At 32.7% G+C, this 139,452-nt stretch overlaps 3 protein-coding genes across 7 annotated transcripts; 2 read left to right on the plus strand and 1 right to left on the minus strand.

Moving 5' to 3' along the window:
• The first annotated feature begins 12,283 nt into the window (after nt 1-12,283).
• On the plus strand, nt 12,284-47,431 carry LOC132736837 (secernin-2-like). Of its 5 annotated transcripts, none has more exons than XM_060724057.1 (6): nt 12,284-12,530; nt 39,875-40,026; nt 41,394-41,581; nt 45,047-45,252; nt 45,643-45,876; nt 46,277-47,431. In XM_060724057.1, the coding sequence occupies exons 2-6, from the start codon at nt 39,883-39,885 to the stop codon at nt 46,768-46,770; spliced, it is 1,266 nt and encodes a 421-aa protein (XP_060580040.1). In that variant the 5' UTR covers nt 12,284-12,530; nt 39,875-39,882; the 3' UTR covers nt 46,771-47,431. The 5 variants fall into 5 exon arrangements, with proteins under 5 accessions (XP_060580040.1, XP_060580042.1, XP_060580041.1 ...); XM_060724059.1 differs by lacking the exon at nt 12,284-12,530 and adding an exon at nt 21,127-21,350; XM_060724058.1 differs by lacking the exon at nt 12,284-12,530 and adding an exon at nt 34,282-34,437.
• A 2,386-nt stretch (nt 47,432-49,817) lies between these two features.
• Nucleotides 49,818-55,835, minus strand: LOC132736839 (uncharacterized). Its single transcript, XM_060724061.1, has 5 exons — nt 55,807-55,835; nt 54,957-55,055; nt 52,875-53,033; nt 52,000-52,095; nt 49,818-51,365 (listed from the first exon to the last, which is right to left on the minus strand). The coding sequence occupies exons 2-5, from the start codon at nt 54,987-54,989 to the stop codon at nt 50,976-50,978; spliced, it is 678 nt and encodes a 225-aa protein (XP_060580044.1). The 5' UTR covers nt 54,990-55,055; nt 55,807-55,835; the 3' UTR covers nt 49,818-50,975.
• A 9,590-nt stretch (nt 55,836-65,425) lies between these two features.
• On the plus strand, nt 65,426-73,214 carry LOC132736836 (uncharacterized). The gene is made up of 3 exons (XM_060724055.1): nt 65,426-65,619; nt 71,969-72,589; nt 72,621-73,214. Exons 2-3 carry the CDS (start codon nt 71,969-71,971, stop codon nt 73,212-73,214), a joined length of 1,215 nt encoding a protein of 404 aa, XP_060580038.1. The 5' UTR covers nt 65,426-65,619.
• The last annotated feature ends 66,238 nt before the right edge of the window (nt 73,215-139,452 follow it).

Consider the following 139,452-nt stretch of genomic DNA (forward strand, 5'->3'; position numbering starts at 1 on the left):
GGTCGAGGGCCCCCAGAAATAAAAACCGTAAATGGGGTGCGTATATATGTGCACAACAAAAACGAATAACAATTTGTACATGATTTTTGAAGTTTTTTCTTTGACCTAAATTCTATAAAATAAATGTTGCATAAAATTTTATAATATGTCACACATATTTAAATTCAATTACACGGAATTTTTTATATTTTTTTTCCCAAAAAAATCATGCCCTTGCTAAGTTTTATAAATTTTCAATATCCCCCCAAAAGAAAAACTGTGTAAAAAAAATACATCAATTTTATGTATACGGTGCGGGTTTTATATATTATTAGGGCCCGGAAGAAAACTCTGTTGCCATTTTTTTTAATTAACAACTTTTTGTTCAAAATTAAAAATTAAGTTTGATCAAGGGGCTAGTTTTTGTTGGGGGCAAACCCGCAACTATTTTGCCAAAACTAGAAAAACACTTATAAAAAAGTAAAGGGAATATTTTGTCATTTGCTTTATTTATTTAAAGGTCAGATTTCCCAGGTAATGAAAACGATTTTGGGTTTTTTGTTCAACCCTTTTTTCAATTAGGGAAATTTTTTTTGTTTTGCTTTAAAATTTAATAAAAAGTGGACGTGAGAGAATATAAAACCAAAACCCCAGAGGACCCCAAAAAAGCATTTTTAAAATAAAATTTAAAGCAAACCGTTTAACCTTTTTTAACGTTTTTTTTTATAATGCATTCCATCCTTTTTTTTTTTTTTTTTTTTTTTTTTTTTTTTTTTTTTTTTTTTTTTTTTTGGGTTTTAAAAACCTGGAAAAAAATCGTTTTTTAAAATTTTTGTATTTCTGTCCTTATTTACTTTAAATTTGAAATTTCGAAATCAATGTTTTTTTTATATAATTTTTTTAAAGAATAAATAATGTTTAAAAGATTTTTTTAAATTTAACCCAATTGTCGTCCTTAATGAAATAAAACAATTTTTACCCACCACTCAACCCGATTAAATTTTTTTTAAAATTTGTTTTATTTAAATTTTGGCAAAAAATGCCTTGCTGAGTATCATTTTTCTAAATGAAAATTGAAAAGCTAATTAAATATTTTTTCTTTATTTCATTTGTATTTTCCTCCGTTTGGTGAATTTTCCTATAAAAACCAAGTTACACGAAAACAACAATTTTTAGACGCAACAAACATAAAGAGATTTTGTCGGGGATGTAAAACATTAGTTTTGCACACTTTTTTAAAAAATTTAAAAATGTATCTTCAAGCCATTTTGAATTATATATTCACACCGTGGGGTGGTCCCCTGTCTCCTATTACTCGCCATGACGAGGGGCGGCATCCTTTCTGAAAAATACAACATCACACAAAAACAAGAGGCTGATTAACGCATTTTAATTTTTAAAATGATTAAAACTTAAATTTTTTAAACAAGCGCATACAATTTTCCTTTTCGTTGGGGTTTCAGGTTTGGAAAAAAATGAATACGATGGGAAAAGCTTTTATGAGGGGAAAAAAAGTAGTACTTTATTTTTCCCCACTTTAGTTTTCCATATTTTTTATATTTTAAAAGTTATTAAACCCGGAAAATTGCCCGTTAACGAGTATAAGATTACTAAATTGTTTAAGTAAAACCAAAAAAAATAATATTTTAAAAACATGATTTTCCGTAATGATATTTTTTTTTTTTCAAGCGACCCCTTAAAATAGTAAGTTTCTGTCTCAAAAAAATAACCCCACACCTAAAATAAATCAAACGAATTGTGTTTTTTCTAATTTTTGACATTTGGGAAAGTTTAGTCCCAAAAACTTTTTTTTAACATATCAATTTAAAATAATATTTTTAGCGAAAAAGGGAATAAACCCCCATTTGTGAAGATTTTTTCTCTCAGTTTCCCGTTCTTTTAAAAATTTCAGGGGAAAAGGGTACCCGATCCCTCCCCGGGAATATTTTATTTTTTAGAACCAGTTAACTATTGAATATTTCAATCATAACTTGACATTTCCAACAACACTTTTATTTTTTTTAATCTTTAGTTGCATATTAAGAATCTTCTGTATTCCCGCAAACATCAATATGGGACCCCTATGGGTATTTGGCAACCCTATGGGATGCCATATTGACTATATGGGACCCAAATGGGGAAGTCCTTTGGGTTACGCCATGATTGGACCCATATGGTCCATATTACAGCAATAAAGGAAAAACGATTTTTATCGTTATTTATTCATTAGAACTTCTTACTTGAAACTATATGACCACCTGGATAAATGCTTTTATCTTTAATAAAAAATCGGTACATAACATAATACAAGCCATGAGAACATATGTCCTTCCACCCAAATATAGAGCCGACAAGGTGCGAGAATAATTTTGTTGTTATATGTTAATTTATAACCCAAAATATAAAAATTTTAAGACTATTAATCAAAATAATTTAAAAACAGGCATTGAGAAAAATTTATTTCGAGCATGGCGCAGACTGATTCCGCTGCCGCTAACAATCAAATGTGTATTGAAACGTTAAATGTAAAATTGTACACGAAAACAATATTTCATCAATTTCGAAACATTTAACGACGATTTCGTATAACGACCTTCATACTATATCCTACAGATTTAGTGTTGTAGGGTAAAAGTTGTAATACTCATTATTTTTTTTTGCCTTGCCAGTAAATCCGATAGTTTAAGTAATTGCGCCATTTCTAAAGTTACCGGCCCACATCGCACTTTTAGCTGCCATAGTTAAAGTTTCTTGTTAATAACTTAACGACGGGACGAACACTCACATTAAAAAGATTCATCTAGACAATTAAAGAGTACTTTTACATCACTTCACCCCAAGACACTCACCCCTAGTCCCTTTTTGCAGACACTCAGCGCCCTCAGACCAATCAACCCTCCTCATTTTAAAAAATGTATTGACAAGCTTCACCCCTCTTTTTTTAATTTGTGTAAACAATTATATAGTAGATATTTACATACATTCATAATGATGGAGTTGTATGTTTATAAAGACAAAACTGTATAAATGCAAAATTTATAAAAAAAATTTATATTCCATACTTTAACAAAGGCAACTGAATCATTCATTCATATTCATGATACATTTTATAATTTATAATATAAGAAAAATAATTTTCATAACAATTAATCCATTTAAATTCAATATCGAATGCAATTTGAATAACCTGTATGATAAAACACTAATCAACAGTGGAATAGAACAACGGTACATGCAAGAAAAACTTAATGGATGAAAGTGCTTGCTATATCATTTGCATAAAACCAATTTAACTAAATCAGCTTTAAACTTATAAAAAATAAGTAATTACAAAATATTAATCAAATAATACTAAAAAATATAAATATAGCACTATTATATAGATTGTGCTGACCACTTGTTGTAATTATTATAGACAAAATGGATAGGTGAATGGCTAACGATTTGGGTGAAGCGTCTTAAGGGTGAAGTGTCTTCAAAATTAGGGGATGCTGGTGAGTGCTGGGCTACCTAAGGACACCAATCATTTGAAATCTAGTGACCGTCCCAGCCTTAGAAGCCCTTCCATGTGTACAATATTCATCATAACATTTTAAAAAATATTAAATGCAAATACTTATTTATTACAAATTCAAGTATCTTCCAATACCAAACCAAGCCCTATGTTTGCACAGGCCACGAAGATCGGAACCTGGAAAAAAAGATGACCCCGATAGAAATTAAAAAAACCTGTTGTTCATCTTAAAAATCCAAAAAACCGAAAGAAATGAAATAGACCCCTCTTTAAAAACATACTTTAAGTTAAAAACCAGAAACCCAATTCGAGCCTGCAACAAGGATTCACTCCGCCGTTTGAAACAATGTCCAAACAATAAAAAAATCTTTACCACTTCCAGGTTTGTATTATTCAAATGACGACCAATCTTTACCCTTCCTTTCATGAAATATCATCGCGGAAAAAACGCATTCGGCTAAAAAATCCCTTGGAGACAACAATTGCGGGACAGACAATTCGGTACGTAAATCATATGACTAGTATCAGTGTTGCCAGCCGATTCACGGGTCATAATCATATGTCACTTGGCGCAATAACTCAATTAATGTATATGTATTTTTTACTTCACATAAATTTCATTTTATGTAAAATCAGGCCATCTAACGTAAACGGATAGTGCACTGAAAGAGTATAACACGACACAGAGGAAGGCCACCACAATCTATTGACCAACGCAAAACGCCCAAAGACTCACAAAGCCCTTCATCCCGCCTCGGGCTACTGCACAGCATGGGCGAAGGCCACATTATCAAATGCTTCAAAACTACAAGGGCTCTATACACCTCTCCGGCAGATTATTGTCCAGTAAGTATCAATCTAGCCATAGAATATATTATATTACAGTACATTATTATTAAATGTTATATCTCAAAACAATTCCAATAAATTGTATAACAAGCTGGATTGAGTGACACAGCCAAAAATTGAAATTCAACCTGACGCCCCTAGTAAAAAAAAAACAAAAAAATTGGGAGTATACTTGTATCTTTACATAGTGAATTTGCGCATATTCTTGCCTGACCCCACTACGTTCCAAATACGGGTCCCTGGAATAAAAAATTTATTTCCACCACAATAACATGCTAGCCAAAAATAGTTAATTCTATTCAATGATTACCCCCCCCCCCCCCCCCCCCCCCGTGTGTTATCATTTTTCAAGCAATTTTGTGAACCTTTGCACACTCAACAATCCTTGAGATTTAGCTTAATACGAAAGCCACGGAACAAATAAAATAACATTTTTCATAAATCATGTCTTTACATATTACCTATACAAATGTGTTGGCTCACTACATGTGTGATTTCCATGACCAGCCTGCCATTCTGTTCATTGATCAGCTTTTCCTATCATCTTTTTACTTTTTAGTTTATGTTTTGGTTAAGCGAACAGCATGATCCTGGATAGACTTTTGCAGATGTGAATCTGTTCAAGGTGTCGTCTGTTATCTATCGATTCTGCAACCTCATTTTTGTTTTTTTTTTTTGGCGCGTACATTTGGTCTCATTTGTAATTTCACTATTTAGCTTTGGCTATGTATATTGCTCCTATGAGTTTTTGTTAGTTTAAATCTTTTTTTTAGCTGCGTATCATGATATTCTTCCTAGTTTCTTGGATATTTGTTTGTATTCATATTTTTTTTTTTTTTTTCTGATTAGATTAGAAATTCTTGGTGATAATTATATTGTATGATGTTTCATTCGATATTTTTTTTCTAATTTTTCTAGGCATCAAGTTGTTTATCTTTAATTTTTCTTTTTCAATAACTCTCGGAAGTAATATTCTATCCTTATCTAATCCTTGCTCAATATACAGTCGTATGCTTTTCTATCATAATCCATCAACTTTAAATCATGTATTATTTTCTGCTTACGTTGAAATAAGTTATATTTTCATACTATATTCTTCTATTATCTGCATTAATGATATTATCGAAATCAATACTATTAATTGTTGTGTGGTTGTAAGTCACTTTTGATGATGTAAGTTTTAATCATTTCTTGCTATATTTTGAGTTTGGTTAATTTATATTAATTTGTCATCAGTGACAACGTCACTTTTTGCCTTGGTCATTTATATTTCAGATATTTAAAAACTGTGTGTGGTCTAAATGTTTTGTATATTTTGTTATTTCATGATTAAACAGTTAGTATTTATTATATTGCCTATAATGCCATTGAGCACAATGACATTGGTCGTGGCCTCGTTTCAACATTTATATATAATTTAGCCAGTACAGTCATATTTCCATTACAAAAATCTGGCACTTTCTATAAACTATGTATAAATTGACTAGTAAATAATAAATAAATTTACTCTTTCACAAATATCCGTAGAAATTGAGGTTGCTGTTTCTATAATAATCATAAATATTTATTCTTGTGGTGATCTTGTAATATAATCTCTTGTTTTAATAAAACAACATGTATAATTGTGCCCTATATTACACTCGTTTGGTAGGGGACTAAACTTAAAGCACAAGTCACTAAGTAGTGTGTTGTTCTTCTAGGCTGTATAATAATTATAATTATGGTCAATACCTTATTGGATATAGAATATCTTTTTAATTTTGTCAATCCAAATCAGTTTCGGCAGATTCATTTTGAGGTCCATTTGACAATAATGTCATTGGTATCTTGTAGCCTTCATGCACTTAGTAGTGTTAAAATAACATAAATAAATATTTTATTCTCTTTATTTATATGGGTGCGTTCTCTTCCTCAATGTTGGTATTGCAGATTACGTGAAATTCGTTGATCCGCTTATTGATTTTGATAGAAACCATGTCAATATTTGTTGGATATGCTGGTCTATATTAATGTATTCATGTATTATGAATTGGGCTGTTGATGGTGAAGAAAAAGTTTTGGTTGGGTTCGCTTTATGATAGTGGAAATGTGTATGATATAATGATTTTAACAAATTGCAAAGTGGTGTCTTCAAATAGATATATTATCCAAGGATCTTGTTAATTTGTGTTTCTTCGGGTATTGTCTTTAAGATGAAGGAAATGCTGACTAGTTTCAATGAAATCAATAAAAGCATAATTTACATCTGTGGTTTATGCCCATGCATGTTTGGATGCATTAATAAACAGAAATCACCTTCCTTACAGCAAGCTATTTGCTACCTTAACATTCCTTTACGATACACCGATAAGCAATCTCACTTAAATGACTGCAGAGTAGCAACAGACTATTGCTAAAACTATGTAACCAGGAAACAACATCTCATATGGTAAAACATACCAAATAATTATATCCAATTATTACCCAGAATGCTTACAAGTGGTTGGCCCGCTGAGACCTTGAATGGTGTCAAGATACCTTCATTCATTCTTTAAGGATAAAATCTTTGTTTTGTAGAATGTGCACAAAGGAATGCGACAAAGCCTGCAACGAAGGAATGATCTGAAATAGAGGTTTTCAAAGTGCTGCTAGGGCGCGGGAACCGCCAATGGGGGATAGAAAGAATGAAAACAAAGTGTAGAGCCTTACCTGGAAGAGAAATGAAAGAAGATGACCGACATGTTTTAATTAAAATGCAAATAGGCGAATTGTGGTTTGTTGGAAAAAGTTTAATCATCAAAGAGCTTAAAAACAGTACCAGACTGCATCGCCGGAAACATGTTTAAAGTTTCTCAATATTAAAATTAACATCTACACAACAAACAATAACAAGTGTCTTTTATTTTATGCTAATGAAATTTCCTCATATTAACGTTAGTCATTAAATCTGTTTTCACCACTGTTAACATCAATTTTAGTTGAATTTAAGTCCAATTCCTCATAAATACAGGAAGTCTTGGCTGAAAACAAGTTTGCACAATCTAAACGGTTCAAATAGCCATGATATTATTTATTGAATTCAAAAAAATTTGAATGATGATAAAATCTTTAAAAAGTCGTCTCGTCATAGAAAAGTTTGAAATTTTAATTACTTTCACTGTGAAATTAAATCAAAATATATTTTTCACGGATACATCAGTATACGCCTCAAAACCATAAAATAAATGACTTTTATTTTACATTTTCAAAAACCTTACTTCCATTCTGCCATAAGTATTCAGCTGATGAAAGTCAATATGTATCAAGGTATTTTTAAAATGTGATAAGGGTCAGAACCACAGTAAGCGGCTCATTGTTTATCTTGTTATACTTTTTGTTGCTAATTGTAATGTTTGAGGTCATCAGCATAGCATGTCTTTCTTGTAAATGCAAAATTCTTGTCTAGTCAAAATTTTGCCTTCTAGCAGTATATTCTGCTGCTATGTTATGTTTGTTGTTGACATTATATGCTGTTTTTCTGTTGTCTAATGCTGTTGTTTTTTTTTTTTTTTTTCATTAAACATTGTTACTGCACGGAGGAAGGTAGTCTAGTACTGGTGTAACTCTCCAGAAACGATGGATGGTTAGGAAACTACCCGCCTATATGACGTAAAAGGCGTAAAATGAAACAACCACAAACAAAAAACATTGTTACTATTTAAATCAAGACATTAAATCTTGGAATGTCCTCATTTTGATACTGATCAATACAATTATAACATCTTGTCAAAACTTGACAACTAACAGGGAACACATGTATTGATATGGTATTAACCTTTAAAATAAAGTTTTTGAAATACTTTACAATGATGATTCTTGTAATCTTTATTGTGTATTGTTGAACTTTGATAATATCGGAGAAATTACTGAAACCAACTATATTTTACTGACAATTTTTTTTAATGAATTTCTCACAACAAATTTGATCTTTGTGTAATATCACATTTTAATTATTATTGATTTTTACAAAACTTGTACAAACTATTTTTACTTTTCAATCAGCTGCATATTTTGTTTACATGTCTATAAATCAGTATTTCAATATGCCAAGATCTTTGTGTATTATATTTATTACTTTTCATTAGCTGCATATTTTTTTTACACGTCTATTAACAGAATTACAACCGTGCCAACCTTTTGGTATCATATTTGTTACTTTAGCTGCATATTTTGTTAACACGTCTATATAAACAGTATTACAACTGTGCCAACCTTTTTTGTATTACTTTTTGTTACTTTTCATTAGCTGCATATTTTGTTGACAATTACAACAGTGCTCAACCTTTTGTGTATTATATTTGTTACTTTCATTAGCTGCATATTTTGGTCCACACGTCTATAAACAATATTACAACCGTGCCAAGGTTTTGGTTAATTATATTAATTTTTTTTTTCATCAGCCTGCATAATATTTTGTTTACACATCTATGAACAGTATTACAACTGTGGCCAAGGTTTTGTTTTATTATATTGTTACTTTTCACGAGCTCTGCATAACATTTTTTCTTCAGCACTACCAATACCAAAGTGTAATACATGGTTGTAATGAACAACTTTATATATAATTGATGTAGATGCTATATCATTTGAAATGAAAGTAATTTGGTAGATAGAAATTGTAAATGAATTACAGTAAATGTATAATACTTTTTTCTATGAATTATGTAGAAAGTTAAAAAGACATTTGGGATTCATACTGTTGATTCACTGAAATCTTAAACATTATACACATATATTTCTTGGGTTCCAAAGATCTCTGTAAAGTTTACCAGTGTCTAGCATAAGTTTCATTTTTCCTTAATAGTGACTGTAAGGTATCTAATTTATAAAACTGCGATTTTAATTATTTGTTCGTACATTATAAACAGCTTTCCATTACATGTTGCTTATTTTAGTGTACCAAAGTAAATATTTACTACATAGGACTTTTTGAATAATAATATTCTGTATTCTGAATAAAAAACAGTAAGTCAAAAATGAAATTCTGTGGATTTACAAATATAGTACAGTTTTACTTGTATTTTTATATTGTACCTCTTTCTAAAGTTATTTCATAAGTAAAGGTCTTCTTGTTGACATCAGGCGTCCACAGAATGTATTGAAATCTGTATATAATGATATACCTACCATAAGTGAGATTACTAAATAAGTTACATTGTTGTTAAAGCAAATATACATTTGTGTATGTTTTCTTGCATGATCATTACGGACTTGGGTGCCAAATCTGTCTGTTCCAGGAAACAGAATGAGTTAAAAACATCACTTGAATATTACGCAAGTACAAGAAACATCCGCCTGTAGACAACGTGCTCTCTAACACTTCAGCCAACATAAAATGACAGTAATGAAAAATAATCTACCTCCGGAATTCAGAAATCTACCCATTGAATGGAAGTATCTGGGCTTGCCCCATTTGAACCACCATATTAATGTCAAGCTGCCCATATGGGCCATGTGGCCCATATGGTGTACATGGGGCTGCCCAGATGGTCCCATTTGAATCCCATATTGAGTATAAGCTGCCCAAGAGGACCCATGGAACCCGTTGCTCATATATGGGGCCCATATGGCAGCCCAAATGGGACCCATATAGGTGCCAATATGGGCCCCACATGGGTCACCATATAAATGCTATCTGGGATATATCTTATAACTAGTATGTATTTGAATGTATAAACCGTGTGCTTTAGAATGACCATCATAAAAATGGAGGCGCATATTATAGACGAAAATGCATTACTATCTCAAAATAATTAACATGTAAACTTTTAATGTATTTCTTCAAAACATACTTCCACACGCAATCAACAATATTTGCTTTCATGTGTGAAGGTTATTTATTGATCAGTTGTTTGCATTGATTTTGCAAGATATATTTACAAGTTTGTTCCATCTTTTTCAAACAGCATGCAATATAACAATTTACAGACGCAAGATTTCATTTCTAATTTACTTCAAGATAACCTCAATATAGCATGCAGTTAGGGAATAATATATGCGTATATAAGAAAACAAATCTGTATATTATTTCAAAACCATCTACATTCATGTAATTTTTCAAACAGTTCATCCTTCCAGCGGCGAAGGTTGCATACCAAGGAAATTACACTTTTTGTTAATGATTGTAAATAATGGAGTGCAACAAGTATTAAATATTTGTTCATTTAATTTGAATCTTACCTTTACATACGTCGATGAATGTGAATGTCATAGGCAAAATGTATGTTATTCAAACGTGCGATAAAGTTAACGAATACAATCAGATTGCAAAGATTCTCGGCAAATAGTTTTTTATAACTGACCTCTTTACACCCAAAACAAATAATGTTATCTCGTACATGTATTAGTCTGACATAAATCAGTTATAAATTTGCATCCAAAATATATCAGTTTCTTACTTAATGCAAATAATCAACAAAGTTTGGCCAACCTGTGCTTCTTTCATATAACGTAACCAAATGTCACCACAACTCAAAGCAAGACATTCGGAAAAGGAAAATAATTAATGAGCTATTTGGAAGCAACTGGTAATTATATTTGCAATTTAATCTACAAAGTTGTGTACATATAGGTAATACGCAATTTAATTGTAACAGAATGTGAAATGATTGGATATCTGTTCAATAAGCTCAGCTATATCTGAAAGTTTGAAATACTTTCAGGATTTTGACAGTTGTTATGAGAGTTCTCGTTATTTTCTATTAAGTTATGATTTGTGAACCATTCATTTGGACATTTCCGCTAAACGTGAGTGCTGTAAGATAAACATATATACTTGTCATTATTTAACTCATGTCTAAAGATGCTTTGAGCTATTTGTTGGTGTTTTATTTTCAGAGAATCTCTTGTTGCATTAACAATGATGTTATCAAATTATATAATCTGTGATAATGGGAAGGGAACTGATCCTCATTGGTCACACTTGTTTGTCATGATATTGTAATGTCTAAAGTATGTTGACATTAACGGATATAGAATACGACAAAGAGACACACAAAACTTAATTGGGATTACATGGTCCCCTGTAACGAGCACATCTTTTTCCTATAAATGAGATCAGACACAAGGAATAAATCTGATTTAATGTGTGTTCAATTGCTGTGTTGGTGGTGGCTGATTCGCTGAATGGGATAGTATCATGAGATTCTTACGTTTGCCCTTGCATACATAATATAAATCTAATTCGGACTTTCCAATGCTTACACGATTACATATATTAACAAAATAATACAATAAACAATCCGGCTCGTTCAGCGTCGATCGATAGAACTTCAATAGCTAATGACTTATCACCCCTATGTCACGTAATCCGCAAAGAGCTTTAACCAACAACAGTCAACAAACCCCGAAATCACGACAATCATTAAGTGAAGATCGCCTTTTGAAAAACGAGGACGTTGTCATCAACGTACCTCTGATCATTTGCCATGGCACAATACTGGCGCAATAATGGCCAAATATTAACGAAAGTGTGATATAGTGGAAAATCCACTGTATTAATTTGTGTTACAGTGATAGCTCTATGTGACAAACATCCGATCCCCAAATATGGTAAAAAATGCTTCGATATTTCATCTATTTTAAGTGGTTGAAGAGCGAATATAAACAGAAACCTCGAATGAATATTAGCAAGCAAAAAAAAAAACCATAAAAGATTGTACGAGCACGTGCTCAAGTTACGAGTACAAAACTAGGCTTATAAATGTTTCAAAAACTCTTAAATAAGAATACTTTAATTTCTTATTTTAATTTTGCAAACATATTTATACCATCATCCATGATCACTTCAGTTATAAATACCAAGAGAATTAATGCTGAAACATTAAACAGACATTATTTACAATGAGTGAGGAACTAACTGAAATTCTTACAACAGCTTGTTGTGTGTTATAACCTGTTACCTGTTAAAACATTGTTTTAGTTATAGTATGCATTGCATCACTGAACAAGTGATTTTTGCCAATGACGGATTTTAACGAACGAACTGGTTTATTAGGCCGGTTTTAACCGGACAAGAATATAAGTTTGTGTATGTTAGACTTTTATTTGGTGTATCTTGAAGACGCTTATTATATATTTTAAGCAGGAAGAATTATAGTAGATCTAGTTGTATGAAAATGATTAATGCTGGAATCTAAATGTGCTACAAAACGTTCAGGAAACCTAAAAGGTATTTGCTTTATTTATGTCATGTTTGTCTACTTTATATATAGTATCAGATCATTTTTAGAAATTTTATTTATCATTATAACACATGACAACAATTGTCAATCATTACTTAAATAATTAGTTTATTTCATTTACAAGTCACAGTTAAAGTAGGAAATATTTTTCACTTTCAAGATGTTGGTAGGATCAAATCAATCATTTATAACTGTTGGAATGTTTCAAAGAGAACTTGCTTAGCAGAACAAATACTTCTAAATTCTTTTTAAGGGAAAAATAAACATATATAATTAAACATATATAATTTTTATTAGCCCCTTAAATATGGTAAAATGGGGTCTTATCGTCAGCTCAACTAATGAAAAAACACACACAAAAAAACCGTTCATAAGTTCAGAAACGTTTTCACGTTACCAGGGTGTATTCATCTTTTTAGAGTATAAACATGAAACACAGAATTGCAATAAACTGCAGAAGCGCAAATAATTTGTAAAAGCTATCGTTTTGTATGCCTCATTCCATAGATAGAATTAGTTAAATTTATTGGAAGTGTAGAGTAAGGTCATATTTCGAATTCTGAATAACGAGTAAGTTTGATATTGCAGTACACTTTGTTGTTTTTGATTCCTATGACACAGTTAATGATTAACTCATTTTTACCACGCATTAAGTATTGTTCTTAAGTAATGTTTGATCGGTAATTATTCAAATAAAGCATGTATAAAATAAAAACGATTCCAGTTAATAGCAGAGTGGTTAATTTGGATACTTATTCTAGACGGTAAATGTCAAACTGACGTCATTTACAACAAAATGCCAAATGATTTTCTTGTCAATAGTGAACCTTCAATGTGACACGTTTGTTGCATTCCATAAGCCCCCAATCAAAAGAATTGGTGTGCCCTAAACGAGAAAACAATAGACAGAACTAGATAATATGGAATTTTGAGAGGGGCTGTTGGGTTAGGAAACCTGGATATCACAAACAATACGTCAAAAGACAAATTAAATGAGTAGGCGACATATCCTAAAGGGTGATTTTACATTATTTCAAGTGAGACTCATGGAACTACCCGAGTTACTCATTGCAAATAGAAGAAACAAAAAATATCACATAACATATACACACACAATACAATGATGGCGTGCTGAATGATTTTCAATGATGTTATATCTGAATGTATGAGCGATAAATATTTGAATAATAAATTCGTAATGAAATATGAAAATATTTACTTTTTGTGTGTCCGTATACGATATCATATCGGCCATAGTGGGCCTTGCCTATTGCATTATGGTTATTTTGTTCTGGGGCACTTAACAGTTTAGGCTTTTGTAATTGGGGTTTTAATAATAATACACAATATGAAGTCTCTAATAAACATAATTTATCAGTCAAAGCTTTCTAATTCAGCCACTGCATTAACGGCATGTTTAGTTTGTAGAATATAATTTTAATAGAATTTGGCACACTGTCATTCCTATTAGTGTAAGCTTGATTAAAGGTAAAAATAAATATGCATTAACTTTTAAGCTAAACAAGAATTAATTATTTCCAGAAGATGTAAATGTTGCTCCATGATTTAACTTTAGATAACAGTGAATCTTAAAGACTACTTTGCTGTCTACGTCAATTGATTGTTTTGATAATTTTCATGTTATTACACCATGTCTTAATATAAATGCTTTGAATTTGATTAGAAACTGCTGCATATTAAAAATGCTGTTAGTTTGAAACTTTCTTTATTGTATTCTTTGACATTAGAATGAATGAATTTTATTATGTTATATATGCGTTTTGGCCTAGCAATTCATGTGTTATGATGTTCACAGTTTTGTTTTTTTTATTTTGTTTTGTTGTTGTTGTTGATGTTGTTTTATTAATTTTTTTTATTGGGGGGATGTGGTTAAGATATATCAGGCTAAAATCTTATATTTAAAAAATGATAAACAGTCTCTTTTAAGATGTAAAATCATCAACGGTAAAACAAGTGAGCCGCGTCATGACAAAAACAACATAATGGGTTTGCGACCAGCATGGATCAAGACCAGATTGTGCTGCCGCGCCGTCTGATCAGGATCCATGTTGTTCGCTTACAAACCCTATAACAAGTAGAGAAACTGATAGCGAATAGCATGGATCCTGATGAGACTGCGCAAATGCGCAGGCTGGTCTGGATCCATGCTGGTCGCAAACGCACTATGTTGGTGATGTCGTGACGCGGCTTAAATCTTCTTTCAATTTACGTAAAATCTGATGATATGATTGCGTTAAATGTAAGTTGTTTGAAAGTCTTACATTATTGACGGTGAATAATTTTGACTTGAATAAGATTTCACCTTTCATACAATAATAATATAATAGCAATTACTGTGATATTTGTTGACATTTGTAAGTTTAGTCTTATCTCACATTGTCCTGATGTCTTCTTGTTGTCTTTTAAATGAAAAAAAGAAAATGATTTTCGTTCATTATTATAGGATATATAACAAAGTGTTAATTTGAACAACTAGTATAACAGATAAAATTATTTTCTTTGACGCATATTGCGAATGTGTTTCACTTTAAATAAATTTTAAAATGTCATTTGAATTCTTCTTAAAGTTCAAAAATGATATTAAATTTTCCATTTTCCTTTACCGGTGATTTCCATTTAAATTAAAAAATTGTCATGTTGAAATTAAAATAAAATTGCGTTTCTGACTGGTTTTGTTTTAAAAAGTACTGTTTTAGAAAGAGGTGTCATATTAAAAACAATAATGCATTATTATTTCAAATTAATATTATTCGAAGATTATAATGTATTTTGCCACACTCTCACAAGAAAACGGCAACGCAACGGTGAAGGTTGCTTGTCATAGTGGGAAATAATCTATATAAAACAAAGTATACAAGCAAAATAGAATAGATCTTATAACCAATTTAACGATTTAACGGGTTATCCGGATGTCAATGCTGTAATATTAAGTATTAAATATAATACCATTCTATTTTATATGCATTTACACTAGTCTTGGAAATACAATTTGATTTTAAAGGTGTTAAATGTTTAATTTCAAATATGATTGTATACTTTTTAGCTACATAAACCGTTTGTTTCAACGATCGATCGATCGAATGATTAATTAATTAATTAATTGATTAATTGATTGATCGATTGATTGATTGATCGATCGATCGATTGATTTCATAAGTTGATTAAGTTATACTTTATGCTTTTTTGTTGTTCTTTTTTCGTTTTGGTAATTGCTAACAAATATTAGTGCAGGCAATTTACCATCTTTATTTACATTTCAATGTATATTGTCTAACCAAAAAAGAGTATGAATTTGTGACGTAAATTTAGGCTTATTAAATGAACTTTATTTATTAGACCACTTTACCTTCTTTTTGTATATTAGCATAAATATCTGTATTAAAGTTACTTTGATAATTACCATAAAAAGGATACAATTCAAACATAAAAATAACAATATACATGAATAATATGAAATATTAAAAGAGATAAAATGCTTTTACAAGTAACAGACATAAACAAAAACTGAATTTTACAAAGACTTAGAAATTATCCGATATTCTTAAAAGATGAAATTTTCATTTCTATTCCTGCTGAAGATTGAAAATTGTACTTTACATCATAGAACATCCATGACTGTTTGTAATCAAAATAATATATAACTGTCTGGATCTGCCTACATTAGTCTGAAGAAAGATTGTTTTACTGGATTAGTTTGTATTGATGTTGTTGTTTTTTTTGTTGCTTTTTTTTTTTTTTTGATGTTTGTTTAATTACAGTTAGTGGGTATTTTTCACCGAAAAAACTTCAGTTACAAGAATAATAACCGAAAAGAATGTGAAAAATTAACAAAGAGTAGTGCTATAACATGTACCAGATATAATCACGAGCTAGATTTTACAAAGAGTGAGGATTAACTGATATTCGGAGCACTTCTTATTGTGTTTTCATTTCAAAAGTTATTTCTTAGTTACACTTTAAACATAAAACATACCCAGGATTTATCAGGAACTGACTGGATCTATTTACAAAACTTGAAAGGAAGACGATTTAACTGAATAAGATATTCTGTGTGAAATAAACTTAGTAAACACAGGGTGCTTTTTTCAATGGATGCAAACTATTTGTTGTACAATAATTCAAATATGTAAATTACATGCATATGTCAGCACTGAAAGGGAATAAGTTTACAGAGGACCTTACACGTACCGTTCGATATTTACTTTTTATTGTTTTCTTCCCTTTATTCTTTAACCATAATGATTAATGTATTGTTTTGCATTGTTCAAAATTTATTTCATTTGTTTAGTTTTCTCATTATAATGCTATAAATATAATCCATAATTTTCTCTGTCTATCTCGTTCGTCCTTAAATAGATAATTCATTTGTTTTAAAAATCAGTAAATTTTTACTTCAAACACATTTTCCACTTGTCAAAAGAATTCATTTCAACAGATTCTTTTATGCGGGTATTTCAACAGATTCTTTCATGCGGGAATTCGATTTGATCGATAAAATTCCACAATATATATCAAACATTCTCGTACGTGTGTTTTCTAAATTGATTTAAATAAAACGTATTATTAGAAGTACAGACAGAAGCTAATCTTAAAACCATTTGAATATGTGTTTTAGAGATCAACAAATATACCAACATAATACTCAAATACTATACAATTATTGACTAGTGCGCCATTAAATATATAGAGGATATTGAATGAGTGTAAGTTCAATACTGAATTTATTGCAGGAGTTGAATAAAATTATATTATGCGAGCCTCTGGCGAGCATAATATTATTTTATTCAACGAGTGCAATAAATTCAGTAATGAACTTACACGAATTTAATATTCTATTTATCACATACCCTAAATAAAGTCCGTTTAAAGTGAAATAAGAGTCATTTTTCATTGACACGCCTATAGTATAACGCTAACATTTAGTCTTTACACTATGTTTGTATAACGCTAATGACGTCACGTCAAAATATATGCACGGCCGTGCAATACCATATTTACGGAGTCGCAAAATCGGCACGGGTGTGTGATAAGGTGTGATATTCACCGGCAGATTGCACATCGACCGAGGTGATAGCCGAGGTTAATATGATTTTCTGGTTGTGAATATCATTTCATATTCAATGGCTCACTAGTCAATAATTGTTGTATTATATAAATAGCCAAAGATTTTTAAAAATGTAAAGCTTTGTACACATGTTTTGCCTGTTTTCATTGAAGCGCGGGGAAAAAACGCACGGTAAACAAGATGACGTCAGGCGTTCAAGGGGTAAGCGAATGCTACGCAGACAAAACTAATTCAAGTTTATACACATTCTAACTATTATAGTAAAGTAATGATATTTTAATCGAGAAATATTAATTAAAGAACAAAACGCAACACTTATTGTTTTATTCCCATGTGTAATTAACATTGTATGATGTATGGTCTTTGAATATGAGTCTTAATCTAATAAGATTGGGAAATCCATTTTAGCCAGTGAATATGATACTTCACCCAGTGAATATGATTTTATAAATAGTTCTGTCAACTACTGTTTAGACCAATAAGATTGTAGCTATTTATAGATCATATAATAATTGGGAATAATCTCATATATATGTCGTCGCATATATTGGCTTGTTATATGATAAAAGATCAGTTCTGATGTGCATCACGTATTATTTCTGAATGACTTTTATCTTGAATTATTTCTTGTGTTTCTTTATTGCGACTAAACATAGAATTCTAAAAACTGAAGTATTAACTACCTTTTCTCTTATTAACTTTATCATTATGTGCCATATCGAAAAGGTGTCCTCTTTCTTTATATACGAAGTACAAATAGTGTGCAAAACTTTTCTTTGCTTTCGCTAAAACACATGGTTTGATTTATAATGATATTGCCAATGTTGACAATGGAACGTGGTCTATGATCAATCGATCAAACTTTTCTGTATTTGTAATTACATAATATTGCAGAAATTAAAGACTTGAACAGATATCGGGTCACAAACTTAACGGTATGATTATCTATATATTTTCGTATATCATATTGTTAGAAAAGCAAAGTAACGATTTCATATTTGTTGTTTTTCTCCTAGACTAAATAATTAGGTAAATATTCGTGACTTGATAATATAACCTTAGAATTCTCAGCCAAATGCAAAAGACTTGTTTTCTACACGAGAAAAGAACTTTGTAATTACTTTTTGTTGAAATGCCAATTGCATTAACGTTTTTGACAAATAGATTTTTTTGTTTAACACTGGTTGTTTCAGTTCTAAAATATTGAGATTGTTACAACTATGTCTAGTGGGCATGACAGAAGATACACAAACTAAAGCAAGTCGTATTCCGCCTTATCGATTGCGTAACATGCAATCATTGCAATCCTGGGACATATTATTTCCAGAACATATTAACTATTTAAGTGTTATTGCATACAATTTGTATGATTGCTTACCTCTAGATAAGTGTTAGTCGATTGGTCTGACGGTATGAGCGATTGTTTACACAAATACAATAATTGTATTTAATTCATATAATATAATTAAATGTCCGAGTACATGTAATAGTTTTGTAGTCCAAAATGCAATCGTTAATGGCATTGTCAGAACGGATTGTCTATTTTCTTTGCAATAAAGAAACACTATTCATTATATTGTTGTTTCGTTAAGCTGTATCACGTATTCAAACACCGCCATTTTGAAAAAAACATTATTTGCATATTCTTTTTAATTTAGTTCCGCCCATTGTTTTCTCGTTTACGGCACACACATTCTTATAACCTTTACTCTGGGACCATACGCCGCTTTTCATGATAATTTATGATACTACTGTGTCACATTGAAAGTTGCATGATAACCGCCGTATGAACACATCTGCAGATGTTCTAAATTCAAAATGTCACCATATTCGTGTTAAAATATTGAATTCTGGTTAAGCCGGTGCCAGGGGGCGTTGATGATAACTTGCACTATCCAGTACCTTCTTTGAACAGTCTCAATCAAACCGAGCCTGCAACATTTTCAATTGTGTCATGTTGGGCTTTCTTTACTCTACTTTAGCTTAGAATTAGGTATCGTGACAATATTCTATAACCTATATTATTTGTCAATAGTTACAATTGTGTTGCAGAATAAATATAAATTTATCTAAATACACTTCATATCATTAAGTGAAACACATATTTGATTATACAAAATAATAGGTTTTAACATGGCATTTAATGCAATTTTAACGTCGGAAGGAAAAAAGTAAATACGAATAAAAAAATACGTTATAATTACATAAGTCGGTTTTCATAGCAAAGAAGATAACTGAAAGGCCCATTATTCCTCAGAAGAAACTAATATATAATTTCCTTTTTAGAAAAATCAAATTGATTTGTATTACTTTTTATACATAATTTTAGACATTTTATTTGTTTATAACCTGAAGGAAAGAGTGCTGAAAATTTTGTCACAAAAGTAGCAAAATGCAAACAAAGAATTATTTTGGCTTTTATAAACAATACTACATCACTCTTTTTTATGTTGTATTGAAATGTTGGGAAATAAATCAAATTTTGTCCCATTTTATTAGCTTGTAAGGTAACACTTAAAATGGACACATGTGTTCATTTAAATTTGTCTTTCATATAACCTTCAGATAACTAATTTTTATAATATATGACTTCAATACATATTCACCTCTAAATAATAACATTAAAAAGAATTTCAGGAATTATTTCCTGTAGCGGTGAAGGTTACAGTCTTGTTTAGGAAATAACCATTAAAGTGATAGCATTAATTTAGAAATATATTGATTATGAATGTCAAGGTCAAAATGGAAAATTATATACAAAGTACTCAAAATTCATAATGACTGGGGAATACATATAAATACAACTCAAAAATTATTCACAGCAAAAAATTATTCTGTTCACAAGCACAACCTCCATCACTAGTATGTTATTTTTCTGTACGAAATTAAACAGTTTTATTTTACAACTAATTGTTAAACATTGAATGTTCACTGTTCTGGAAGGCATTTTATTTGAAAAAATCATCTAATCGTCGTTTTTGCTTATAAATGATGTTCGAATATTAAAAGAGATAAAATGCTTTTACAAGTGACAAACATAAACAAAAACTGGATTTTACAAAGACTTAGAAATTATCCGATATTCTTAAGAGATAATTCCTGTTGAAAATTGAAAACTGTGCTTTAGAACATAGAACACCCATGGCTGTTTGTAATCAGAATAATATATGACTGTCTGGATCTGCCTACATTAGTCTGAAGAAAGATTGTTTTACTGGATTAGTTTGTTTTGCTGTTGTTGTTTTTTTGTTGCTTTTTTGGGGTTTTTTTTGGTGTTTGTTTAATTACAGTTAGTGAGTATTTTTCACCGAAAAAACTTACTTCAGTTACAAGAATAATAACCGTAAAGAATGTGAAATATTAACAAAGAGTAGTGCTATAACATGTACCAGATATAATCATGAGCTAGAGTGAGGATTAACTGATATTCGGAGCACTTCTTATTATGTTTTCATTTCAATACCTGTAGAAAAGTTATTTCTTAGTTACACTTTTAAACATAAAACATACCCAGGATTTATCAGGAACTGACTGGATCTATTTACAAAACTTGAAAGGAAGAAGATTTAACCGAATTAGATATTCTGTGTGAAAAATACTTAGTAAACACAGGGTGCTTTTTTCAATGGATGTAAACTAGGTTTTGTACAATAGTTCAAATATGTAACTTACATGCATACGTCAGCACTGAAGGGAAATAAGTTTACAGAGGACCTTACACGTATCGTTTGATATTTACTTTTTATTGTTTTCTTCCCTTTATTCTTTAACCATAATGATTAATGTATTGTTTTGCATTGTACAAAATTTATTTCATTTGTTTAGTTTTCTCATTATAATGCTTTAAATAATTATAATCCATAATTTTCTCTGTCGTCCTTAAATAGATAATTAATTTGTTTTAAAAATCAGTAAATTTTTACTTCTTACACATTTTCCACTTGTCAAAAGAATTCATTTCAACAGATTCTTTCATGCGGGAATTTCAACAGATTCTTTCATGCGGGAATTCGATTTGATCGATAAAATTCCACAAATATATCAAACATTCTCGTACGTGTGTTTTCTAAATTGATTTAAATAAAACGTATTATTAGAAGTACAGACAGAAGCTAATCTTAAAACCATTTGAATATGTGTTTTAGAGATCAACAAATATACCAACATAATACTCAAATACTATACAATTATTGACTAGTGCGCCATTAAATATGGTGTGATATTCACCGGCAAATTGCACATCGACCGAGGTGATAGCCGAGGTTAATATGATTTTCTGCTGGTGAATATCATTTCATATTCAATGGCTCACTAGTCAATAATTGTTGTATTATATGAATAGCCAAAGATTTTTAAAAAGGTAAAGCTTTATTTTGCCTGTTTTCATTGAAGCGCGGGAAAAACGCACGGTAAACAAGGTGACGACTGGCGTTTAACGGCTACACGAACGCTACGCAGACAAAACTAATTCAATTTTATACACATTCTAACTATTATAGTAAAGTAATGATATTTCAATCGAGAAATATTAATTAAAGAACAAAACGCAACACTTATTGTTTTATTTGCATGTGTAATCAACATTGTGGGCTGTATGGTCATTGAATAGGAGTCTAAATCTATTTTTAGATTGGGAAAATCCATTTCAGCCAGTGAATATGATACTTCACCCAGTGAATATGATTGTATAAATAGTTCTGTCAACTACTGTTTAGACCAATAAGATTGTAGCTATTTATAGATCATATAATACTTGGGGAATAATCTCATATATATGTCGTCGCACATATTGGCTTGTTGAATCTATGATAAAAGATCAGTCTTGGTGTGCATCACGTATTATTTCTGAATGACTTTTGTCTTGAATTATTTCTTATGTTTCTTTATTGCGACTAAACATAGAATTCTAAAAACTGAAGTATTAACTATTTTTCTCTTATAAACTTTATCATTATGTGCCATATCGAAAAGGAGTCTTCTTTCTTGATACATGAAGTACAAATAGTGTGCAAAACTTGTCTTTACTTTCGTTTAAACACATGGTTTGACTTATAATAATATTGCCCATGTTGCCAATGGAACGTCTATGATCAATCGATCAAACTTTTCTGTATTTGTAATTACATAATATTGCAGAAATTAAAGACTTGAACAGATATCAGTCACAAACTTAAACGGTATGGTTATCTATATATTTTCGCATATCATATTGTTAAAAAACAAAGTAACGATTTCATATTTGTTGTTTTTCTCCTAGATTAAATAATTAGGAAAATATTCGTAACTTGATAATAATTTATAACCTTAGAATTCTCAGCCAAATGTAAAAGACATGTTTTCTACACGAGAAAAGAACTTTGTAATTACTTTTTGTTGAAATGCCAATTGCATTAACGTTTTTGACAAATAGATCTTTTGTTTAACACTGGTTGTTTCAGTAACTGTTCTAAAATACATGTATTGAGACTGCTATAACTATGTCTAGTGGGCTTGACAGAAGATATACAAACTAATGTCTTACTAGTATATCAAAGCAAGTCGTATTCCGTTTATCGATTGCGTAACATGTAATCATTGCAATCCTGGGACATATTATTTCCAGAACATATTAACTATTTAAGTGTTATTGCATACAATTTGTATGATTGCTTACCTCTAGATAAGTGTTAGTCGATTGGTCTGACGGTATGAGCGATTGTTTACATAAATACAATAAGTGTATTTAAAAAAAGAAAATATAATTAAATGTCCGAGTAATACTTTTGTAGACCAAATTGCGATCGTTAAGGGCATTGTCAAAACGGATTGTCTATTTTCTTTGCAATAAAGAAACACTATTCATTATATTGTTGTTTCGTTAAGCTTTATCACGTATTCCAACACCGCCAATTTGAATAAACCTTATTTACAAATTCTATTTTATTTAGTTCCGCCCATTGTTTTCTCGTTTAGCCACACACATTCTTTTACCTTTTACTTGGGGAACATATGCCGCTTTTCATGGAATGGCACTACAGTGTCACATTGAAGGTTCCATAATTACCGCCGTATGAACACATCTGTGGATGTTCTAAATTCAAATTGTCATCATATTCGTGTTCTGGTTAAGCCGGTGCTAGGGGGCGTGGATGATAACTTGCACTATCCAGTACCGTCTATGAACAGGCCCAATCAAACCGAGTCTGCTACATTTTCAATTGTGTCGTGTTGGGCTTTCTAAACTCTATATAAGCTTAGAATTAGGTACCGTGACAGTATTCTACAACCTATATTATTTGTCAATAGCTTCAATTTACAAATTTATCTCAATACACTTCATATCATTAAGTGAAATTACACAAAAGTATAGGATTAAACATTGTATTTAATGCAGTTTTAACGTCGGAAGGAAAAAAGTTAAAACGGAATTAAAATACGTTTTATTTACATAAGTCGGTTTTCATAGCAAAGAAGATATCTTAAAGGCCCGTTTTTCCTCAGAAACGAATATATATTTTCCTTTTTAGAAAAATCAAATTGATTTGTATTACTTTTTATACATAACTTTAGACATTTTTTTTGTTTATCACCTGAAGAAAGGAGTGCTGAAAATTTTGTCACAAAAGTAGCAAATGAAAAGAAAGTAGTATTTTGGCTTTTATACATCACTCTTTTTTATGTTGTATTGAAATTTTGGGAAATAAATCAAATTTTGTCCCGTTTTATTAGCTTGTAAGGTAACACTTTAAATGGACACATGTGTTCATTCAAATTTGTCTTTCATATAACCTCCAGATAACGAATGTTTATAATATATGTCTTCAATACATATTCACCTCTAAATAATAACATTAAAAAAGTATTTCAGGAATTATTTCCTGTAGCGGTGAAGGTTCACAGCACAACATCCATCACTAGTATGTTATTTTTCTGTACGAAATTAAACAGGTGAGCCGCGTCACGACAAAACCAACATAGTCCATCAGTACATAGTCTATTAGTTTCAATACTTGTAATAGAGTTGGCAAACGAACAGCATGGATCCTGATCAGACTGCGCGGATGCGCAGGCTGGTCTGGATCCATGTTGGTCGCAAATGAACTATATTGGTTTTGTCGTGACGCGGCTCAGTTATATTTTACAACTAATTGTGAAACAGTGAATGTTCACTATTCTGGAAGGCATTATATTTGAAATCCTATAATCGTCGTTTATTGCTTATAAATGATGTTCGGATTCCTATAAGTCGTGCGCACATCTTCCATACATTAGTCGACAATTAAGTATGTATTATAACATGATTCTATATATTTTCAATCTGCCAAATTAAAACAAAATGTATCGGTGTAAAAAATATAAATGTGTTCTTATTTTACATTAAAAACAATAATGCATGTCTCAAACTGAAGAATTTTAGTGCACTTAAGCAGTAAATATTCTCTATTTTGGAAATAATTGTATATTTAAAAACATGAAACATTCCATTGCAGCTGCTGCTGTTGTTGTTGTTGTTGTTGTTGTTGTAAGGTAATGTTCGAATTACGAAACAATGTGCGAACATAGTGCAAAATGAATAATATGTATTTATCTAATCAATTTGACAAAATATAGCACATAGTGAAGCAAGTTTTCGCCATATTCAATTTGAGTGTAACTTCCATTTTCTTTTCATCTATTGCATTTTGTATTTTCTTTTTACCATTCATGTGAATGTTCATGACGGTAATAAGATAAACCGTAAGGTCTGACAATACTTTAAAGTGTCATTAGTCAATCTATGGGGTATTTTGTGCTACTAATGCTACTGTAAGAGAAACGCCTGTTACATGTTCAAACGATGGTGTTATCCAATAACATAATCTGTGATAACGAACACGTTCCTGTTTCTCATTAATCAAACCTTTCATGCTCTTTGTTGGTACAAGCTGTCTTGGTAGACCTCCAATCATGATATACTTATAGTAGCTCTTCAACATGATCACATTATCAATAATAAATACGATAAAATAAACAACACACACAACAGTAAAATATAGTTTACAAAGACTTAGGAACTACCACATCCTAGTATTATGTTTTTATTTCTGTACATGTAAAAACGTTTGTTTAATAATCCTTTATAAACCCAAACGAGGTTATTTACAATCAAGAATTATCAAGGACTGGCTGGAACAATTTATAAAAGTTCTAAGAAAGCAGTTAAAACCGGTTAATCAGATTAGATATTTTGAGTGATATATAATGCACAGGATGTATTGCCCAAGCACCAAAAAGAACGCTGGCAAAGGAGGTAATACATGTTTTATATAAAAGGCACTGAAATAAATTTACACGAAATCGTAAAGATTTCATTTCTACATATTGTTCCTACTGTTTTTCTTTTTTCCTAAAATGATATATGCATTGCTTTTCAATAGATTTGTTTGATAGGAATGATGTTTGTATTTTTTAATATACATGTAAAGCAGACGATATCAAAGTCGTGATCTCTTCTGCATTGTTTTAGTATAAAATTATACTGCAAAGAACCTGTAATTTGTAGGATGTTTATAAAACATTAACAACATACAAATGTTTGCCCTGGGTGTTTAATATTCAATAGTTAAATAAGTGTGATGCTATAATAAAATAATGAATAGTTTTGTTTGGTGAGTGAGTGAGGGCACTATTTTGATACTGTTATACTATCAAGTTTTAAAAAAATGACTGATGTTCTAAAATTTACTGTAATAGAAATGCAGCTTTCCATAACGCCTGAATAAGCATTAATTCAATGTAAACTTTTATTGTAATTCGATTAACTAAGGTTAATCTGAATTGATTAGGATTAGCGGATTGCACTTGTCTTTTTTATTATTTCAAAAGCATGAGACTTTATATCTTTGAAACACAAAATATGTCTATTCAAATCACATTATGGGATGTTGTTCCAATCAAAAATAAACACTCCGGTCGATTATATAACTCCGGCATTATTTAACCGAATTATGGTAACTCAAGAGGGATACTGTTGTTATATTCCACTTTTCAATCAAAACAAGGAAATATGATATATGACATCACAATAACGAAGATCGGAGAAGAGTCATTCAGGATCAATAGTTAATTTACATCAAACATACACTGTATTTCGAATAAGAAGTCAATAGCCACATGTGCAATTACTTTCCAATCTGATGTTTTGAAAGAAAATGATCTTTGAAATATTTTCTTTTATCTTTGATCTCGTCCTCTACTTTATTCGCACTTCATTATTTTATGATGATATTTCTAGGAAAACACTCGTATGTAGAAGTTATATAGTGTACGCGTTTATAGGTTTTAAAATGCAATATTTTGGTTAAGCCATATCGAAACACCTTAAGGAAATATCTATTTTATATTCAACGACAATCATTGATAACGTGAAGATCTTTTGTCGTCATTTTCAAAATGTTTTAAGCGTTGTTTTCTCATGTAGGAAGTCAAATTGTATAAACAAATTTAGGAGAATGAAACATGAATAGAAATGCATAACCTTATTATACCCCTGCACAAAAAAGTTGTAAGGGGGTATACTGGAATCAGCTTGTCCGTCCGGCCGCCCGGCTGTCCGGCCGTCCGTCGGTTTTTTCTTGTCCGCCTAATAACTTAAGATTCCTTTGACCCACAGTCTTCATATTTGGCATGAAGGTTAGTCATGATAAGTAGATGACCCCTATCGATTTTGAGTCACCAGGTCAAAGGTCAAGGTCACATGGGGCCTTGACATCAAAAAGCTTGTCCGCCCAATAACTTAAGATTCCTTTGACCCACAGTCGTCATATTTGGCATGGATGTTAGTCATGATTAGTAGATGACCCCTATTGATTTTGAGGTCACCGGATCAAAGGTCAAGGTCACAGGGGCCTTGACTTCAAAAAGCTTGTCCTCCCAATAACTTAAGATTCCATTGACCCACAGTCTTCATATTTGGCATGAAGGTTAGTTATGATTAGTAGATGACCCCTATTGATTTTGAGATCACCAGGTCAAAGGTCAAGGTCACATGTGATTTGACATCAAAAAGCTTGTCCGCCCAATAACTTAAGATTCCTTTAACCCACAGTCTTCATATTTGGCATGGAGGTTAGTCATGAGAAGTAGATGACCCCTATTGATTTTGAGGTCATCGGATCAAAGGTCAAGGTCACAGGGGCCTTGACTTCAAAAAGCTTGTCCGCCAAATAACTTAAGATTCCTTTGACCCACAGTTTTCATATTTGGCATGGAGGTTAGTCATGATTAGTAGATGACCCCTATCGATTTTGAGGTCATCGGGTCAAAGGTCAAGGTCACAGGGGCCTTGACTTCAAAAAGCTTGTCCGCCCAATAACTTAAGGTTCCTTTAACCAACAGTCTTCATATTTGGCATGGAGGTTAGTCATGATTAGTAGATGATCCGTATTGATTTTGAGGTCACTGGGTCAAAGGTCAAGGTCACAGGGACCTTGACTTCAAAAAGCTTGCCCGCCCAATAACTTAAGGTTCCTTTGACCCACAGTCTTCATATTTAGCATGGAGGTTAGTCATGATTAGTAGATGATCCGTATTGATTTTGAGGTCACTGGGTCAAAGGTCAAGGTCACAGGGACCTTGTCAAAATAAAGCTTTTCCCCTCAATTGCTTCAGAATGCCTGTAAAGAGGGTATTGATTTTGACATTTTCACATTTGAAGCATGTAGAATACATAACTTAGCAATGCACTGGCTTAGTAACCTCAGATTTGGCAGGGAGGTTGTCCTTGAGTTCTAATTGGCCACTGTTGATTCTGACAAAATGGTATACGGGGGTATTCACGCCATGATAGTGGCAGTTCTAGTTTCTTGCTGTAAAGTGCTTTATCACTAACTAGTACGTGAAATGAAAATAAAACATGTATTTAATGTTTTAAGCATTTTAATAGATAATGAAACTAAATATTTGAGGCAAGGTGTATCGACATATATCATTATAACATAAATTAAAATATCTGCATCTCTCATCCTTCAGGGTTTTTGGTATAAAATGCATCATAATTTTCCGATGAGGAAATGATTTCGCGCATTGAACAAAAATATTGTTTCCTCTTCTGTGAGATTAGACGATACACAACAGACGAAAATCTCAAATCTGTTTTTGTGCTGCCTTTTACATTTTTTTCACAGAAACGAAAATATTCTTATTATACTTTGCTACACTTTGTATTATATAATTAAGTAATGCATACAATGAAAGGAATATGGTTAATCGCCGCCTGTATTTGTGAGTGAAAAGTCTATATAACAATCCGATGATATGGTTCGCCACTTTCCGTTATCTTATCTAACATTTAAATCCTTACATCGGTTCCGATAACTAATAACAAACCAGGCGTATTATTTTCATCAGAGATACAAAGGTTCAATTGATGAAAGAAATGAATATTAACAAGTAATAAAAAAATAACAGCGCTTCTCTTAAATCTTAGGCAATCCTTTTCATCTCAAAGAGCACGTGTACCATATATGACGTAAACTTTAGGCTTATTGATCAATAAATAATTAATAACCTCATTTATGAAAATCTTTTGCTTTTTTTCTATGAGTTAACAAACATATTTATTTCAACAGAAAGACTTTAATTGCAAAAAGTTCACCAACAACAGCGATTTTCTTTTTATTTTCATGATGTTTTGCCACTCAAAGAGCACTCTTGTTTATACAGAATAATATGAAAACGAGGCTCATAGATAAATACGAGACTTATAAATAAGTCGTAAAACATTCTCTCTTTGATTCAGCATAAATATTCGTACCATGATCCCTTTAATTATAACAATCAAGACTGTAAAATATTGACAGAGAAGTAATGCTGTAACATGTGGCAGACATGTTCATTAATTAGATTTTACAAAGAGTGATAAATTATTCGATATTTTTACCACAGCTTGTTGTGCTTTACTGCTATACCTATAGAAAATGAGGCATTTTTCAAGATAAAAGATAACGGATTGTTTTCAATGCCGTATTATGATGAACTGGCTGAAAAAAAGTTTTTTAAGAGAACTTGGTTAAATTTCTTGGTTGTGTTAGGCACTCTAAGTATATTTTTGAGCAAATTTATTCTAAGCAAACTAAGTATTGTATAATAGCTGCTGCGAATGTGTTAAGTACATATTTCTTTTAACATGACCTTAACGAACCTTGTAGGTATCTTTTTTAAGAATTGCGTTCTAACTTTTAAAGTATGTATTTTCCATTGTTTAAATGATTTTATTTTTTTCTAAGATTTACGTTATAAATACAGACGATGATGATAACAAACAATGACTTCGGAATAAATAACATTTGCTCAATAACTCTTGTTTAAAATTCTGACAGGTATTCTCTTGTCAAAGGAATTTCTTTAGAAGTGCATTTATTTGCAGTATAGATATTATGCAGGTAATATCAAAGTCAGGTTCTACGCCACTGTCTAGAATTTAACAATTTTGTTTTATACCAGATACATGTAATTACCACTTGCAAGATTTTTTATACGTTCTCTATCATCTCTTCAACTATTCCCTTTGAGTGTTCTTAGCTTTCTCTTTAAGTGAAATGCTTTTAAAATTCTAGAAAAGGAATATTAAAACATTACAGTTTGTAGTAAGAGGTATTGTAAAGGACGACATTTACCATGCTCATAGCCCAGATTTTAAGCAGAAGTTAATCTTTTAAGCTAAATTTATTACTTAACCCAACATTACGAAAGTAATACCACAGTGATAAATGTTTTTTCGTCAATTTCTTCAATATCCTTTGAGCCATATCTGATATTAACTTGGAATTAAAATATATCGAAGGAACGCATGTGCTCAGTAGACTCTTTATTGCGTTTTAACAAAGATTTTTTTATGTTATAAGAATATCTCTGGAATTAATAAAGAAAGTTATTTGTATGTTAAGATATCATGTATATAATGTATGTAAACGGTCAGCATCAGATTAATGTTCATGTTTTCAGAAACTCTGTGTTCCATTTGGAACTATTCAAACAGGATCATTAAGCCAGATTAGTCAAAGTTATGGCCAATTTTCTTACAACATAAATGTTAAAATTCACATTTCCTAAAATATATATTATATTAGAGAGTTACGGTTTTTGAGCACTGCACATCTCCACAATGAGATCTATCCATCAGTGAAGTTTTAAGATAATAGCGAATAGTTTGGACAAGAGTTCGGACGGACGGACAAAGCGGCGACTATATGCTCTCGGGGAGCATAAAAATGTTTGGTCGGTCTGTTTGGCCTGGCGTTTTATTCCGCTAAATATTAAAAAAGGATTCTTTCTGGTGTTTTCTATTATGCAAAATACTAAAAATTCTAAAATTTTAATAACCCTTTTAATTGATATTTTCAAAGTGTCGACAAAGTGCTGCAGTAAGTCATTAAAAAAGGCATATGGCAAACTGCGTAACCCCTTCTAACGCAGTATGCCATACTGCCGCAGTAAGCCTTTAAAGGTGCGGCAGTATGCCATATAACCCGCGGCAGTATGCCATTCATAAGGCATACTGCGCATATAGCATACTGCGTCGCGACAAAGCCTCTTCAACTCTTTATTGAATTTGACACCATTGCTGTTTTCAAACTTAGAATATTGTGAAATGTACATTAATTCGTGAATATCTGTAACAAATTAACAAATATTCATTCGATTCTTATCAGAATCTCTGTATTGCATTTTATATATGGAAGACCTGTCTTTAATTAAAAAACCCGGAAGATTCAAAATCAGGTGAAACTATAACCTTTATAATAGTACCCTTTTAATAAGAGACGTTTGGGGTATAAATCAAATTCAGCTATAATTATTTCTAGTTTTGGTCTTTTTTAGTATTTTTTGTATTTCTGAATCATTTAAACTTAATTTATATAAGGTCGGTTTCAGTATAGCATAATCTTACTTTTGAGAAACAATATGAAGTTGTGCAGTTAAGATAAATAATAATTGTGTTTGCATGGTATGCTATTCATTTCAGTTCAAGTGCAGATGTCTGTATATCAAAGTCTGCAAATTTGTTAACAACATTCATTTAATATAAATTAAACAAGTTGATTTGGTTTAAGCAAATAATTGCATTAAACTACAAACGGGCAAACTATTTAATTTAATTTGTAAACAAAACGCTTTGTAGACATGCCTACATGTAAACATAACATAACATAACATAACATAACATAACACAAATTTTTTTAACATAAAATTGTAAACATACAATTTATAGTCAAATCATATTCTGTAAAGTGTAAAGTGTTACAAGTTACAATTAGCCGAGAAGTATTGTTAACGAGAATGAACAAATGTTATGATATATGTAACAGAGTTTGCATAAGAAATACTTATACATGTAAGAATCAAATGTACTTAAACAAAGAAGAAATAATATTTGTTAACGTTGCCGAGAAGTATTGTTGACAAATATAAACTCTTTATAGACATGCCTTCATGTTAACATTTACCTTTGTTCCACATTCTATTTCAGTTTCTAATATATTTTCCACTTGAAAGATTTTTTCCGAACAGTTATACTTGCTGAAGGAAATCGATTTTGCAATGTTGATGAAATTCAGAATTTGCATAAAACAGGGATTCTTTTGGAAATTTGAAATGGTTGACAGAAATGTATTGCCTATTCCGACATGTTGTTATATTTTTAAAAATAAACTTAAATTGGCTTCAATATAATACTATTTAAGGGAATGGAAAGCTTCCAAGGAATTTTGCATTTCTTAATCATTTCAATTAATGCAAAATGCCTTTACATTACGGCACCAGATGTGCCATTGAGTTTGAATGGTGATTGAATAATGTGCTTGTACAAAATTGCCATTGAAATGCAGATGTTCTTCAACGTCTACATAATCTCTAGATGTTCTACTCATACGTTTAGCATTCATGCAGGAAGACATAGAAAATATGACAGTACAAAAGCACCGACTTAAGGCTTGCTTCAAACGAATGATGTTTAATCAAAATATCATCTTAACATACTCGTCCGTATCAAAATGATCCAAAAATACAGCATTCATTATTTGTATCCTTCAAATATACAAACGTTATAAGTATATTAAAGAAATCGCAACAAAGGGTTTAACAGAGATTGTCGAAGTATTTGTGTCTAGAAATCAACTGGTATCTGAGGACAACATAATTTTCAACAAAATCTATATACTATGCTATCTTATCTTATAGCAATGATGTTCATAAATGTAATAATAACTTTCTCGTGTTAAAATGTTTTTTTTTATCATTCTTATTCAGTCAGTGTATGAGTATTATATAAGATACTACATACATGTTATAATCAGTATAATTATGTTGCATACTTAGCCTGCTGAATTTGTATATGAATTTTCCCAGTTTTAAATTAAAAACAATACATTCTAACAAAGGGATTTCAACATTAAAATAAAAAATAAGATACCAACAGTTCAGAATCTAGACAGACTGCATAGATCTGCAGACTGGTCTGGCTCTATTCTTGTGGTGAATTCTAAAAAAGTTCGGTTCCATGAGGTAATAGGAAACTGAATGAATTGTATGAACATATGGAGCGCGATACGCAGAGCGATGCATGACTCATTTTTAATTTACATGAGTGATTGAGCCGATTAAGGAGCATATAAGTTACTTCTTCATTCGGTTATCTTACTGCCTCCATTATATGGAATAATGTAACCATGATCTTCTATATACTGAAACTTAATAATGATAAATGTATACTGAACCAAAAAAGAAACTTTCGCAAAGTATGTGCCAGTTGTTCAAGGGTATCACTTAGATGTACACACTTATATACTTGTAGTAGCTTGTAAAACTCGTTTTGAAAAGGATTGAAAAAACTGTACTAACATATCTACATTCAAACTTGGAGAAAGTCTCTTTTTTGTTTCAGTATAAATGTACATCATGTTGTACAGTTGTAGTATCTTATATAATGTACCGACTGAATAAGCTTGATTTGATTTGATGTGTATTTGTGTCAGTTTATCAGGATTGGGACATTTGTTATGTACCATTTTTCCTGGGGATATTGGTTTATATTTCTCTGCGTTCTGACTGATATTTTCTAGATTCCATCTTCTATCCTCTTGATTTGCATTAAGTGACAGTTTTGTTTAAGTGACTCGTTTTGAAATAGTTAATAGTTTGTATAATACTGTAAAAATCAATTTCATGCCATTTTTATGCCAAATTGGTCACTAAGGACATATGTCTCAAAACTAATGTTAATGCAAATATAATGTGGATTATACGTTTCACGATAATGATACTTGTATGTTAATTATGATATACACTACTTGTCAGCATGCATTTAACTATATAATATAAGTGGGCACGTGGTATAGTTTTATTAATTTCAGTTAAACCAAGATATAATAAATCAATCCTAAATAGCTTTATTTCAAGAAACAGTCATCAAAATTTAGATATTACACATTGATAACGTGACCGTCATTAACAGATCAGCTGTATTTATAGGTGAGCATGGGAATGCAAATACTCAAATTGCAAATAAAATCATGATATTTTTTCATACTTCATTTCTTTTCCGAAGAGATTATCTGAGGCACATGCGTTAAATATTGTTCTTTATTTGCTACCTCAGCAGTAGACTTTTTACATGTACGCTCAGAATGTATAAAAGATTTAAACTATATCATTTCATGCACTGGCGTTGTCGTCTGCTTGAAATCAATACTGTATTGATCAAGAACGCTTTCGTAGGCAGAAATACTGCAGTGTGTCGCTTTTCTCTGTTGTGATTTAATGACGAAAGCACGCACGGAATGTTATATATTGTGAGTTATTCATTCTGTTGACATTTCAACATATATATAACCATATGTTCATGTGAATTCATAATAATAGGTAGGTCAATTTTTTCTAATAATTGGAGATTGAATTTTTTTAGTAATTATTGGAGATTGTATATACATGATTGTGTCTTTTGATATACATGTTAACACTGGATTTAAGTTTTAAATTCCTAAGATACAGAAACATTCCGGTACAGTAGTATTTATCTTCCTTTTCTAAAGACAAACGATATGCTTATGTCAATGTAAGGAAATAATCTCATCAACGGACCATATTTGTGTCCTCTGCTAGGATCTATTAGTGGATTAATTATCTGTCAAAAGTTAATTTTATCTCTTAAATCTATTTTAGGTACCGTTGTGATATTTTCCAACTTTAATGTAATATTTTTATTCGTTTTTGCTTCTAATGTTTTTGTTTTTCTAATTTTTGTGCAGAATAAAAAAAAAACTTGATTAACATGTTACGAACACATCTGCGGATGTTTCTAAATTCAAATTTTCACCAATTTCATGTTAAAATGTTGAATTCTGCTTAAGCCTGTGCTAGGGGCGTGGACGGTACTTTGCAATTGACAGTACCGTCCATGAACAGGCTCAATCGAACCGAGCCTGCAAAATTTTCAATTTTGTCGTGTTGGTTTTTCTTTAGGGATTCTTTTTTTCTCTATTTTGCATCATGAAATGTGTGATGCAGTAGCTTAGACGTTTGGAATCTGGAATGTCCGGCTGATCATACTTTATCATATTACACAAATTTATACATTCTACATACCAATCCATTTTATTAGGAAAGGCAAATTTAAATAATTTTATGTAGCATTGTTTTTATTTTACAGAGAAAGAAAATGCGTAACTAGCTCTTGCAATTCTATTATTGAAATATAATTGTGTTTTTGTTAACAAAAGACCGAACAAGCGTAATCTAAGGAAACTATTTCTATTACTTGCTGAAACACAATTATAAGAAGTAATAACGCTTGCGTCACACAGTGGTATTTCTATTTTTTATTATCTCCTTGGGACAAAAACGTTTAATATGAAGCGCGCAAAAAGATTCGTTCGTAAAATATAACGATAAGCTGTATACCAACAGATAAAACTAGATTGATATGTATGGAACGCCATAGCTGCCTCATGTTATTACATTTCTTTTTATCTTGCCTAGAACGCGTCTTATTATGTCAAGTATTAGTGTTGTGTTGCCATAGTATTTTGTTGACTTGTCTAAATATTGGCTTATTATGCGTATCAGAAGTCTTATGTCTTCAAAATGTGACGTTGATTTGTCTTAACATTGTTTCATTATTTCAAACAGTAGTGTTATCATGTCAAAATGTCGTTTCGGCTTGTCTGAAATGTGTCATATTATGTCAACTAGTCTGTTTTGTCAATAGACTATCTGATCATTTGAAACGGTAGTGTTCTCTTGTCGAAATTAGGTGTTGACTTGTCAAAGCACAGCTTTATTTTATCAAACAGCTATCTTATTTTGTCAATATACGGTGTTTTAATGCATTTACATTATCTTATTGGGTCAAGCAGAAGTGTTATTTTGCCAACGTACACTACTGAATTGTCTTATTATATCAAATATTCGCATTATCTTGCCGAAATGAGATGTTAACTGGGCTAAATCATGCCTTATAATGATAAACTGTATGCTATTTTGTCAAAAAGCGGTTTTGACTGGTTAAAACTCAATCTTATAAAGTCAAACAATTGCGGTATCTTGTCGAAATGAGGTAATGACTTGTCAAAACTCTTTCTTATAATGTAAAACAGAAGTGCTATATATTGTCAAAATTTGATGTTTTCTTGTAGAAAACAACAACAGTCTTACTATGTCTAATAATTGTGATATTTTGTTCAAATTTACATCTGTCTTGAGTAAGCGCTGTCTGATTTTGCTAAACTGCCCCGTTATCTTTTTTGCTCTATCGTTTCACGCTCTGTGCGCGCTCTGTTCACGTGATACAAAATTTGGACAATATCGCATCTGGACAGGTTAACACGATTATCTGACATAATAAGACGGTATTTAGACAAGTTAACGTAATAAATTGGCAAGTCAACGCCACTGTATTACATAATGATACTGTGTTTTAACAAGTAACCACCGCATTTGAAAAGGAAAAATGAGTATTCGCCATAAAAGGACGATGCTTAGTCTAATTAACACCGAACCTTGACAAAATAAAATGACACTCTGACAAAAAGAAAGTAATTTTAAACAAGTCATCACCACGTTTCGACAAGACAATATGATTATTTGACATAATAAGACGAATCTAGACAAGTTAAATCTACATTTGGACATAATAGCGTGACAGTTTGACAAACTAAAATAGCGTTTTAACAGTTCATAACCATAATGTGTAAAGATACCACCATTATTTCACATAATAAATCGGTGTTTAGGCAGGTTAACATAAATTTCGGATAAAATACCATGGCGATCTGAGAAAATAAGGCAGTGTTTAGACATATCAGTACCATCTTTCGACAAGTCAACAATACTGTTTGGCATAATAAGATAACGTTTACACAAGCAAACAAGGTTTATTGGCAAGTCAATACTAGTATCTCACATAATAAGTATATTTTTAGACAGGATAACAACAGTTTTAGACAAGACAGCATGATGTTTTGGCACAATAAGACAGAATAACACCACCTCATATAAAGCAACATAATAGTTTGACAAAACAGGACAATACTCAGACAAGTCGATATAACCTTTGAACAAGATATCACTACTAGCCGACATGATAAGACATGAGTTCGACAAGTTGACACTACACATAATAAGACAATTTCTAGACAATTTACCACCACAGTTGGACAAGACAGCATACTATTTTGGCATAAAAGACATTCTTTAGGCAACATAATACCGAATTTGAACACAATGACATGGCAATCTGACAAAATGTGACAGTGTTTAGACAAGTCAATACCACATTTGGACAAGACAAAACGACGGTATAACATAATACAACAGTGTCATAACAAACCAGGATTACTTTATGACAAGATAATACCAAGTTCCGACAAGATAACACTACTGTTTCACATAATAAGACAATTTCAAGACAATTCAACACCACATTTAAACAAGGCTGTGTTTAGACACGTTGAAATCTTAATTTGAAAAGATGGCGTGCATGTTAGACATATTAAGACTTCCATTAGGCATGTTTACACCGGATTTGGACATGATAACATGACGTTTTGAAATAATAAGACAGTGTTTAGACAAGTCAGCACTTTGTTTTGACAATATAACATGAAAATTTGACCTAATAAAATTTCGCTAAGACAGATTCCCATAAAACGTTGGCAAGCCAACACTACTATTATACATAATAAGACGCTTTTAGGGGAAAATAAAGCGAAATGTCATAACATGAGGCAGCTATGGCGTTCCATAGATATGAATGTATTTCAATGATGTGATTCATGAAATGTTTCGTGCTGATAAAACAATAAAATAACGTTTGTACTTTTTAAATTATAAAACTGAACTCGCATATTGTTAGTAGACATACAAACAGGATATTGTAAATACTGATTACATTTATTACCTTTACTGCCAATGCAATGGCATATTTTTATATCATTATTTTTTGTTGGATTTTTTACATGTATTCAAAAGATGTAAATGATCTAATTTGATAATTGATATTTGAAAAGACAGATAATTGATATAGTCTTTTAATTGTTAAATATGAAGAAAAACGTATGTTACGTTTTACACAGTATTGGTAAACAAAGGTACACATACATAGTGTCATTAAAAACTGACAAGCTTTTCTTTTCAAAGAAAGGACCAAGTTTACATGCTCAGTAATGTGGCAGCTCTCCAAACATAGTTTTTGCTTCATTTTAATCCTATTCAGTAAGAATTTCCTAGATTTCAATATATTTCAATAAGTATTTGACCCACAGATTAGCATAGCATATCTTGAATATTAGAAATGCTGAACAAAAATGCGTATAATTCCTGCAATCAAAAGATTTATCCTGAAATTTGACAAGAAAATCTTTCAGTTAGAAATAAATGCATTTGTTACGTGCTTGGCTTAATTTTCGTTCATAAATTATTTGCTTTATCTAATAACAGAAAGATTGGAGACGCGGCAGAATCAATTTGAATTGATAATCCATAATTTCACGTGGGAATCTTCAAACGTGCCGTTCAGTAAGCGTTTTACTAGTATAATAAGAGTTCAAGAGTTATATGGTATAATAACATGGTATGGACATTCGTACTGCGAGAGATATAAAAGGGCGAGCAGCATTTTTGTCTGTATGAAAAAAAAGATTTATTTACTTGTTTTCCTCATGTTGTTTGCTAATTGTACAGATTGAGTGTTGCTGTAACTAAAAAACAAGGTATTCCATAAAGCTTATATACGGAATTATGCAAGCATTTATATAATATAAGATTCAGATAATATAACTGTTTCAGCTTTAGAACAAACATAAATTGTTTCTGCACGAAAAGAGCCACTTGGATAAGAAACACATGTACGTTTTGCGTCTTAAAATAAAGTTTACGTAGATTAGAAATTAAACGTTTCAATGATAAGAAAGGTATTTTAATTAAAAAAACTATTTACTTTCTTGTTTCACAGTTCAGCTACATCTGTAACAACACAATCAAATTTAAAGCACCGGAAATAAGAACGAAAAATATTATGGTGCCAATCTTTCAAGTGACAAAATCACCACACTTCTTTAAATAAGGACAATGTTGATATTGAAGAATCAGACTTTGGATTGCTAACAGGTGTAGATCTTTGCAATCGGGCTAAAAAGCTGGAAAATCCTTGCCAAAGTTACCTACAGAAGTGTCATAAAATGTCTGAAATATTTATTTCACAGGGAAATTGGGAAATTTGCATCTGAGACTCTGCCAATTCTATACACTCTGTATTGCTGAGATATATCATGCAACACTCCAAAACAACTTCATTGTTCATATTACTACGTTATTAGATTATAAAACAGATTATTGTTCTGCATTAGTGTAACTCTTTTCTAAAGCGTTCCTTTTATTGGGTTTGATAACAATATTTTATTAGATATTTATGCACGCAAAATTCGTGTACGCTGATTCTTTTGATTATTATATCAAGATGTCAAAGCTTGGGTTTTACGTGTTATCATCGCATCATTTAGTTTGAATATAGTATAATATGTTCCCTTTTTATTATTTAGACACATGTAAAGTATGGTAACGTCATGTTTAACTGTTTGGCTGTTTTTGTTGTTGTTGTTGGTATTTTTGGGGGGTTTTTTTTAAGGAAATTAATTAATCATTTAGGATGATACTGTTCAACTGTACAAGTTTGTGAGTATAAATCATTGAAGATATCATTCTATAATATGTATTTTTCTTATATATTTTCAGTTTAAACCATGTCGGATATATTTGTTGTTCTCCCGCCTCTAACAGCCGATAACTGCGTTCTCTTCGCCAAAAATTCCGACCGGCCGCCGACAGAAGTGCAAGAGGTAGTCTATTATCCGCCGGCGGATTATTCAGCGGGATCAAAACTTCATGTAAGGAATTTTCTTTATTTTCTACTACAACATACGATATCGTGTATATACATGTTCTCTGTTTTTCATGTACAGACCTTGAATTTAGTTTCGTAAACAGAAGCGGAAATATGAAAGAATTTTATTACCGGAAGCTTTTAAACTCTCGTGATTGTCAATGGCGGTATAGACGAACAGACGACATATAGACGAACAGACGACATCGCGTATGTCTATATAATGGGCGTTTTATATATACAATTGTTCGTTGGAAATCAGTAACATTAACTTATTGAGCAATCGATACAGAGTTCACGAGACAGGCTGTGTCTATTTATGGAAACAGTATGTTGATAATTACGTCTACTGTTGGAATTGGGCGATTCTAAACTTATGAACGGAATACTCGTGTATTCTTACATGTAACTGAACGCTGGTTATAATAGTACCGCCATGTCATATACAATAGAGGAAAATGACCCTTCCATAGCGTTTTAAATTAAACTTGTATGAATTCCACACCGCTTTGATATGTCCGTATTGCTGTTACATGTTGATCTTCTATAATTGAATCCGTTGCTTATTCATTTAGTGAAGTCACAACGGAAGTATTAGAATGTCAAAGAACGAGCAAAACTATTTAAAGTGCCATACAAGTTTCAATAAAAACAGGAAACGATATGACTTACTTGTAATAAAGGATCATATACATTGATCGACCAAAATGAATTATAGTTAATATGTAAATTATACAAATTGTAAATACGTAATAAATACCCATGTACATTTATTGATAGCTAATGTCACTCTTATGTCCTTTTGAGCAATTGTTTATCGATATAACAAATGGCCTTCACGTGTCGGTGAATTTTTAATTTCATACGAAAACATGGGTCACATGTTTTCAAGAACAGTTGATTTGATTTAGCCATTTATACATTTAGTTTTCAATTTTCAAGATTAAGAAAAGTGTATTTTGTCATAAAGTCTTAAATCTTGTATTTCAAAAATCTTCCACATTATTGTAGAAAAAAGAAGAAAATAGTTTATTTCCATAACTTATACATAATACAGTATCTCGTTACATACAGTAAACTGTTATTGGAATATACAGTTAAAGGCCATACGTCAAAAAGCAAAGGAAAAATACAATCATATTAAGATGATTATCATTATAATATAATTATAGCACCGCACTTTTGCGACGTTGGATTTTATTGCAAAATCGTTTATTTTATATGTGCACGCATATACACGGCTTTACGTTCTTGTTATCAAAGTAACAAAATTATGCAGTTATTGATTTGTTATAACGACGTTTCAGATATATAATCTTATTCAAATCATTTCAATTATCATGTTATAATAATATTATTTTATAACTTCAGTGTACGTTTATTGATGTGGACCAAATAAGTCATACCCATGCCGTTATTTTGAGTAAACCAGCCTGGTGCTGGGGTGCCGAAATGGGAGCAAATGAACATGGCGTTTGTATTGGTAACACCGCCGTGTGGACAAAACTGTGTCACCCTGGGGATCACGAGGAGAAGCTAACCGGATGTGACTATGTAAGGTAAATCGAATCATTTGATGTGAAGATTTAAAATACAATAATTGGCCCCAGGCAATTTGTTCCATAATTTTCTATTTCCAAAGCTAGTTTGTAATATTTTATGTCGGAAAGCATATAATTAAACGGTAAGAGAAGAAAATACCTCGAAAGTTGTAATGACCAGGATATGATTCCATTTGCTAATATTATGCATATGTTTGTTATTACATGTGTCTGGTACAAAGTACATATGTCTCGCCAATATGTTGAATAATATGATATGACAAATAACATTATTTGAAAGGAAACTTTACAATTATTCAAAAGATAACTTTAAAAGTTGTTCTATAGTTTGAGTTTTGTTTCCCGGCTTCTTAGGCACTCCTTAGTATCAGAACATAGGGCAGCGTCAATGGGAACCTAGACAAGAGCCAATTTAACTGAGTCTTGTATTGTTTGTAGCAAAGTCAAACATATCAACCATTTCACAATAGAAATGGTACAGCCTCCCATTAAACACAAATCAAATGTCGCCACTAAGAGCAAGATGTCAGTGATTCTACTATAAGAATATAAAAAAATTATTATGTACAACAGACGACAAGATAGTTTGTCTTTTATAATGATAGTATATTAACAAACGCGTTTCTACATCTAAAAATAGAATGAAAAACAAGAAAATACGAGGGTTGTCCCAATATTCTGTGACAAAATTGTTTAAAAGCTAAATTAACTAGTTACGAATTAGATATTTTGATGTCATAAAAACCCGTATTATGGAAACATTTTCACAAATTAACATAGAAAAATATCAACAAACAACCAAAATATGCCATAAATACCATGACATCTATTTGAATCGCGGCGCACGTCAAAAGTCAAAATCGGCGTCAAATCTATATTAAGTGCCTATCTCAATTATTTTCCATAGCATTCAACGCATAGACGATGCAGTTATACTCATTTATCATCAATTACGGACTGATACTATGTAGTTTTTTGTCGTTGTTGAATGTTTGGACAGCATACACTATTTTCTTGCTAGAAGTGAACTTCCGGTCTTGTTGCACCTGTTTAAGCTGTGCGAAATAGGTGACCGAGATCGGTCTTCCTATTCGTCTTTCCCTTATTTTCGCTTTCTGAAGTACAGGACTCTGGGTTTGTTCATATCTTTTGTAAACAAATGCTCGGAATATTTTTTTACTGTTCTATCGGGTACATTAGTTGAAAAATCTTAACAGTCATCTCGAAATACTAACGAACCACCTGATAACTGTTCGCTGCGCCGCAAATTCTTCTTACGTCGCCATTTTAACTTTCCTATTTTCTATGAGACGTTTTCATTTTTCCGTACGTCGTTCGTTTCTTAAGTTATTTAGTTGAAATTTTCTACGATGATGTCAACATAACAGCTGAGGGAGTCAACGTGATATTGTGCAGACACATCATCAGATATTTGAAATATACATAATTTATTTAAGCCTATTTTTAACAAAATGCAAATTATTTGACGTGCGCCGGGAACTCAAACCAATGTCGTTAATATTGAAAATTTTGAAGTAACTCGAGTAGATATTTTGTAAATGATTTATTGTAATGTAAAATAATAAACTTATAGGTTATATGTGTGATTTAATATCTATTGGCGTTAAAAATGAACCGTCTGTAAGATTTGTCACGGACTTTTGGGACAACCCTCGTATTTATGAGTTTGTTTACTTTGATGTAACAAGTTTCCTGTTAACGTCATGTTTATAGATCAATAAAGCCATTGCTCTTGGGGATTAAAACAACAATATCCTTTTAACATTATAACCTTTTCTGCGAAACAATCTGCACAATATCGTTCAGAACGCCAGCGGCAAAAATGCATGGCACTGTCTGCAAAATAATTGAACAATAAATTTTTGAACACAAGCGTCAATACAAAATAAATCAGAACTAATACTGCATATTGTCTCCGTAATACTGTCTCCATACAATTGTTAGCGACAGTAATTGTGAACACTGACTTTCGAAAGAATAACAAAATAACTCAAAAAAGAAAGAAAAGAAAAACACTAGCAGAAAAAAGTGTAAACATTCAGCAATATTACTCACAACGCTATTGGCATTCCAGGTGCAAAATAACCGGAAAGATAACTTATGCAACTCAAACGTCAATAATACAGCCAAGTTTAAACAACCATTCTTTTAAGATAAGCAGGAAATGTGACGAACCTCGTGTAAAAATACAACATAAATAAGATATTCAACCCGATATTCCAGTCTTTTTATCTGGACAAAACCAGTCAATATATTATTTCTAGGTCTACCATGATCACACGGCACGGAGATGGTTGTTGATCTTGCACTGCACTGATCATATGAGTGGATTCAATTGTGGCCAGCGACAATAGTGGACTTTGAACCTATTATTTGAAATGCCATTTGTTTAAATGGGTGTTATTTACATGCATTTCTTGGCATTTACACCATATGATAAAGCAGAAAATAGAAACTTATTAATTTTGACCTTTCGCAATTAATCGGGTGTTCTGATCGTAAGACAGTTATATGATATAAAATCTGAAAAAAAAAATGTCTTCTACAGTAACCGTAATTACACTGTAGAAATAATTGTTATTTATTCCAACAAAAAAACAAGAAGACAAAATTAGTTTTCATGATTTATTTAAGGTTTGGCAAAATGTGTCTATAGTTGGTGAAAAAGAAATACCGATACGAATATATGTTTCATGTGACATCGGTAAAACGGCCACATAATGTTATGATAATATACGCAAAGTGGATAATTTGATACTGTTAATTAAGGGAAACATTAAAGTGATCAAACGAGATAACCTTCCAAACTTATGTTCCATAATATTAAAGTAGAAACTCACTACATATTATATCAACGTATGTATGTATGTATGTATGTATGTATGTATGTATGTGTGTGTGTGTGTGTGTGTGTGTGTGTGTGTGTGTGTGTGTGTGTGTGTGTGCGTGTGCGTGTGCGTGTGCGTGTGCGTGTGCGTGTGCGTGTGCGTGTGCGTGTGCGTGTGCGTGTGTGTGTGTGTATGTATGTAAGTATGTATGTGCGTGTGTATGTATGTATGTATGTATGTATTCTATGCTGAATGAGGGTTCGTCCGCCCGTTAACTTCACTTTTTATTCAGCTTTGTTATGGAAGTTTATTTACGTCCATTTATATTAAATGAAGGACAAAATAAAGGACAAATACCTACTGCAATAAAGTTGTAAACTCTCTCACATGTATGAATCTGTTTATGTATCAACAATGGTGAGAGACACGTGAATGTAAATTCCATTTGGTAACAGAGGTACCGCCGGCACACCATGTTTTCTCACATATTTGTTTGTTTCAGTTTTAATTTGCATGTATCATATTTGAATTGTTCTTCTTTACAACAAATATTTTATTTAAGTTTAATGTGCATTAATTGAGGCTGATGATTCCGACACATTCTAATTTTCAGACTAGGATTAGAGCGCGCTAGTACAGCAAGAGAAGGTGTAAATGTAATTACAAATTTGCTGTCGCAGTACGGGCAAGGGGGATTATCCAGTGAGGACCATAATTTTGGACAATGGACATACCACAGTGCTTTTATTTTAGCTGATAGTTCTGAAGCATGGCTACTTGAAACTGCCGGAAAGTTTTGGGCTGCGAAAAAAGTAACGAGTAAGTAACAGTGTCTGTAACGTACATTCTCTTGGATATCGCGGAAATTGTACATGTGTTTACTTATATCTCAATCAACCTTAAGAACACCTATCTTGCGGTTTTACTTTCTGCGTTTGCACCTGCCATATTTGTTTTTGTTTGACTAAAACATTTAAAACATAATGCAGAGATGTAAATTTTAATTAAAAAAAATTACATAATGCTCTTGCTTCTCTCTTCAAAATATAAACAAAAGTCTCTTGATGTTGCCATACTTATTCGTATTGGAAAAACATTTGATTGCTTCCAAATAAGTTTTAAAAATATGGTTTTCTTTTAACTCTTCATAATCATATTTTCTGTAAACTAATACATTTAATTTTTCATTGGTTTGCCTTAAATTTGTAGGTGGTACCTTAATAGCCACGAGCACTTTAACTATAGGAGATGATGCGGAAATTACATCAGCCGATTTATCTGCGCAGGCGCAGTCAGGTGGTTTCTGGAAATCTGAAGATGGTCCAATTAATTTTTCCAAAGCATTTTCTGCGGAATATCCCGGTATTTCATTGTCTGACAAACAAATGCCGGAAAACAGACTGCAGTGTATTAAACGTGGTCTAGATGTAGCTGCTTGTGAAGGTTCGAATCACGTTCCTACTTCAACTTGATAAAATCCATTAAAATATGCCATTTTTAAAATTGGAAACTTAACTTATAACAAAAGGAATATAATCGAAGTTCTGTGATTAATCAGTTTTGAATCATCAATGTAAAGGCTTTGTATCTAAATTAACCTCATTATATATGTAAACGCAGTTCATTTTAAGTCCAGTATAAATAAGAGATAGTAGATTTAGATAATATGATCACTTCTTTATACCATAATTAAATATAATTTGACATGTGGAACCGTATTGCATTTAAAAACGGTTCATAGTCAATTAAAGAAGTAATTTCTTATTGTGAATTATTACTTAATCAGTCTGTTAATTATGTGAACATGTTTGTCTAGCTCTATCTAACTTGTGATTTATTTTAGGTAAGATAGACGTGAATACAATAGTTGGAATCCTTAGAGACGAGGACAGTAGCGTCAATTTTGTTGGAGAGCTTTTAACAGTCGGAAGCCAAGTGTCTGTGATTTCCCCTCCCAATTCCAGCCAGCCATCTTGTCACTGGTTTACTGCGACGCCCAATGCAAAATATTCCGTTTTCAAGCCTTTTATATTCTGTGACAATATTACTTTTGGTAACTACACCGTGTCTTCAACGTCAGGAGGGACCGCAAGATCAACATTTCAATCGTCTATTGATCGCAGACATCCGCTCTACAAGGCGCATGAAAAGGGGAGAGAACTCATGGAAACCGGAAGTCCAGCTGGAAAAAATTTGCAGACGACAATGCAAAACTTGGAAAAACAGTGTTTAAGGGAAGTAACTGAGTTTTTGAGAACTTTCAAGGAAACAGACATTAGTGATGTGAAAGACCTATTTAGAGACATTGCAGAATCCGAAGCTAAGTTCTATCATTGAATTTTTCAAAGATGGCCGTTAGACCAACTGTTTATGGTATATGACATTAACTTTTTGCAAGCTTATGGTTGTGCTTTTTTAAATATCAACGGTATGAGAAACTTACATCAAATCTTAATGTGAATCATATTTCGGTTCATTGAATACATCGATTCATCGGCTATGTGAAACACAAAGTTTTGAACGTTATTTTTTCAAGCTTACAATATTTTTAGTCCCCTACCGGTTTACCGGAGGGGACTTTAGGTTTACCCTCCGTCCGTCTGTCCGTCCGTCTGTCCGTCCGTCTGTCTGTCAGTCCGTCAGTCCGTCCGTCCACAAAACTGGATCCCGCGATAACTTGAAAAGTACTGAAAATATTTTTATGAAACTTGATATATGGATAGATGGCAGTATGGAGATTATGCACGTCTTTTTCTTTTCTTCCTATGTTGAAAATTCTGGTTGCTATGGCAACAAATAGGCTGAAAATATGGCAAATTTTACACATAAACTGGATCCAGTGATAACGCAAAAAGTACTGAAAATATTTTTATGAAACTTGAATCTCTAGCTGGAGATTATGCACGTCTTTGTTTTCTTCCTATATGAAAAATTTGGTTGCTATGGCAACAAATAGACTTAAAATATTGCAAATATAACAAAAAGTACTAAAATATTTTTATGACAAAAAGTAATAGAAATATTTTTATGAAACTTGTAATATGTGTAGATGGCAGTCTGGAGATTGTACACGTCTTTTTCTTTTCTTCCTATGTTGAAAATTCTGGTTGCTATGGCAACACATAGACTGAAAATATGGCAAATTTTACACATAAATTGAATCCAGTGATAACTCAAAAAGTACTGGAAATATTTTTATGAAACTTGACATATGGGTAGATGGCAGTCTTGAGATTATGCATGTCTTATCTGTTCTTCCTATTTTGAAAAAATATTGGTTGCCTTGGCAACAAATATGCTTAAAACATGGCAAATATTACAATATTTGTGATTAGTCAAAAAGAGCTGAAACTTTTTATGAAATTGCATCTTTAATTCCAGAGTTATCTCCTCTTTAAGAATTTTGCTATTTAAAATGTTATATTTTGGTAACAGGGATGTTTCAAATATTAACTTTAGAGTGTCCTTCAGTTCGTCTGTCTGTCTGTCTGTTTATAAAAACTTTTTCCTGTGATCACTTTTAAAGAACATTTCCCACAAATTTACTTAAAATAGAGAAAAATTTACACATTAGTGAATGGCCAATGGCCCTTCAGAATGCTGATGGGGTTCTATCCGGTAGGGGACTTATGGATTGCTTGCAATACTATGATAATTGCTTGTTTTTATTACAATGTATTTAAAAACTAGGAGCCAACGGTGCATTAAGATGTAAACGTGTGTTCTAGATTCGTATTTGTTGTTGATGAGAAAAGGTGTGCGCTAACTGGCTTTTGATGTAGTGTATGAGTAGGTCAATTCAAATTTGTGTTCAGAGAATATGTATTTTATCATATACCGTGTCTGTGTTGAATCTAGATATTAAATTATTATGACTGAATACTCCATTGTTATAACCTTTCCTCTTAGCGATTGTACTCTTGTTTGTCTTCTATGAATGGCTCTTTAAAGTAACATTCTAAATATTTTAGCAAACTTCGACTTTGCGTGAGCTACTGATAGAATAGAGAAAAAAGAAATCCCTAAAAACGCTTAAAACGGCAAAATTGATTATGTTGCATTTCGGTCTGATTGAAAATCTGGAAACAAAGTAATCCCTCGGAAGCATTTATCACAACAAAATTACATGAAAGCCTTTTCGTGACGGTACTGGAAAGTGCAAGCTACAGTCCACATACCCGCCCGCCCCCTCTTCTTCCGAACTGGTTTGAGCAGGATTCAACATTTAACACGAAATAAATTTAGAAACATCAGCATGTGTGTTCATATTATGGGGGTTAACATGGAACCTTCAATGTGACACGTTATGACTATTCCGCGAAAAGCAGCATACTCGTATAGTAGAAACGTTGGAGAAAACACTCATAAATAGATGCCATAACTGTTCTACGAATGTTACCGGGAGTAAATTATATCGGATACAATATGTTGGATTTAATTAAACAAGGGAGACAACTAAAATTCAATATTGTCAATGATATCACAGTTTACTATTCTTTAGTTAACATATACATAGACCATGTAGACAACACGGTAGAACTAAGCAGTAAGATCACAACCCTACAGTAGGGTAATTTCGATCACTCACCGTGGCATATGTGTTTCGTGAAGAGTTTATATAACAAAATGAATAGAAGATTAGTCTCGTTAAACATTCATCAGACAAATTGGAAGATGCCTCTTCAATTTAAGGTTTAGAGACTTAAATAAAGCACCTTCATTGCCGTTTGTTTTTAGTTTCATTGCCCCCGTTAATCAGTTGTAAATTATGCCCAAAGCAAGCAAAAAAGGCTAAGTTCGAGATAAATGCATATGCTATTCAAAGATCTAGCATAGAAAAATCAAGTTTTTTTTTTCAAGATAACAGTTAGTGCTTTAGAATGCAATATCGTTGTCAAGTGTCCCTACGTAATATATAACAGCTCTCGTAACATACTATAGAAAGCTCAACTGTCTTGCATGCCTATCGTACAAATACGAGTATTAGTGAAGTCGTAACTCACCAACTGGTGCCTTCATTAAACATGCGATTACAAAATGAAGTATTCAATCTCTTCGTTAAAGTAATTGAAATAATATTAATGTCACATTGAGTCTATACACATTTAGCAAGAGCAGGATTATAAGGTATTTAAGTCGCACGGACAGCGGACAGTTTTTCAGTTTAAGTTGTCGTGAGTGCCTCGTGTGCCTCCTCCATACGTTACTTCATGTTTAGGTGAGCTCCTCCAACTTTCTATAACAGCCGGTTTACCTCAAGTCACGAGGTGGATTTCAATAAGGACATGTCACAAGTCATGTGAAGCAAGTAACACCTTACCTGCTAGAATACGGAGAGTTCCGTGCTGAGTCCGGAGAGGGGAAATGTATAAGAAAAGGCGATATCAATTATAAATGTATTTTACAAAAAATAATTTACAAAACGTTAACAGTGAACACACTTATTTTAATATATTTCATAAGTCATATAAAGAAAAATGTAAAATACAATATAAATTTATTATAAGTGCTTTCTATAATTTTGATGTATATTTTCTAAATGTTTTGAGTTTGATTAAAATTTAGGTTGTTTCAACCACATTACCGCCAATCTATAATTATGCATACAATATATATATATAAAGCTGTCGCAGGAGTTCTAACACCAGACTGATTAATCTTGCTTGAAGTCTTTACTTGTCAATGAGCTTGTCTAAATTTTTTACAATTAATAATTCAGCCAAGAGATTATGACTCTTTATCACATTTGAATGAAGTTGTAATCATGAACATTAGAAATAAAAACTTTAGTTTATGAGAAACATTGTCAATAACAAATATACACGAACAATTTTGTACTAGGGCTTTTATGTTGCTTATGCCAAGACATGTTTTCTTCTGCTTCAACATCAAATTTAGCAAAATTATATAAACAAGTACCAGCAAAACAAGAAATCAAATGCATCTTTAACGGTGGAGGAAGACTGAGAAGTATTCGAAGTGGTTCCAAGCGGTTAATTTTAATCAAAACTTGAATAGAAAAATACTTGTTTTACAAAACAACTGGGTGGCGTTTCAACGAACACTAACATTATCTTTATTCTGTTTGAAATTGCTTTCTTTAACAAGAATTACAGGCATAAGCAGGAACTAATTTCAACACCGGGTTCTCATTAGGTTATTTAAATATATCTTGATTCAATTTATATAAATATTTTTTGGTGAATTCGTAAAAATAACCGTTGCATGTTTAATGGTTTGTTAAGTGAAGCATGGGTTTCTAGATCATCTTTAAATTATTCATTCAATGAGAATCATACATTTGCTAAATGAAAACTGGACCCGTTCGGTCTTAAAGCAAAATGATCATACAACAATATCGAGGACATAACTGAACAATATCGTCAGCGCCATATGTATAAGCATTACAAAATGAAAGACAGGAGAACATTGATCGACGAACGTCCTCCTGTCTAACGAACACAAAGTACTGCATTGTCAACAGCAAAAGCTTATAATAAAACTTCACAACGATCTGTAACATAAGCTGATCCTTACTGATTTCAAGTTTTGTCGTCCATCTTTGTCAACAACTTTTGTGTCGACGCATCATGTTCATTTAACTCAAATTTTGAGTCATCAAGGTCTTCTTGATCTTTAGACACAACCGGTACGTTTTTATTTTCATCATTATTTTCACTGTCTATATATTCCATTTCAATATGTCCATTGCTGTTAGATACATTGATATCTGCTTTTATTTCAGTGCTAGCTTTACCATCAGTTTGTGCGGTAACATTATTAACATGTTCAGCAAGTCCGTTAACCGGACCAGGAGTGTCATCATTACATTGTGCGGTGGATTTCTTTAAAACTTTAACCGTTGACTTCTTTGGTGGATCATTCTTTACTACATAATAGCGTAAAAACGACTCAGTTGAACGTCTCCCTTGCTGAAAAACAAGCAAACAAATCCAAAATTATATTGATAAAAATGTAAATAATTAATTGTAGATTTTGGATTTTTTCTATTCTTAATATTCAGAATTTATGACGAGGTTTGAACCAATGCGATATGATAACCATTCGGACATGCGACACCATCAAATGAACAAGCTTGTTACAAAGATGTTTTTTGTTTTTTTTTAAATATCATCCTATTTTTAATATTATCATTAAAATGATAAAAAAACTCTATAGCACAAGACTAAACCAGTGTTTGATTTTTTCATTGAATAAGATAAAATGGCAAACCTTTATAACACAGATGAAATGTTATTATAAAATATCAGTTTGAAGTATTTATGCTATGGTCATGGATGGAATATAATATTTTACTAGTAAAATAAAGTTTAAATAATCCGCTGCAGATTGTTTTTCTGTATTCATAATGATTTCTTGAATCTAATCTACCTATGTCATTATATTTTATAGCTATTATTTAACTTATGCACTTTTTATCATATGACGTTACGTAAAAGTCTCCTATTTTTCATATTGTAAAGTCTGATTACAAAACATATTTCACTCCTGTCAAAGTAAAGTTTATAATCTGCTTAATAATAGAAGCAATGCATTGATTCTCACCTCTACCACAAACTCTCTATCAGCTACTTCTAGTTTGAAATCAGATGTACCAACATGACCTGTGTTAATCCCGACAGTCCTTTCGATATCTCTCTCCTGAAAAGAATAAATATTTCGGAAATGACACATATATTGTTTGGTACAGGCAAGAGATATACTTTGGCAACTGCATAGATAAAAGTGTCTAAAATGTAATATGAATCGCATATAATTTACAAAAATTTTAGTCTATAAGAAACAAGATTTAAGGTAATATCTATATCTGTTTTTTGGTGAGTAATTCTTCTCTCTTTCGAACGTGATTAAAATTAATTGAAGACAGCTGCATTTCATTATTTAATATATTCAATAAATCTGACTGCATGTATTACATGATTTTCTCTTTCATGACTTTACTGGTGGAGGAAGATACAAGGTGCCTCTCCCAACACTATTTCAGGTTCAAGCATACGTGTTACCATGAAACATCAAGTTTTGGTTTAAACATATGTATTTAAGCTCGATTGCGAAACAAGTTCTTGCAACTTATATTATTCACTTTCGAGTCCGCTTCCTGGAACCAACCAGTACTGGAGTCATATGAAGATACATGGTCGTGACCCGATTAGGGCTCGAACCCATGATCCCTGAGTTGAGAGGCAGACACCTTAAAGATATACTATTCTCATCTTTGGGTTAAATATTTTTATCTTAGAAATGTATTGAAACCCATGAAATTCTTAATGAATATGTTTAATTTAAATAAAATAATGAATAAACTCTATATGGGTATCTTTATTCCCTATTACAAGTCGAGTAAAGTTGGTCTTTTCTAACCACTAGGCCACCGCTCCCCTTAAAACATCAAGTTTTAACACTCAAAACAATAATCTTACCTCTACGTGGATTCGTTTTACGTTGGTGAGCAGTGCTGATTGCAATGTGTCGAAAAATGAAAACAGTCCTTTGATTTCCTTTCTTTGGTAGCCAAGGAAACGGGCTTGTAAGGAGACACCAGTTCTCTCAATGAAATGAACTATTTCGTGATAATACACCTGTAAGATAAGATATTTAGTGATAGTACACGTGAAAACTATTTCGTGATTAGAACTTTAAATAAACCAAGATAATACACATAGAAACAAGAGCTGTCGGTAGGACAGCACGCTCGACTATTCTAAGTGCTTGATAGTAAAAGAGCCTTGATAACGTAAAATTTAGAGCTTTGATAATGTTAAATTTTCTAAGTTCACAAAAGGGCTAATTTTTTTTTATAAATTCATGTTATAGGCCTTAGAGACAGTCTAATTATACAGTATTGGCTTGACTATTCTGAAGGTAATGTCACAAGGGTGTTTTATTGAGTATAATAATACTAATTACCTATGAATACATAAAATTGACAGAAAACGTACAAAGGCTTGTAATTAAGATGTTTTATCAAGTAAATCACTGCTTTATTATTATGAATGCATATAATTGTCCCAAAAAAGGCACAAACCCTCAGTAATTATAGAGATAACAGCTTACAAGCAGAACTTTACCATGAATTTCTAAGTTGAAAAAGGGGAGGAAAATCAGCCTAAATGCAAGATAGAATTATGGATCTTTGTCAGTGACCTACAATTATGACCCTAAATGCATCTGTGAAGTTTTAAATAAATATCTTTAATAGTTATTGAGATATGTAAAACTTGCATGTAAACATTAACCAAGAGACTAAGTAGAAAAGGGGATATGAATCAGCCTTAATGCAGGATAGTTATGGAACTTGGTCAGTGACATACAATTATGACCCTCAAATTATGACCCTAAGTACATGTGTAAAGTTTCAAGTAAATATCTTTGAAGACCTTAAACCTTTAACCAAAATTTTCTAAGTTTCAAATTTAAGGGGCAAATAGTTCTGCAAATACTGCAGGCAGAGTAATGCAATTTTGCAAACTGATGTACATTGTTACTATAAAAAAGCATTTTAAATTTCAATTGAATATCTCAAGCAATAATTGAGATATTTGACTTTACAAAAAAACTTTTACCAAAATTTCTAAGTTAAAAAGGGGCATAATTATGTCAATATTGTAGGCAGAGTTATCCAACTTGTCAATCTGATGTACCTTGTTACTATAAATAAGTATTGTAAGTTTCAATTGAATATCTCAAGAAATAATTGAGATATTTGACTTTACAAAAAACTTTAACCAAAATTTCTAAGTTAAAAAGGGGCATAATTCTGTCAATATTGTAGGCAGAGTTATCCAACTTGTCAATCTGATGTACATTGTTACTATAAATAAGTATTGTAAGTTTCAATTGAATATCTCAAGCAATAATTGAGATATTTGACTTTACAAAAAACTTTAACCAACGCAGACGCCGACGCGGACGCTGACGCCGACGCCGACGCCGGGGCGACTACAATAGCTCTCATATTCTTCGAATAGTCGAGCTAAAAATAGTTCCTGATAGAACATCAGAAAATATTTTATTGCCATGATTATAGGAAAGATTGTGACTTCATATCCCGTCAGGGACAAGCCGTTCTTTCCTTCAGAATGAAACTACACTAAGTACTTGTTGTTTCTAGGATGGTTAATAAATTTGAAAGAAAGTGTGTCTATAAGCATATAGTTTCCTACACAAACAAACTGAAGTAATTTAAGTATAACCTAAACACTTTGGCTATCTTATTAGAGATAATAATATGAGCCGCGTCACGACAAAACCAACATAGTGTGTTTGCGACCAGCATGGATCCAGACCAGACTGCGCATCTGCGCAATCTGATCAGGATCCATGCTGTTAGCTATCAGTTTCTCTACTTGTAAAAGGGTTGGTAAGCGAACAGCATGGATCCTGATCAGACTGCGCGGATGCGCAGGCTGGTCTGGATTCATGCAGGTCGCAAACGCACTATGTTGGTTTTGTCGTGACGCGACTCATATAATTTTCAAGCGTATCAATTGACATTGACTTACCTCGCCATTCCCGTCTTCGTCAAGAGCCTCCATAGCTTCATCTACAGTGACATTTCTACCAAACAATCTCTCAACGTAACGCTTGGGGAACTCTTCTGTCTGCAAAATACAAACATGGTTATCTTATGTCACTAATCCTTAGCGATATGCCGCCAGTAAGTAACCAAACTGTCGTGACAATTAATGCGATCTGACAAGACTCTATAAATGTAGCTGCTCATATTTTATTGAATTTGTCCTCCCTCAAAATAACTATTCACAATTCCAAGATAATTCTCCGCGAATGTTACAATTGGCATATTTTCTTATTTTGATAGCTTTATCGTTCAATATATAACGTGTGTTTTCGTTGAGATGTACCTTTTCTATATGTTTGTTTTTCCCAAGCTGAACAAATTAATAATAGTATACTTTAAATAATTGTTGACTCAGCAAACAAGACTTATTCAAATGTTGTAAGAAAATAATCTTCATCTAAGCTACTACACTTACGTTTAAAATGGGATTCAAAATTGTGCTTAAATATTTTGGACCTAAATTTATTATGACTAACTAAATGTGATACATTTGTGCTGGGTTTATGTGAAGCAGGCATGGTAAATCTCATATAGCAAGACTTAACGGATGGGGGAGATATTTTGGTGCCAAGTTTAGCACTATTTCACGCACGACCCGGCACTTGAGTAGAATCACCAACCTAGACCAATAAGTAAACTTCCTCACATGAAGGAATCCAAAGTCCTTCACAAGAATTATATAATCATACTGACGAGCTTTCAAGAAGCCATTGTAAACAACCTAACCAAAACCGGATGCTATATTAAATTTTCATATAAAAATTAAGACTTACATCATTAAGGGCGTTTTTTTTTAACTCTGATTTACTTAATTTTGTCGGTCATTGTCTTTGTTGTGTTTCTTCAGCACCTGAAAATTAAAAGAATGATTGAAATAATTAAAAATAAATATTAACCGAACTCCGAATCACTAAACATGTGCACGGTAACAAACTTTAACAAACAAACTATTCCTATCCAGTAAGTTCGTAGATAGGGAAGACATAACCATGTTAATAATTCAACCGAATTTCGTCAATTCTTCAAAAAAATAATCATGATTGGTACTTGTTTTATTGAATGGAAAAGCTACAAATTTTAATCAATAAAAATCTTTTTGTTTGTTTTTTTTTTTCATGACAAATTGTTAAACCGGCTCATTTATAATTACATGTAATGTAAGATACATGTATATAAATTTACCTTCAGAAAAGCACTGACTGCATGAAGATTGCGTATGTGGTACCAATTTTACTTTCTCTTGCATTTTCTTCTTTCGTTAATCTTCTCCTCCCTGGAAAGATATTTTTCATTTTAAAAAATATGCAGAAATTATTTTTCCCACAAAAGTGAATAGATATTATATTAGATTTTCACTTGCGGTAAAGTTAATATGTAAAAAGGACTGTAAATTAGTGTTTTTTTTCCTTTTTTGAGCGTGTGGCCATCCACGTGAAAAAAAGCAATGATGTAAACAAACCTACTTATTACCTGTGTTTAAATTAAGTTAACCCATTACTTCAATATAAGACGTCTTTTTCACCCCCCCCCCCCCCCGGGATCAGTAGTGGTGTAACAATCAAAACGAAATTACAGCCCTTTTTTAAATACAGGAACGCCATTTGGCACGTGAACAAACGAAGGCAATACGTTTCTATATCTAATTATATTTTTTCAATAATAGTTTGGGCTATAATTTTTCTTTGTAAATTATAATGTTAAGTATTCCTTTGAGTAATTTTAATGAAATAAATTAGGCCTTTTTCTATAATTGTTTTTAATTTGATATTATTCGTAATGAGACCTATATGATCTATATTACATTAATTAGGCAGGGTACTCTTTTTCTGTATAATTTGTATTTAAGTTGATTAGCCCAATCATAAATAGCCGTAAGGGCCCCGTTGAATGTGCAAAGCATATATAAGGAGAGGTATTGCAAGGTGAGTTTCAAGTTCTTCCGACTTCCCCTTCGCGGGCCGTGCAACGTCGCTCGGAAGACAATAGGCCACACCAGATGGGTGACCTAAGTTAGGTCACAATAGCTGGTGTGACCTAACCAACGGCGAGGCGTGTGGCCCCCTAAAGAGGAGCTGCTGCTTTCCCCGGAAGAGGTGGCTTTCCTTTCTATTGTCAACCCCATTGTTCAAGAAGCGAAGAGATGGGTCCCTAGAGAAAAGGTCCAACGAACGAAACGACCAGCCAGAAAAGACCCCTCCGTCGCAGCTCTACGATCGACGACGGCGTTGCAGGGCGAATAAGTTCCCTCCGTTGGGCAGGCTTCTACGACCAGCAATCCGATCGTAACAGAGGCCGATTAGTCCTGGGACATATGGGAAGCCCGGCGCCAAGTATAAATAAAACTAAAACAACAACAACTGAGTTCAGTTGGGGTGTTGGGTGAAAGTCAGATTGTCAAACATCTTATGTTGGATGGCTTTAATTATACCTGCCTATATATAATATTGCCTGTTAATCCATGGTACGCTACGGAGAAGGGTTGCCAGGGCTTTTAATTAGTAAAAGTAAACCCCCGGGGGGTTGCAATGATGGACAATTTGTTTTGAGATAAATTTTAAACAAGAAAGCATAAAAATACGAGCATACTACATTGTAGTATTTTAACAAGGTAGGCATCCATACGGGACGTTTAATATGTTTAGAAAGGCAATCGAGACTTAGGAAAGGGTCTAGGATTGGGGATTGTTAAACAAATATATTCGCATAGTGTGTATTGTTTATTTATTTTCGTTTGAAATTTAAAGTTGATTGATTTTTATATTCCAAATCATTTGGGAAATCAATTGGGTCTTCAATCATTTAAATGTAAGGAAAAACCTGAGAAAAATTATTAAGTAATAAAATTGAATACAAATAATAACGTTATGTTTAAGCGCGTTACACGTTACACGTTAAAATGCTTTACCTAGACAACCAAACACTTTATTTTCGTTTGAGAAATGGTGTTAAAAGTGATAACTTTTTCGGCGCCATCCCCTAATGACAAATAGATACATCAAGGGGTGCCAGAAAAACGGGACGTGAACCCCTTCCCTGTTTTTTTTTTTTTTTTTTTTTTTTGTTTGTTTTTTTTTTTTTTTTTTGGGGGGGGGGGGGGCAGGGTTTGAAGGGTGTTTGAACAGATCACCTCATCTCAAGAAAACTTAAGAAATTGTGAGAGGCTAAAAATGGCCTCAGGGTCGACAATAAGGTAACGTGTAACCAACGCTGAAAAAGACTTTTTACTCAATCTCAATCCATTTTGAGAAGTTGCACGCCCTTTGAAATCAAATTTGGGATGGGAAAAATCAACGCAAAATAGTGATGTTTTGGGGAAAAAAATTTTTTTTTTTTTGGAGGACCCGCCCCTGTAATGTCGTTGCCAAATGGTTAGGAGGAAATTTTTAAGAATTTAGTATGCCGTTACAAAGGCTAGTGGTCCAATTAACAAATTGTGCCAAGCTGGAACAGTATTAAAAAAACCTTTTTTAATATTTATAGAATTTGAACTTTGAACATGTAACAGGAGGCTTTGTAACACCGCACTTTAAAAGGATCAATGCAACTTTGGGACAAATCGAGAAAATGACCCCAATGTGCGTTGATAATCTACATTGGTTTCCCAGAAAGTTCCTGAATTGTCAAACTGAGTTCTGCTTAAATACCAAGGTACATGACTTATTTTTGATATCCCAAACACTGCAATATTTTGAAATTTGGAAAGTCAAGATGAACGGTCGATTACTTAATATATACATCAATATTTCTAATGTCATTTAAATGCGATGTAAGCAATAAATTAAAATATGAGCCGCGTCACGGGACAAAACCAACATAATGCGTTTGCGACCCACATGGATCCAGAACCCACCCTGCGCGGTCCCGGACAAAAAAATAAAAAAAAAACAAAAAAAAAAAAACAGTCTGATCAGGATCCATCGAAGGGTTGCTTAACACTCTTTTTAACAAGTAGAAAATTGATGGAACAGCAATGGATCCTGATCAGACTGGACGGACCGCAAAGGCTGGTCTGGATCCTGCCTGGTCGCAAACGCCATTATTTGTTTTTGTGTGACGCGGCTTCATATTGTTTTGATGTTTTAAATTGAAATGTTTTATGAATGTATCTTAAAAATCGCGTTCTATATAACAAAAAAAAAGTACTGTTTGATGTCCATTAAAAACCATGCCATTTTGAAAATCAGACAAGATGTAATTTTCCCCGAAAATTACAAAATTACGTGATTGAAAAATTAAATGCCTGCCTAATCGGAAAACGTAAATTTTTCATTTAAATTTAATTAACACTTATGACTTGCTTCTTAAATTACTAATGGCACCCATTTTGGGAACCCCCATTTGAAATGTTTCATTTTTAGTAGTGTCAAGGAAAATGGGATTTTAATTTAGAATGGAAACATGTATGAACATGCATTCTCTACAATTTTGACCACAAAGCTAGCTCAGAAAATGTAATCAACTACAAGAATATTATTTTAAAACGTTCTAATTTCATTGGAACTGTTATGAACCCAAAAATGGGGTCGCCTAGTCTGATGTTATAAAAAATGCATATGTAACCTGGTGTACCGACTTTGGGATCAAAAAATTTTGACACCAAAGTGCGTTACGCTCTTTTGGGTTGTACCCCAAAAGTGCGGGTTGAACCCCAAAGTGCGGTGTTTACAAAAGGCTTTTCCAAAAAATGCTAATGAGTAATGGGATAAGTGGTAACGTCTTATAAAATACTTATTATTATAAATTAGAAGTAACTAGAAACTAGGTGCGCTTCATCAAAAGGTACAACAATATATATCAATACTTTTAAATTTCGGCTTTAAGTTTAATAGTTTCAATGTTTTGGCCTTTTTTCACTCCAACGTTATAATTGTTTTTTTTTTTAAACAATAATAACTTTGGACCATAAACAACATAAAAACCACAACTTTCACAGTTTGGCAAACGTCTACTATTTAGCTGAATGTAAATCTATGTTGCATTTAACATAGCAAAATATGAGACTGTATATGCATAAACTAGCAACAACTGTGAAAACACATTAAACAACACATCAAGTTCAATATCCCAAATACATCCCCACACTCCTCCAATTGCTCTACCCTTTAAAACGAGTTTTACTAATATAATCATTGATTTATAAAATGAACACTGTCTGTATCTGAAATTACTTCCGGCAAAGGATATTAACGCAAAATTACATCTTGCTTTCTTACGTTACATCGTGCTTTCTAACTTGTACATCTGGCATTCTGACTTTTAAATGTTGCTTTCTTACATGCCACATTATGGCTTTCTGCTTGTGTGCGTCTTGCTTATTGTATGTTGATATCTTTTTTAACAAGGAGCAACTTATTATTCCAATTTGTGTATATTAATTCCAATAAACTTAAAACCTGCAACTTTTTGTGAATTTGGGTCTATTTAACTCAGAGCTTTAAATGACGAATGTCATAAGGTAGAATGCCGCATAGTCGAAAGCCGAATGCAGCAAAGCATAATACGAGCGACATCTGGTGAAATAATATGTGACACCCAAATTAATGCTAATAGGTGGCACTACACTTTTTAATATCTTCGGTAAAGTCCGTATTGCGGTTCGGATTCAGTTTTAACCAAAAAGTTACGTCCCTTTGTTTTCCCCACTATGGAAGCAAATAAGGTAAACATATATACAAAACGATATAACCAATTTTTGTATTTATTACTGAAACTGTGTGGGTCAAATTATATTTCAAAAGCCTGAACAAATGACAAGTTACAACATTTCCAAATCAATGATTTTAAGAAGTTATTTTTTTAATCAACAAAACAATGTTGTTCAAAGTGTTTTGGTATGAAAGGTGATAGATTTCCGGATACTCCGTAATATTTTCGGGTAAAATTTCCGTTGGTTCCGTACAATGTTTCCCGAACTTTGCGCCAAAAGAGTGTAGTTTCCTGCCCTTGTTGTAAATTGGCACTCAGTGCGGTTTTTCCATGTATTAATTTATACATGTATAAACGATTACCATAGGTTTCCTAAATTTTTTGTACACATTTAAATGTAAGACAGTTTACGATCATTATAATTAAACTGAACTGTTTTAGCATCAAACAATAACCTTTTTAACCGTAGACAAAATTTTTAAGAGAGTCAAATAACGAACGATTCATGCAATTTAAAGCGCAACATGTGCGAGTCATAATTGCAAGATGTGCAAGCCAGAATGCATTGTGTGCATGTCATAATGCAAAATGTAATAGTAAAAATCCAAGATGTACAAGTCAAGAAAGCAGAATGTAACGTAATAAGGCAAGGATGCAATTTTTTGCGTTAATATCCTTCCATATTTTCACACTTCTTTTATTAAATAAGTAAACCATACATATCGTTCAACAGTAGATGAAAATGAATGCATAATTTCATTTCTACCCAACATACATACATGGAGAATTGATTAATAAACTTCTGGGCCATTTTTTTCTTAAAGCAAAAGTGATTTGATTTGTGACGCAAAACAAAACGCGTCTGATATCTTACTAGTTATATATAATTATTTGATTAGTTTTTGCAATTTTAAATTTTGAGGAACGGTGATTGAATCAAAGGCCTTTGCCTTTTACTTGAATACGTTTTAATGTGCAATTAATTCATACAAAATTTTACCTATTTTTGATATTTTTTATATGTATATTTCAGTCCTATACACCCTTATGGCTATTTTATTTAGAGAATTGAGCAAGCAAATTAATAGAAGCACATTTCATTTCAGTACCGCAAAATAACAATCCACATAAAACATGTATGTACATTGAAAATAAAATAAACATGCCTGTTGAGTAAGTTAACACGCTGAATAAAAACAATTGACTGTTAATACCTTCTAAGAACTCACCTGATGAATTCGCTGCAAAACAATTTTCATTATTTTGCAAAGACATAATAATTCACATATATGCACAATCTATTATTACATTGGCCCCTATTTCTCGGGGGGAGATCGGGAAATAGCTAGGTAATAACCCTAGTATTATTTTTTTCCGGACTGACCGGAGTATCTGGTGGGTTTGTTTCAACCTGCAGTAAAAGGTTTTCAGCGGAAATTTTAACATCCGATTATCCCTGCAAAGAGGAGCCTGTGAATACAAACACCGAAAGGCATGCCGCCCATCAGTGATGGGAGATCCCAGGTTATAATTGACTTAGTAAATAAAAGATAAATAAAAGATTATAAGAAAAAAAAGCTGTGAAACGTTTAAGATATTAGTAAAATAAATTACAATTGAATATTTGGGGAGGAAAGCAGACAACATTTATAAATCTGAAAGAAATGCGCTTCTATTGCTTTTGTTATTTTAAAAAAATACACAGTATAGCTTTAACTTACTTCGCTAGTTTTGTGTCTGGAAAGGGAGGTAAGTCTACGCCGAGTCTTTGTTGTAGAATATCTCGCAAAATGTCCCTTTCATTATCGGCATACTGTGAAAAAGAAATTAAAAGTTTATATTTCTTCAGTAAAACGCATACCAATTAAAACAATCAAATAATATACCAAGAATGCTTTCACTCGGTTACCTGATGGATTCTGGAATAGTTATTAAAAAGTCGGACCGTAAAAGACGGGTGAAGACATTTCAACATCACGAGTTCTTACTTGCAGAATTTACCATTTCAACATATCTGACGACCATTGTCTGCTTTGGTCAAACTGGACGGAAGCTATGTTATGTTGAAAGTATAACTGAATAACTGAAGAAACAAACTTTATATGATAAGTGTTTGTATGCACTTGTGCTACGAACACTTTATTATGTTTTTGTTTATCTTTTATATATTCTTTGTAGTTTTAATCACATGCATGTAATATGCCATGATTAAATAAATAAACTAAACTAAACTGTACGTAAACCGCATTGCAATCTGGCATATTAAATTCATATTAAACGTATTAAATGCTATGGTGATAAATTGCAAATGCGTGCAGACAAACTATTTATATCCCCTTCACTAACATTGAGCAGTTCTACATTCAAAGAAGGATGAGTCCATTCCACAAAGGACAGCAGCGTTCATATTTCACAGTATGTATTTTGTAAAACTATAACTTACTAGAAGGAAACCTAGCGTAGTCTCATTGTATGTACCGAACCTCTCTTTCTTTTCAAACAGTTTGGGAAAATTCTCCAAAGGTTGTAGTTTGTTTAGAAAACTGTCCTCCATTTTCATGGATAGCCACCATCCTGTGAACATAAAATATTTTCATGAAGATATGATTTTATAATTACTTATTATGCTCTATAAAATTATCGTCGGAACCCACGTGTACTGATTTCACTGCACTACATTCATGAGAATGAAGTGTACAAGTAACTAGTACCATGGGTTACCGAAGATGCAGTCGAATATCATTTCTTCAGTGATTTGAGAAATTAATTTATAAATAGAGGATATTGAATGAGTGTAAGTTTAATACTGAATTTATAGAACGACTTGAATAAAATCATAATATGCGAGCATAGTATTATTTTATTCAACGTGTTCAATAAATTTATTATCAAACTTACACTAATTTAATACGCGGAAAGTCCGAGCGGGGTCAAAGGCCCCGCGAGGGCTGTAGCGCTCTTAGATAACATGTATGACGCGTATCAATCCAAATGAAATCAAATTCAAACTAAATGAAAATTTCAAAAAAAATATATCCTATACCTAATGAGCTGTGAAAAAATCCTTAGTAAAATGGGCGCCGCCATTTTGAAATCCCTTTGAGCTAAATATAGATATCAGAGTGCTTTTAATGAGCGACTGCATAATTCAGACTATTGCTAGCAGACGCATGCTAAGTAACACTTCCGGTGAAAGAATGATGTACAAAATCAGAAAATAAACCTGCATTTCATTGATATGAACTATAGTAACGATTATATATTATAAAGTTTCTTTAACATATCATTTTTGATAAATTAGCACATTAAAAATAACGTTAAAACAACAACTGTCATTAGAGATTAACAAAAATGGCAGACGGGATTTTCCGAACGCCGACGCATGCGCAGAGGTTCCCCTTTACGTTCGGAGATATTCGGAATATTCCGTGCGCTCCGATGATAGGTTAAACACCACTAATTTATTCGTTTTTGTTTATGGTACAAAATATCTTCAAGAAAGATCTGGTTTACATGTACCCTAATATGTTATGCTAAAATCATAATTCATAGGAGCTTTCCGCGCCATAGGTAGCACCTAATTTCATATTATTCTATTTATCACATTCCAAAAATAAAGACTGTATGAAGTGATAAAGAACCATTTTTAATTGAAGTGCCTATAGTATAACGTTAACATTTAGCGCTATGTTTGTATAACGAAAATGACGTCACGTTAAATATATGCACAGCCGTGCAAAACCATTTTTACGGAGTCGTAAAAGCGGCATGGGTATGTGATATATATTTATAGCAAACACCAAAATTTAATATGCCCATATTTAATTCGTAAATAAATCTTAAATATCTGTGCTCAACAATCCAAAATATAATTTGACTCCAAAATACATTTTGAAAATGTTTCATTTTTTCTTATACTCGTTTTATGACTTACATTCGTTTAATGATAGAAATGAGACGAAACCTTCAACTTTGATATGATATTTCAGTATGAAATAGTTCCATTTAAAATGAAGTAATATGATATAAACGGTATCTCATTACTTTCGTGATTATAATAGTTCTTTGATTTATTGCTGTTTTTTATCTGTATTTATATGTAAAAAAAAATTATTTGTAACTATTATAATAAAACCATTGACGCGGAAAATATTTCAAAGCATTATTTATGATGCTCAGGGTAACGATATATAGCTTTCCCATTGATATAAAAATTTGAAATAAGATTATCATGTGGTTTCCTTTTATTGACAATGACATTGACTTTTGCCCTAAATAAGAAATTAGATACATCATTTGCTTAAATTTTGTAAAACGCAAGAAAAACACACACTAAAAAATAGCAACAACAACACAGATGATAAAATTAGCTTAAGGTCTTCAGCGTACCCGTTTATATACTATGACATGACATATAAAAACAAAAATGTTAAAAAGCGGCTTATAAAGTTTTGGAAGCCAGAACTAATGATAAAATATAAGTCTCAATCTCAAAAAGAGTTAAATGCATCATACTATAGTCTGTCCCATTAAAAATGGAAATGAACTTTTGCCTCGTGTGAATTAACAAAACGAGGTTGAATAAAAATTAAACTATTTTTGTAAACTAAAAAAAAGTCACCCTCGAGATTTTTCAGGATTTTTCTCTAAAGTGTCTACTTTTCTTGTGAAAGCAAATTTTGATTTCTCTATGGCAAATCCCTGTTGTTTATTTTCCGTAGCCATTGCCGAAGTACTCTTCATTTTGTAGTACCGTATGGTAAAGGTTCCGGAAGTTAACGAAGTCTGACGAGCTTACCGGAAGGGGTAGTTCCGAGCATACCGGAACTAGTGAGGCAGTCCGGAACTGATAGCTGAGAGTACGACGCCATATTGGTAGACGTTACTTAAAGTCATTGTTATCTGGCAGATTCTGTGCAACTACAGACCATCCAAGGAAGGTAATTGCTTTGATTGTATTTACAACCCTTTGTAATCAATCTGCATAAGTTCTATATTGGTGGCAGCGGTTTTTTTTTTACGAATTCCGCCCCGGAAAATCTTCGCTACCATTAAAAAATTTTTTCCGTTAGTGTAAGAATTTGCCCTCAAATTCTGCACTTGTAGAACGAAGTATACCTAAATTCTTGGTATTGTTCATAGTAGTCCAATCTACTTGAACGATTTAAACCGGAATTTGAGTTGGAATCTTCGTAGTTGAGCAGGAATTGCCATATAATTCTGCTTGATTGAACGAAAAATTTTGTTGTTTTTTTCGGATTTACTTTTTATACTGCTGCCACTGGTAAAGTTATCTATTAGGTAATTTTAGTCCCTCGTTCCAGTGTATCCTTTTTGCTATTTATTTAAATAGCGATAGATATTATTGTTTGAATTGAACCCTTTCAATTTAAAGGAATAATTTCTGTCGGTTCATGGAGGGGGATTTGCTAAAAAGTGAATCCTTAGATTTTGAGTATCCACAGGATGCAGAGGTTAGGCATTCACCCTTGAATGCTATGTCTGGGAAGCCACCCTTGGTTTCCATTAATTTTGCTCCTGTGGACCAGTTACGGACGATTCCGCATGTGGGTACAAGCCTTGCCAAGGCTATTGTAGCCGTGCGGGAAAGCTCTGGTAACATTACCAGGGAAGTTTTACAGACAATCTGTCGACGCAAGTTCTCCCCTGAGATGCTTGCTCAGATAGATTTTACAAAAAATAAGTCTCTCTCGACTGACCGCAGTGGCGAGCTAGACCATTCTAGCTCGGAAGACGAGACAGATGAGGAGGCAGATATTAAACCATCTGCACGAGATTGGACAGAGATGGTAAAGGTGGTGAAGGCGGCGACATCGGTCCTTGCTGCACATAAGCAGCAGCAAAAATCATCTGATAGCACCCTTGCATCAGCTGATCAGACTTTTGCCAAGAAAAGTCTGACATTAATGTCTCCTGCGGATTTTACTTCCAAAAAGGTAAAACCCACACTCCCCCCAACTTTACCTAAACCACGCTATACCACTCCTAAACGTACCATACGTTTCAGGAATATAGTGGATAGTGATTCCGAGGATGATACCTCGGTTGTTCCAGTGTCATCTGTTCCTGGTCGCAAGGGCCGTAATCCAATTTCGGCTCTTCCTAAGCACTTGTCTTTCGATGGCAGGACCCCTTGGGAACCGTTCTTTCTTAAGTTTGCCCGCTATGTCCAACAAGGCGGGTGGACTGAGGATGAACAGTTAAACTGCCTCGTATGGTGCCTGAATGGAAAAGCGCTGGAATACTATGCGCTTATCCATGATCAGGAAGGATATCTTACCTACCAAGGTTTGGTAGCAAAGTTGGCTGCTCGATTTGGCCAACATGAGTTACCAGCAGCCGCACAGGTAAGATTTCAGAATGCGGTTCAAGAGACTTCAGAGTCCCTGGAGGAGTGGGCCGACCGTGTGCTCACTCTGGGTTATAGAGCTTTCAGGAAGCTCCCAGAAGAATTTGTCACTGCCCAAACAGTGAACAGGTTCTGCCAGGGTATGGTGGATAAAGAGGCGGGCCATCATGTATGCATGCAGCAACCCGAGTCTGTGCATGCAGCAATACAAATGGTCCGTCAGTATCAGCAGGTCCACTCTGCCATGAACGGTGACCGGAAGAGAAAACCTGAAAAGCCGGAAAAGGTTTTCGCTGTTGCCTCCCAGCCATCACGGGAGCAACAGGATATGTCTAAGGGTGATCTAAGCCAAGCTCTAGATGACCTTGAGAAGCGTTTGGCAAAAACCTTTTTGTCAAAAATGTCACGTCCTCGCAATCGGACCACTGGCTGCTACCATTGCGGCGAGAAGGGCATTTTTAAACGTAAATTGCCCAAAGCTTAACGGCGACCATAAGCCGTTAAACGACAACGGGACGGGGAAAAAGTAGGTCATTTCTCGTCCCAGTCTGCAGACAAGACCTTCACTGTTAAAAGATCCGGTTGGCTGCCAACTTCAGCCAAGTAAGCACGGGGGGAGTCGAACCAGACCCTGTTGTTGTATGTCAGGTAAATTCCTCCTCTCAGTTTACCATGGGGGTCCAAGTAGGGGATTTACCAGTAACAGCAGTGGTTGATACTGCTGCCCAGGTGACCATCATTTCAGATAAGGTCTACAATTCCCTGAAGCACAAACCTCCCAAAATAAGCGGGATGTGAAGCTGCAAACCGCAGCAGGGAATTGTCTATGGCAGCATTCGTAGCCGGTCCGATGAAGCTGAAAGTGGCACCAGGTATCAGGTCACATAGCTCCCAGTTGGCACAAATCTGTGGTTTTGATTTGCTCCGCCACCCCGGTAATCGGTGTAGGATATTCGACAAAGCAACGCTATGAGGATGCGGCATCTCCCTAAGACATTCATCCGATGTCCCGTGATCAGGCACGGGTCTAAGAGACAAGTTATCCCCACATTCGTAACAAGTCCAATGCGTTCATTACCCCTGCCCAGTACATGTAACCGAATCAGAAGAAATTTGGCTCCCGTGTTACATGAACACAACACCCTGTGTTGTGTTGATAATCCCATGCTCGCCTCGTCAAAGGAACCGAGATGGCGGCAATCATCATATTATCGAGAATGGTTGATGTTGAAACATATTCGATCAACGAAGTGTTTGAAACATCAGGTGCGGTTGGTCAAATACCACCACACCTGCAGGAGGTCTATGATACCTCTTGTGGCAGCCTTGACGAAGATCAACGGCTCAGTTGCGCAATTGCTTATTGAGTTCCAAGATGTCTTCGCCAAGAGTGAGTTTTGATCTTGGTAGCTTCACTGACGTAAACATTGTCATTGATACTGGGGATGCAAGGCCTGTAAAGCAACGTATGCGGCGTACGCCGGCATGCTTTGCAGGGGAAGAAGAGGCCCATCTTCAGAAAATGCTGGAGGCAGGAGTCATACAAGACTCTATATCAGATTGGGCATCCGCTCCAGTTTGATCCGTAAACGTGACGGCTCTGTGCGCTATTGCATAGACTATAGGAAATTGAATGAGGTTACAGTCAAAGACGTGTATCCTCTGCCTTTAGTCGATGATTGCATGGACACAGTTGCTGGCAGTGTATGGTTTTCGAAATTGGATGCCAATTCTGCATACTTCCAGTTAAAAATCCGAGAAGAAGACAGGAAAAAAGACTGCCTTTATTACAAGGTACGGTCTTTTTGAGCATGTTCGCATGGCTTTTGGTTGTGTGGCGCCCCCGCTACATTTGCCAGAGCGATGAACTTAGTTCTCAGAGGCTTAACATGGAAGACTGTCCTGGCATTTCTAGACGATATTATCGTGCTAGGACGCAGTTTTGAGGACCATCTCTCAAACCTGCGTGAGGCCCTTTCGAGATTTCGGAGGCATAAGCTTAAGCTGAAGCCAAAGAAATGTATCTTCTTCCAACAAGAAGTAGAGTTTCTGGGCCGAAAAGTGAGCAAGGACAACATTGCTATGACGGAACATGACATAGCTGTTGTGACTGATTGGCCTGTTCCAAACAGTGCCAAGCAGGTTGAAAGGTTTATGGGGTTGGTCAACTATCATAGAGGGTTTATAAAGGACTTCTCTAGGATAGCGGCCCCATTGTACGCCGTCACAGGCAAAGCCAACTTTGTCTGGGGCGAAGAACAAGCAGAGTCATTCAGGACTTTGAAGTGCTTGTTGACGCAACCTCCGGTGTTAGCATTGCCTAACCTGACTGACAGCTTTATCCTGGATACGGATGCCTCCAATGATGCGATTGGAGCAGAGCTCTTGCAGGTGCAAGATGGCCAGGAGAAGGTTGTCGCGTATGGTAGCTATGCTCTCACCAAGGAGCAACGCAGGTACTGCGTGACCAGGAAAGAGCTGCTAGCAGTGGTTCGGTTCACCAGACAGTTCCGACACTACTTGCTAGGCAGACCATTTGTGGTTAGGACTGACCATTCCAGTCTGAGATGGTTAATGAACTTCAAGGAACCACAAGGGCAACTGGCGAGATGGCTTGAAGAGCTGTCTCAATTTAACATGGTTTTGAGACACCGTGCAGGCCGTGAGCACTCCAATGCCGACGCAATGTCAAGAATACCACTGCAAAGTGGGACATGTCGAGGCTGGGTTGCTGGTGCACGCCTGGATCAGTTGCCTTGTGGTGGGTGTGTTTATTGTAAAAAGGCCCATGAAAATTGGGAGAGGTTTTTTACAGAAGTAGATGAGGCGGTACCATTGGTCATAAAACCAGGGGGGGGGGCATGGCCCCAGGTTTGAATGCTGGTTTGGGTGACCATGAGGGTGCCGGGGTCTCTGCCATCTACGGGGAAAGTGAGGGTTCAAATGACCTATCAGACACGAATGGCCAGCCGGTCCTTACCATTGGGGTCGGTGATCATGGTCAGCAGGGTCTCTCTGAAGGCCAAATCTTCAGTAGAGATAAGACCTGTGTTGAGAGTGGTTGCCAGGAAGAAAGAACCTGGGACATCAGGACCCTTCCTGATCCCGGGGATGTATTAATGCTGGCACAAACTTTGGAATATATCCCATGGGACATGCATGGCATGTCTAGAGGGGATGAAGTTGCTAGCATTAATATAGTATCCACCAGGAGATCAAAGCTTGCTACCAATGCAACGCCTTCTGATCAGGTGGGAGATAAGGAGAAAGATAGTTCTCCTGTGGTTACTAATCCAGTGGACAGGCCTAGTGACAGTGAAGCCCTGCAAAGTTGGGGTTTTTCTGTGGATGAACTCAGGGAGGCCCAAAGCCGTGATCCTGAGTTGAAGCCTGTACTGGATTGGTTACAAGATGGGACAGAAGCTGACCCTTCAGCTCTGTTTCAGTCAAGTCCAGGCACTAAGTATTACTGGTTAACTAGGGGTTCGATGCTCTTGATTGACGGTGTGCTATATCAAACTGATAAACACACTGATGACAAGAGGCTTGTGTTACCTGGTGTTTATAGGCAAGAAGCACTCGCTTTGAATCATGATTTGCCATCGGCAGGTCATCAGGGCGAGTCTCGGACAAAAGACCGAATTAAAGAGAAGTTTATTTGGTACAGTCTTGGTAAGGATGTGGCTAGTTATGTTTCTGGTTGTGCTGTGTGCAACCAAAACAAAAAGACAGCACATCAGGGGAAATGTCCTTTAATCCAATTTAGGGCAGGCTCCCCAATGGAACGTGTACATTTAGACTTCTTAGGTCCTTTGCCAAAAACACCACGGGGTAATGAGCACGTACTCATGATGGTTGACCAGTTTACCAAGTGGGTGGAGTGCATACCAGTCCCCAGTCAGTCTGCCGAGGAAACTGCTCGCACGGCTGTCGATCAGTTCTTCTCCAGATTTGGTATGCCATTTGAGATCTTCTCTGACCAGGGTCGCAACTTCGAATCCAAGTTGTTTTGCGAGTTGTGTAAGGTTTTAGAGATCCATAAGGCCCGTACAACACCTTATCGACCTTCCGCCAATGGACAGGTGGAAAGGTATAACAGGACTCTCATGGATGCTGTCCGCTGTTTTTATAGGATAAATCCCAGAAAAACAGTGGGACTTGCACCTTCAGCAGATTTGCTGGAGCATTACAGGTCATCCGTCAATCGAATGACTGGTTTTACCGCCAAACATGATGATGTTGGGTAGAGAGGTAAATACTCCGGCAGACGTGATGTTTCCACCAAAACATCGTGAGCGAGCAGTCACACACAAGACTACCTGTTCTGTCCGCTTTATTTCCCACCATGGAAAAAGCCCATTGAAACTACACTCGTCAGTCGTATGAACGAAAACCCCTTCAAAAATCGTAATGGAAAGCGTGAAAATGTATGATCTGCGCGACCTTTGAGAGGAAACTATCAGTGGAGATTGTCAGTTTATTTGCTGGACACTGCCACAGTGAAAGGCAAATGTAAGAAATTATCTCCTCCTTGGAAAGGCCCGGGGGTTATTGTCTCTAAGCTTTCCTCTTACCATTTTAGAGTAAAGCTCCGTAATGCGGTCTTTGTGGTAAATCACGACCGTGTTAAACCTTGCAGGGATAGGGATTTACCTCGCTGGATAAAGGTGTTTCAAGAGCACCCCAGTGATGATAAGGGAGCGACTGGTGATGATCGTGTGTACTGCTTTTGTCGCCAACCTTGGCAAGGCAGATTTATGATCCAATGTGATCACTGTCAAGAGTGGTACCACGGTTCTTGCGTTGATATCACGCAGACTGAAGCTTTTGACATCAATTTATATAAGTGTAAGGATTGTATTAAACGCTCTAAGAGGGTTGATACATAACCAACCATTTGATTTTTTGTGTCATTACAGATGTCTGCAGAGAAGATCCTGTCCAATACACAGGCAAAACGGCTAATTCCGCCCTCGGAGTTAGCCAGTTTGGTGACTGCCCTACCTGACAAGGCCAAAGCTATTGAGGCTTTGTTGGGGCAGGTGGACCTAGCCAAAAGGTCCAAGAAGAAGGGCTGGGCTAAAGGTTTAGCCAGGGAATTGGACAAACTCCAGTTCCACAGCCATTCATGGATTAGCCAGTATGTCCATGAATTGCCAGCTACCAAAAAGCTGGTGTGGAAGGAAGATCCAACAGGGACCTCCAAAGACATTCGCCTGGCTATTGACCCTTCAATCCAGGTGATTCGCTCCGACTGTGGGACCAAATCCCACACGTCGTCAGAGTCCATCGCCCTGTTGGATGAGTTCGACATGGAGGTAGAAGTGGAGTCTGGGGATGAGAGGAAGTTGCTGGCCAGTCCACCCTGTTCACCTCTCAAGCCAAAGCCAGTTAGCCCTGTCAAACCAATTGTCCGGGCTAGCTCCCCAAGGAAGTCCTGGGCTGAGGCAATGGAGTTGGAGGTCCCTCTAACTCTTGTAGCCACAGCAGCCCCTCCATCGTCGGAGACTGTGACCATAACACAGTCTGCCGGCCCAGAGGTCAATACGTCCGAGTGTTGTTGACCTTCAGGGCCTATCAGAGAGTAGCCCAAAAGCCGAATTGGCGTGCGTCGCAGCGTCTCCTGCAAAGTTATCTCAGGAAAAGGCCTCTGCTAGTTCTGACCAACCCAAAGGTCAGAATAAGGACCCTAAGAGTAGGAGAAATCCGAGTGGCCAAAACACTCGGAGGTCACACTACTCTGGGGGTGAGCGCCTTGACCGGAGGAGACCTGCACCGACCACTGGGGACCATGGCTCCGCTCCGAAGGAAAAGCACTCCAGGGTAGTGCCCGCCAGTGTCCCAAAGACATCTCGGTGCCCAGTGCCGGGTTGTTGTGGGAATTTCACACAAAAGCATGCCATGGAGGCCCACCTCCCTGGTGTCTTTTGGCTGTGTGTTAGTGGTGAAAGTGTCACCAATAGAAGGATAGGGGCATTGAAGCTAGTGGTCAGGTGGCTACTAGGGTTTAGCAGTACTTTGCTGAATCTTGTGGTTTACTTGGAGAGTGTTGGTGTGCCGGTTTCCCATGAAACCTGCTCCAGCGATCTCCAGAGGCGCAGCCACGAGTTCCTGTTGAGGCTCTATGCCCTGTACCCGAGACCCTCTCAAAAGAAACGAGGTTAATGCTGACAAATTATTTCACCCTAAGAACACCGCCAAGAAGTGAAGCGCTTAGAGAACCGAACGGGCCGCGCCACTGACTGTTCGACTGGCGCTGTAATATTGGCCATGGTGACTAGGGGGATTATTATTCAGTGACTTGTTTGCTGAATTCTTTTGGGTTACTTGGAGAGGTTGGTGTCTGGTTTTCCATGAAACCCTGCCTCCAAGCGACTCCAGAAGGGCAGCGCAACGAGTGTCTGTGAGGCTCTTTAGGTGGGCCCGTACCCGAAGACCTCAGTCTAAAGAAACGAGGTAATGCTGTTAAGACAGTATTGTTGCAGTGGGCCGTTGTTCTTCTTGACCTAGAGTTTCACAATGGTTGGAAAGGAACATTCAGGAAGAAGTTTGATCCATGTTCGAAACTGTTCTCCTTGAAGATGGAAGGAACTCATTCTGGAGTGTCCCGCCACATTCGCAATTTTGACGCAGGGAGCCCCTGCAAGTCTAGAGGAGATTGTACACTCAGTATATTGATGAAGTTCCTTTCTCTTTCAGGAGACAGTTCGAATAAGTTGGATTTATCAAAACTGGTTCTTCACCTGGATGTCTGTCCAACATTGAAAACCAACAGAAAGCAACGGCGCACTGCAACTATACCCACACACCTATGACCCCCTAATCAAGAGAGTAATCTATTCCATCATTCAAAGGGCTGCCGTTTGTCAGCTCCGCGAAGAAAACGGCTTTCCCGTGACTCGACAAGTGAGACGGAATTCACGCGACCAAACTCTTCACCAGAGCGTCATAATGAGTTACACCAAGGGACAAGCACCACCATATCAACGTTGACAGGAATGCAGATGTTCACTGCGAGGCATTGACAGTAAAAACACACTCATGAGAGAATTCTACAAAAGCATATACTCTTTTCTTTTTCAGCCTGCGCAAATCACGATGGTCGTGGTCACCATTAGAGATCTGCGATAGTATGACTGATGGGAATCATTTCATTTTGGCTCTAACGGGCGTTTCTAATCAGTAGAAAACATCATTTTCCTAATACTCCTTTAATAATGTGGTCTGATAACGCCCTTAACTGGTGTGAGCCACTGCCAAACCTGGAAGAATCGACGACGATTCTTGGAATACACACTTGAAAATATTTCATGACTTTTATCCCGCAACATTGCCCCTTGGTCATGGTGGTTGGTGGAGAGAAGACTTATAGTCCATTATCCGAGAATGTATCAGGAAAGTCTTTTTGGAAATCATTAATAAGACATGGAAGTTCTCGTACACTCTGTAACAGAAATGAATGCATTATCATTGACCGCCCTCGTGTACATTGATACATATACAAGATACCAAGATGAAGAGCCTTACACCATCGCATCTACTATACGGGCGTAGGAATTACCGTCCTTTATTTATCGAGACGACTGAAGATCCCACAACACAAGGAATTTAACCCAAGAATCGGCCTGTGATATATTGTTCAGATGTTAGACTGCAACGCTGATCCATATTTGGTCAAGATGGGAAACACGAATACGCTCACAGCTGTTGCGAAGAGTTTCACGAGAAAAATCTTTGGCATCCTTAAAAGAAACCGATAACGGGTGACAATATCAATGTTGTGACGCACACGGACAAGAGAGTACGTGGTTCAAGATTACAAAGAGCGCTCGAGGTTATTACCACGGAATCGCTGGTCATAGGAAATTTAGAAGAGTGTAGTAACTGTGTGTGGGCACTAGAACATATTCGAGCAGCCCGTGTTAGATCCAGACGAGGAATTGACTACTCGTTCTATGCCCGAGAGCAATGTACCCACTGAAATTATTTCCAGTAACATTGTACACGTGAATCACGTGCATTGCATCGTGGGGCCCACCAATTTCTCCGCGCATTGGCCTTTAAAACATAAAGTGACATTTGCAATGGGTTATAATTATAATCAGTGAAACTTTACCGCGTTAATTCGAGTAACGAGTATCACTATCACTGATTTTGAAATAATTGCATAGTGGTTACTTCAGAACGTGTTTGTTTATGAATTAATTGATCGATCGAACTTGTAATTTAATTCAACTGTAGATAATATTTGATTTTCCCCAAAGTTTCTTAAGTTACTATACTTCATTCATGAATTTGCCAGTGTGTGTACAATTGATTATTTATTTAATATGATCGTTGAAGCAAGCATTGTGAGCCCCGGAGTGACCCACACTCCCCAGCCTGATAACCTGGTCCAAAGCGTCGATATACGTGACAATAATTGTTATTTGTCTGAGTTATTGCCGCCAAGTGATTAGCGCTTCTTTTGTGCGTGACGCGCCTTATTTATATGTTATTGTATGACGTCGGATTATAATGAGTTGACTTCCGGTCGGTAATCAGATAATAAATTCAACGATTATTGAAGAACCACAGTCCAATTCTTTTGTCATTACTCTTAGTGTTTCACACAAACACAGTTCGCCATCCTATGACCGTGTGCATGAGTTGTTTCGAGTGCGATAGTTAAAAAGTTTAACATGAAATTAAAACATTGAACCTGGTAAAAAGACTAATAACATTGCTACTGTTCTTTGAGACATATTGCTGGTACAATTTTTATCAGGGGAATGCTGCAATATCGGGCTAGCAGAGGTCGCTTGATAAGTGGCGAGTTCTATAGTTCTGTCCATATCAGACGAGTCTGAAAAAAATGATATCAAACGACAGTACGCATGTTTTTCTTTTTTGCATGTAACATATAAAACTGTCAAAGTTACAAACTTATCTATTTTTAGATAGCAAATTTGTTGAATTGGAGCATTTTTGTTCTAAGGAATATCATTGGATTTATGCAAAGCAATTCCGTGTGCCTCCTGAACTTTGAAAATTCAAAGGCTGATAAAAACTCAGAATATAAGCTATTAATAAAAATAGTCTGCTTTGTAAAGTTGGTCTTTTCATTTTTCACCAGTTTCTGGTCCGGCCAACGCCTTTCAACTGGCTTCTCTGTGATATGAACGGGGCATTGTTTTATTTCCCCTTAAATCCATTTATTAGTGGATCTGAAACCCATATGGTATGTGGTTATTTGCCCAATTGCTTGATATTTGTAAGTTAGGATACTTAGTTCTTCTCAAGAAATTACTAGCCCAGAAGGGCTCTATTCTAAGTTATCTTACCCATAATAAGGTTATAAGTCATGCAGTAGCTATAAAATTATGTGTTTCTTATTACATTCTTAATATTTTTGAAGGAGTCTGATTATTCCCAAATCAGGCATACGTGAAACGACTGAGGGGGAAAAAGGTATATCAATATGTCTGATCTGTATTGAATATTTATTATATTCAATCTCTCTCAATCTTCGCTTAACTTTCTACGGTACCAAGTTGATGAGTTCGCGTCACAATATGTGGCCCTTTGACATTGCTGATTGTAAGAAATTACTTTCTGATGAGCGGGGAAGTATTATAACTATCATGAAAACAATAAGATCAAGCTGCTAATATGTATACATATGGGTATTTTCAATAGTGTTTTAGTCTCAGATAATTCGGAATTATTCTCAGACTAATAGTCCATTGAGAATAATATGTCTGTAAATTATTTAGATATAATCGAATTGTCGCCCACATTATTGGTTTTCAAATTCATAAGTTTCCAAGCTACAGCCTTAACCATAGGCCCGCCACAGTTTGTCACACACAAAATTGTTAAAGGAATAAAAACCTTTAATAGTTTTTTATGGGTAGTCCGAAATTTGTTGTTGATACCTCTCTTACACGTCCATATATTAATGTGAATAATAATTATGGTAGAAGAGTTCTGTTCAAGCCAAGTTCGTGAATCACTGGTTGGAAACTCAGATTGCATTGGCACCGATCATTTCTAGTGTGTTCTAAATGACACTATGCTCAATTTTTCGTGACATTCCTACCCAAGGCTCCCAGCCGAATGTTCAGTTTTGAACTGAGAGACTGTTGATGCGACCTACGTACTTTGCCACATCAGCACCAATTTCAAAAGATTGACTATTATTATTGCTGATTGACCAATGATTGTTACTGGAGAATATTAAGTATAAAATGTTAGAACGACCTAACATATTAAAAAGACAGGTCCACATCTATTTTTAAGATATTCACAAGCCCATTCGATACAATTCAGAGAATGGATACTTTTATGTAAATGTCCATGCTCACTTAGATTATTGATTTTGTATACATTCTAACATTTTAACACAATATGACCACAAATGTTCATGTTCGTGTTGATTATACTGCCACCTCGATAACTGACGATTTACACTTGGGTGGACATTGTGTCACTTTAATATACATTGACATTGTAGTACGGATTTCTTCATTATATATTTACAATGGGAATATTACAATATGCGAGTTATTGTGTCTCTTTCCAAAAAGTACATCTCTTCCCTTTCATCCGCTTACGTTGTGAACCCTCTAGGCGAAGCTCTCTCCAAATTTCTGCCTGCCGAAATATTTTCGTTTAAATCATACTTTAATGTTATGTTTCAATTAATTTAGGAGGACTTCCTCTGTTATTATCTCTTAAGAGTGCCCGAGTATGCATTACAGGTGCCTGGTGTAAACCAATAAAATAAATCCCTAAAACAACGCACCCATACAATTTTGTGACTCCACTAATCAAAGTGCTACATCTTGTCTAGGGAAACACACAATAGACATAATTTATACCTCCCCGAAAAATACTATGTTTATTGAAAAGTAAACGAAACCGACATCAACTTACTAGTTTTTATACCAGTGAGAAAACCAACTATGTGACAATCGAAATACTCAAATATAGCTGTTTAAGAGTACGAGAAATGAATTGCGAGAAATATCTGACAACATTATATCCCAAATTACAGCTTTTGATAAATCAAACGTCCATCTAGAAGTTGACATTGAGGGATTCAGCTTTCAAGTTAACTCTTGATGTGCTATTCTATATGAAGATATTTGGTTTTCATTTACCATGAAAGCAATAAAATACTACATTTTGTACTATACAAATCCCGTCATTCACTTTGTTTCACAAGCAAAGTAAATTTCGAAACCGCCAAATGAACCACTCGATGTACCATGTATGTGTGTATATTTTTACAGGAATGCGTATATTTCCACTGCAACACGATTCCTTATGCAGATTTCAGATTTTTATGTAAGGGCATATTATATTGCCATCGTTTTCCATTTATGTCTTTCGGCAAAGTTTGTATTTCTAATAAACGATGAACAGCATTTAAATAAGATACGTCACACTCTGATTTGTATATGATTACATTCTACAAGCGATGATTTCTAGATAAATATCTCTAAACCTATGCCCGATTTTCATGTATGATCATGCCTAATATGTCTTCTTCTAGATATTTTTAAATAAAAGACGCAAAACAAACTTCAATTATCGTCTTTATTGGATGAACATTGAACACTTTTTGATTTCGGAAAAGTTTATTAATAATCTGATGCAAAATTATACTTAATCTTATGGTTGCAGCTTTGCGATTATTTCGTGTGTAACATATTACTTGTAAAATATTTTATAGAAATTGTGCAAAAACACATATTAAGAAAAACAACCAAGATCCCAAAATGCCCAGCAAAATTCATTGTTCATGCAGTTGATGCTGAGTACGTAAAGAATAATGACTTTAATTATGATCAGCGCCTTCGTGCATTTTATCACATTTCTCATTCGCACAATTTAAAAAAAAACAGCTATCAAAAAGGAGATCAATAAATTTCGTGTGATAATTACTTTCCATTACATTCGTAAAAACAACTTAATTTTACCACCAGGCAAGATCGTAGGAGACCACCTTAGTGTTATGATTGTCTTCTTCGGAAATCGGCAGTTGATACATATAGAAAGCTTAAATGTTGAGTGTCATTTTTCCTTCTCCACATACCCACTCTTCATATACTGTTATATTTCATTTTCTCTAATAATTCACTATAATCTATAGAGGATATTCAAGTTTTTTCTATAAATACATGATTTATTTTCATCGAGTGGTATGAAAATAAATAATTTCATGAGAGTTTGGCGGTAGCCACGAGTGAAATATGGTAATTTTCATGCCCCACAAGATGAAATAAACATGTATTTATAGAAAAAACTTGAATTTTCTGTTTTATTATGTTACCATTTTTTCTTTTTTGCGATAAAATTTGAAAAAACTTTCCCTTAAATTTTGTGTACTGGTAGAATTTAAAGAAAGTAGTCCCGGCAAGACACACCAGTGAAAATACGGAAAATATGTTTCACTGCAGTGAAAAATAAATTTTTACAGTGAAAATACGGAAAATGAAAATACGCATTTTATTTCATCAATATTTCTCAATATTTCATTTATAAGTATATAATAAATTGGCTTTATTTGTAATAACATCTTATACTACCACCAGCAAAAACCCAAGGAGACCATCCTTTATTGTCGTCTAATTGTGATCGAACTTTTTGGAAATTAGCAGCTGATACATATCATAATCTTAACATAAAGCTAAACATGTTGAGTGTTTCTCCTTTTTCCTTCTCTATACAGCCAATCTTTATGCACTGTTATATTTCATTTCTCTGATATTGGCCCGCTAAAAAACTTTCAATTCCGAAACTGTTTTTAAAAAGAATGTCTGATTACAATCGTTGTCCGAAATTTTCGTATCAATACATAATTATGATCTGATTTGCTAAATAATAAACGATTGGAAGTGAACATTAATGTCAATACAGTCGAGACTGCCTTAGCGACCCCCTGATTTAAACGACTCCCTGTCTTATCCGACCTTGTTTCAGTACTCCCAACGTTTTTTCCTATATAAATGGTCTGAATTAAACGACTCCCTGTCATATGTGACAAGCGACCCTAATTGTCAGGTCCCAATGCAATGTTTGGTCTGATTTAAACGACTTTCACACCTTTTAATTGTCCGTTAAATCAGATAAATAATACCTATTATAACACCCAGAGGGCCAAAATAATTAAGTCCAATTATAATCCAGTATCAAACAAAGTCTACACACCTCTATCTCAATTACACAGTTGACATGTATAAATGCAGGTATCAAGTGACGTAGCGTCTGTTTATGGGAAGCATGACGCAATCGATGTGTGTGTAATGTACATTATGGCCTGAGTAAACTGGTTAAGACTTGTGTTAGATTTTTTTTAATTATAGAGTGCCCACGGAAGATTTTTTAGGCAGCATATTCTTTTTATTTACCTTTCTATGACTGCATAATTAATACGGAAAAAATATTCATACTAAACCAGAAAAAGCTTTGGATATGGATATGTTAAAAGATTCTGTAACACAATTTTTCATGGTTTTATTTCATAAATATGATGCTCAAATTAAGATTTGTCAATATTGTAAGTTCAAATAAGCATTATTTATAAAGATATCACCCAATTTAACATTTAATATAAATAAAGGCCATTAAAGGGAGGTAATTAGAACTTTATTTTCTACGAATTCTAAGTTAAATTTTCCAATAAGTAATCAATGCATGTAATTTATTGATTAAATATAATGTGCACAAATATTTTCAGTACACATTTTACACATTCTTTGATGTTTGAAAGTTGTTTTATTTGCATAATTATATCCATATATATTTTTTTGCAAGTGGTGTATACACTCTGTAACAATATCAATCACAAAACATAAAGGATCTTTAAGTCACATTTGACAGCTAGATGATACTTAAGTTTAATTTTCTTTGAGACTGTATTAAGAGACTCCCTGTCATATGTGACCTTTTTCTGAAGATCCCTTGGAAAGTCACATATGACAGTCTCGACTGTAGTTTATTAATATTAAGACATTTATTTAAAGGCAGTGCTTCAACGGCATATTTGTTCTGGCCTTACGGCTAAGACATTGCGGATTTAATAAAGCCAAACAAATAGTATAGGTATTTATAAGTTGATAAAAGTTTTGGCAAACAAACTTGTATTTCATGCGCGGCAATATACATGTATATATATACATTAGAACATCATGATAAATATCAGGATCCATTGGGAAGCATTAAAATCGCAAAATTTCATTAAAATTGCAGTCTCGGTTTGATCGAGACTTTACGTGAGGGAAAATAAAAGATGCAACATCCCAAACGCCTTCAGCACTGGTTTGAGCAGAACTCAATTTTCAACGCAAAGGTGCTGGAATCAATGATACCGAAGGACCAGAAAACTATCACAACACTGAATTGATGTGCGTGGCAAGTGAAGTGAAAACTAGATTCAATAGGTAAGCAATGTAGGCTTGTGTTTTCACATAATAAGACATAATGTAATAGAAAACGATGAGCAAAATTAAAATTGTTGCAGATATTTGATCTTACGCCTTTTTGTTGCCGAAAGTGCAAACTACCGTACATGCCACCTGACACCGGTTTAAACTAATTCGACAAGTAACCCTTTTCTGAAATTTTAAAAGTTATAAATTTAGAAACACTCACAGAAAGGTTCAACAACCCAGATTCAATCCTTTGTTATCAGGCGACAATTGATCGCTTAATTAATCAGAATAGAATTATTTATTGTCTTGATAAAAAGCATATATTGATATGAAAATACTGTTACCTTTATAAAGAATCTATCTCTATTTAATTATATTTTACAATCATAAAATATATATTACTGTTAACGGATAAAAATAATGTTGTTCGTTAACAATCTAAGGTAAAACAATTTGAAAACAAATAAATCAACACACAGAAACAAATCATTTGCAATGTCATTCAAATGTCATTTCAGCTACATTCAGTAATTATAAGTCATGTGTGAATTACAAATTCCCATGCTTTTTTATGTCTTGATATTAAATGTTTAGACTAAAAACTGCATATATATATGAGACGATATTTGTTTGAATGTTTTGATGAATGTTTTAATTTGTCAAAAACATTATACTAAGTTTCTATCGATGTTCTAAATATAACATAAGAAATTAATGTTTGTTTATTGCAGTAATCAATTGCAAAACGTAACATCACGACATTGGCTTCAAAAATATGCACTCAATGTAGAAACTGTTCATTAGAGGAATTAATATTTACTGCTTTGGTTTTTTATAAAGAAGAACATATAATAACAAACATGACACGGACTGTAAATAACGCATACTGCTTTGTCATTTTGATTTTTATAACTAAAAAACAAGATTCTGTCTACTGCATTCTCAGACGTTTTGTGGGATTTAACCACTAAACACGTTTTAGGAATGAATGCTCAGTTAAGTACAAAAACTGACTTGAGAAAGAACGGTTACCTTCTCAAACTGTTGGCAAAATAACAATTTCGGACAATAGGCAGTTTTAATTATTCGTACCCATAGTGTTGTTTACTAAATATTTCTAAGTTTCAAATCACCGATTTGTGTTTAATTATATTTTGTGTTCATAGTTTAACAACCTATAAAATAGAGAAAATAGAATCCCTAAAGAACGCCCAAAACGACAAAATTGAAAATGTTGCAGGCTCGGTTTGGCTAAGCCTGTTCATGGACGGTAATGGAAAGTGCAAGTTACCGTCCATGCCAAGTTGACGTCCATGCAGCAGAATATAACATTCAACACTTGTTTGGTAATATTTAACATGATAGATAATATCCGACACGCATTTTCATTTTGCTTGTTCTATGTTAAGATATAAAACCCTGTGTAAGTCTTAGGTTGCTGTTAGTGCTATGACAGATTCTCTGTGTATAGGATATTAAAAGTAGAAAAAAGTAAATTATGTTATACTTCATATATTGAGGCGAATACCATTTTATTTGTTTATAAAAAACATATTTGGAAAAACAGTGTTTATAAACACGTCTGTATGGGGATGACCCTGACCCTATCATACATATTACGGGGTGAATAAACGGGGTAACTAGTTGGGGGCCTAAAAACAAAAAGCAAAAAAAAACACTTCTGTATATAATATAATTGTTTAATTAAGTAGGCGGTTAAATAAACGTTGTTGAAGTCAGTTTATGCAAAATAATCTGTCAAAATTTTTTTATTTAAGGGCTTCTCATTGTGCAAAAATTAAGAACTAACTAAGAAATACAAAAACAAAGCATATCAGCTATTTACTATTTACAAACGTTCCTTTTATTGAAATATTGCTTATAAAGCTATTTATACAACAAATTGTAAACATTGCAAGCATCATGTGTTGTTCAAGTGATGGCATTAAGGAATACAACATTAATAAAAAATGGCAGATAAAGTCTGTTTCGTTCACGATATCATTCAGGCAGAAGGAAATAATTTTTAGTTTCCTGAAACATTAGTTTGTATTTTGTTTTTTAAGTAAACGTCGATAAATTTGTTGTGGTTTGTTTCTGAAATCGTGATTCATTTTTGTCTATAAGTATAATATCCATTGATATGCTTTATTTTAGACACACGTCAACAGCCGATATAGTATTTAAGTGTAAAAAACTTACTTTTTGACTATTCAACAAAAATATATTTTATACGCAAAAAACACTCTAGGGTGCAAAGAACTAAATTTTATGGGTGTCATACTTACTCTGGTGATGCCCTTTCGTGATAACCTTCGAAAATAGGAAAGAAATGAGAAAAAATGGCGGTCATTTTATCTAATTTCATGTAGAAAAATAGACCACGTGACCAGATTTAATACTGTTAAAAAGTACTGTTACCTATGTTACAGTACAAAATTCTTAGGCACGTGGTACTCTTGCATTAACAGTAAGAATAATCCCCAGAGGCCTATGGGAAATTAACATTACGAAAAAAGTGAGGGGTTATAATGAATTATATTCAATCGTGCTTTTGGGGAACTAGGTTTAACATATTTGTAAATAGGATCATTTAATGATAAGGGTTCGACGGAAATTATACCTTATACCTTGACATTTTATTCCTGGAAACACAATTCATTATAACTTTTTGGAAATAAATTTTCTTTCATCTGACAGCAATTTTAATTGACCTTGTGTTATTTATAGTCTGCAATTAACATTGAATTATGTCTTTTTCATAGTGCTAGATAATGACACCTGTCATATATTAAGTGCCTTCCAGGCGAACGGCCTTCTTTGTGTTTTATAAGAGACTTTTGAAAATCAAGTCAATTAGTGTTTACAGATTTAAATTGATTGTGGATTTAATTTTATCGTAATTTATTATTTAAAAAGTTTGAACATATTTGCGGGGTTTATTTTATTCATTCACTGGTTTTTATATACATAAATTCAAAGAAAAAACATACATAAACATGAATGAATTAAATAAATAATGATTATTATAATTGCTAAATATGGTAAACCCGATCCAGTCATTTGCCATTCCTTTTGTGCTTTGTATGACCATCGGAATATCATGGAATATGACAGTCTAAGTCCTGAAGAAGGAGAGCGGAGGTTAATTGAATATTTGTTATTCTAATATATATTTTGTATTATTATTTACAAACTGCAAAACCGTGTAAACATGCAACTGGTCGCCGCTCAGAACGATGCTTTGATGCTTTAAACTACACTGAGACGGGTTTTTTTACATGACGGGACTAGACTTTTCCTGATGTTTGGGTAACATTGATGTGGGTCTGGACCAATAACATAACTGCAATTTTAAAGATCATTCCCTCTTCCCGTTTTCCAGAAAATCATTTTGTCAAGCAAAATGACTAAGAAAATGAAAAGCGTTGAAACGCTTTTAACTCGAATTGGGCAGAGAATCGCAAATACTTTATTTAATATTCCTAGCATATTTCTTAATTATTATTATTTTTTGCAGATTTTTCTGTTTTAAGAACTTCACTTGATCTGTATAAAAAAATTCAAAATTGATGTTGAGGCATTTTGACTCCAGTTGGTATCTTTTAATCAGAAATAAGTTTGATGTTAAAAGGAAAAGAGGGAATATTGAGGAGGAAATACAGTGTGTTGATTTAATAATTCAAGGCTCTTCTGAAATAACAAAAATAAAAAAATATTATCTTTTTGTTTTCAATCATCTTCCAAAATTATATAATACCAATCCAATTCGTTCTTAATTACTATCAGTTTTTAAACATCAAACAGAAGTTTAGACATAAAAACTAAAGTTTTGATAAGGAGTCCCTAAATGAAATGAAATATAGTATTTGTCTGATTGTATAAGGGAAAAGTATTAGCAGTCATTGAGGTTTCTTGTCAGAAGAGAGGATGTTGTAAGACATATAACAATGGATTACACCAGGAAGTTAAGATAAAATAACTGGCATAGTAAATTAACAGATATGCCATCCGTATTTCAACAAGGAAAAAATTATCATTTTTTAATTATTATTACCTACTAAAACATAGGAACGTTTATACAATTACATTTGCTTTAGTATTGTCGATGTCATATCATAAGAATTTATCTCTGATTAGCTAATGTTTAGCCTCAAAAGTAGAAGACATACCAAAAAAATTTGTTGCTTCAGTTGCATCTGTGTTTGTAGTTGTTGTACTTGTTGTTTCTGTTCCTTTTCTGTGTCTTCGCTCTGGTTGATTTTTGTTCATATGCCTTTAATGCTTTTTTGTTATGATTCAGACTACCTTTTTAGATTAGCTATTTTTGATATCTCTTACTACTTCAATATAAAATGTATATATTTGTATACATATAGTTCACAACTGATTCTTATGTACACATAAAATACACACAAGACAGGTCAGCTAAAAGAACAACAATAAAACGGCTTCTCAGAAAGTTAAAAATGTGTACAATTTCTCATATTTTGCGAAAAAACATAGTTTAAAACTATATATACTCCGGTCAAACTTTTAAATGAGCTCTAAGCACCAGTTAAAGCAAAATTCAACAATGCAGAGTATTTGTTAAATTAATATTGTTAAAACAAATTAAGCTATAAAACATTGTTTTTTGTCAATAGTCAAATGATAACATTATATGAGTGTATACTTGCTTATATAAAAAGAATGGTATGTGGTTATTTGGATTTCTTGATATTGTAAGAAGACGTGTTATTAAGACTACTGGCCTATTTTAGTTATCTACATGATAAGGTTATATCCTCCGAAGAAAGCTATAAAATATGTGTTTCTATACATTATTATATTTCGCAGGATCTTGTTTAATTCAAACAGCATCATAGAACACTAGAGGGGGAAAAAGTATTCATTTGTCAATTTTATCTTCTTTTCAATACATGTTATGAATCCAATTATCCTTTTGTACATTGCTGATTGTAAGAAATTACTTCCTGATGAGTGGGGAAGTATTATAACTATCATGAAAACAATAAGATCAAACTGCTAATACTGTATACATATGGGTATTTTCAATAATATTTTTGTCTCAGATAATTCGGAATTATTCTCAGATTAATAGTCCATTGAGAATATGTCTGTAAATTATTAAGATATTGCTCAATTGTCGCCCACATTATTGGTTTTCAAATTCATAAAATTCAAGCTACAAGCTAACATCAAAGAAGACCTTGTTAAGGAAAAACTAATGTATCATGGTATCGAATTTGTTTTGAACTTTAACGTGATATTAAATGTAAAATGTTTTTAGAGTTGAGGTAATTGCACCGTATATTCTATTTTAAATGACCCTATGCTCATTTTTCCGCCGTCAAGTTGAGTTGACTAAGTAGTATATTTCAAAAGATTGACTATTGTATTGCTGATTGACGAATGATTGTTACTGAAAAATATTAAGTATAAAATATAAAAACGACCTGAAATATAAAAAGACAGCCCCACTATTGTTAAGGATTCAGCGTTACCGATACATTCAGAATGATAAATATGGAAATGTCCATTGCTCATTCGGATTATTGATTTTGTTCATTCTAATAGAAAATTTAACACAAATATGACAAAATGTCAAAGTATTTTGATTTGCACCTGGTTACTGACCATTTACACTTGGGTGGACATTATGTCACTTTAATGAATTGACATTGCAGTACGGATTTCTTCATTATATATTTACAATGGGAATATTACAATATGCAAGTTATTATGTCTCTTTCCAAAATGTACATCTCCTCCCTTTCATCCCTTACGTTGTGGCAACCCCATGCGAGCTTATCGCAATTTATGCCTGCGAAATATTCGTTTAAATCATACTCCAATGTTATGATTCAATTTTTTAGGAACTCCCTCTGGTATTATCATTAAATGCAGAGTTCATACAGGTTAAACAATAAAATAAATCCTAAAAAACACCATACAATTTTGTGATAAATTTATCAAAGTTACATCTGTCAGGAAAATGACATATTTACATCCGAAAAATACTATGATTATTGAAAAGTAAACGAAACCGACATCAACTTACTAGTTTTTATACCAGTGAGAAAACCAACTATATGACAATCGAAATGCTCAAAGATAGCTGCTTTAGAGTTCGAGAAATGAATTGCGAGAAATATCTGACAACATTATATCCCAAAGTACAGCTTTTGCTAAATCAGACGTCAATCTAGACGTTGACATTGAGGGATTCAGCTTTCAAGTTAACTCTTGATGTGCTAATCTATATGAAGATATTTGGTTTTCATTTACCATTAAAGCAATAAAATACTATACAAATCCCGTCATTCACTTTGTTACACAAGCAAAGTAAATTTTGAAACCGCCAAATTAACCACTCGATTACCATGTATGTGTATATTTCACAGGAATGCGATATTTCCACCCAACACGAATCCTTATGCATTTCAGCTTTTTATATAAAGCATATTATATTTCCATCGTTTTCCATTTATCCTATCGGAAAGTTTGTTCAATAACGATAAACAATTTAAACCAGATACGTCACACTCTGATTTGTATATGATACATTCTACAAAGCGATGATTTCTGCATATAAATATCTCTAAACCATGCCTATTTTCATGTATAAATGCCTAATATGTCTTCTTAGATATTTAAATAAAAGACCAAACAAACTTCAATTATCGTTTTATTGGATGACATTGAACCTTTTTGATTTCGGAAAAAATGAATTAATAATCTGATGCAAAATTGAACTTATGGTGCAGCTTTGATTATTTCTGTAACAGAAACTTGTAATATTTTATAGAATGTGTGCAAACCCATATTAAGAAAACAACCCAGATCCAAAATTGCCCAGCAAATTCATTCATTGTCATGCAGTTGATGCTGAGTACGTAAAGAATAATGACTAATTATGATCAGCGCCTTCGTGCATTTGATCACATTTCTTATTCACACAATTTCAAAACAACAGCTATCAAAAAGGAGATCAATAAATTTCGTGTGATAATAATTCGTAAAAACAACTTAATTTTACCATCAGCTTAGTTCGTAGGAGACCACCTTTGTGTTATGATTGTATTCTTCGGGAAAATGCAGTTTATACATATAGAAAGCTTAAATGTTGAGTGTCGTTTTTCCTTCTCCATATACCCAATCTTCATATACTGATATATTTCATTTTCTCTGATACTTCACTATAATTTATTGGCTTTATTTGTAAAAACATCTTGTACTACCAACAGCAAAAACCAAAGGAGACCGTCCCTAAATGTCGTTTAATTGTGATCGAACTATTTGGAAATCAGCAGCTGATACATATCATAATTTTAACATAAAGCTAAACATGTTGAGTTTCTCCTTTTTCCTTCTCCATACAGCCAATCTTCATGCACTGTTATATTTCATTTCTCTGAAATTGGCCCGCTTAAAACCTTTCAATTCCGAAACTGTTTTTAATAGAATGTCTGATTACAATCGTTGTCCGAAATTTTCGTATCAATACATTTGATCTGATTTGCTAAATAATAAACGATTGGAAGTGAACATTCATATCAAAATTTATTAATATTAAGACATTTATTTAAAGGCAGTGCTTCTACGGCGTATTTGTACTGGCCTTACGGCTAACACATTGCGGATTTAATTAAGCAACTAGAACTGTGTCCAAAGGACACGGATGCCCCCACTGTGCAGATGTGCTCGTAAACAAGAGCATGCATAACTGTTTGTAAGATTTTTATGTGGAACTTTTTATTAAAATCTGCCATCCGGTTTAAGATGAGTTGCGTTCACAAAATTTCTATATGGTATATAGTGAAAAAATCAACAAAGGGCCATAATTCTGTTAAATTTGGTCGCAGCAAAAATTCCTTCCTTTACTTCCATCTACACATTAAGGTTGTTCATCCCTGGAAGTTTAAGCAAAATCTGCCATCCGGTTTAAGAGGAGTTGCGTTCACAAAATTCCTACATAGTATATAGTGAAAAAATCAACAAAGGGTCATAATTCTGTTAAATTTGGTCGCAGCAAATTCCTTCCTTCACGACCATCTACACATTAAGGTTGTTAATTCCTGGAAGTTTAAGCAACATCTGCCATCCGGTTTAAGAGGAGTTGCGTTCACAAGATTTCGGGACGTACGGGCGGACGTACGGACGGACAGACGTACGGACGGACAAGTGCAACGCTATATGCTCCCCACTGTGTGGGGGCATAAAAATAGTCTAGGTATTTATAAGTTCATTAAAGTTTTGGCAAACGGAACTTGTATTTCATGCGAAGCAACATACATGTATATACAATAGAACATCGTGATAAATATCAGGATCCCTCGGGAAGCATTAAAATCAGCAACATTTCATTAAAATTGCATACTCGATTTGATTGAGTCTTTACATGAGGGATAATAACAGGTGCAACATCCCACACGCCTTCAGCACTGGTTTGAGCAGAACTCAATTTTCAACGCAAAGGTGCTGGAATCAATGATACCGATGGACCAGAAAAATATCACAACACTGAATTGAAGTGCGTGGCAATTATTTACGCTGTCATACGGCACTTGACACATTGAAGTGAAAACTAGATTCAATAGGTAAGCAATATAGGCTTGTGTTTTCACATAATAAGACATAATGAAATAGAAAACGATGAGCAAAATTAAAATTGTTGCAGATATTTGATCTTACGCCTTTTTGTTGCCGAAGGTGCAACCACCTGACACCGGTTTAAACTAATTCGACATCTAACCCTTTTCTGAAATTTTAAAAGTTATAAATTTAGAAACACTCACAGAAAGGTGCAACAACCCTGATTCAATCCTTTGTTATCAGGCGACAATTGATCGCTTGATTAATCAGAATATAATTAATTATTGTCTTGATAAACAGCATATATTGATATGAAAATACTGTTAACTATATAAAGAACTAATATCTATTTAATTATATTTTACAATCATAAAATATATATTACCGTTAACGGATAAAAATAGTGTTGTTCGTTACCAATCTAAGGTACAACAATTTGAAAACAAATAAATCAACACACAGAAACAAATCATTTGCAATGTCATTCAAATGTCATTTCAGCTACATTCAGTAATTATAAGTCATGTGTGAATTACAAATTCCCATGCTTTTTTATGTCTTGATATTAAATGTTTAGACTAAAAACTGCATATATATATGAGACGATATTTGTTTGAATGTTTTGATGAATGTTTTAATTTGTCAAAAACATTATACTAAGTTTCTATCGATGTTCTAAATATAACATAAGAAATTAATGTTTGTTTATTGCAGTTATCAATTGGAAAACTTAACATCACGACATTGACTTCAAAAATATGCACTCAATGTAGAAACTGTTTATTAGAGGAGTTAATCTTAACTGCTTTGGTTTTCTATACAGAAGAAAATATAATAACAAATATGACACGGACAGTAAATAACACATACTGCTTTGTCATTTTGATTTTTATAACTAAAAAACAAGATTCTGTCTACTGCATTCTCAGACGTTTTGTGGGATTTAACCACTAAACACGTTTTAGGAATGAATGCTCAGTTTAGTACAAAAACTGACTTGAGAAAGAACGGTTACCTTCTCAAACTGTTGGCAAAATAACAATTTCGGACAATAGGCAGTTTTAATTATTCGTACCCATAGTGTTGTTTACTAAATATTTCTAAGTTTCAAATCACCGATTTGTGTTTAATTATATTTTGTGTTCATAGTTTAACAACCTATAAAATAGAGAAAATAGAATCCCTAAAGAACGCCCAAAACGACAAAATTGAAAATGTTGCAGGCTCGGTTTGGCTAAGCCTGTTCATGGACGGTAATGGAAAGTGCAAGTTACCGTCCATGCCAAGTTGACGTCCATGCAGCAGAATATAACATTCAGCACTTGTTTGGTAATTTTTAACATGATAGAGAATATCCGACAACCATATTCATTTTGCTTGTTCTATGTTAAGATATAAAACCCTGTGTAAGTCTTAGGTTGCTGTTAGTGCTATGACAGATTCTCTGTGAATAGAATATTAAAAGTAGAAAAAAGTAAATTATGTTACACTTCATGTATTGAGGCGAATACCATTTTATTTGTTTATAAAGAATCATATTTGGAAAAACAGTGCTTATAAACACGTCTGTATGGGGATGACCCTGACCCTCTCACACCTATTGCGGGGTGAATAAACGGGGTTACTCTGTTGGGGGCCTAAAAAACAAAAAGCAAAAAAAACAACACTTCTGTATATAATATTATTGTTTAATTAAATAGATAGATAGATAGATACTTTTATTTCCTCCAAAGATGAAGAGCATAACAGTATTTACAGATACAATATTAACAGTAACAATACATGTATAATACCATTTAAATATTATGCGATAACATTACAAAAATATATCATAACAAAAACAAAAATCATATATATTGTGGGATCTATATCAAATCTTTCATTCTATGGCAAAAGTAATTCACACCTGTGTTTAATTTATTGATCTATTATCTAACAAGAAAACATGGCAACTACAAGTGTATCCTTAATATGATTGTAAGCATTTCTCCTTTATATAGCTTCAACGAAATCGAAACTAAAGCTTTTTAAAGTGGGAAACACCTTTTATTGATTTCTTAAAAATAATGAAAGGGAATTGGCAAAAAGTGCTAAATAAAAGTCATATCTTCTTCTTAACAGAAGATATAGTTAATATAAAGCTGTAGTTAATTATTTTAGTATTTTCTTCATTTATACAAAAATGATGAAAGATTATGAAAGGAAAACCCGATTTTATACAGTTTTGAATAGTGTAAAACTTTAATAAATAATTCATGAGATATTCTACTTATTCATAGAAGTATTTATATTTTAGTTTCCTAGCACTCGATGATTAAATATATCATGGTTTATTTCTTACATAATTACAGATAAGACATACGTATCAGAAAACATTTCTCATTGGTACAAATACAAATTACAATATACACAACATATAACGTTCGAAAATGTATCACAATTCATGTCAATACATCATTTAATCTAATAAACGTAATAGTGATTTAGTTAATGAGAAATTTATGAAAATGCGTTCGTCATTTTTCACGGCGAGCCCCATTATAGTTTTACATTGTTCAAGAGGACAATCTGTTATAAGCTCACGGAACCAAGTAAATCCCTGACAGTCTATAAGCATGTTCCACAAATTCTCACGTTCTCGGGTATTTCTGATACAGAAACAGATCTGGTGTAGGATAATATTATAACTATAACTATAAGAAAGACAAAATTTAATGTTAAACACAAACCATATCAGCTATTTACTATTTACAAATGTTCTTTTTATTGAAACATTATTTATAAAGCTATCTATACAACCAATTGTAAACATTGCAAGCATCATGTGTTCAAGTGATGTCATTAATGAATAAAACATTAATAAAAATGGCAGATAAAGTCTGTTTCGTTCACGATATCATTCAGGCAGAAGGAAATTTTTTTTAGTTTCCTGAAACATTAGTTTGTATTTTGTTTTTCAAGTTAACGTCGATAAATTTGTTGAGGTTTGTTTCTGAAATCGTGATTCATTTTTGTCTATAGTATCCAGTGATATGCTTTATTTCAGACACACGTCAACAGCCAATATAGTATTTAAGAGTAAAAAAACTGAATTTTTGACTATTCAACAAAAATATATTTTATACGCGAAAAACACTCTAGGGTGCAAAGGCAAAGAACTTAATTTTATGGGTGTCATACTTACTCTGGTGTTGCCCTTTCTTGGTGAATTCGAAAATAGGAAAAAAACGAGAGAAAAATGGCGGCCATTTTATTTAATTCTATGTAGAAAAATAGACCACGTGATTAATACTGTTAAAAAGTAATGTTCCCTATGAAACAGTACAAAATTCTTAGGCACATGGTACACTAGCATTAACAGTAAGAATAATTCCCAGAGGCCTATGGGAAATTAACATTACGAAAAAAGTGAGGGGTAATAATGAATTATATTCAATCTTGCTTTTGGGGAACTAGGTTTAACATATTTGTAAATAGGATCATTTAATGATAAGGGTTCGACGGAAATTATACCTTATACCTTGACATTTTATTCCTGGAAATGTGACAACACAATTCATTATAACTTTTTGGAAATATGTCAGAATCAATTGTATCAAATTGTCAGCAATACCAGTACAATTAACAAATTTTCTATCATCTGATATCAATTTTATTTGACCTTGTGTTATTTATAGACTGCAATTAACATTAAATTATATCTATTTCATAGTGCTAGATAATGACACCTGTCATATATTAAGTGCCTTCCATGCGAACGGCCTTCTTTGTGTTTTATAAGAGACTTTTGAAAAACAATTTAATTAGTGTATACAGATTTAAATTGATTGTGGATTTAATATTATCGTAATTTATTATTAAAAAAGTTTGACACATATTTGCCTGGTTTATTATATTCACTGGTTATTATATACATAAATTCAAAGAAAAAACATACATGAATGAATTAAATAAATAATGATTATTATAATTGCTAAACATGGTAAACCCGATCCAGTCATTTGCCATTCCATTTGTGCTTTGTATGAATATCATGGAAAATGACTGTCTAAGACCTGAAGAAGGAGAGCGGAGGTTAACTGAATATTTGCTATTCTAATATACATTTTGTATTATTATTTACAAACTGCAAAACCGTGTAAACAAGCAACTGGTCACCGCTCAGAGCGATGCTTTAAAAGGATTCTACTGATTTATTTTCATACATGACCGGACCAGATTTTTCCGATATTTTGTACCATTTGATGTAGGTTTGGACCAATAAGTTGTCTTCGAATTTTCAAATCATTTCTCGTTTTTCCAGAAAAAAATAATTTCTGTTGTGCAAAATGACCACTAAAACGTAACGCTTTGCATTCTTTTCGGGCTGAGAATCGCAAAAGGACACTCAATTTAATATTGTTATTTTTCTTAAAAGTTTAAAATGTATATTTAATCCAATATATTGGTAAACAGACATTGTATGAAAGTATTTATACGCTTCTCAACAAAATACCTAAAACATAAAATTTGATTTTTTACAGAGTTCAAGTAGGGCACTTTAAACGGAACAATATGAGAAAAAGATAATAAAGGTATATATAGAGGTACTCACAATTATGTTGAAAATTGATACAAAGCGAAACTTAACCCCATTAGAGTAAAGAGTGTTAATGTTTTTCATTTTAGGTCAGTAAAAATAATTATTCTGCAAAAAGTAGTAAATAAATTATATGAAATTTTGCACATGTGTTATTCATATAAATCTACATTACATTTTATGAAAGTTTTGATTCATATACAAACAAAACAATAACAAAACAATGGAGTCCCTTCAATATACTTTTTCAAGTTTCTCATTAGGCGTTCTGTGGCTTTATTGTAAAAGGATGTTTTGTACGCTCTTTTAATTGTTCTTTATACATTGTAATTGAAATTTCACCTGGAAGCTGAATATTGACATTATTTTAATTGCATAAAAACAATTATTCTAGCTTATTGACATTGAAAACTTGAAACTAATTTTCATTTACTTACTAACAATTCATAGCGTTTTATGTAGTACATTTATTATATCAATTCAGAGAGAATGACGGAATAGAGAATTAAAATTCTCTTCGATGATAATGACTTTAATATCACCTTTGACTGGTTATTAACATTTCGGCGTTGAACAGATTATTGAAGCCAAAACAACCAGTGTATCGAGGTGTAATTTGAACTGAAAATCCAGGGATTCTTTGTTTCATCCAAGTTCGAGGCTAAATTTCTACTTGACAATTGATCTCAGACATAAAGTTAAATGGTCTATTTGTCCCTCACCACTCATGTAGAAATCGCGTAATATTAGTAATTGGTCACTTGCAAGCTTTTTGGCATACATATTCTCCGCTTTGCATACATATACTTTCATACCACACACAGTCTTTTTACACAGATTTTCGTATTCTATACCCCTCAAAATCCAGGTAATATTTTTTCATGCATTATTTTTATGAAAGGTTCTTCTTCCATCTCTTACTCTATCTTTTTCATCCCGTTTCTAAAGCTTGCTTGTTTCGAGTACTTAAGAGGTTTGAAATCTGCACGACGAGCAAAAATATTTGAATAAAATAAAACCTGAGAAAAATGTAAAACGACTTTACGAAAAGTAAACAACAGATACAATATTTTAGAAATAATTTACATGTTTTATGCAATTAATGATAGATTTTTCAGTATGTATCAGCATTTTTCTACTGCGTTTCTAACGCAGTAAAGGCTATTTCTGAAAATTGACCTTGTTTTGGTAATTTACATGGGTTGTGAGTGTTCGTAATAGATAAATTGCTTCCGTTTGGGTATTTTACAATACAAGAAGTTTACTTATAAAACCCTTTTTCAAAATTTTCATAAAAAGTAGTATGAATATTGAGGCATGCTGCTTTAAAGCGTCATAACACCTGCGTGTTATTGCTAATTCATGAACTGAATCTAAAACGAACACTTTGGTCTTTTAAATGAACTAAGCTGAAATGTGTAAATAATTGTTTCCAACAATGATACCTCTCAAAACATTGAACATTGATTCCCGCCGTACAACATAGAAATATCTTAAGTGACACATGGTGATTAAATTGTTAAAAAAAAGAAATGATTCAGGAAGGAAGCGTTTTGAAATTTCAAACCTTAAGACTCGTGAAACTTGAGTATTATTTATAATGCAAGCAATGAACTTCAAGCGAACACTTAGATATTCAAAACTATGACATTAAGTGTGTAATACATATCCTTTTAGACCGACTAAATGCTAAAAAAGAGTATTATCCCAAGTCTGTGATATTGGCTGCCAATATTAGTTCAAAATTCACGACACTAGACAAAAACATGTCAGATGAAGCTACTTATTACTAGTATACTTTATTGAATCATTTATTAGAAAATACAGAATTAAATGAGCCGCGTTTGAGACCAGCATAGATCCAGATCAGCCTGCGCATTCACGCAGTCTGATCAGGATCCATGCTGCTGTTCGCTATCAGTTTCTCTACTTGTAATAGAATTGGTAAGCGAACAGCATGGATCCTGATCAGACTGCGCGGATGCGCAGGCTGGTCTGGATCCATGCTGGTCGCAAATGCACTATGTTGGTTTTGTCGTGACGTGGCTCATATGCAAAACAATACAGTAGATGACTGAATAATTATATTAATTTCGCTTAAGCAATATACACATGTACTTAATTCATTGAGGATTTTTTGTAATTCAAGTAAATATTAAGAACTTTTTTTGGGGTATTTGTAGATGCATACAATATACATGCACATTGGAAATAATTTGACACATGCATACATCTATTCCTAATATAAACACAACAAGGAAATCATTACATGCACATGAAACAACATTGCAGCCTTTTTGGTTTGTTTCCGTGTGTCATTCTAAATAAAACTTAAGCTTTACGCATCAATATGTTGATAAAAAAATTAATTTTAAATCCATATACATGTATTAAGATTTCAAACAAAGCTGCTGACGACATTCGCTGCATATGCTTGTTAATAAAGGTAGCCCTCCCATCTCTTGCTTTCGACCGTCAAAATTGTCATCAAATATCAAAATTAATGGAATTCAAGGTACCAGCAAATCCTAAAGCATATAGTACCCGATGGGGTACCCGAAAAGGAAGGGATACAGTCAATCTTCACATTTAAAGCAAAACATCAATTGCTCAATCCCGTCCTATCATTTTATTCAAAAGTTTTATCCAAGAGCTTAAAAATATCTTATCTTATTGGCAATTCAGAAAAGATAGCTGGCTAAGTATATGTGTATAGGTTTTACGTTGCACGAACACAAAATAGATGATATGGCGACTTTCCAGCTTTATTGAGGAGGAAGACCTCAGGTGCCCCTGTGTGAATTATTTCAGGCACAAATTGGCACCTGAATATGGCCACGAACGTTCCGTAAACTAGCTGGAAGCTTTTTCACGTGACTAAATTCGAAGACGCTGGCGCAGATCGTATCTACAGCGGTGAGAGGCAAGTGGTTTGTAGTCAATGAGTTTACCCTTTAGCCACGGACGCCCTAAGTATATCAGTACTTTATTCGAAAACTGACAGAGAAAATTCTAGACTCGGATTATCTGACAAGAAAGGCGTCTTTCAGTAGGTAGGTCAAGGAGTGCATGTCATATAGTGCAATAGTATATTTAAAAATAAGGAAATAACTGATTTACAGAAAAAATTGTGTCATGTAGTAAAAAAATGTCAATGTAAAAACAAGACAATTATTAATAAATATCAATAAATTTAAAACACTGTAGATATGTTCATAAAAAATGTAAGTAACGGACAAATAATGTAACACTTTCGTGCCATTCCATTACTTTAGTGCCAATCTTGATTAAAAGAGTTGTTTAAAAGCAATACGCAATAGGTTTTCTCTAAAATAATATATATTTAATTTCACAAAATAACATAGAAAATGTTTCATAAAATGGGACACACCAATTTCCCTAAAATCTAAAATCAAATGAAACGTTAATCATAATATTTTAGTAGAAGAAGTCCCTAAATACCTAATAATAGTTATTATATTTAAAAGTAGTAATATAAATTATTGTCTCTAAAAAAATTACATTCAATGTGATAAAACAAAATTTTCTATCGAAATACTGTTATGAATCATGGTATGAATCTATTATAACGCCACTCGTTATTACAACCGGACTAGTATAACAATCTGGAAAAAGAGTGATCCCTGGAAGCATTAATTACAACAAAATTACATGCAAATTGCAAACGCTTTCAAAATTCCATGTTATTTAGTTCCGCCCATTGTTTTCTCGTTTAGGACATTCGCATTCTTTTACTTTGGGACCAAACGCCGCTTTTCATGGAATGACACCACTGTGTCACATTGAAGGTTCCATAATAACCGCCGTATGAACACATCTGCGAATGTTACTAAATTCAAAATTTCACCATTTTTGTGATTAAATGTTGAATTCTGCATAAGCAGGTGCTAGGGGGCGTGGGCGGTAAATTGCACTTTCCAGTACCGTCCATGAACAGGCTCAATCAAACCGAGCCTGCAACATTTTACAATTTTGCCGTGTTGGGCTTTCTTTAGGGATTCTGTTTTTCTCTATTTTTTAAATGAAGAACGCATTCGGTTAATATAAAGACATGTATTAATTATCACCTAGTCATCCTTTCAAAAATCGATTTCGTACATGAAGATACATATATGGTTGTTAAGTTCTCTATGTTGTTAGCATAGCAAATAAATATTTTATGTAACTTATGATAATGTCGTCTTTATAATTTGTAATACATGTATATCTTAGGATACATTTCAAACAGGAGGTCTGACATTCTTGCTTTCTTTTTATACACAAGTTTGATAATACAAAGAGAATGAAACAATAGAGAAAAAATTCATTTATCTCTTCGATGAATGCAATATTATCTTTGACTAATCATTAACATTTCGACGGTAACAAGTATATCGAGGTGTGATTTGAGCTGAACAGAACATACATAGGTTGATTAAAATATTACCATAACATTCTTTGTTACAACCACATGTTAATTCGTACATAGAAATACATCCAGGGGTCCCTTGTTTAGTCCAAGTTCGAGGCGAAATTTCTACTCAGATATAAAGTTTAATTAGTAATTGGGCATTTGCAAACATTTTGGCATATACATGTATATTCTCCGCATTGTATACATGCCTTAATACCACGATACGTCGCCATTATATTTGACAGCTGATCGTACATAGATGTAAGTATACTCAACTCCTCAAAGTCCAAAAATCACTTTTCACGCACTATTTCAATGAAAAAGTATTTTTGCACCTCTCTCTATCATTTTTTTCATCCGGTTTCTAACGCGTACAAATTTCTAAACAGTCATGACACCCGAGTATGATTGATATCATAAGAAAGGAATCTGAAACAAAAGCTTGGGTATCCTAAATATTAAGATGAATGAGCCGCGTCGAATCAACATAATGGGTTTGCGACCAGCATGGATCCAGACCAGCCTGCGCATCCGCGCAGTCTGATCAGGATCCATGCTGTTCGCTTTCAGTTTGTCTACTTGTAATTATTGGATCCATGCTGGTCGCAAACCCATTATATTGATTTTGTCGTGACGCGGCTCAAATGTGTTTGTTATTGTTTCAGAAACGATATCAGTGAGTTTTATAAATTAGAAATATTTAAACCTAATATGTATATGGTGATTAAATTGTAAATGAAAAAAGAAAGAAATGGGTTTTGTAATTTCCAACCTTAACCTTCGTGAAACTTGAGTTTTATTTATGATGCAAGCAATTAACTGTAAACGAACGCTTAGTGATACCAAACTATAAAAGTTATTGTGTAATATCCTTTTAGCATGTCTTATGCTAAAAAGGTATTATACAAAGTATGTTTTATGATTCCGCATACAGCTAAATGCTGTCAATATTAATTCAAAATTTCACGAGACTAGAAAACACCATGTCAGGTGAAGCTACATATCATTATTACATTTAAATGAAAACTGTTTTAGAAAATACAGAATGATATGCAATACAATGCAGTAAATGACTGACTAATAATGATTTCGCTTAAGCAATATATACTTATTATATTGAGGACTTTTTGTGATTCAAGGAAACATTTAGATATTGTAAATTTTTTTTTGGGGTCTTTTTAGATGCATACAATATACATGCACATTGGAAATAATTTGAGACATGCATCCTAATAAAACACAAACAAGGAAATTATTACATGCACATGAAACACCATTACAACCTTTTTGGTTTGTTTTCTTGTGTCATTCTAAACAAAACTTAAGATTTACGCATCTATATGTTGATAAAAGAAGTTTAATTTTAAATCCATATCCATATATTGAGATTTAAAACACGGCTGATGGCGACATCCACTGCATATTATTTTAATGAAGGTATCTCTTCCATATATTGCCCGCCCCTTAGACCAGCAAAATTTTTTTTATCAAATATCAAAATTGATTGAACACAAGGTACCACCATATCCTGAAGCACAGAGCAACCGAAGGGGCACTAAAATCAGGATAGAGATTAAAAGTAAAACATTACTCGTTATGATTTTACTAAAACGTTTATCAAAGCTGTCCGACTTTGCGCTTAACAATATTCGAATTCTGAAAATTCAGAAAAGATGGCTACGTACATATTGTCAGAAACGCTTAAATCGATTGCAAAAGCAACATTAATATGTCACCTATCATATTTTTGTTTATCTATAATGTAATTGGAAACGATCATTATCTCTCATTCTATATATATATATATATATATATGTATATATATATATATATATATTATATATATATATATATATATATATACATACATATATATATATACATATATATATATATATTTATATATATATTTATATAAATGTATATATATTTATATAAATAGTTTTTTCATGTCTCGTCTTTTTTTTTCTTCTCATATTTAATTTGTTTCTCTTCACAAAAAAGCACTTTTGTATAGAAAGAAATATTGACTTTGATTTTATGATGTATTACGATACTTTGTTTTTTATGTAAAATGTATTATGATATAATTTTAATTAATTGTATGTACTTATTTGAATCATATGAAGAAAGGAAATAAATTATAAAAAAGTACATTAGTTTATTTGTTTGGGTTTTTTGTCGCACCAACAAAGAATATATCAAAGGCGACTTCCCAGCTTTGTTGGTGGAAAAAGACCTTAGGTGCCAGTATGTGTATTATTTCAGGCGCAACCGAGGAACAAATTTCGAGGACGCTGGCGCGGATCGAACCTACGGCGGTAAGAGGCAAGTGGTTTGTAAGTCAACGACCTTAAAGTTAATCATAATAATTTAGTAGAAGAAGTTCCTAAATGACGTCATAATATAAACTATTGTCAATAATTTAGGTCAATCAAAGATTACATTAAAGGACAAGGTTCACAAACGGAGCATTTTAGCCCTGTAATTTTATGGATTCAAAACCAATAAGAAAACTAAATCATCCAATTTCTTAAAAGAATGACATATTATCTATCTAAATAAGGCAAAATATTACAATAAAAGGTATTTTCATATCTAAAAAGTACTTGTCATTTACCATGCATATTTGACAAAATAGCGAATTATCGGTCATTTGATGCTGCGTCTGCTTAAAATAAGATATGAAGAGCCACAAGCGACACTTGGTCCTTTTCACAAAATGAAACCATATCTATAACAAAGCTACGACGGAAATATGGTGGTGTCTGGTTTGGCTCTTCGTGTAAAAAATCCTGTAATCTAACATTGGCTGTTGCTATGGTAATTTGGGTCAGCTGATAAAAATCATATTATGTCGCTTATACCAATGCATTTGTATAAACAACTTTAATCAAAAATATTCCTGACATTAAGGCCTTAATAGAAATACAATAACCTTCGATAACAACTGATTTATAGCATTTAATTAAATCATATCCGAAAACTTCCTGTCCGAAAATATGATAGATTAGAAAGAATGGCATTCAAGTGTGGAAAACATTTTTTCATGTTTTATTGATAAGTGATATCGAAAGTTTATATATTTTTTCTATCAAATTGAGGTAGAAAAAAAGATTACCTCACATTGATACAAAAAGATTACCACAATTTGATGGAAAAAAAGAATAGAAAAAAATAGCTCCAAAAGATAGAAAAAGAGGTTGTTCTCCTGATAGAAAAAAGGTTACCTCACTTTGAATGATAGATTACAAAATGTACCTCAATTTGATAGAAAAAAGATTTCCTCAATTAGATAGAAAAAAAGATTAGCTATGAACGATAGAAAAAAAATACCCCATTCGATAGAAATAATAACTCAAAAAGATAGAATAAATCTTGCTCTCCTGATAGAAAAAAAGGTAACCACACTTTGAATGAAAAGATTACCTCAGTTTGATAGAAAAAAAAATTTCCTCACATTGATACAAAAAAGATAAGCTCAGAAAGATAGAAAAACAAATTAGCTCAAATGATAAAAAATGGTTTGTTCTCCTGATGGAAAAAACTTACTTTGATAGAAAAAAGATTACCCCAATTAGTTAAAAAAAAGGTTAGCTCAATGTGATAGATAAAAGGTTGCCTCACCTAATAGAAAAAAGATTACCACATCTGATAGAAACAATAACCGGTTGAACCGGTGATGCTCCCTAAAAGGTTTTGGACTCAGAAAAGAATACCTCTTGTAGTGTCAGAGTTATGTCCCGGACAAAGTTCAAAGTGTAAAAATGAACAAAGGGAAATAATTTCAAAATTAGGCAAGGCAGCGTTATGATTCTTCTGCACATTTACTCAATGAAATCGATCTACCTACAAAGTTTCATGTTGATATCTATTTTAGTTTTAGAGTTATGTCCCGGACAAAGTTCAAAGCATAAAAATGAACAAAGGGAAAGTATCTCTTATAGTTTTAGAGTAATGTCCCGGACAAACGTCAAATTGTTAACAGATCAAAAGTGAAATAATTAAAAAAATAGGCATGACAGAGTTACGACTTCTACTTAATGAAATCGATCTACCTACAAAGTTTCATGTTGATATCTATTTTAGATTAAGAGTTATGTCCCGGACAAAGTTCAAAGCATAAAAATGAACAAAGGCAAAATAACTTCAAAATTAGGCAAGGCAGAGTTATAGTTTTTGTGCACTGCAAACCTATTTAATTAGATCTATCTACATACAAAGTTTCATGTTGATACCTCTTGTTGTTTCAGAGTAATGTCTCGGACAAAAATATCGGACGGACGGATGTGCCAATAAAATGGACTAAAGGGCCATTTCTTTTGTTATTTTCTTTTGTTTAATAGGGGGCCATGACCCCTTATTCTATTGTTACGGAATGAACTCTATTGTTCTCTTTTGTTCTGTTTACAGTTAGATGGCCCTTTAGTCCATTTTAGTGGCTCGGACAGACATCCGGACAAATGAACGGACGGACAAAGCGGCGACTATATGCTCACCCTTCGGGAAGCATAAAAAAGATTACCTCACATTGATAGAAAAAAATTGCTTAAAACGACAGAAAAAAGGTTTTAGAAGAAAATGAAAAAAGTGGTTGCCTCATCTGATAGAAAAAATGTTGCCGAAATCTAAAAGAAAAAAAGATAACCTCATATTTATAGAAAAAAATGTGCTCATTTTGATAGAAAAAAGGTCACCTCACTTTGATTGAAAAAAGATTACCTCAATTTGATAGAAAAAAGGTTAGCTCAATCTGATGGGAAAAATGTTGCTTTTTGATAGAAAAAATAGCCTCTCGTTGATAGAATAAAGATTACCTCACAGTGATAGAAAATAGATTAGCTCAGAATGATAGAAACAAATTGTGCTTATTTTGATAGAAAAAAGGTTAACGCTCTTTGATTGAGCAAAAAGATTACCTCAATTTGATAGAAAAAATGTAATTTTAATATGGTTTAATTGTATTAAGTTATTTAGGCCGGCTTATCATAGCTTACATAGCTCAAGACATAATAAAGATGTTGGCTTTATGAAAATTTAAGAAAGTTCAAGTTCAATTTTTTATAGTCCAAAATTACCTATCAATGGAAAATCGTAAAGGAACGAAAAGACTGAGAAACAATTTGCAAGACTTCTTTTTTCAACGTTCGTTTTGTCAAGTAAGAAGCTATTCGACATATGACACAATGAATATATGTATAAACAACATAGATACTCATTTAAGAAGCTTCTCGACATATGACACAATGAATATATGTATAAACAACATAGATACTCATTTAAGAAGCTATTCGACAGGTGACACAATGAATATATGTATAAACAACATAGGTACATATTTAATAAGCTATTCGACATATGACACAATGAATATATGTATAAACAACATAGATACTCATTTAAGAAGCTACTCGACAAGTGACACAATGAATATACATGTATAAACAACATAGGTACTCATTTAAGAAGCTACTCTACATATGACACAATGAATATATGTATAAACAACATAGATACTCATTTAAGAAGCTACTCGACAGGTGACACAATGAATATACATGTATAAACAACATTGATACTCATTTAAGAAGCTATTCGACAGGTGACACAATGAATATATGTATAAACAACATAGATACTCATTTAAGAAGCTACTCGACAGGTGACACAATGAATATACATGTATAAACAACATAGATACTCATTTTAGAAGATACACGACATGTGACACAATGAATATACACGTATAAACAACATACAATTTGATTGTCAAAGATACTCGACATGTGACAAAAAAGTATTGATGAGTAGCTTCCACCAAATTTATGACAATTTACTCGACAGGTGAAAAAGATAGTATGTATATACAAAATTGTTGACAGGTTTTTAAAAAGCTACTTGACTGATGGCAAAAAGGAAAGAAAAGAAAGAAATAAAATCAATAATAACAATATCAAGTTATCATCAGCGTCGGTAGCCATGGCTGATATAAGATAATATTCTACACCATAGGACGATAACCAGTCCTGTTTTTACAGAGAAAAAAGAAAAGAACTTTTGATTTTTTTATACATAATAAGAAACAAGATCTTCGTCGTTGTCATCATTTTAGTTTATTGTTTATATAGCAAATTCTTCATACAGGATAAAAAAATCGGTCAAATGGAATTAACTTTAATCACGTAACGATTCACTTGTTTGTTAAAACAATACTAGTATGTTTTTCTTTTTGAAAATAAGTGATAGGTTATTTTGCCGCGGCTGCGTAAGACAGTCCTGGTTTGGAATACTGCGTAGGGGTCTGGATTGTTGTTTGAGGCATAGAACTATATGGCTGTTTGGATGTAGTTTGGTATCTTTGGGTTTTGCTCAAATCCTGAGCATGTGTTTAATCCTATTCCGGCCACGGAATATTTAACCAACAGCGGTAGTTTTTAAATTGCAATTGCGTAGCAAATCCCTGTGACGCATATTTCAGGTAAATGTTTCCTTCAAAAGACCACGCTTTTTCAACATTTCACTTGTCTTTTACACGATACGATGCCAACACATCCGCGTTCATTTTCGTCAAATCTTCGTTGACATAAATCTTATGTTCTTTCAGGTGTTTTGACCTGTTGAAATGTTGTCATCGCCGTAATGCCAAAGATCCGAACATTATTTCTGCGACTGTATTGTTCGAACTCGTTTTCAAACTTTTCACAGCAAAATTCATCTTTTTTAATTCTTTCGTTTAGTGACTGCTCTTTTTCTTTGAGCTCATTTATAATTAAATCCTTATCTTTGAACTTTGTTCTAGTTTTGCAATTGTCTGAGCGTGTGTATGGACGTCATGTTCTTCTTAGTCATTGCACTAAGGAAACTTACTTTCATTTCATTCATTTTATCTTCGATAATTTTCTTTATGGAAGTGGTATCATCTTTTGATAGGAGTGTTGATAATTGAATACTGATGTCTGCAAGCTGTTTTTCAAATTTTGTTCCGTTCAAAGTTTTCTTGAAACATGCAGAAGTATTTTTTACCGAGTTGTCATCCATAATGCAATTATTTTCGGGCGTGCTATAAGCTTGAGGTTTTGGAATACTGTGCTTTTTTATCTTTTTGTTTAAAAACAGGTTGATTGTCAATACTGTCACTGGTATCGAATTCACTAGCAGTTGAAGAGCGTTGTCTTTTCTTGTTTTCATTTGAGGTCATTATGATACATAAATCATTTCAACATAAGTCTTCCATAAATATATAAAAGCCGATAGCGGCTCAGTCATGCGTGACCGCAAATTTTGTCAGGGAGAGTAGTCCCTCGGGCTATTATTAACTATGCTATTTTTCGCTCACAAATCGCTCACAAAACCTCCATCCATTCAATTTCTAAAAGTTCAAAATAACCTCTTTATGCAACATTCAAATTCAAACGTACAGGTTTAAATAATAAAATTCCATATCCTTCATGAATGCAACAGTAACTCAATTATACGAATTTAAAATTTTCATCGCTGTAAAAATCGTGAAAGACTTGAAAAAATTGTTTTGTTTACATTTAATCGGAAGTCACCACCTTTTAACCGAATAGAAAAAATATTACCGCACATAGAAAAAAAGATTATCTCACATTGATAGAAAAAAACATTACTTCACAGTGATGGACAGAAGATCACTTCACATTGATGGAAAAAAAGATTACTTCACATTAATGGACAAAATATTACTTCACATTAATGGACAAAAGATTACTTTCCATCGATGGGAAAAAGATTACTTCACATTGATAGACAAAAGATAACCTCAAATTGATGGACAAAAGATAACCTCACATTGATGGACAAAAGATTACTTCACATTGATGGACAAAAGATTACTTCACATCGATGGACAAAAGATTTCTTCCCATCGATGGACAATAGATTAGGCCACATTGATGGACAAAAGATAACCTGACATTGATGGAAAAAATATTACTTCACATTGATGGACAAAAGATTTCTTCACATCGATGGACAAAAGATAACCTCACATTGATGGACAAAAGATAAACTCACATCGATGGACAAAAGATTACTTCACATCGATGGACAAAAGATTACCTCACATTGATGGACAAAATATTACTTCACATTGATGGACAAAAGATTACAGATAGTAGTTTTAACGGTATTACAATTTTTTTAACAACACCTTTTGTAATTGACTCTCTGGCCTGGTGGATGTTGTTGATGACTGTCACCCAAGAGAGCGGATTCAAACCAAGCGGATGACAGATTTCTGATTTTTGGTTTTTTTTGGTTTTTTTTGCTTTCTTTTTAATTTAATGAATAGTTATCATACATAATATACTGGTAATAAATATCAAAACTAAAATAAACTGAAAAAAAAATGATTAGATCAACATATTTTTAATTTGGATAGAAATGTAGATATAGCTATAATTGGCGTCCGCGCCGAAGCGCGGCGCTCTTATGGAATGAGATCAGATTTTGTGAAAGGGCGACAGCAACTTCTCGAGCCTTTTAGTCGGTCATAATAAAAGCCGAAAATTCCGATCGGTATGAGGGTGCTTGATTATTAAATAAGAATGAAATGTCGCGATATGTTACAATGAATTTTCGCAATGCAAACATTTTCAAATGAAATAACCTTTTCCGTCAATAAATCGCGCTCTTCGGGGTTATTTATTTATCATTTTGTAGTACACAGTCGGTTATCATGGTATGTTATTGTTGTACATGTATCCTAGAATGATCAGTTGATGACCTAAATATTCCAAAAATCTATTTATAGATATATCTGTTTATCACTCCTATCGGTAAATGCCGGTCTCTCCCGGTGTATTTTGACCAGGATTTACTAGTGACCGGCGAATAGTACCACAGGTTTATTGTCCGGTCTCTCCCGGTTTTGGAGTAGATGTTTGATATCGTTACAATTAGAAAAAAACAACAATAGCATGTTTCATTTTATCTATATGAGATAAAAACAATAAATATGTACACGGATTTATATGTAATATAAATCCGTGATATGTACAATAATTGAGAAAAAGGTACATTTTTTATGGTATTAAAATGACATTATCAACTTTGAAACATTTTATTTAATTATTTAATTTGTTATCCGTGTTTAGTAAAGATGCCGAGGAATTATTCAAAGTTACAAATTAGATTTTATGAATTATTCAATTGATCGATAATTCAAAAAATGATAAAGAAAAATACAATGTACATGTACATGATTTAAGAATAAACAATATTATATATTGAAAGATAAACCATAATTTACTGACTTTTTCCAGTTAAGCTTTGACTTATAATCGTCGGTCAATATGACAATTGAATTCTTAAAATTTATTTTACAATTTTAATAAAAAAGAGTAGTAAAAACTCAGTATTAAAATAGCACATAAAACACAAAAAAAAGAATAAAAGAAAACAATATTCATAAAATTTGTATTTTTTTTTTTTAATTAAAATTAATAGATATTATACAATTGTTGTATAATAAACAATTATGCTCAACATGATCAACATGGTAATATAACCAGTGTCATATGTTTACTAACTTAAAGTGTGAACAGATACCTTAAGGGGGTCTTCGCTAATAGCGATAACATAATAAGGGACAAATGTGTGGTACGTGTTGATCATGCGTTACACATATGGATTATAAATGATTGCATACATGTATATCCGTTGCTATTAATAACCACGATCATAAAGAAATAACAAGTAATATTCTAATCTCTAGCATGCCAATCAAAGTTCATAATGAACAATGTCTTTCGTCCGCTCATTCATAAGTGGTATACATTTCTGGTAGTTTATAAGAATATCTTGTCATCATATGTGTACTAGTTCATCTTCACTTGCTGCATTTCTTGCTTGGACGCCCTTTGATGCTTTGCATCAATGCTTTTCTTGTAACTGCTTGATATAAAATCACATTTCATAGTTCAACTTTATCTAAATAACGTGCACTTTCAAAGTTTGCGGGGAAAACTTTTATCTGCACCAAAGAAGGGAAGATCATATAAAGAACAGTACCACTTGTTCAAGGAAAAACTCACTAATTACATGTATAAGTCAGGAACATACAGTATAGGGTGAGCATTTCAGTTTACACGAATAACGCACGCTCTGGAAATACGCACGCACGTTACACGCTATACGAACGAACGTTACACGCACCCTTTGCCAAACGAAATACGCAGACGCACGCAAAAAGATATGCGCTAAACGAAATACGCTAAACGATATAATTTTTTAACAACTTCAGCTCTTTTTAAGATATTTTTAACTTTTCAGTAGTAACAGACGCAAAACAAGGTACTTAAACGTTTAGAAGAACATAGACGCACGCTAAACGTTTCTGGGGATGACAAATGCACGCTTTCAAACGAACGGTAAACGGAAAACGATACATGCAAAACGATAAACGTTTAACGCTTGTAAACGATGCACGCTTGAGAAAGCGTTTTATCAAAAGCACGTTGCACGACATAGCACGCACGATAAACGAAAAACGCTATTTAAGACAACCGAAACGTTCACGCTACTGTACCTTTATTTGTTTAAAAATATTCTGTATAAGTAATAGAAAGAGCACCGAAACACGAGGCTATCTGATTTGTACGAGGGGGCGTAGCCCCCGAGTATAAAGCAGATTGCCGAGTGTTTTGGTGTTCTTTCTCTTTTGTATCATAGTCAAACATGACAGCACGTTCCCTGTTGTCATAATATGAAACCCCAGACAAAATTAACCAATGAACGAGCATTTGAATATGATAGTTCTGCCCCTTTCCCTTTCTCTGCCGTCACAATATGTAAACCCCGGCAAAAATGAACCAATCCACGGGCATTATCTGGAGTGCGGGTAACTGATACCTGCACTCCAGTTACCGCACTGTGCATGTATATGTATACGATTTAACTCTGACACTTTTTCAACAGAAAGGTCCCCAAACTATGATACAAACCTTAGTTATTGTACAGTTTATAGGCATAATCATGGCTATAGTTTTAATTTCAGCTGGGATTTAAATTATGATTTGTTAACTTACAATATTTTATGCAAGCCATTTGAAGTCTATCAAAAGTGGCTAAATGTATGTTGTTTTCTTTACTTCTATTTGATATGTATGTAAGTTAATTTATTCTAATACTTAATAACTGGTATTTTATTTTGTAATAGCTATAGAGACTTATAGAAAAAAAGTAAATGTTATAAAGGGCAAATAGGGAAAAAGTAAATTTTAAAAAAGGAGTATGACCGATAGTAGCTATTCAAAACAATATGAATTCTAATTAGCGTCTACCAAACCTGGTCGTTCATAGGCCCTGCTCGTCCAGTGTTTAGATAGTTAAATAAATGCTATTTATTACTAGTCCTGTACTTGTTCTGTTTGGAAAACCATGACTTTTTTTATTTTACCCTAACTTGCAATACAGAGGCTACGACTTTAAAGAGCAGATGGTACGATAACACACTGGCTGGTGTAAATGCCATGTTACGATGATGAAAAAACGATGGCATGATCATACCCAAACTCCTCACACTGATTACCTCCCTTTGGCAGAATTGTAATCACTGCCTTCACAGACGTCACATGATGATGAAAGTCACATGACGTAACGTCGAAATTCAAATGTAAATATCGACCGTTACATAGAAAATCTGACGTCATTTTTCTCTTTCTGTTTTATTTTTAACTTTTTGTACCTACGTCCATTATATTTTATCAAAAAATTATCAAAATTATACAAAATAATGAAAAATAAATTAAAAAGCTAAAAAATATAAATATCCAAATATTGATATTTCAATGTTTGTGATGGCAGAGATCTCTGTACTGATAAGGGGAGATCACTGCGTAGGAGATTGGATCATACCATGGCGTCTTCTCTATTGTGTTTTCATGTTTCACCAGTGTGTCATCGCCTACAATGGTCATGCGCAGTGATACAGTTTAATTAACATTAAAAGGTGGTTTAAGCTAGCTCCTCGGGACCATGACTAAATCCAATGTTTCTTACACGAACAAGGACTTAGTATCTTGCGAGTAGAGTTATGTCTTTTGACTCACTGTCATAATTGTTCACATGAAGTAATTTTAACTTATATAGGAAACTCCATTTCTGTAACGGGTATTATAAGAAATTTAATTTATTGTTCACATTTATGTATAGCCTTTAATAAGGCAGGCAGAAGATTTGTGAATAAAGGTAGGGTATCATGCTATTTCAGACAGAGTTACAATGCAGTCTAATATATAGACTATCAGAAATTTTTATATAAAGGCCTTCTCATACGAAGAAATTGGGAGATTTAAGACTGAGAGTGATACAAAGTTGTTTGTATTTCAGAAATAATAAATTATGAAAACTAATTATGAGGTTTTTTTTTAAACGCATATGAACACATCTGAGGATGTTTCAAAATTCAAAAGTTCATGTTAAATGTTGAATTCTGCTTAAGCCGGTGCTAGGGGCGTGGACAGTTACTTGCGCTTTCCATCACTGCTCATGGACAGACTCAATATAACCGAGCCTGCAACATTTACAGTTATGCCTTGTTGGGCTTTCTTTAGGGATTCTTATTTTCTCTATTTGATATACATTCAAAATTATGTTATATATTGTTCTGATGATATTTATTGGAGTTGATATAAAAATTGTTTATTTATCTATCTTATACTTCATGGAATATTCTGTTTCTGGTTAACAAAGTATCTGGGATACTTTTATTGTCTACCCTAAAAAAATTTGTAACCTCTTTCTTTTGAGTTTCTTCAACATATATTTTTCTTCATTATATTTTTCTCGCTTTTTCTCAAATCATAGAACTAAATTTACGTGTCCTAAACCAAGAGTGAAAACTTCTGAAAATCAAATGCATAATTTGTTAAGGTTCAATACATTTAACATGGTGACAATGTGAATTATTTAGTATTAAGTATTCACACTTAAACTTGTTATCTGTGAAACAAGAACTAGCGGGACACTTGACTTTTATATTTTTTCTTAAATCAGACAAATAAATGGTTAAACAAATCTTTAAAGAGAAAAATAAATAAAAAAAATTGTTGTTCCTTTTTTTCAAAGTTTGATAGATCTGTCTAGTAAAACTTGTTGTTCATAAATAAAATGACAAAGTTAAGAAAATATAAGAAAATTTAATCATATGACGGTCACGGTCATATATAGATTATTCAACATGTTCGTTCGGTCACAAGTGTTGTTTTGTCCATGTATGATACAAATCTGTATATAAAAAACAAAATTTTACCATAATTCAATTGTATGACTTTGTCGGTCAAGGTCATTGAAAACTCAAGGTCAAGGCAGTTCAGCCATTAAGAAGGGCTTATCCAAGTATGAATATAAACCATTGATTAATAACCAAGTTACAGGCAACTATAACAATATATATATATAGATCTAAGTAGTGTAAATTCTATAATTTAACATTCAAGGTAAAGGTCATCAATGAGTCAAGGCCAATCTGAGTTTTATATCCATGAAGGTTCTGACCTAACAGATGTTATATCTAAATATGAACTTAATTCATTTATAAATAACAAAGTTATAGCCACATACAGAAAAAAAACCCAGAAATTTTAAATAATTTGACCATCAAGATCAAGGTCATTTATAATTGAAGGCCAAGGTATTGTCTAGCTAGCTTGCAATTTTATCCTAAAAGATTGTTTTGTTCAAGCTACAATTCATTTAAAATAAACAAAGGAATAGCCACTTATACCAAAAATCAGCAAAAACAAGCAAAATTTAGACATTTGACCTTGAAGGTCAAAGTCATTTATAAATGAAGGTCAAGTTTGGTCTAGTCGACTTAAAGGTATTGTCCCATAGATTGTTGTCGCCAAGTATGAAGACAATAAACTTAAATTTCAAAAAGTTATGATCAAGGTTAAACGCCGCCATGACTGTTGTAATACCTTTATTTTTTTCTTCGAAAATATGTCAAGCTTATAAAACTGGTTCATTATTCCAAAGCAACATAGTGACCATCGAAATATTTACATCCCATATTGTGCAAAAAATATGTAAAATCTACTATTGTACTAAGAACTTACAGTTTATTCATTTGATAAAATTAACAGAGCCCAGATTGCAATAATGTAAGCAATTCGATAAATCTCGCTGTTTTGCAGTGTCAAAAGATATGAAAATTGTCCAAGTTACCATTGAATTTTTCGTTTATGAATTCATTTAGTGTTTAAATATCAACACCAACCTTACAAACGCTGGAAGGAAAATAAGTTGGCGTATTTGGAAATAAAAAAAATCAATATCATGAGACCGAAACATGTTCAAAACTGAATAAAATGCTGTATTTTGCTTGGTTGCTATGGTAACCAAATAAATAAAATAATCGCCAAGTGTGTTCTTGTATCCGATTAAGCACAAAAATATGAACTTTTACCGAATTTTTGATGAATTTCTGACACAGGGCAATTTTTCACTTATCACTGATATTAACAATTTAGCGAAAATCCTCTCGCAAAAACAGTCCGACACGTATATATTTCACTAATCGACAGTCAGATGTATTTGTGTAATACGCGCTGAAGCCATCGATAAAATAACATTTTGCTTACTTGGTGCTTAACTTAAAAGACCTCATTCTGAGCTTATCTTTTTTCTATCAATGTGCGGTAAGTGATTTACTAGAACGCTTTAAACAAAAGAGCCGGTAGGTAATCTTTTTTCTTTCATTTTTAGCTAATCTTTTTTTTCTTTTTTCTATGTTTTTCTATCGTTGGTCAATCAATACAGTTACCATGCAAAATAACTAACACAATCATATATCATTCAAATGATACAGTTCAAAATATATGCCGACAACATAGCGAGTAGTATAGACCATGAGAAACGGATGTGCCACCAACTAGAAACCTGTTTCTTACCCTCCATTTCTCTTTCCTCATACAAAACAACCATACGGAATACGGGAATAGCATTAAACTTTTTACCGGGTACTTACATTTCAGATCTTGTTAAATTCAGCAAAGCTGAAAAGATATATTCTTTATAAAACCTACAAATATGATTCATTTAACACAACAGACACTTTCTATAAGACATTGTTCTGGAGAAGTAATTATCATATACATTATCATGACAAAATTACAGACAATTTCTAACTGAAACAAGTGTACTAGTCTGTAAATATATTGTGTTAAGTCGAAGTTTGTCACTTATGGCAATGTAGAAGAAGTAAGCGATAAATGATTTTTCCATTGGTTTTGCCAAAATTATCTTTTCTGTTCCGGCGCCTTATGACTTAAACTGTGTACGAGTGCCGTAAAGCCAAGCAAACAAACAAACAAACAGGTGTGATTAAGGTGACAGTGTTACTATCACGGACAACTCCTGAATCGTTTCCATATGTAACAAATTTGCAGTAGATATGTATATATAACGTATGTATCATATATTGAAAGTAATACGCTTCATCAACGACATGGGATGCTATTTTTCACATTTACTGATATCGCCCGTTCTTTTATCTTCATGACGAATATTAGGTAGGCACTGGTCTTTTTTTGGCGTCCGCGCCGAAGCGCGGCGCCCCCCCCCCATCGGTATGAAGGTGCTTGATTATTATGAATTAAAAAATGAAATGTCGCGATATGTACAATAAATCACAGGGGATCCTGTCATTTTTTTCCTTTCCCACTATATATATAATACAAGAAAAGCATTGATGCAAAGCATCAAAGGGCGTCCAAGCAAGAAATGCAGCAGGTGAAGATGAACTAGTACACATATGATGAAAAGATATTCTTATAAACTACCAGAAATGTATATCACTTATGAATGAGCGGACGAAAGACATTGTTTATTATGAACTTTGATTGGCATGCTAGAGATTAGAATATTACTTGTTATTTCTTTATGATCGTGGTTATTAATAGCAACGGATATACATGTATGAAATCATTTATAATCCATATGTGTAACGCATGATCAACACGTACCACACCTTTGTAATTGTCCCTTATTATGTTATCGCTATTAGCGAAGACCCCCTCTTAAGGTATCTGTTCACACTTTAAGTTAGTAAAAATATGACACTGGTTATATTACCATGTTGATCATGTTGAGCATAATTGTTTATTATACAATAATTGTAATATCTATTAATTTTAATAAAAAAAAAATACAAATTTTATGAATATTGTTTTCTTTTATTTTTTGTGTTTTATGTGCTATTTCAATACTGAGTTTTTACTACTCTTTTTTATTAAAATTGTAAAATAAATTTTAAGAATTCAATTGTTAATTGACCGACGATTATAAGTTAAAGCTTAACTGGAAAAAGTCAGTAAATTATGGTTTATCTTTCAGTATTTTATTGTTTATTCTGAAACCATGTACATGTACATTTGTATTTTTCTTTATCATTTTTAAATTACCAATAAATTGAATAATTCATAAAATCTAATTTGTAACTTTGAATAATTCCTCGGCATCTTTACTAAACACGGATAACAAATTAAATAAAATGTTTCAAAGTTGATAATGTCATATTAATACCATAAAATGTACCTTTTTCTCAATTATTATACATATCACGGATTTTTATTACATATTAATCCGTGAACTTATTTATTGTTTATGTCTCATATAGATAAAATGAAACATGCTTTTGTTTTTGTTTTTTTCTAATTGTAACGATATCAAACATCTACTCCAAAACCGGGAGAAACCGGACAATAAACGTGTGGTACTTTTCGCCGGTCACTAGTAAATCCAGGTCAATATAGACCGGGAGAGACCGGTAATTACCGATAGGAGTGATAAATGGATATATCTATAAATAGATTTTTGGAATATTTAGGTCATCAACTGATCATTCTATGATACATTTACAACAATAATATATATACCATGATAACCCACTGTGTACTACAAAATAATAAATAAAAAACCCCGAAGAGCGCGATTTATTGACGGAAAAGATTATTTCATTTGAAAATGTTTGCATTGCGAAATTCTCCAGTTCGCTATTCATTGTAACATATCGCGACATTTCATTCTTAATTAATAATCAAGCAGCCTCATACCGATCGGAATGTTCGGCTTTTATTATGACCGACTAAAAGGCTCGAGAAGTTGCTGTCGCCCTTTCACAAAATCTGATTTCATTACATAAGGGCGCCGCGCTTCGGCGCGGACGCCAATAACAAGGGATACAACTCAAAATTGCTCAATTCATGAAAAAGTAAATACAACGCAGTATACAGCAGTTTTTTTCTTCTGATTGTTGGACATTGATGAAAGAATCGATAATTTAAACAACAAAAAATGATTCACTTTGTTACATAGGCATAGCCTGGGATTCAGGCGTTGATATTTTTTTGCTTATTCATAACCTACGCGCTATTTCATACTCGATCGTCATAGATAACAGCACATCTCTGCTTTTGATAGTACCGATTTGCTGAACAGAAGCACATAAAAGATCGACAGACTTGAACCCAGGTTTACATGGACAAAATATTATTAAAAATAATCTTTCATGTTTCATTTTTACACACGTTCGTAAAATTTCGGTTTGTAAAATTACAAGTGTCAAGCGACATCTTATGCAAATGTATGCTCATATAAAAAAGTTTTATCATGTAATCGGTTAAATATCAATTATCCACCACCATCAATGATGCAATCATCAACTTCTGGTACAAATTATTGCAACAATTTATGTTTGTTTTGATAATTTCTATCCTCGGCTTCCATTTTGATGTTGCCCGTATGTTCCAATGCGTAAATCCAACTTCTGTTAGTAACTGTCAATTTCATTGGCTAATGAATAATAATTATCCGGATTATAACGCCATATAGCCGCGACGAATCGCGGTTTTTTCATCCGTCAATGAAAATACTCGGAACATAAACACACCTGCAAAATGGACGACAATTTGACAGCCAATGTAAATATTGAATTGTTAGCTATTTCCTGCAATGTTACAGGTTTCAATGAAGAGTTTGAAGTAGAACTTGGGTAATAACTCGTTCATATATTAACTTCTACAATAACTTTGATGGAATAGAGGATATTTTATACAGTTTACACGTGTGAATGCAGTTTACGAACCCGTGCTGGTAGTGCGAGGCCACGAATTGTATCCATTGGTTATATTATATATATAGAGAGAGATTTAATAAAAAATGACAGATTTCCCTGTGCAATAAATAGGGAACTGGAAAATTTCGCAATGCAAACATTTTTAAATGAAATAACCTTTTCCGTCTCTTCGTTTTTTTTTATTTATTATCATTTTGTAGTACACAGTAGGTTATTATGGTATGATGAGTTGATGACCTAAACATTCCCAAAATCTATTTATAGAGGCATGTACTCCTATCGGTAATTCTCGGTCTCTCCCGGTTTATTTTGACCGGGATTTACTAGTGACCGGCGAATAGTATCATACGTTTACTCTCCCGGTTTTGGAGTAGATGTTTTATATCGTTACAGAACATAACAAATATTTTACAGATAAATAAGCTTTTTACACAAAATGAATGTTTGTCACTTAGTTTGGTTACAATAATTAATAAACATAGATCAACTCTCAAATTTATTGATTATTATTATCCATAAACATACAATTCGAAAACAAAAACCCAACATCAACAACAATAGCATGTTTCATTTTATCTATATGAGATAAAAACAATAAATAATTACAATAATTGAGAAAAAGGTACATTTTTATGGTATTAATGTGACACTATCAACTTTGAAACATTTTATTTAATTTGTTATTCGTGTTTAGTAAACATGCCGAGGAATGATTCAAAAATACAAATTAGATTTTATGAATTATTCAATTGATTGATAATTTAAAAAATGATAAAGAAAAATACAAATGTGCATGTTTTAAGAATAAACAATGTTATATATATTGAAAGATTAACCATAATTTACTGATTTTTTCCAGTTAAGTTTTGACTTATAAACGTCGGTCAATATGACAATTAAATTCTTAAATTTATTTTACAATTTTAATAAAAAAAGTGTAGTAAACGTAAAAACTCAGTATTAAAATAGCACATAAAACGATCATATAAAGAAATAACAAGTAATTTTCTAATCTCCAGCATGCCAATCACAGTTCATAATGAACAATTTCTTTCGTCCGTTCATTCTGGTAAAAACCAATTAACCATTGAAAAGTTTATAAGAATATCTTGTCATCATATGTCTACTAGTTCATCTTCACTTTCTGCATTTCTTGCTTAGACGCCCTTTGATGCTGTGCATCAATGCTTTTCCTGTTTTAATTGTGGTAAACTTTGTCCTTGACAAGGACATTACAGTATAGTATATGCTCATGATAAGGTTGAAAAAAATATATAACTAGTTGTAGAATACTATTGTCTTAAAGGGATCATTCTTAGTTGTATCATTATGTACCATTTATGCTCACTGATATTTTATTCTTTGTGTTCTTGTTTCTAATTAAGCACAAAAATATGAACTTTTACTGAAATTTTGATGAATTTCTGACATAGGGCAATTTTTCACTCTTGCTGAACCTAGCCCTTTGATGAGATAGAAGTTTTCTAATGATTCATAGAATGGAAGTATAGCGCCATTTTATAAACCCTGAAGAAAGAAATATCCTTCGGAAGTATTTATCATTACAAAATTACATAAACATTGCAGCCTCAGTCTGATGAAGGATAATGAAAAAAGTGCAACAACCCTCATACTCCTAGCACTCACTTGAGCGTATAAAAGTCATCACTGTTACATTAAAAAGGAACTAAGTCTTGGATTTACAAAATATCCAGTATGACCGGAGTTAAGATCACTGACGTCTTAAATGGCAAAGGAGGTAATATCATGTTGATATTTAAAGACTATCTCACTACGCTGTTAATTCCAAGAATAGTAAAGTTGACTCAGTGCAAACTAGTCTACGTTGGTCTTCATAACTAGCCTTTATCCTTGCAGAGGTCTATGATATTTATTTTTACATCAATACTTCACATGCTGTAGTACAAAACCTTGTTGTAAATTTTTAAGATGTACATGTAATACAGGGTACATATTTTGCAAGATAATGATATATACTCTCTACATTTATCAGCCATGTTTAACGTTTGTTGTAACTTTTTTTTTAAAGATTGACCTTAATTAGCACCTAGTACATCCTTTAAAAATGAATTTCGTATATGAAAATTCATGTATGGTTGTTAAGTTCTCTATGTTGTAAGTATAGCAAATAAACATTTTAAAACTTATAATATTGTCGTCAATATATCTTAATATGTGACACTTCAAAGTGATGCTCTAAAGTTCTTTTCAATAATATAAAGGGGAGCAAACAATTTGTCTTAGAATTATTTCATTTAAGATTTAACAGGTACATTATTGGAAAAAAAGAATGGTTAAACAATTATTAAAATAATGCAATATGAAATCCCCAACAATATTGGCCGTTTGAATTATACTGGCTGTGAAAGGAGGTGGGCCAGTATGTTATACAGTATATGTATAACATATATTTTCTAATTAAGCTTGTGATCCGTGTGTTTTTGTAAACTATGCTATGATTCACAGCATCTGATTTCAAATGATGCTATGATCATGTGTGGTGTGTAGTTAACCGATTGAGAATTTTATATTTATTTGAAAATATCATACACAACAAGTAACTAAATGTAAACGTTCAATTAGCATGATATGAAATACGGACTTACATAAATCTCAAGCAAAACTAAGAAAGTCTGGGTAGTAGATTTGTTAAATTGTAATATGGATTTTCGAAAAAAAAAAACACCATTTAATGATGACATATTAAAGCTGTATGCCTTCATATAAGCCAAAATATTTCAAAAAAAATAAAACTTAAAAAAGTACGTAGATTTCAAAGAAAGTAAAAAGATTCAATATTCAAATAATTATTTACATGTTATGTGCTATTTTCATTGATTTTCAGTATTCGTTGCAATATTTCTACTGCGTGACTAACGCATTAACGGCAATTTTAATCTTTGGATCTCTTGTTTGGTTACGTGGATTGTACATGTAAGTACATTTCGCAATTCGTAAATTACTTTCTTTGTTCACTTCACAATATTTTACTTTTAAATACATTTTCAAGATTTTCATGATACTGGCGGCGTGCTGCTTTAAGGTTTTATATTTTATTAAAGGAAGTGCTAGAATAGGTATCTTATAACTTGACATCTTGCTTCTTAGAAATATGACAACAAAATTGATTTTTAAAAAATGACTTTTATCAAATATGTATTCGTCATAGCCACCACCGTAAATTTCTAGAACACAGTTCTGAGAAAAAATGGTAGGTGATTGGCTTGTGGTCGGTATTGTTTTAGAAACAAGGAAGTCGGGTTTTCCCTTTTATGTAATAATTTAGGTGGATAGGTCTACAATGAGAACATTTTCAAGAAGTATTTCAAATATTGATATAAACAATAGAAATGTATCATATGGATATTCTTAGAAAAGATTGCTTGAAAAAAAAATGTTGAAAAGTTCTAAATTATTAAGTATGAATATTTTAAAAGGATAAATGATAGTGATATTATTTTGTAGAATCTTTCACTTGTCAACAACATCCATGTACAATGCTTTCATGGTTTGTTGCTTGTCAGATATTTAATACTGTTAACGTTATTATTAATTGTATTTCAGACCTTCCAGTATAGACAAATTCCCTTTAATAAGTCTGATAACGGGAAGATATCCATCCATCAACCTACTACCTACCTACCCACGTACTTACCTAATTACCTACCGTTCTAACAAATAAAGTCAAACAGTTTGGGACCCTTGTTTCAGAAGCTGAATTAAATTATTTCAGTTCTTTAATAATATCAAACGGGAAACTAGAGAGAAATAAAGAATCCCGCTCAAAACGACAAAATTGAAAATGTTGCAGGCTCGGTTTGATTGAGGCTGTTCATGGTCGGTAATGGAAAGTGTAAGTGTAAGTTTTTATCGTGCCCTTATGACTACGTACTTTATCTTATGTAAGTCTTTGTGTACGTGAGGATGTAACTTTAAATGCGGTTCGACATTACAAAGGTTTTACAAACACATCTTTAGTGTTTATATAATAGGATATCTTTTCATCAAAAATGTAAAAGACATAGCAACAGATTTAAAGTGTATTGCTTGTGTTTTATTGTTTAATCATTTTTCCGTTAAATACGATCCACTACACATTCTCAGGCCTACGCATGATAGATCAACACAAAAAGCAACACAATTTTTTAAGTAAAAGATGTTTAGTATCGTATGTTATGTCTGGTAATGTGAAGGCATCATCGTATTACATCGTATAATATCATTTGACAAAAATTACGCTGTCGGTTATTCTACACAAGAATCCTGTTCCATTACTTTCAAAAACATGTTTTAATAATTATAAAAAAATAAAATCATATTTGAATGTCATGAGAAATAAAATAATAAAAAGCATTAGAATGCTAATTTTACAGTCGTGACATTTTCATCTGGCATTATAATTCATCTCGGCCCACGTCATGCAAGACGTTTAAAGTCATTTAAAAACATGTAACGAAGCAAATTCAACGTCATTTGACATGTGATTCAATAACATCAAAACATTTAGTTTTATTTACTTTATCGCGTCATTTGACAGCATCATTAGACAACATACAAAGTCATTAAAAACATCTTTTAACAAATTGAATACCTGACGTCATTAAATATAAAAGGATCGAAATTTATCCATCACGAGTGTTTCCAAAAATATTGCATTCTAAATCACTTGACAAAGGCATTGTTTACCAGATATAGCTTGCATACAAAATGTGTCATAATAGCTTGTTACAGCCAAAGAAGAACAAAACAATGAAAAACGCCAACTTTTTAAGAACTGTAAACCGAATAAATATTATAGTCTGATATCGAATCTTTGACATGTACACCGACATTCAATCGTAAGTTTACATGCATAACATTTAAAAACAAATGGGCTTTATATTTTAACAGAATTTGAATTAATACTAACAAATAATCATTTACTAGTAAATACATTATGACGTGGTATCATATGTGTTATAAAGTAATAGAAAAAGCATCGAAACGCGTTGCTTTTTTATTTGTAAGATAGGGCATATCCCCGAGTATTTATCAGATTTCCAAGTGTTTCGATTTTCTTTTTCTTCTGCATCATATTAAAAATAATAAAGTTTCCTTTTAAAAGGAAAGGCTTGCCCAGTTTTGCCATCATCCCATCCCCTTAAAAATGTTTTTTTTTTTTTTTTTTTTGAAAAACCTCCTAAATCAACTCTTTATGATAAAGAAATAGTTATAAAAAAGATGATAATAAACTGACCTTATATACCAGTAAAAAACAAGGTACCTATGTTTTCAGGTATAGAGGGTCAATTTTAGTATCACTATTTTTTAATTATTTGTATATTATGAAGGGTTTAGTTAGGATTTTTTTTTTTTCGAAAAAAAATGTTTCACTTTTAAAGGGGTAGGTAGGGTAACCCCAAGACTGGACGAGTACCTGTTCCCATTTGTGCTACCAGTGTTATGCATGCAAATTTGGACAAAGGAAGGACCAGAAGTCCACTGATTATAACTGAACCGGAACATGCTGACGATCACAGTAACAACTTTTTTTTGTAAAAACGAATATTTTTTTTTGTCAAAAACGATTTGAAATCTATTCTCTATTGTATAAAACTAATAAAGAAAATAATCAATCGTAAAAATCCTAACATTGCCTCTCCCACGTGGAGGAAATAAAAGTATCTATCATACTGAAGGGAAACAAGTGTGCACATTTCATTTATCACTTTTTTCGCAGAAAGAGTCATTCGTTTTGGCAGTTGCTAATTTCATTTAAATAGCAGCTTGATAGACAAGTTAATGCACTAAAAGACTTCATTAATTGGTACCAATTAATATGCATGTATCAACTAAAATATCTATGTCACTTGTCTATTGATCACAGATTTACCGACAACGCAGGATGCGCTATCTGTAGATCAGCACATGGTAAGGTTAATGATATGCATGGACTATTTTTAGATTACTGATCACAAAGACGTGAAACTCACGTTAGAAGATCTAAATATAATTCGATCGCAGACAAATGTGATAGAGCTATGCAATTTTAACTTCGCAGTAATTCTCTGCGTGATTCGGTCACGATCTTTTGGTAAGTAGGACCGTCCTTTGGAGACGGAATACTACTACAGTAGCCATTCTCTATTGTTTAAACTAACAGTAGCCATTCTCTATTGTATAAAACTAATAAAGACAAAAGTCAATCATAAAAGAAACTAACTTTGCGTCTTGAAAACGAATTGAAACGGAACATTTTCGTTTATAATTTATTTCTTCCTTCAACTTACGCTTTAACCCGATAAATCAAGTAAAAATAGAAATTGTATTTATAAAAACAAACTGGGATTACCTACCGAAGTAACTAAAAATAGCTTAGATTTCCATAATATTACTTCGTCTGATTCCGCAGTTTGACGGAATCGCCCGAATTGTCAAGATTGCAGCGGAAACATAGACTGGTTTCCCGTTCCATCATGCACTAACAAATGTAAGCAGGAAACCACCTAACCGGAACAACTTTTTAAAAAAAATGGCTTGCGGCTGTGGCCGCAAGCCAAAAACACGTTCCCAAACTGTGTATGTACGATTTAAATCTGACGAAAGGTCTCCCATGTTTAAGCGCGTCTATAAAAAACAATAGTTATTCTTTTCATTATTCAATTCACCTCGTTATATAAATTCAGTTTGTAACTTAAACACATTCAATATTCTATGTTCAGTATCTTTAATCATCTTTCTCATCAAACAATTAAAGTGTCAGACTTGAAGTTTGTAAAATTAGAATGGTGAAACTTCTACTCTCAATTAAAATGATAAATCTAGTAAATTTTTTATCACAAATTCACATCTCAAACCTTTTAGTGTCAACTTCCCACATAAATTATGTAAATGCCTTTAAAGGCCCATTATGCCCCAGAAATGCTTTTACTTCCAAAAAGCCTTTACTTGTGTCCTGTTAACACGATAACCTGAACTATCTTTTGCACTTGGTCCCTTTTGGCAATTATAATACTATTGAAGTGATTTAGTATTTTGTATGGAAGTCAAAATACTACTTTGTTTACATGTTGCTACATTTATGACAAATAGTTCTTTACTTAGGGCTACTTTCTTCAGGTGAAAATAATCTAACTTGCTCTAAAACGTTCTTTGGACAATTTAAAACTCATATTTGCCCTTTCTAAAGTATAAAAAATGTATCCGTTTCTGTGGCATACTGTGACTTTAAGGGGCTCCACTGAGTTTTTGTTGTTTTTTTTTTTTTGTTGTTGTTTTTTTACACGACGTGACTGGAAATATTTTTTAAAAACCTTTAAAGCATTTGATGCAGGTCTTTACTACTTTAAACTCATGTCTGGCTAAGAGTCGAAACAAAGATCAAATGTCGACTTTTTAAAGTTTAATTCTTAGTATTTATTTTTATTTTCTTGATCATTATTTTTATGTTTTAATTTGCCCTATTTAATCTATGTAATACTTTCAAATTCTATGTTTATAGGCTATGGACCCCTCAGAGGACCACCTTTAAAAGTGATCATTTATAACAAAAATTAAAACAGAAACGAATTAATAGCATTTACCGCTAGATCTTTTCTGTCATCTTTTTAACTTTCTAGGCATGCAATCAAATAGATATTCTTGCAAAATAGACTTACGATTATATATTATCAAAAGGCGGTCTTGTTAGGAATTCAGAAATTAATTAAAATGTGGACGTAATACACTCTGCTTTACGTGTCATAATGACAAATATGCTAAATTGTGAAAGAACAAACTGCATTAATCAGACGGATGATGCATGTAAAAAGTAAAAGACCGAAAACATGTGTACCGTACCCTTTCGAATTTAATTTTAAAAACACTTTAAAATTTCAAAAAAGAAAGTTTTCGATATGTTTTGGTGTTGGTTTTGCAATAAAATATAACTTATTTTTCTATTATCCTACTTTGTTTGTGTTGACATGGTCCTAGAACTGCCCGCTGTTTATGTCACTTTGATAAAAAAAAATTTCTTAAACCTAGTAGGGAAGAACAAAGAGTTTTGTCAGACAGAGTCAACTCCTTTAAATGCTGTTACAAAACTACAGCAAAACATTCTTAGCAATCTTTTATATTTTTAAAGCAAACCGCCTGAACATTTATATCAATGTGTAACCTTCTTTAAGCACAACGCCTGAAGATTCATATCAATCTTCAAACACAAATATCAGGGTGTCCAAAATGCATAAACCTATGTCAGGTAAACACATTAAAGTGATTGAAACCAGTTCATTTCAATAATACATTGTACATACAACTTCTAAAATTAAGTAAAATGGTTTATTATGTAAGTAAGTGGAGTTAATATAGGGAGACAAAAATAGCATGATCTTTCGATTTTAACTTAAAATATGAAAACTTTATAAGGTTTGGAAATATTTAAACACATATCAAACTTTTAAATTAAGTATACAATTGTTTTCCTACGGTTTGACTTAAAACATGCTCTTCATATGGTGTTGTGTGGCTTTAATATCAAAGTGACATTATGCCCAGTATGCGGTCATTGAAAGAAAAACAGTACTAAAAATGTTGACATTTGTCATCAAAATAGAAATTTTTAGAAATATCGTTCAGAATGCATTGATAACGCTCAATTCTTGAAAAGGGTTGGGCAATCTTTTAATAACTAAGGTAGTCTTTATATTGTTTCATTAACATTTTTCATTACAATTTTTGGTCAATCTATTATAGCCAATCTTTTGAAATATATTACTACTTCAACTCAATTTTACAGAGAAAAAATGTGCATAATGTCACTTTAATAGATGGTTCTTGCGTTATTTTAATAGTACTATATAAAGTTTAATTTAAACATCACAAGAAAGTGTGACACTGAGGTTACTTTAATTGCACAGGAAAATGGTCGTTTTTCATTATTTGCATTGAAAACGAGAAAATTTGAAACTAATTTTCATTTTCCTCTAGACAATACGTGGTGTTCATTGCATATAACCACTATTCTACCAATTCATATAAAATGAAAAAAAATATATATTATATTGTTTTCTATGATAATATTGAAGGTAATTTTATCTTTGATAAGTCAATATCATTTTAATGTTGAAACAGATTATTAAAGTTAAAGCAACCAGTGTTAACATGTCGAAGTGCAATTTGAACTGAACAGAACATCAGTTGATGAATATATTAAAGATATACTCTGCTCATCTTTGAGTGAAGTATTTTATTGCAGAAATTTATTGAAATCTATAAAATTCTCACTGAATATGTCTTATTTAAATAAAAGAACGTACAAATTATGTACTGGAGTCTGTCTTCCTTATTACGGCCAAGTAAAGCTGGTCCTTTCTTAAAAAACTGCCAGTACTTTAATGACAATTTATATTCATTGTGTGTGTGTAGGTTTTAAAGCATAATATATCTTCTTTTTGTGAGTTCCAAGCATGTTTTTTTTTTCATATTTACAAAAAGACAGACTACATTAATGCATAGAAATATATCCTGAATTCTCCTGGGTTTGATCCTTAGGCAGGGCGGAAGTTCCTCAGACGTTGAATGTAATGGTTGTTGTCATTTATTTCTCACCACTCATTCTGAAATCATGAGCAAAGAAGTCGGTCAATTACTGAGACATTGGTACTTACTAATTACTTATCCAGGAAAGTCGAGCTATGAACTAAATGTGCCAATATCGCCAAGCAAGGCCAGCACATGAAGAAGTAGCTTTAAAATGGTTGCAATATTTATTGTGTTTTCTTTTTCTTCAGATTCAACAAAAACGAGACATCTTTATTCATTACATTTTTTTTCTTGATGCACTTTATTTATCTAACATTTTCTTTCATTTGTTTATTTAGAGAATATTTCAACTTTTTTGTTTTTGTTGGTATTTTTTTTCTAGACAATTTCAGAAAATAATTCAACCACAAAGAGTTTATTGACCAATTGATTCTGTTTTATTATTATAAATTAATGATTCTATGAAGACTAGACAGTTAAATTTTTGTCCAGAAAAACGATGCAAACATCTTCATAGAAGGCGACACTTATTCTATTCTCGTTGTTAATCTAAACATAATATGCAAGAAAAAAATATAAGGAGAAATTAATTCCACTAGCCTGAAGCAAAACTATAGGAGGAAATCAAACCCCACTACAATAAAAAAAACACAAAAGAAACAAGCTTATTTATTTCATCAAAACATTATGGCCTATACACAAAACATGTGTATATACTACTTTATTTGGAATTATTTTGAGCCTATGGTTCGTGACATGCTACAAATATGAACATAATAAAAATTCTTTATGTAAAAATTCGATATGTTTAGAAGATATTAACAATTATATTAGAGATTTCATGTTAATAGTTAATGAAATCTCCAGACCGCCAACAAAAATGACATTTTTAACTCAAATAAGAAATAACTACATTTGTATACATACTTATTGTTTATATTGACAACATTTTTAGACACCATCAGAAGAGCAAGTCCGCCATGATAACCATCCCTGTAATTGCTTGCAGCATTAACAGCCCACCTTTTTGTCACACGTGCACTACCGAGCACGGCCTGTCATCACTTTATTCTGTGGGCTTTTTAACTTCAGTATTTCGAGAATGTGCCGATTTTAACTGTTAGTCCCTTTCAAAATTCCACATAGATGGAACATTCCATTGTGCACATTTAGCTGGTAAAGGTTAAACATAAACAGAACAATTAATCAATAATTTTACACACCATACGACCTAAATGTTATTGGTGCGCTGTAAAACCAAACAAAACAGAAAATAGATAAGTATGCCATGGGCAAGTTGAAACTTAAAACAAGGACAGTTCTTGAAATGATACTTGTGGCATTCGTCTTTACGTAAGAAAAAGAATTATTATGCAGACAACAAAGAAACTATAATGGAATCGGCTTCAGTTTTAAAATATAACATTATTTGATATTAAAAAGGGAAATAAATCACTTTCAAGCAAATGTTAAGGAATGTGTTTATACACTTTTATTTCCTTGTTTTACATCTGTTAGGCGAGACAAGAAAATGCACATTTTTACTTCACAACTTTGGTATTTTTTTATTGTATTCAAAACATTTTTGTTGAAAATGATTTCGTCATTATCCAAAACGAATAAGGCATCTTAAATGTTGTTCTTTTTTACGTCAATACGAGCTCACATAAAAGCTTGAGCAAAACTAGAAAAAAATGCTTTTAATTTTATAAAAGCTTGAGCAAAACTAAGAAATCATGCTATAAATTTTATAAAGAAATTTGTTATGTTTATGACAACAATGAAGTATCTTATGAAAAAGTTTTGAGATGAAAGCATACATTCAAAAATGGACATGTCAGTTTGGTAGAAAAAGTAATTCAAAAATGACCAATGAAGTCAAGCATATCCTGGACAAAGATGCCGGACTTCCACTTTCCTAGATATCTCATTTAAACTATTTAAAACTAAGGAGGACAATGTCTGTAGGCGGAAGTTATTTCGAAGGGTTGAAATAGAAAATTTTAATATATTTGCTATTTTGTTAAATTCATTGACAATAATGCATTACATATTGATCCACCCTCGTAAATTATAAAAACAAATCAAATGTAATTGGTTTTTGTGCTAACAGTTATAAGCTCCCCGGTAATGTTTATGCACGTGTTCTTTCAATTGATGTCTATTACAATATGTAAACCGCGACTGGTAGCTATGTATCTCATTCAAAATTGGTATTATTTTGCAGTTATGTTTATAAAATATTATCAAAATTTTTGATATTATATGATCTGCTCAGATGTGCAATATCATTAATAAAAAATAAATCCATTAAGTACCGTTTTATGAAACAACATACCATATATGGTCAAATAGTTTTAAACAAAAACAATAAAAAATATGGGGGTGGGTGTCATTTGCTCATCATTTATCTTAATTTCTGATCTCGTATGCATAATACGATATGTAGATTCTAACCATTTTGGTTTGCGATACTTCAGACAAACCTCATACATATTAGAGCTATCGTTTTGAAGAGCTAAGAAAAAACATATTATAAAGGGGAAATGCGAATATTTATATGTTTATTATAAAAATAATAGTTTTGTGTGAACGTCATAATATGTATGATAAATCGAAAATTGTTTCTATAATAGCTTTATACTGCTATTTATTTAGCAGTATTTCAGTTATATAAATCCACTTGCGATCTATTTTAAAATATTATTTCTAAGTAAATTATAAGTTATCGTTTTTCGAAACTTTGAATGTTTTTTTTTGCCGGGTAAGGTTGTAAAATTGTAATGTATAAATTTTCTGGAGAGAAAAAAACCCACTATTTAATGATGACATATTAAACCTGAATGCCTCCATATGAGCCCAAATATTTCAAGACTAGAAATGTGTCATCATGCCACGGATGCCCCCGCATGCAGCCAAAATTTCAGATGGTGCATTAATTATTTTTTTCATTTTAAGTTCAAAGCCCTTAAAACTTTTCAATGTTAACACAAACCATTTTCATACAATGTTCAAGACACTGAAATTATTCAGTCTTAACCTTTTAAAAATAGCATATTGCATATTTGTAGCCAAAATAATGGCTAAAAGTATGAGTGCTGAAACTGAAAGTTCAAAATTTTTCCAACATTCAGGAAAGATAAGTTTGTCTAAAATCATTGAACCACAACCAAATTCAAACTTAAACTGCTTATTCCTAAGATGTATCTATATTATTTTCAAAGTGAAAGGGACATAACTCTGCAAAAAAATCATCAAACCATGACCAAATTCCAACTTGACCTGCCCATTCCTTTGACATATCCATATGTCAAATTTAAGTTGAATAGAATATGTAACACTGTTGGGCAGATAATGAACAGAAACTGTAAATTTCATATTATTTTCAAAGTGAAAGGGGCATAACTCTGCCAAAAATCATTGAACCATGACCAAATTCGAACCTGACCTGGGCATTCCAAAAACATATCCATATGTCAAATTTGAGTTGAATGTGTTGTACCGTTGGGGAGATAATAAACGGAAACTGAAAATTTCATATTACTTTCAAAGTGAAAGGGGCATAACTCTGCCAAAAATCATTGAACCATGACCAAATTTGAACTTGACCTGCGCATTTTTTTGACGCATCCATATGTCAAGTTTGAGTTGAATGTGTTGTACCGTTGGGGAGATAATGAACGGAAACTGAAAAATTTATATTATTTTCAAAGTAAAAGGGGCATGACTCTGCCAAAAATCATCGAACCATGACCAAATTTGAACTTGACCTGTATTTTGTCATGACATATCCATATGTCAAGTTTGAGTTGAATGTGTTGTACCGTTGGGGAGATAATGAACGGAAACTGAAAATTTCATATTATTTTCAAAGTAAAAGGGGCATAACTCTGTCAAAAATCATCAAACCATGACCAAATTCGAACTTGACCTGTATTTTGTCATGACATATCCATATGTCAAATTTGAGTTGAATGTGTGCAACCGTTCTTAAGATAATGAAAGGAAACTGATGATGACGGAATGACAGAATGACGGAATGACGGAAGGACGGAATGACGGAAGGACGGAACAGGGTAACACTATATGCCCCGGCCATTACATGGCGGGGGCATAAAAATATAAATTAACTTAAAAAAGTACGTAGATTTCAAAGAAAGTAAAAAGATTCAATATTCAAATAATAATATCATGTGCAATTCATCATTTTTTTTTCAGTATTCACTGCGTGAATAACGCATTAACTGCTATTTTTAATATTTGGACCTCTTTTTTGTTGTTTACGTGGATTGTACATGTAAGTACATTTTGCAATGTGTAAATTACTTTCTTTGTTCACTTAACAATGTTTTACTTTTGAATACATTTTCAAGATTTTAGTGATAATAATGCTTGAATCTATAGGCGTGTTACTTTAAGAATTTATATTTTATTAAAGAAAGTGCTGAAATAGGCAACTGTGATTAATAACTTGACATCTTGCTTCTTAGAAGTATGACAACAAAATGAATTATTTTTTAAAATGACATTTATCAAATATGTAATAATCCACTGTATCAAATAGCCGCCACCATATATTTCTAGAACACAGTTTTTAACTGAGAAAAAAAGGTAGTTGATGGGTCTGTATTGTTAAAAAACAAGGAAATCGGGTTTTCCCTTTTATGCAATAATTAAAGTGGGTAGGTCTACAATGGGCACATTTTCATGAAGTGATTCAAATATTGATGAAAACAATAGAAATGTATCATATGGATATTCTTGTAAAATATTGCTTGAAAAACAATATTGATAACGTTCTAAATCATTCAGGATGAACATTTCAAAAAGGATTTATAACAGTAATATTCTTTTCTAGAATAACTTATCATCTGCTATATGAATATACGTAATATCAGATGATGTATTTCACACTTGTCAACAACTTCCATACATATAATTCTTTCGTGGTTTATTATTATGTCTGATACTAAATACTATCAACGTTATTATTTATTTTATTACAGACCTTCCATTATAGACCAATTTGTTTTAATAAGTATGATCTTACATTCTCAAAAAATAAAGTCAAACGATTCAGAGGGACTTGAGGTTAAGAAGCTGGCTGAATGAATGAGGAAACAAACACCAAAAGAAACCCACTAATAAACAAAAATAGTAAAAAGTATTATGATCAACTCGGCCCACATCATGCATGACCTTTAAAGTCATTTAAAAACATGTAACGACAACATTTGGAAGCAAATACAAAGTTATTTGACATGTGATTCAATAACATCAAAATAGTTAAATTTATTTATCATATCGCGTCATTTGACAGCATCATTTGACAACATACAAAGTCATTAAAAACATATTTTAACAATACCTGACGTCATTAGATATAAAAGGATCGAAATTTATCCATCACGAGTGTTTCCAAAAATATTGCATTCTAAATCACTTGACAAAGACATTGTTTACCAGACATAGCTTGCATACAAAATGTGTCATAATGCCTTTTTACAACCATAATAATAGAAGCAGAAGAAACTAAATAAACAACAAATGTTATATAGTATAAATACTAAATCTGTTATCGAATCTTGAACGCGTACACCGATATTCAATCGTTAGTTAACATACCTAGCATTGAAGGACAAAATTTTTTAATGGTTTTAATATTTGAACATAATTTTAATTAATGCTAACAAGTATAATTTATTAATCTTATACTCGTGAATATATTTTAACTTGGTATCATGTTATACAGACATACAAACTTCACAGGGGAGGAACTGTTACACGAATAATGGAGTTCTTATGATAACTTGTCAGGAGTTCGTGTGATAACTGTCGAACACTTTTGTATATACTTCAAAAACACTCGTCAAAATGGTAATTTTCATCTAAAAAAGTGAGTTTTTGGTGCTTGATTAAGCTTGTCTTACATCCTGTATAATGTGTAAAAAACTAATTCATCGTATCTTGCTTAAAATCTGCTAGTTTTGAGTAAAATTTCCAAATTATTTGCCAATTCCATGTTTTGACCTGTTTATTTCTGGTCTTCATCCTTGTCATACATTATTACCTAATTATAATTCAAAATTGCAAACGTACAGCCCCGGCTATTACAATATTATAGCAGATTTATCAAATGTCCTGGAGTTCTTGTGATAATTCTGAAGATGTCCCAGAGTTCTTATGATAACTTTTGTTACTTCCAATGTGTTTCTTGCGCTAAATCACCTTTTAGCGTTTTTATTATTCAATAAGGTTGTAAATCACCATGAAATCATCATTTAAGTCATGCCAAATGTACTGTTTTCCTTGTAACATGACTAGAAATCACGTTTATTTCAGCCTTTTAGTATGAGAATAGAAAGAGATTATTAACCATAGAATCGCATTCGTGACATCTTATTTGGAAGTGTACGCTTTTACCTGGTAATTTAAAGGAAGCCATATCCAATATATTTAATCGTCTTTCTAATCAAACAATTAAAGTGTCATATTTAAAGTTTGTAAAATGAGAATGTTAAAATTTCTGCTATCAATGAAATTGACAAATCTAGTAATTGTTTATCACAAATTCGCATCGCAAACTTTTAGGTGTCAACGTCGCACATAGATTATTTAAATGCTTTTAAAGGTCCATTATGCCCCAAAAATGCTTTTATTTCTATTTCTTAAAAGCCCTGTTTTGCTTTTCTTAAAAATACTCAATGGCCAATTACCTGAACCATCTTTTGCTTTGACCCTTTTTGCAATTATAATACTATTGAAGTGATTTAGTATTTTGTATGGAAGTCAAAATACTACTTTGTTTACATGTTGCTTCATTTATGACAAATATTTACTCGGGGATACTTTCTATTGGTGAAATTCATTTACCTTGCTCTAAAACGTTCTTGTTTTACATTATAAAACTCATGTTTGCATTTTTCTCAAGTATGAAACATGTTTACCGTTTTTGGGGCATAATGTGCCTTTAAGGGGCTCCAGTGATTTTTTATTGACATAACGTGACTCGAAATACTTTTACACCATTTGATGCAGGTGATTACCTTTTGAAACTCATATCGGGCTTAATTCTAAAAACATTTTCAAATTTCCAAAAAGAAAGTTATAGATATGTTTTGGTGTTGGTTTTGAAATAAAATATAACTCATTTTTCTATTATTTTACTTTGTTTGAGTTGACATGGTCCTAGAACTGTCCACTGATTATGTGACTTCGATATAAAAAGTTCTTAAACATAGTAGGGAAGAACAAAGAGTTTTGTCAGACAGAGTAAACTCGTTTAAATGCGGTTACAAAACTAAAGCAAAACATTCTTAGCAATTTTTCATTTTTAAAGCAAAACGCCTAAACATTTATATCAATCTGTAACCTTCTTTAAGCACAACGCCTGAAGATTCATATCAATTTTCAAACACCAATATCAGGGTGTTCAAAATGCGTAAACTTTTGTCATGTCAACAAATTAAAGTGATTGGAACCAGTTCATTTCAATAATACATTGTACATACAACTTCTAAAATTAGGTAAATGGTTTATTATGTAAGTAAGTGGAGTTCATATAGGGAAACACAAATAGCATGATCTTTCGATTTTAACTTCAAATATGAAACCTTTATGAGGTTTGGAAATATTTAAACACATTTCAAACTTTTAAATTAAGTGTACAATTGTTTTCTTCCGGTTTGACTTAAAACATGTTCTTCATAATTATGGTATTGTTTGGCTTTAGTATTAAAGTGACATTATGCCCAAACAAGCGTTTAAGGTCAGTGAACAAGTAAAACAGTACTAAAAATGTAGACTTTTTTCATAAATAGAAATTTCTATGAAAATCGTTCAGAATGCATTGATAACGCTCAATTCTTAAAAAGGGTTGGGCAATCTTTTAATAACTAAGGTAGTCTTGAGATTGTTTCATTAACATTTTTCATAACAATTTTTGGTCAATCATCATTATTGTAGCCATTCTTTTGAAATGTAATACTAATTCAAGTCAACTTTACCACGTAGGGCACAAAATGGGCGCAATTTAACGAAACTATTGCCATTTGTTACAAGCGTAACACTAAGTAACTCCTACGTAACGCATGTGAATTCCGTAACATTTGTAACAAGTTTGTTGCTTGAATTTCTTATCTGTGTAATTTCATTTCACTCAAAACTCTCGTAACATTTGTAACAATGCTGTAACAATGCTGTAACAACCTTGTAACATCTATGTAACCTTATTAATTCCGATTTTTGGTCATTTTCAAGGCTTGTTCTGTAACATTTGTAACAACCTGTAACATTTGTAACAATTATCTGTGAAATTTTCATTTCACTCCAAATTCTTGTAACATTTGTAACAATGCTGTAGCCATAATGTCACTTAAATAGAATGTTTCTTACGCTCTTTTTATAGTACTATATAAAGTTTAATTGAAACATCACAAGAAAGTGTGACACTGAGGTTACTTTAATTGCACAATAAAGTGGTCGTTTTTCATAATTTGCATTGAAAATGAGAAAATTTGAAACTAATTTTCATTTTTCTCTAGACAATACGTGGTGTTGATTGCATAATACCATTATTCTAAAAATTCATATAAAATGAAAAAAAATATATTAGCTTGTTTTCTATGATAATATTGAAGGTAATTTTATCTTTGATAAGTCAATATCATTTTAATGTTGAAACAGATTATTAAAGTTAAAGCAACCAGTGTTAACATGTCGAAGTGCAATTTGAACTGAACAGAAGATCGGTTGATGAATATCTTAAAGATATACTCTGCTCATCTTTGAGTGAAAATATTTTTATTGCAGAAATTTATTGAAATCTATAAAATTCTAACTGAATATGTCTTATTTATATAAAACATGTATAAATTGTGTATTGGAATCTGTCTTCCTTATTACGGTCAAGTTAAGCTAGTCCTTTCTTAAAAAAACTGCCTGTATTTTAATGTCACTATATATTCATTGTGTATGTAGGTTTTAAAGCATATCATATCTTCTTTGTGTGAGTTCCAAACATGTTTATTTTATATTTACAAAAAGACAGACTGTGTACCAATCATCAATATTTTCAAATATCAAATATAAGCATAGTATATCTTTAGCATTACACTCTTTGTTACCGTAACAGAAATATATCCTGAATTCTCCTGGGTGTGATCCTTAGGCAGGGTGGAAGTTCCTTGCCAATTTATCTCGGATGTTCAATGTAATCGTAAGTGTCATTTATTTTTCATCGTTGATTCTGAAATAATGAGCAAAAAGAAGTCGATCACTTGCTGAGACATTGTTACATCAAGAAAAACCGAGATATAAACTTATTTGCTTTACAAACAAAAACAGCAAGCTCAATACTTTAAGAGGTGGCTTTAAAAATGGTTGCGATATTCATTGTGGGTTTTTTCTTCAGATTCAATAGAAACGAGACATTTTTATTCATTTCTTTTTTTCTAACTGCACTTTATTTATGTAACATTTTCTTTCATTTTTATTTAGAAAACATTTCAACTTTTTTATTTTGTTGTAAATATATTTTCTAGACCATTTCAGAATACTTCAACCACAAAGACTTTATTGACCAATTGATTCTGTTTTATTATTATAAATTAATGATTCTATGAAGACTAGACAGTTAATTTTTTGTCAAGAAAAACGATGCAAACATTTTCATAGAAGGCGACACTTATTCTATTCTCGTTGTTAATCTAAACATAATATACAAGGAAAAATATAAGGAGAATTTAATTCTACCAGCCTGAAGCAAAACTATAGGAGGAAATCAAATCCCACTACAATAAAACAAACAAAAACAAACCAAGCTTATTAATTCATCAAAACATTATGGCCTATACACAAAAACATTTGTACAGTTGACTCTCGGTAACTCGAAATCCAAGGGACTGGGCATTTTACTTCGAGAGAAACGGAATTCGAGTAATGTGGAACTACCGCCATTACGTTGACATTCGTACATGTATATACATGTGCCTGATTGAATGTGTAAAGAAGTAGGTTGTTATTGTTGTTAGCGGCAATGCTGCAATATTTGACCATTGAAATGACGGTAAATAACTTACAACTACAAATTATAGATGAACAAAAATATATCATTCAAAATTTAATACATGTATATTAATAGTGAAACATAAACTCACAATTATATTTGATTTAATTGATTATCGGACACAAAAATGAAATTAGCAACTGTCATGAACCGGAAGTACAAATTAATGTATGCAATATGACGGGACATTTAATTATACAAATGTTATTTACGTTGATAACACACATCAATACCCTAGGCTGTTATTTGACTACCACCCGTCAGACTGGCACGAGTCAACTTTCTTTAAAAGCAATGTAATTACATTTTAATTTAGTTATCTAACTGTTTAAAACCAATTAAGTCCTGAAACGGATTAAAGCCACTTTTACGACGTGTTAATAATACATGATGACCGGCAATTAAAAATTACTATGAAACGTGTAAATCACGAGTGACAACATCTCACCTTGATGTCGCCGACCTTTGATCAGTCGGCTGTTTTCACACTTCGACTAATTGAGATGAAAATATGTTGTACTTTAACTGACGGGACCAAATTTTCTTTTCGACTAAACAGGAGTCTCGGTAAGTCAAAATTTGACCTAAGCGGAGTTAAAATACAAAGATAAAGAAGGAAATTTGACGGGACTTTAGAAATTTTTCGACTAAGGCGGAATTTCGAGTAAAGCGATTTTGACTTATTGAGAGTCAACTGTATATATTACTTTATTTAGATTATTTTGAGCCTTTGGTTCGTGACATGGTACAAATATGAACATAATAAAACATCTTTATATAAAGATTCTATATGAAATCCCCAGACCACCAACAAAAAATGACATTTTTAAACTCAAATAAGACAATACTACATTTGTATATATACTTATTGTTGACATTGACTACGTTATTAGACACCATCAGAAGAAAACGTCCGCCATGATAACCATCCCTGTAATTGCTTGCAGCCATAACAGTCCACCTTTTTGTCACAACGATCCTGCACACGTGCACTACCGAGCACGGCCTGTCATCACTTAATTCTGTGGGCTTTTTAACTTCAGTATTTCGAGAATGTGTCCATTTAAACAGTTAGTCCCTTTCAAAATACCACATAGATGGAACATTCCATTGTGCACATTTAGCTGGTAAAGGTAAAACATAAACAGAACAACTAATCAATAATTTTACACCACCATACGACCTTAATGTTGTTGGTGCGCCGAAAACCAAACAAAACAGAAAATAGATAAGTATGCCATGGGCAAAGTGAAACTTAAAACAAGGACAGTTCTTGAAATGATACTTGTGGCATTCGTCTTTACGTAAGAAAAGACAACAATGAAACTATAATGAAATCGGCTACAGTTTTAAAATATAACATTTAATTTATTTGATATTAAAAAGGGAAATAAATCACTTTCAAGGAAATGCTAAGGAGTGTGTTTATACACTTTTATTTCCTTGTTTTACATATGTAAGGTGAGGCAAGTAAATGCACAGTTTTATTTCATAACGTTGGTATTTTTGTATTGTATTGAAAACATTATTTATTGTTGAAAAAGATTTCGTCAAAAATCCAAAACGAATAGGGCATTTTAAATGTTGTTTTTATATGCAGGGTTTATAACCTCTGATCCCCTTTCAAAATTCCATTTTACTTAGTTCCGCCCATTGTTTTCTCGTTTAGGGCACACGCATTTTTTTTATTTGGGGACCATATGCCGCTTTTCATGGAGTCACATTGAAGGTTCCATGATAACCGCCATATGAACACATCTGCGGATGTTTCAAAATTCCGATTTGTACCAGTTCATGTTTAATGTTGAATTCTGTTTAAACCGGTGCTAGGGGCGTGGAGGTAACTTCCACTTAACAGTACCGTCCATGAACAGGCTCAATTAAACCGACCCTGCGACATTTTCAATTATGCCGTGTTGGGCTTTCTTTAGGGATTCTTACTTTCTCTATTTTCTTATTTACACTAATTTAATCAATATTAAATAAGACACCAGAAACATTGATTTTGTCTGTATATCATCTTTCTTTAATAGAAGCACTACAAGTTTGTTTAAATTGTAAGTAAAAATTATATCTAATGTACAGCCTTAATCAAACAGACGGGACAAAATATTTAAACTTACAGATTCGGTTTGATTGAGTCTGTTCATGTTGGGCTTTATTTAGGGATTCTGTTTTCTAATACAGAAATAGAGAATACAGAATCCCTAAATAAAGCCCAGCATGACAAAATTGAAAATGTCGCAGACTCGGTTTGATTGAGCCTGTTCATGGACGGTACTGGAAAGTGCAAGTTACCGTTCACGCCCCCTTGCACCGGCTTAAGCAGAATTCAACATTTTGAACACGAAAAATTGTGACATTATGAATTTAAGCCGCACGACCATTGTTTAAGTACAATATAATATGGCGACTTTCCGGTTTTACTGATGGAGGGATACCTCAGGTACATTATTTCAGGCACGAACGAACTATGAGTAGAACCATCGACGTTCCGAAAACTAGCCATATAGCTTTTTCCTGATTTTAAAACAAGAAAACCTATATGAGAGAGCCAAATACAAATTTCTTTTGCAGGCGTTATCTTAAAAGAACATTTTTCAAGAATATCCTTGCGCGTCGTAATTATTTTGTTTTGTGCAATTTCTTCTTGAAATGATCTGAAGTCGTATGTTTTAATCGTTGTGAGAAATCTATT

This window comes from Ruditapes philippinarum, unplaced genomic scaffold (genome assembly GCF_026571515.1).
Source record: "Ruditapes philippinarum isolate M1 unplaced genomic scaffold, ASM2657151v2 ctg4856_1_1_1_1, whole genome shotgun sequence".
Taxonomy (NCBI): domain Eukaryota; kingdom Metazoa; phylum Mollusca; class Bivalvia; order Venerida; family Veneridae; genus Ruditapes; species Ruditapes philippinarum.

Bases quoted from the DNA above. Each gene is read 5' to 3' on its own strand.
- LOC132736836 (XM_060724055.1), top strand. From the start codon at position 71,969: ATGTCTGCAGAGAAGATCCTGTCCAATACACAGGCAAAACGGCTAATT. The intron at 72,590-72,620 runs GTCAATACGTCC...GTTGACCTTCAG, and splicing joins CACAGTCTGCCGGCCCAGAG to GGCCTATCAGAGAGTAGCCC.
- LOC132736837 (XM_060724057.1), top strand. From the start codon at position 39,883: ATGTCGGATATATTTGTTGTTCTCCCGCCTCTAACAGCCGATAACTGC. The intron at 41,582-45,046 runs GTAAATCGAATC...TCTAATTTTCAG, and splicing joins ACCGGATGTGACTATGTAAG to ACTAGGATTAGAGCGCGCTA. The intron at 45,253-45,642 runs GTAAGTAACAGT...TTAAATTTGTAG, and splicing joins GGCTGCGAAAAAAGTAACGA to GTGGTACCTTAATAGCCACG.
- LOC132736839 (XM_060724061.1), bottom strand. From the start codon at position 54,989: ATGGAGGCTCTTGACGAAGACGGGAATGGCGAG. The intron at 52,096-52,874 runs GTAAGATTATTG...TATTCTTTTCAG, and splicing joins TAAAACGAATCCACGTAGAG to GAGAGAGATATCGAAAGGAC. The intron at 51,366-51,999 runs GTGAGAATCAAT...CTTGTTTTTCAG, and splicing joins ATAGAGAGTTTGTGGTAGAG to CAAGGGAGACGTTCAACTGA.